Below are 144,179 nucleotides of genomic sequence, written 5' to 3'. Positions count from 1 at the left end.
TTACAGTACTTCTTTGCTATAACGAAAATGGCAGCGACACGATAAAGCCTAGGATGATCAGAAAGATGAACACTACGTGCTTGCGTAACATCACTCGACTCCCTTGTGTTTACAAGCATAACATGAAGGTGCGGATGACGTGTGACATCTTCGAACAGTTCCTTCAATAGCTCGATAGACGACTGGGGTGCAAAGGGCGTGAACGTGTGTTGTTTGTGGACAATTGTGCAGCTCATCCAAAAGACATGTCGTTCCTCCGTAATCTGCGCTTTGTTTTTCTTCTAGCAAACACGACAAGCCAGTTGCAACCGCTGGATGCGGGTGTTGTCAAAAATGTGAAACACATTTATAGCAAGTGCATTGTGCGTCAAGTCCTTGCTCGTGTGTCCAGGGCTGAGGATCCCGGGAAGCTATCACTGTTTAATGCAATGCATTATCTGAGCCAGTCGTGGGAGAGCATAAACCGTGAAACGGTAAAAAACTGCTTCAAAAAGTGCGTTTTTCTATGCAACCCAGCATAAGTGCAGTGCCGCATTGTCGATGACACACTTGAAGACGAAACGGAAGCGGAGTTCTGCTTAACTGGCGCTGAAGGCGCATTTGAAGATTTTGTCGCAGCAGATGACAATCTCCCGACCTGGAAGCAACAAAGCGTGGCAGCGACTGTGGAGGAGATAAAAGGTGACGAAGCACAATTGCCCGAAAACGACGACGAGAATGATCGCGTGCATCCGCCGGCTACTTTCGCCGAAGCCCTCGAAACAAAAATACAGAAAAAGGTCGGCAGTGCGTCGCAAAGGGACTTCTCCTTTCTAAAGGTCAGGTACTGCAACAGCAGAATATTACAGATATGCTTAGTACGAATTGAATACCCTCGCATTTTGAACCTTGCCATTTGAGAGAGGGTGAAATTTCTGCCGCATTTTTTTCGTTGTTTTTTGTTTTTGTTTTGTTTTGTTCGCGCGCGACATTGAGGAGTCTCTCAAGCTTTTACTCTATGGCGGTGCCACGTGATTTGGTTCGAATTACTGAGATTCGACTGTAATGCAAACGTTCTAGCCGCATTCCTCGACTGTCGCATACGCGTGGCGGCTCGGTGCACATGTTTTGCATATGTGCCGGCCTTGAAAATTGTTGATTTGGTTATAGTGCGGTACCGCTTATAGTGCGGATATTCGCGACTCTGGCGACTTACGTTATAAGCAGTCTACACTGTATATGTTTTTTTTTCTCATAGCCCTAATGCATAAGTTCTATTTCTCTCTCTCTTGATACTCTTAGCTCGACTCATCGTTATAACCGATATATCGTTATATGTGGTATCGTTATAAGTGGACTGCACTGTAGTACGTTTTTTCTCTCTTTTTTTTTTTTTCAGAAACGTATCAACAAGGTTCTACTGTAGTTGTAATGAGAGAGCCAGCCTGAGTGTGACACACCTTAAATGCATTAAAGAATTTTTCTAGAAGATGAGCATAACCGTGCGCTTTTTATTCCTTGACTGACGAGTTCAACTTTAACTGACAACAAAGGCTCGAAGAATTTGGAGGAAATTTTTTTGCTGGGTCGCTCATTTACGCTATTCAAGGTTGCCTGCACAAAGCTACCTGTTATAAGGCGTGTACATATGATCATTACACACGTCAGGTTTGTGTACCCAAAACCTGAAACTTCTGTTCAAAAAAGAACTCTTTAACCTCAACTTGCCACAACATTTCAGGGAACACAGGCCTGCTTAGCGTCACTGAATTTATGTTGTCTTCATAAACACCACTGGAAGATATCTAAGCAAGCTAAAGCTCTAGTCTGTGCATTCATTTTGCACAGTGAAGCTTTCAACGTCAATGCTTCCGCAGGCCTCCATTTAACCAAAGGCCGATGGACCTTGGCATACGCAGGTCTGACAAAGTGTTATTTATGATTGCCAAGAAAAAGACAAATTATAGACAAACTATTCAATACCAGACAGTGCAATTAATGAATGAATTGGAATATAACTTAAGATTTTGGCGTTAATCCAGAAGTTTTAAAAAATGTCAAGAAATTTTGTTCGAGAAACAAATGATTTAACAACAATAAACAATAATGCTCAGAACTTATACTGAAATTATATTATTTTTGTCATAGATAGTTCATGATTTGTTAGTTTTTCCTTCTTTACTACTGTATGAGAGGTGTCTGTAATTAGTTAGCCATTTTTGTAAGTGTGAAATATCACTCTGTTAACGCTCATATTGTTCTATGATGCATCAAATGCATTTTTTGTAAGAAATGTGTATCTGTCGCGAACTACGGGTGCAGTAGCCTTAGTTAGGTGCATAAAACACATTTTGCTTCTGCCCCTTTTCTTGTGTTTGTATGCAAGAAAGAAAAAAAAGATACTAAACTACTACTACGAATAGGAATGTAGTTGAGAGCATGGATGTAAGTTTTACAGCTTCAAGACCCTGTAGTTAATGTCACTACACCTTTTCGAAAGACTACTGTGGGGGTTACTTCTTTCGACAGCTCTTTAGAACTGCAATTCAAGAACAAAGTTCTCGTTAAATCCCATTTAAGGACATTTTGATAACTCTTCTTTGGCTCCAATCAGTCACATTTCCAAGAAAAAGCTCATCAGTATGTTATCAGGTAGTGACAACAACCAGAACACAATCAGATCAACTGAAAAGTTTTCTGTTCTCATTTCTGGTGTTCTTGATGAACATGACAGCTGTGCCTTTAACAAAAGAAGTATGCCTTTTTTTTTAGCAGGAAAATGGCTACACATACGCATCATTGGCAAAGACTGATGAGTAACAGCATCTCAGCAAGACAGATGATAAAGTGCAAAGATGAAAGCTCAGAATAATGTCTGCCTTTAGATGTCTGCTCTCATTCTTCACGCCTCGTTTTTTGCACTGCTCTATCAGCAATCAAGCCAAATGTCCTCTGGACATACAGGGCTGAAGGCTGGTTCCCTGCCAGCCAAGCTGCCCGTGACAATCTCTGGCATTTGTGTGATTTCAGTGATTGAACCCTTTAACTGCTGATGACGAGTCAACTCGTTCTGAACTTTATGCAATTTTTGCACATGTCAATATGTGTAGCTTGTTGTTACTTTTACAATTACCGTATTTCTTGAATCTAACGCGCACTTTTTTTCAGATAGAACTGGTCAAAAAATTGCGTGCGTGTTAGAATCTAGTATGACCCTCAATCTGCGTTACCATATCGCCATCGGCATTTCAAAAAGGCCGCCTCGCACGTGCTTCGAGCCTAGCTGCCGTAACTTCCTTCATGTGCTGTAGTACGTGTGCTCAGGCATTAGTCTACCATCTGTCTTCGCGTTTGCTCTATCAACATGAAGTGCCGAGTTCATCATGATGCTGCATTTAAAAGGAAAGCGATCATGTGTGCGGAGACGGACGGCAACCGGGCCGCATCACGGGTGTTCGGGGAACCTGAAACTCGCATGCGGGACTGACGCAAACAGACGGAGAGGATTTTCGCCAGCAAAGCAACGCAAAACGGACCGAAGCAGGACGCATTCTGCCACGATGCACTTCGGCGATACGATCACCTTGGCCCTATCTTGAAAGTGATCTGCGACGTGGAGAGAGTCCGCCGCGCGCTGTGTTTTCGTCGCTTACAGATCGCGTTGAAGCGAGAGGCGTGCTCGCACGAAGGTCAATTCGCTCGCCACTGCTGCGCTTCGTCACTCCAGCGTTTTGACAGCTGGTTCCCGCGGGCATCGAGCGAGATGTGTTTGCTTGTGCGCGCATAGCACCATGCTTGTTAATTTAGTTAGTAAGCGAATGTTTACAAGTTTATACAGCCGATAAAACTACAATCCTTACTTCGTATAGCTGTCCACTAATTTGCTGTCGCAATCGATGCTTCACCTTTCCTCTCTCTTTTGGTAACGGAAAACGGTACACATTAGAATCAAGTAAATATGGTAACCAGTAAAATGCCAGTAACCACAAAACCAGTAAAAATGCAACAGGCATTGCTAGTGCCATATTTTTTAGAAAAAATTGAAGTAAAATATGCAGGTCTAAAAAAAGTTCCACACTTTTAAAAATTTTCCTGAAATTTGTCACGGAAGTTGCGGCGTTAAACACAGTCTCCTTATGTGCCAGAACTGAAAAGGTCAGAACGTTACCAATGAGATGACGGATTCTACTAGCAGAAAGGGATGCACTGACTGCCATGGGAACATCATTTTCTTTACCCACAATGCCCTGGCAATGGCAACCAGAGTGAGGATGTTTTTATGAATCTATACAATGCTTTTTTATCCTAAATATTTTACATTACATTGGTGAGGATGTTTTTATGAATCTATGCAATGCTTTTTTATCCTAAATATTTTACATTACATTGGTGCCATTACCGTCGATCCCAAGTATATCGAACTCAAATGGGATCGCGAAATAGTTTGATATATAGATAATTCGAAATATAAAATATGCCTATAATATATAATATAAAATGTAAAAATCTGAAGCTTATCTGAAAACTCCACTCGTCATGGACAGTCTTCCTAGATCGTGAAAAGCAGTAACTTACCAATTTGTTTCTCCAAGGCCGCGTCAAACGCACAAAAGTTAAAATTTGTCATTTTTTTTTCATGCAGATGAATGTCACAAGTAACTCACGCTGCGGAATGTTCTTTGATGAACTGATTACAACAGTAACCTCATAAGCCCGCGCTGCCCAGCCGCGAGACCACAGTGCGTCTTGTGTGCATTGAAGTGCTTGTTGCCCATTTTTATTCAGGATAAAGTGAGAATGAATGCAGCACAGACGCAAACCAGCCTACGTATATGTGCCATGCCACTATCAGCTCACTTGTACTTCGAAAGTGCCTGGCCGCGTGTCCGTTACAATATGCTGTTTAATCATGCACTGCCAACGAGTCATCCAGGCAGATACTGTTAGATTCGAAAATGGCTTTCAACCTGCAGAACACCCAAGTCCATTCCCACTTACGTGTCCCTGCGAATCCCATAGTGTTGCGTGCCACAGCGCGAGATTCCTTTCTCCATGAGCGGATGTAGTGTGCGGTGGTTTTGTTAAGTACAAACTTTAATGTAAAAATCTGTCCAAGTAGGCGTTGGCATCAGATTCGTTTTGGCTGCTCACGGAACACGAAAATGCCATTCACAGAAACTCTACAAACAAACCCAGTGGTGTGGATATCTCCAGTTCAAAATCCCATGCTCAGTGAAGAGCGGCATCCACGCCTTCTTCAGGAACGCACGTATTGGACCGGGAGGACTTTTGTGTTTTTGAAGCAGCGCGACGATCCTCTTTCCGATAACAAACGGCTGCAGGTATTGTGCTTCACTGACTGGTGGTCTTTCCGCTATTCTTCACCGCATTACACTGCTATGCTGCGGTGAAGCTTACTAAAGGAAATTGGTCATTGTGGAGTGCAACTAATACCCCAGTCACACGGGCACTTTCAAAGACCTTTGAACCAAAGATCCTTTACTTCAAGGGAGATTGCGCACTGTCACACGAGCGCATCAAAGGAGGCCTTCTCGAAGGGAGCTTTGAGTCAAAGGAGTCCACATTCGTCCTTTGAAATCTCAAGGGAATACTCTCGAGCCTAGAGGGTGTCCGATAGCAGAAATAACAATGTTTATAAATACGGAAGTTTAATTTTGACCTGTTTAGAACAAGCTTCTAAGTACTAAATAATAGTAATAAAATCCTAAACATTTTTGGGACACCCGCAATCTCGATCATGAACTCGCCGGTAAAGCAGCGTCGGCACGGCCTGTCATCAGCGACAACACATTACAATAAATACCTCTGCATTTGGTAAAGTAACGACCTTACTACACGTACATTTTGTTTTGATGTTTCAATGTAATATAAAAACTAAATATCGCAGAAAAAATACTGCATAAATTTATTGTAGTACACATTCGGGCCCATATTTTTTATTACTTTGAGGCGATGGCAGCGCTAAGGATACATTGCGGTTTGTGTTAAAAGATTAAACGGAGACCATGTAGCACTGACACATATCCCTTGAACTAATGTTTCTTTGAAAGCTCTATGCTTCTTAACTTCAAAGGACCTTTGGCACGCCCGTGTGACTGGGGTATAAGCCCTTACTGCACAAGCCATCCATATTTTGAGAGACACACCTTGCTCATTTTTATTGCTGCCCTTCAGATTCAATGTCTTATTTGACAGCATCAGTCAAAACAGAGCTGTTTCGTTGGCATGAATATTTCCAATAAAGTGGGAAGTGATCACAGGTCCTTTAGGAGAAGCACTTTTGCAGGGATGCATCACAGCAGAGCGTTCAATACATATAGCGAATATGGCGGTGAACAGGAGTTCAATATATGCATAGTACAGTGCTATACAGTAAAAGCTCGATGATACGATCACGGCTAATACGAATTTCCGGATGATACGAATTTTTCTGTGGTCCCGGCCGAGCCCCATTACTTTGCAACGGGCTAGAGAACGGTTGTTACGAATCGATTTTCAGCCTGCGTCGGTTGATACGAATAAACGCCACCCCACCGATGGCCGCGAAAGAGAACAGCGCGCAGTCACGCGCTTTCTCTCCTTCTCTTTTGGTGCGGAGGCGCGGCGCCGGACAGCGCGGACTCCGCGACTGGGCGCGAAGAGTTTGAAGCGGTGGCGCTTCAAGAAATAAATGCTTTTTACGTACATGTGCCTGAGTGAGTTCACCTCTGACTCTTTAATTTAGCTACAGTCGAATCTCGTTAATTCGAACACGCTTATTTCGAACATACCGCGTACCGACAATGCTCTTAGCAGCGCGCCAAATAACGCGGCGGCGCCTCCGACCGGCATTGCTCCGACACCGCCATAGAGCAAAAGCTCAGGAGAGACCCCTCAATGCCGCGCGCGAAGGAACGGGAAAAAAAAAAAGAACCCGCGGCGGAAATTTCCCCCTCTCTCAAATTGCAAGGTCGCCGTTTCTGCATCGCCCCGGAACAAGCGTGTACGTGCCGACTAGAGTGTTCTAGACAACCGTATTCTAGCACACACTAGTGCCGATGTCTCAGCCACGCGAATAAAATGGCAGTGAACCCTTCTCCTCTATTTTCTAGTCACATGTTGACCTTGCACGCTGCGGTAGCAGCGCAGAGGGAAGCAGCGGCGGAGGCACAGTCGGGCCAACGAAACTGCCACGCCCGCAAACGCTCGCTTCCCGATAACGGCAGAAAACGAAACTTCAGGGGGCGGCTAAAATAAGCTGGCGCCAGCACGGCGGCGGGCGCACACGGAGATGTGCGCACTAGAGTGTACTAGAATATGGCATTGTCTAGTACACTCTAGTGCGCACGGAGTCGGAGGTGAGAGAGCTACGAGGGAGTTGAGAGGGAGGGCGAGGGGAGCCACTGAAGCGGCGGAGTTGACGCGTCCGCTTCCCTGCCGCCCTCCTCCCTCACCTTCGACGGTCTCCGCGCGCACCCGTGTGCCGGCGCCGCCCGCTCGCTCCCTGAAGCTTCGTTTTCTGTCGTTATCGGGAAGCGACCGTTAGCCGGCGTGGGCAGTTTCGTGGCCCGCGCTTGCTATGCGCTTGCGCGCCGCGATATTTCACGACTCGCACCGTTAGTGCATCGTGCTATGGTGCACGAATACTTCAAAAATACGTCCTTTTAATTCGAACAAATTTTCGGGCCCCTTCGAGTTCGAATTATCGAGATTCGACAGTTTTAATTGTGTTTCGATGATACGAATTTCGGCTAATACGAATATTTTTCGTGACCCCATGAGATTCGTATCATCGAGCTTTTACTGTACTTTTACATGGGATTTTCAAGGGGATGTTACAACAGTTCAACATGGGCAATAATTTTATATATTCAAATTCGATATATCTGGGATCGACTGTATTACTTTCTCCCTTTTTTCACTCGTCATAGCCTATGAATGGAGAGTGGAAACCACAGTAAAACTACACCATGGAAATCCACATGATCAGACAACTTGCTCAGTTGATGCTCTCTGTGCATATCTACACATTGCTGCCTTGTGTAACCAAGTGAGGGATTATACAATCTGGGTGCAGCAATTTACAAGCAATACTCACCACAACGTCTAGAAGCAGTTCACCTTTAGTACCGTGCAGGATCTTGACCAAGTTGCCTATGCTTTTCTCCCAGATGTACAGTGCATGCTGCCTGGCAGAACCAGCACAAATGTATTCCCCGTCTCCAGAAAAGCAGCACTTCTTCCACATTGTTCTGAAACAAAAACAGAATTTTTGTGCGTTTACCACGACAAGGCTTGTTGCTGTGGCACATTGGACGATCATGACACTTACGAACTCTTGACACCTATTAGCATAGGGACAAATACTTTGGCAAACTTGCCCCAAAAGTGTACTAAAGTAGCTTGCACTTCATCGTTGTAGATGTTCTGGTGGTACTGCCTTGTCGTAGTTAATATTTATTTATTACCTGTTAACTACCACAAGGCAGTACGACCAGAACATTTACGACCAATTGTAAGCTATTAATAAATAAATATTAACAAACCACACCGACTGCACTTTAATCAACATTGTTCAAGCTAGTCATGTGTATTTCCTTCATTTCACACAAATACTTAAGTTTAATAACCTTTTTAATTAACTTGCTTAATTTATAAAGTGTCAATGGAAAAGTTGTGAGCATGTTGAGGAATGACCGATAACAGCATTTAACCCTGTAATGCCGAAACAGAGTTCCACATCAATGAAATTTGAAACAAATTGTTCACATTTCTGGACATGGTGTGTACATCATTAGAAAAAAAAACAAGAAATGTTTTTCAATTACAATCTAATCATCATACTAATTAATTAATTAGCAAATGGTTTCTTGCACTGTCCACTGCTAAAACTTCACTCCAGATTATTAAAAACACCGCTATGAATTTTGTATTAGGAGTACCCCACTTCAATCGGCATTTTGAGGAATCATACTCAGCGTAGCATATATGATACGTTCGGCATTACAGGGTTAAAGCATCCTAGGTCATTGTGAGGCCCTTTTTTTTAATGAAAGAAAGAAAGCCTGCTAAATTTAAAAAATGCCACATGACAACGTGTCTGTGCACCAGTCTGTGCACAGTCATAGCAGCAGTCTCAAATCATTAATCTCGTCATGTAGTACACTGTGTATCTTAAACACATTCAAAGCCAGAGCTTTGCATTTGATGAGGATTTTAAGATGTGCGCCGGAAGCTGCTCCCGTGTTGGGGGAAAAAAGCACGGCTGCTTAATCCCAGTGCGATAAGCTAGGCCCGTACTTACAAGTTTCCCATCGGAGCGCGCTGCAATACCTTGTGCATGAATGCGTTCTCACTGGTCTTTTTTTTCATTGCTTTTCTTTCTTTTATTAGAAAAAAGAAGCACAAGAGAGCTAGGTTTCTTTAAACACTTAAAATAGGTACTTATGACTAGCATGAACAATGCCTATCAACGTACAATGGGCATTGTTCCCACAATGCCCTTATTTTTTTCATTCTCGGGAACATTTAATTATGACAGCCAGTATGTGCATGGTTGGGGCACACAAAACAAAACAAAGACGGCATTTGTGTTGTCTGGTTCTCTTCTCTTGTGTCCGTGTCTGCACGCCTTAACTTCTTTCACATAAAGACAATTTGCACGGTGACATGTAAATGAATAGTGGCACCATATATAAAAACTTACGACAAATACCTAAAACAGATGTGCATACAAAATTCTTGAGGAACTAGAGGCAATGCATACAGTTTACATAAAGCCAATGAATATATGCACAATATGATGGTATGTAACAAGGCATGATACACAAAGACCAAAATATTACAGCATGGAGGAAGGAAAGCATAGGAGAGGCTGTGGCCAGCACGGATGCGTTGGAGAAAGTGTGGCAGAAGTAATGTACTGTTTTTTGCTAAGGAGCACTGAGAGTGGTACTCTAAGCGTCAACATTGCCATAGCAACCGCCCTCCTGAAACTCTCATTGTTTGCTCTAGGCATGGCTCTAGGCCTCTGAAAAGTGAGATGAGTTTTTTCGCCCTGTGTCTTTTTCACAGCACATTCCGTTCACGAGACAAGTTGACCTTTAAGTGTTGTGTGCAAGCTTGAAAATCGTGTTTAGGGTCTATGAGTGTGAGTGTCAGCCAGCAACGTCCTACTCAAGTAATCATGGCGCGGGTATCCATCGTCTTCTTCAACGTGCCACAGAAAAACACGGGAGCACGTCTGCTTCACTAAAACTGTTACAGAAGTTTGGTAGGCTTTGTTCTGATACGCGTCCGCAGCACATACTTCCGGCGGCATGTAACAATGGAAGTTCAAAACTCGCACCTATCTGCTCCGGCGAGCTGATTGGAGGCGCAAAGGTAGATGGCACACCAACACGGCTGCCCTTCCAGCTTCAAAAACGTGACGTCAACGCCTCTCCCATTTTGTTTCTTTCCTCCGTGATATCACAGACAAGCAAAATACTTCCATGCACTAACTCACAGCTGCCCTTCAATGTAGCTGTACTTACTTGTTCACCAAGTCTTGCAACTTCTGCAGTGGATCTGGCTCCCCATCTCGGCCAAAAGACATGACTTCACTTGCACTGTAGACTCGGATTATCCGGTCAGCAGTGTTAACCAAAAAGCAGCTGCATAGAATCAGATTTCTCTTTACGCTATGCACGACCAGCAGTCATCAAAGCAAAAACAGAAGTAGCTGAAGAAAGTCCGCGATGGCACAGAAGAGAGCAACTTACTCGCCCCGTCTGGCAAATTCAATTGATTTGATTGCCGTAGTGTTGGATGTTCCAGTGGTGACTCGAAATGATGCCTTCACATCTAGATCCGGGACTGACACCACAAGTATCTGTAATAGAAAAGTAAATAACAGAAATTTGACAAGGACCTTCAAACAGTGTGGAGTGTGCTGTTTCACTCATTTTGTTTGCTTCCCTCTAAAAGAGACATGCTGTGTTTTCACTGCAGCACAAAACATGTTGATTGTAGCATTCTGGGAAAACATTGCAAATGGATGGTAACATTAAAAGGGAGACAAAGAACACACACCACCACCTCCCTTTTAGTGTTGACGTCTCATCACACTGTTGTTTTTTTCAAGATGAGTCATCAACATGCCCATTTGATGACCTTGCTAAACTCGAGGTAGCACTTTGTCAGACTAGTGCAATGTCTATAGCTTTCCTGGATCTGTTTCAATCAATATTATGGATGGAATGCACGATGACAACTAGCCAGCTGCAGTTTGCAGCATTTGATGACCACCAGCCTCGTTTGTTACTTGCAGGTCCAAGCAGATTTTTTTCCCCCGTTTTCCAAGGACAATGTCAACCAATTGCTACTTGCACCTTTGAAGGGACAGTATAAAAGAAATATGACATTCAGCCAAATTGGTAACTTTGATGCCTGCAATAAAAAACTGGTAGATCCATCTTACAAATGAGTAGAGGCTTGGTAAGTAAGAAATTAAAAATAAATAAGTACATAAATAAATTATAGGTGGTGACGCCACCTGTAACATAGCGAATTCCTACAGCATCTCTTCGAGGCTGATGATTTGTTAATAAATAATGACTACACTAAATTCGAAAGCGAACACAGCAGACCCTTTTGGTAACTCATTCTGTATAGAAGCAGCTTAACATGGAAAACTACAGCAAAATTAACAACATTTGAGGCATCATTGGCACCACAGATTTGGTGCTCAATTTAAAAAATGAAAATTTGAACTTCCTTTTTTCCACAAGCAATCAACCTTTTCCGCATAAGAAGTAACGGCTGGACTGTTGAAGGAACACTTGGCCAGCCTTAACCGATTTTGCATTACATTTTAGTGTCTATTTAGGGCTTTATGTTTGTGCATTGTCACCACGATGTGACAATGTAATACAAGTATACTATTACTTGTAATAATATCATCATCATCATCATCATCATCAGCCTATATTTATGTCCACTGCAGGACGAAGGCCTCTCCCTGCAATCTCCAATTACCCCTGTCTTGCGCTAGCGTATTCCAACTTGCGCCTGCGAATTTCCTAACCTCATCATCCCACCTGACTTTCTGCCGTCCTCGACTGCGCTTCCCTTCTCTTGGTATCCATTCTGTAACCCTAATGGTCCACCGGTTATCCATCCTGCGTATTACATGGCCTGCCCAGCTCCATTTCTTCCGCTTAATGTCAACTAGAATATCGTCTACCCCCGTTTGTTCTCTGATCCACACCGCTCTCTTCCTGTCTCTTAACGTTACTCCTAAGATTTTTCGTTCCATTGCTCTTTGTGCGGTCCTTAACTTGTTCTCGAGCTTCTTTGTTAACCTCCAAGTTTCTGCCCCGTATGTTAGCACCGGTAGAATGCAATGATTGTACACTTTTCTTTTCAACGACAGTGGTAAGCTCCCAGTCAGGATTTGGCAATGCCTGCCGTATGCACTCCAACCCAATTTTATTCTTCTGTAAATTTCTTTCTCATGATCAGGGTCCCCTGTGAGTAATTGACCTAGATAAACATATTCCTTTACAGATTCTAGAGGCTGACGGGCGATCCTGAATTCTTGTTCCCTTGCCAGGCTATTGAACATTATCTTTGTCTTCTGCATATTCATCTGTAATAATATACAAGTATTTTATTTCCAATGCTGTCTCCAGATACTAATCTTGCAGAAAAATGTCATCAGTGATGCTGAGGTATCAGTGACGAAATTCAATTTCTCAGGACATGAAACAAAATGAGTAGAAAGTAAAACAGATATGCTAAAGCACACCACCAGTCTCTACAAAAACCTACAAATGGCAACAACAGTTTAATCTACAGAAAAAATTATAAACACAGAAGCTTTGTATTGTGCATTCTTGTTTTCTTTATCAGCACATTAAACACAATAAAACTAGTCTGCCATACCTTTCCCTTTGCATTCCCTGTGTAGATATGGCCTCCTCTTCTATCAAATGAAGCGACAATGTTCAAATCTGACTGGAAATTACCAGAGGCAAGAGAGAGCAGTAAGAAAACATCATAAGATAAGCAGAACTGGAGATAAAAATTTTTGTTTGCAAAACCAAACTACCTCATCGTCGAGGGGAATAGTGGAATGTGCTCCATCCATGTTGACCAGCACAGCTGCGTGCTTAATTGGGCAAACAAGAAATGCTTTACTGCAAAAAAAAAAAAAAAAAAAGCACGGACATCACCTTTGACCACCATGCCTGCAACAAGCACTGACCGTCATGTAGTCATGTTTGACTACATGACAGTCTAGAATCATCTAGAGACTTTAAAACAGGGAAAAAAATTACATTAGGTGAAAGGAGGGTGTCAATGTACCTATCGACCAAAAATGTTTACGGACTAAGGGATCTGACAAAAAGCTTAATATCTCCGCAGCCTCAAAAAGCAGCCTGGTATTCCCATTGAACAACATTGTGATGTAGGGTTTTACTGGCTACATTTAAAGGCTGCTCGGATATTTAGCGTTTTCCGAGATCCCATGGTCAGTAAACATTTTGGGTCGATAGTACCTAAAGTTATTACAAGAGCACTGGTGACCAGTTAATGGGAACAATCTTTTTTAAAAAGCCCATGCAATATGGCAACGTGTGAGACTGCAGGATTCTTTTAAAATCACAAAGCTCACACTAGCCTCGGCATCTTTGTAAAATATTGTTACCTTATTTAAGCATGCCTCCAATCCTTATGTCAGCTAAGTAGCAGCAGTTACTAAATACACATGCCAGTGACGTCCTGTAACATCATGTGCCAGCAAGAACACATGGTGAGAGGTTTCATATCCAAAGAAGATGATAAATGTTCTAGCAACCCATGCACACCTGAAAGAATGTTTGTTGGCTGTTTTAGACATATGAAAAACATATATTTGATGCCCAGGCATGTTTGTTTAGCACATCAAAGGTCCCTATAATGATAAACTTTTAGTATTGCAAACACCATATATGTCTTGCTCCGTCCCCTTGGGCATCAATAATTCTCTTATTTTAAAGGCTTCTCAAAATCTGTTGGAAGGTTTGTGAATGGAAAGCTGTTAACAATTGCCCATGGCTGATACAACATGGCACTAAGGAGAGATAACCACAAAAGATGAAAGCAAACACACTTACTCATTTCTTGGATGAAATTGAACCTTTAATATCGGAGATGGGAACCTATACTTTTGGTCACATTCGCCACTCAACACATCCCATATGCACACACTGTTGTCTGTCGATGCACTGAGAAGTTTGTGGCCATTTCGACTGAAGCTGTAAATACAAATCATAATCCTTAACGTCAGCCTCCTTCAAGTGCACTGTAGCACAGAGGCCTCTTCCAAAGACCTCTAATTGTCTTGCGTTAACAAAACACACTCTGCGTGCAAATTTAGTGATTTCACCTGTCCCCCTAACCTTTTCTATTCGTGGCTGTGTTTTCTTTTTTCCTTGGCACCCATTCTGTTAGTACCACAGTAAGCATGATATCAAACAATTTCTGAAAAGCCAGGACAGCTTTTTAACAGCTCTGCCTTCGAAACCATTTTATGGCAGGCCAGTTTTAATCGAACCGAGAGCCATGTCAAAAATCAAAACACAAAGTTGATTTATGGGGTTTTGTGCCCCAAGGCAACAGCGGGAATATTAGAGACACCATAGCGGAGGGAACTGGATTATTTTGACCATGTGAGTTACCTTAATGTGCGAGTTACCTTAAGTACACAAGTGCTTTTGCATGTTGCCCCCTTTGGAATTTGGTTGCCACGGACGACAATCGAACCTTCAACCTCGTCTTCACCAATAAATTGCCACAGCCACTGACCCACAATGGCAGGTAAAATCAAGAGCCTGCTATTACTAGTTACATCCTGCATAAGGCCCTTCTTTGTGAGTTCCAAAGCGAGTCTATACGTGCATTCATCCATAGCAGAATGTCACCACACAAAGGCATTCACAGCCCTTAGCCAGGAGACAAAGCCACCATCATTCCTCAGATGTTTTCAAAGGGCTAGTCGAGTCTAAGTTAGTGCACAGCAAGGCTATCATCTGTCCAATTCATTTGCAGGGCATGGTAATAAGTTCGTAGTCATGCTGCAGCTCAAGTTCATTCTCCTACACAATGCAGTGAAATCACGCAATGGAATATAGAACCATGGAATGGAACCATGCAATGAAATGAAACCATGTTGCATGAACCATTTGTTCATGCAACACGGTTTCTTCCGCAACTGCATGCAACTTGTGGAATCTAATTACACTGAACAAAACGGAACTTTTCACTTGCCATAACGAGCAGACTGGATGCACGTGTGCACTGACGATTTTGGCAATACCACGGGTTAGGAAGTCCCAGATAACAAGGCGGCCATCATTGCAACCAACAGCCAAGAGAGTCCCTCGCTTGTTGAAAGCACACGTGACTGCCAAGCTGATGCAGTCGAGCGCTCCATCGAATTCCTGTGAGGAAATAAGTAGTAGTGAGGGGTCTACTAAGTGAATTAATTGCTTCAGATGCCAAACACATGTTAGAGCCAAAGGAAAATCTTGGCAGCTATTGAAATTGAAGCCTTTCTGGTGCTGTGCCAACACATCTGTACACGCCAAGGTTGCGCAAAGTATGACAATTCCTAAAGAAAGGAACTGTATTTACTAAAAGATTGTCATGTACACCTTGCAATTTTTTAACAATATCACGCGAGCGTCGACCAGACAGCGTGTCAGCCGCCTTGTAGCGATGAGGAACGGCGGGAATGGCAACTTTATGTGCAGTCGTGCAAGGCGAATTCTAGTTTTAATGTATTCAGCTGTGCTGTTCCCTTCAGGAATGCCCCTCACCGCTATAAGACTACTGAAACACCGTGCGGTCGACGCTCGCATGATATTGTTAAAAATTCCAAGGGTGTACATTCTTAGAACACTTCCCATTTGACCTGAGTCACAATGTTGCTCTTGCACCTTGAAATAATAAAAACTGTACAGTATAGAGGTGAACACATAATAAGCGAGAGTATGTTCAGCAATAAATTCACCCCAAGATGTACTAATAACAAACATTTTTCTATGCAAAATGTGCCTATACCAGAAAGGTATCGGATTACCTAACATGTTTATGTGATATGCAACTGAGTTTTGCAAAAACACACGAGACAAACGTCCGCCGACAAAATAACTCGTGAAGCCCCAGAACAAGGTAAATGATTTGCCGGCATAAAAGCAAGTTTCACTAACCTGGGTCAATTACACTTTTTCTTCATTCTTAATCATGAATTTCTAATGCCTGTTGAAAAAGGCAACTGAGTTTCATTTCAGAAATGCCACTGAAACAATGCTGCTTTGCCCTTCATTATGCCTTCTGGTAACGTAGAAGTCAATTGATAATGTGACAGAACTTATCTCCAATAAATTTCACATATTTCTGACAGGTAACGAAGCAAACATTTCAGTGGTAAAAATTCTGGTAGTAACAGTGTCACCTGCTGTACATTCTTCGCAGAAATAAATGAACCTTGGGTCTACCCATCAAATCATTATTAGTACTGCATGATGACTACAGCTAAATGTCCTAAGAAACATATCAGCAAGTTATTGCTTACATCACACGTCACAGTGCAGCGCGACTACTTTTGCTTGGCAAGATGAGTACAGCAGTTTGAAATGCTAGGGTGTTCTATGAGCATCTTTTCTACGTTGTACAAGATAGCGCTATATGATGCTTGGTAGCAGATAAGCCACAACAACAATCGTCAAAGAAGCAGTGTTTCGGTAATAACATAACATCGGAAACAGCAGATCTCGAATCAAAACAGCCTACGAGATAACACTGAATATTTATCTCGCCTAGTAACAACGCTAGAACCGTTATTTAAGCAAGGGACGTTGTCCCGGGTAGAAAGATGACAACATACCTCGGGGTAGTTCTGGCCAAAAGATTCTGGAAAGTGATAGAGAAAAAAAAGAAAAGATAAGTCCCTTGACACATAAGTACAGTCGCACTTGTCTTTCAATTATGAAGTTTTGCACATGAAGTTACTTCTTACTTGCACCCAAGCGCAATTGCTCAGGCTCTAAAATCTATGTATCTAACTGTAACAATCCAGATATTTATAAGCTTATACTAAAGGCTACACAAGAACACATAATAAAGCAATGACGGTGATACCACAAATGGTTATGACGCGTTAACTAGCATCATGTGCAAGTGACCAGAAGTCACTGCCCGAAAATGTCCCTGCAGTACTTACCTAATAACTCAAGGTTCATTTTGCGTTGGCAACGGCTTTATGACATATATTCACATTATAAGCCTTCAGATTGAGATCTACGTAGACTACCACAATGTCATCAGCATAAACACAGCGAGGTTTTACCAATCTCTCAAAAACTTGGTTCACTTCGACGCCATGTTACCGACTTGACATGGCTTGACTCGACGGCGTCAGTCTAGTTTCTTTCGAGAAAACTAAAGAAAACAAAGAAGAAAAAGTGATCATAATATGGCATCCAAGACGTAATTTTGAAGTTTTTTTTTTCATACAAAAGTAAATTTTTTGCTTTTTTCAAGATTATCGTCTCAATGGAAGACGCTGTCTATATTTTTTGGGTCTTAATTCACAACCTATACAACGCCCTCGGAATTTTGATTGCAAATCTCAAAGGCTATGCTTTTGCTGAATGAATGCGGTGGAAGCGATTTTGGGAACCTTATTATTTTTGGCACCTGCAGTTTGCAAAAGGATGGCCTTCGAGATTAGGTTTTATCAACTGAAGGAACTGTTGTTGAGAATTGAGATGTGAACAATTTTCAGCATAAGGATTAGTGTTTTGGTAATTATATTGCGACTTAGTTGACGAAGAACTTTATAAGTGGTACCCAAATTGTTAGCCCAGCGACAATTCTTTCGGAGCAACAAGACAAAATGTCGATCTCGAAGGCCATGTTGGCTCACGTCATGTTCGCCATGTTTTGGATACTTATTCGCTTGCAGCGGCAACGTAGCGCGCGATATTTTAATCACTATTTGCTGTTTAACAGCTTGTTTCTATGTGAACTCTTTTATCAGTTAAGTTATGACCTAAAAAAGAAATTCACTCCCTCCACTACAGTGAAGATGGAAGCCAGCGAAGCTGCACTATGGTGTGGTGAATATTGCTATAGTGCATTTATATATTATCATTATTGACTATATTGAGCGTCTTTGGCATGTTCGTCAAAGAGCAAGGACACCGGTGTCTTGTTTTCGCCCGGCGCGATGGACAAATAGTGCGTTTGCTGCGCCACAGCGTTCATAACCGCGGCACACTGCACGGCATCATCAGGATCCTTACGTCAGGATTGTGGAAGATGTGGTTAAACGAGCGTCCGTCCCATAGCGAGCCCAAAGAGCAACTGCTGATAACAGCGCTAGCGCTATCTCTACGTCACGAGACAAAGGGGCACAACGATTGGTGGGACGTGTCGCAGCCGAGTATCGCGACACTTGTGAAAGAGGCATCGGCGGCGGCGAGGGGTATTGACCCTTTTCTCGGAGCAGTTTTCTTTAGAGGAACGAGATGGCGCCTTCGGCGGGGCGCCATACGTTGCCTCAGCGAATGCGCACGAATATGAAACCACTACTGCTTCTGCCCTGCTACTGTTCGATCAGCTATCGGAAATGCCAGTGGGTGTTCGCTAATGCACTGTGCCCAATTCATGCTGCAAAATGTGTAACGATAAAGGGAAGACGTGCGCGGTAGTTTGCTGCAAAAATATTGATTCGCATATTAAACGGAATCAACCTGTGTCACCGCTGCTACATAAGGACAGCCTGTGTTGCCGGCCCTTCGCGATGCTGGCTTTCCTCGAGGATAAAAAAAGATAATTCATCCGCCAGCGCTGTATTGCTAACCTACAAAGAAAGGACTTCAACTTCGCAACCTCGGCACTTAAGAGTGAGTACCGCTCGTTACAAAAGGAAGTAACGCCACTTACTGGCATAGTAAGTTTCTTGCATGTTATTTACACATCTACCCCTACTCGCACGAAAACTTACACCAGCCTGAACGCCAACGTATCAGTTATAAGTGAATGGGCGCACATTTGAATCAATGTGTCGAAGCATGAGTGACGGTGACTACACCGACAAGACACGAATGTTGGAAGCTGAACGTTTCGTGAGGGGTCCACAGAGTAAGCGAGGGACTAGCGATAATACGCCTTTGCTACAAGCTACCACAAAGTACAGAACATTTGCATTGCAAGCTTTGTGCGCCGCAAGAACAAATCCATCGCAGCAGAGCACACCCGTGAGTGATTAGGCTGAAAATAAACAATCAAATAGTGGCAGCACCGAGGAACTTTACGGAGTCAGAAACATGACAAGCCGCTGCTTCAAAATGTTTGCCAAATAAAGAACGAGCACACTGATCCTGATCATTTAATTAATAAGCAGAAAATTTGTACAGGTTGGAATACATTTTTAGCCCCGCTTTTAGTACAAGCGTCCTATTTACGCTGCTCGCGCCGTTTCGACAAGGCGTAATGAGCTCTGAAAGCATTTACATGTCCTCTAAAACTGTGGCCAAAGCTTCGTGTCGTCCACACAGTCACCGTCTGCGATAAGTACAAACTGGGCTCGCACTGTGAATCCAACCAGTCAGCGCTGCAACTGCTGCTGTAAATATTATCTGTAAATAGTTTCTCGTTTAACCGACTCATCCATCGCGTAACATTGTGGTGGAGGTGGAACGTTCCCTGTCCTTGCCACAGAGCTCCGAAGTGGCCGCACCGTTGTCTTCTCAGCCATGGCTTTCGATGGAACCACCTCATCGCACCTACACATGAGGCGCCTACCACAATGTACGTTACGGTTCCTAGTCTCCGTGATCCTGGGACATTCTCCGCCCAACATGGTCTTGACGTTGACAACTGGCCCAACATGTATGAGTGTTAGCCAAAGCCACCACTGGGACCCTACCATCATGCTTGTCTATGTGATCTTTTATCTGGACAGGACACCGCGTGTCTGGTTTCACACCCATGAGGCCGAGCTCTCCAGCTGGGACATTTTCAAAGAGAGGCTTCGTGACCTATTTGGCAACCCGTCAGGTCGCCAACAGGCTGAGCGAAAAGAGCTTGCCACCCGTGTCCAGTCATTGACCGAATTGTATGTTTCCTACACACAGGAAGTGCTCGCGCTTTGCCGGAAAGTCGACGAGCAAATGACCGAGGTTGACAAGGTGGGCCATATACTAAAAGGAGTCACGGACAACGCCTTCCATTTTCTCGTCTATAACGACATTTCTACTGTCGAAGCCATCGTCAAAGAATGCCGCTGCTTCGAGGTAGCCAAAAGCCGCCGTGTCGTCCCGCAGTTTTCCTGGCTCCCAAACACACCTGCCACGTCCTCTTGCTCCGATCTTACCGCCGCACCACCATTTCAAAAGACCATCACGCGTATTGTTCGCCGAGAGCTTGAAGCAGCCGAATCCGGCCCTACTTTACCCACGACCACTTGATGGTACCTTTGATCAAGCGCCCCCAACCATTTCCTTTATTCAAGCAGTTGTGTGGCAAGAAATTGCAAACCTTGGCATCCCTACCGCATGCTCCGTCTCCCGACCTGATTCGAGCCCCATTTCCCATGGCCTCCACTTGCAATGACCAGTATTTCGCTCCCAGACCACACAATCCTGCTGAATGGCGAACCCAAGATGACAAACCAATATGCTTGCACTGCCACCGAGTTGGTCATAGATCTCGCCACTGCCGCACCCCCTGGATGCCACCATACTGGAGCTCATTCTCTGCTGCTCGCCCATACACAGATGCTCACCGTTACTCACCTCGCCGTCCGTACCCTACTTCTGATGACCCTGACAGCCGCTTCTCCGGGCGATCGCCGTCGCCTCAACGCCGTCGCTCCCCGTCACCCCAACCTCGCCACTTTTCCTCGCCAAACCGCCAGACGAAAAACTAGGCCATGCAGCTCTTGGAGGTAGTGCTGCATCCCGTTCGTCCTGTCCAAATCCTCCGTTGATGCTCCTCACGAACACGAACCTAATTGAAGTAGACGTAGATGGTGTCCCGTTGACGGCATTGATTGATACTGGAGCCCAAGTGTCCATAATGAGCGCTACCCTATGTCGTCGCCTCAAAAAAGTTCTTACGCCTGCCATACACGTCGCCGATGGCGCCGCTGTTGCCGTCAGTGCACTGCACGAATAGGAATTGCTGGTCGCCAAGTTCCAGTCCTGTTCACCGTGCTGACCAGTTGCCCTCATGAGTCAATCTTTGGGCTCAACTTTGACGACGCATTCTGCCCTCATCGACTGTTCCACCGGTACGCTGCACCTCGAGCTTCCTCTTCTTTCAGACATTCGCCCCGAACAACCGAACACCCTCTGCACTACAGCATTTGTTTGCTTACCTCCAAAAGCTTTAGCCTTCGTCGAATTGGCCTCAACGGCAACTGTGCCTGATGGCGACTGTGTCGTCGCACTTATTCTTGATGTCCTCCTGGCACGCGACATCTCTGTGCCACACTCCGTCGTTACCTTTACCGCTAATCAAATGTGTCTCCCCGTTATCAATTTTGGCTTGACGAAGCAAGTGTTACCTGAAGGCATAGCGGTGGCCACACTCCGGTCAGTGACAGACGACTACGTCACTGCTTTTGCAGCCGACACGTCTCCAGATCCTACTGATGACCCGCAGGATGCCTTGAACCTCAACGGCCCATTACGTCCCATGGTCGCTCCAGACCTCGCACCTGACCAAGCAGCCGCCCTACATCGCCTTTTGCTTTCCTACCACGACATATCTGACACTGACAATCGACCACTTGGTCAGACGTCCTTTGTTAAGCATCAGATAAATACTGGTGATGCTGTTCCCATTCACCGCCGACCGTATCGCGTGTCCATGGCAGAGCAGCAAGTTATTCAGCAGTTATTCAGCAAGTTATTCACCATTCCTTGTGATACCTGAACACCTTCGCTCGGCTGTTCTCCACGAACTTCACGACCTTCTCACTGCCGGTCACCTCGGTGTGTCACATACCTACGACCAGATCCGCCGACGCTTCTTTTGGCCAGGGCTTGCTTGCTCCGTTCAAAGATGCGTAGCAGTGTGTGAGAAATGCCAGCGATGCAAGACACCATCGACGCTTCCTGTCGGTTACCTTCAACTACTCCACATTCCCACGGAGCCATTCTTTTCTTTCGGGTTGGTTTGGACTTACTGCGCCCTTTTCCTCTATCTACCTCTGGGAACAGGTGGATCGCTGTGGCCACGGATTACGCCACGCACTATGCCATCACCCGAGCGCTTCCTACAAGCTCTACCACAGATGTTGCCGATTTTCTTCTATGCGACATTTTATTACATGGAGCTCTATGACAACTTCTCACAGACTGTGGCCGGACATTCCTATCAAAAGTTATCGCAGACATCCTGCAGTCCTGTGCAACGAGGCACAAGCTATCCATGTCATACCACCCGCAACCAAATGGCCTCACGGAGCATCTGAATCACACTCTCACAGACATGCTTGCGAAGTATGTCTCTTCAGACCACACTGACTGGGACCTCGCTCTACCGTTTGTCACGTTTGCGTATAATTCCTTGCGACGCGACACAGTCGGTTATTCCCCATTTTCCCTTCTGTTTGGCCGAGAACCAGCACTGCCCTTCGACACCACCCTCCCTGTTCACGCGGCACCGACCAGTGAATATGCACTTGACGCCATTGCTCGCGCCGCCCACGCAAGGGAAATTGCCCGTGACCGCCTTCTGAACTCCCAAGAGAGTCAAAGGCGTTTGTACGACCGGCGACACCGAGACGTGCACTTCCCGCCTGGTTCTTTGGCGCTTCTGTGGTCCGTCGCGTCAGGTCGGCCTGTCAGAAAAACTGTTGTCTTCCTACACAGGCCCATACCGAGTGCTTCGTGCCATGACTCCCGTCACCTACGAAATCGCCCGTGACGCCCCATCTGCTTCCCAGTCCAGTGATATCGTGTACGTTACACGAATGAAGAAATATCTCCCTCCCTGTAATGACTTTTAGACGTTCCGAGACGTTGCTTCTGCCGCCGGGGGATTGTGCTACACGCGTATTGTATTTGGTCGTTTGAACGAGGCATGTGGGTGCCATCACTCAAGCGAAGAGGAGGAAGTACAAACTGGGCTCGCGCTGTGAATCCAACCGGTCAGCGCTGCAACCGCTGCTGTACATATAATCTGTAAATAGTTTCTCGTTTAATTGACTCGTCCTTCGCGTAACAATATTGTCCTAAATAAAAGACGAACTGTCCCAGCCTGCATGTGGAGGCCTCTGTGCTTTGTGCATTGCTAAATAAAACGAATACAAGGTGGAAAAGAGTTGGCACACAATTTTATTTTAATTCTTATGAGTGCACGTTGAGTTTTCCAGCACTAGAGTAATTTCGACATAACGCTTGGTCATGCTGGAGACCAGTTTTGGAGCATTAACAAGAAGAAGCAAACCTAAAACACACTTTGGTTTTGCCTTTGCAACGAAGAAATTATGAATCACTTTCAATGCTTTTGCCACAACACTCGCCACAGAAATTTACACTCCACCTAACTTCAGTCAATAACACGTCCTCTCAACCATGGAAGCGCATCATACAGTCTGCTTCGTTGCGAGCACATTGTGTCCCATGGTCATAGGCATCATAGCACACGCAAACCCAAAAACGTGATGGGAAATTCATAAGCCAACCTTGCTTCACTACCTACATAGCACACAGTGCAGGCTGAGAACCACTCCTATTTCAGAACAGTTAACGGAACAGCTAATTGAGGTACCTAAATAATGTTACGAATTCACTCTTAACAATGTTACCATAGATGTAGGGTTCAGCATCTTCAGTTATGATGAATAAATAATGATGAAAAAAAAAGTGTACCATAGTGATTTCTGAGAATTAATGTTTCTTTGTGTATAAGAGTATTGTGGATAGTATTGATGGTACAGGGAAAAAAATAAAAATGTGCGGCAGATCTCATTGCAAGTGAAGGTGGTGCACATTAAAAAAAAATTTACATTTGTTAATCAAGGAAGCACTTTAATAAATTTGGAATTGCTACTCCAGATTGCATATTTTAAAGTTTTAACCCTTCAAGTGCCAGTAAAAAATCTGAAAAAGCTTTTAGAAAATTAAATTTTCTTTAATTGCTCATCTGGATAGCAAAGTTGTTGCAGATGCAAAACATTTTTATGCATGTACTAACAGGAGGTCCCCCTGACAGTTTTTACTTTGGGGCCTCCTTCTGTATTACTATTACTTTGTAACTGTATTAATGTATAATAATAAATTATTGAAAAATGATTGATTGATTGAATGGGGATAGTCATTTCACAACTTCTGTCTGAAAATATGAAACAGTGAGAACCATGTATATATTGACTAGAAATGTCAGTATAATTGACAGGGGTTCAGCTCCATTGCAACCGCTCGATGCTACAGGTACATTTTGGAGCAAGCATTTGTTGAGAGACTTGCAAATGTGAAAAGTCAAAGTTCTCGAACAGTGGCTGTGCAGGATTAGAACTTTGCTTTCCTATGATGGATCTCAAAACATGGGACAAGGCAAAGTTCTAAACAACACTATTTACACCAGAAGCATGTTAATTTGCGGACTTTATTGCCAGTGTTGCTTGAACCTTTGCAGCAGACAATGCACTGCCTTGTTTGACGTTCTTTGCTTGCTGTAGATGGGATAAAGTCCGTAAAGTGCCGTGCCGTCAGACAAGTAAGCCCTGCTTCTGAAAAATGTGCATGTTTGAGGGGGCAGCAACTGGCAGCTGCCATTTCTTAAATCTCTGCTGGACGAACAGAGTTCGTAGGTGCCTTAATGGCCAAAGAGGTAACTTGCCAGAGCATCAAAATAAATTGGACAAGACCGGCCCATTACTGGAACTTAGAAAAGAGTGCCCAAAGACATGGACGAGAGAGATTCGTCCTAGGCACTTTTTGCGAAAAGAATTGTCTCCAAGTGAGCTTATCCACGGCACTTAAAGGGTTAATGAAGTGATTACTCATAAATAAGCTGTGATTATGAAAAAGACAAGAGAAAATTCAAAGTTGCTTGTGACCAATGTCTGTCGACAAAGACTTGTCAATACTACCTTAATAGTTTAGGTGTATTGTGTGCGATCAATCTTACAAATAGGGATGCCCCTCACCAGAGTTAACATATCACTGATGGCACAATGCTCATTACCACCATTTAAGGTTACACCTCTTTAACTAATTCGCAAAACATAAATACGAGTGGCAGTCACACATGGTCTGCGATAAGCATATTTTCGCCACAACCATTGTGTTAGTTAGAGAAGCAGTGTTACCACTTTTGATAAAAGCAACGCAGGGATGTAAAATTGTCCCCAATAAAAAGCAACATGCTATAAGACAAATTCAGATGGCATTTTTCGTTCCACATACCAAAGAAAAAAATTTTTAATTTTTATGTGAATGATCAGATGCAAGAGAATAAAAAGAAGAAAAAGTAAGAGTTTATGTAAATCATGTCAGCACAGACAGAAAACAAGAAAATGCTCTTCCAGGCAATAACAGAAGAAAAATACACCAAATTTGTAAAAGATGAAAGTGAGAAATGCAGAACCCTACAAATAGGAAAATTCCTGATGGTAAAGCTTTCCTTTCCCTGAATTTTCTTGAGACCATAGTCACGGATTAGACACACACTGCATTATCTATGCTGCAGAAGTTGCACTTTAACTTTACTGTGAGGAAGGCTCCACACAGTTCAGGAGACATATATCCTTGTTGCAGGTTTGGTACCCAAGTTGGACGATCTTCTTCACATTTTGTTTGTAAGAGCCTGCTGTGTGAGTAACCACATAACACAAACGTCGTACTTTCCAGGGTTTCGTAGGCTGTACGCACAATATTACACATGCACACACGCACACGTACAACGTGTTACGAGACGGAGAGCTGAAAGTTCATGCTGAATAAGGGGTAAGGACAAACCTTGAACGACACACCGGAGAAGCATATAAGAGCGACATGATGTGCATGATATCAACGAATGATCTTATGGGCATGAAGTTGTACTTATACCTCAATTTTTTTTTTCTTTTGATGACTGCAGTTGCCAGTCAAGCAAACTGCCGTGTGTTTTCTGTACAACATGTTAAGTGGTTATATATTAGACACAAGCTCCATGAAAGAGCCAAACCTCGTATAACAGATACAACAAGGCCTTTCACGCTTGACGTAAAGGCTTTAGTATCTACGCAATTCTCTTTACTAAAACTTACCTATTATTACCAGCTCGTGCACAAACACAGATATTCCTACACATTCGTTTCCTTTCCAAATAAAAGAAAGTGCGTATTATTTAAATAGTCGTGCATACTAATAGACATAATGTGCAGGGCATCTTTCCTCAGTTGTGCCAACTTGCATGGTGGTTATCCAGATCTCCTCTATCTAACCATAGCTACAACCTAGATATTTTTGGTAGTGGATGGGCTTTTATGCTAGACAACTGTACATCACAATCTGTGTCAACTTATCAGAACTGCAGTCATTCAAAGCTGGCTTGTACTTATAATAATTGTGCAAACCATGCTGCGAATACCAAAGGTAATGTTTTAAAGCCGAACTGATAGTGCAGACAAGAAATTGTCTTGCAAGCATGTATAAGTTGAAACTGTTGATCAATCCCACATTATACAAGATTTCATACAGTGCCGACAAGTACAATGTACAGTTTGAACTCGAGTGGCTATGTCGTGCAAAAAATGTACATATCCAATGTAAAGCAAGATGGTATAAAATAACCAATGCTACAGCAGAACGACAAGGAATAAAAAAAAATGATGACAGGCAAAAACAAAGGGCCCCACACCACAGTGACCCCACGGTTATGTAATTGCATCACGTGCATCCTTGGAATAAGTTATAGCCGCGGCTCAAATCACAGTATTCATAGAAACATCCTGAAGTACGATGCAGGGAGCCTCCCCTATGAGTGGGGCACATCTGTTGCAGCCACAGCGAGTTGGCCAACCCTGCCTCTACTAAAGCGTCTAGTAGCGACACATTGCTAACGCTTGAATTAAAAACATTCAATATGAATGTGATATGATAACACTTATGTATAAATGCTGTACAAGCACACACATAAAATCAGGGTGAGCCTTGTGACCTTCAAAGCTATGTAAAACTTGATCACAAAAAGATGCAAAGAAAAAAGAAAAGCTCTGCTTCTGTACTTTGCATTGTCTTAAAAGTGACTAGCATGCAAACGTCACGCTCAGAGCTTTGAACCATGAACTTTTTAAAAGTAAAGTTGTTCGCTCTAAGGACCACAAAGTGGTGCCCTTGTTGAAGGAGAATTAATTAATACTACATAAAGGAGAAAAGGACTTCTAGATGGAGTACTGAACTTGCATAACTGCACCTTGCCTCTTCCAACAAAGACACCAGAAGGAGAGAATAGAAAGAAAGTTAGAAGTAATCACTAAACAAGCTGTTTCCAGCTTCCTAGATTCATGCTGCCAAAAAGTCGTAAAGCCCTTCAACAAACAACACAAATGGTTCTATGCACAAATACCTGCAGACAATGGGATGGCTGGCTTCAAGTTCTGAAAAAAAGAGAAGCATATCTTGGGATAGTAAAAGAAGAGGAAAAAAAAACAAGAACTTCTTTCGAGCCGTGTTTGCACATCCCGTACCAATACCGATAGCACACCTTTGGCTCACTCTTCTTCGGTCAGCAACACTGTTATGTTGAAACCCAGCACTTCATTGTTCATCAGTCCATAAAGTCATGACACGCCAGTCGTTGCACCCTTGGATCAGACGTGCTATCTTGCATGCAGAGGTCTGTAGGTCCTATGTCCTTGAGGTTTGTTGCTAGAGGAAGAATCGACCCGCGACTCCTCACTTGTTCTTGCCGGCAAATTCGTGCAAAATATCTCTGGCCATTTGCAAGTCATTCCGTGCGATCCCCAGAGCACGAATTACAGCGTCCTGTGCGTAGCCCTCTGACGTGAGCTCCGATATGTAGTCCATATGAAGATTCTCGTAGCTCACTCGGTCATTTTCCTTGTTTTCCAGGGCACTTGTGCCAAGAGGTCTCAACATTCGTAGCCTGCAGGAAGGGGCCAACAGCAACCCAAAAATATTTTTCAGTTGCATGATGTGACAGCATAGCGAAAAAAGTCAAGCAATTCAAATGTAGGTTACACTTTCAGAATAGAAAATAGGTGACTACAGAGTTATGTCTCAGGATGCCTAGCATAATAATAACTATACTTCTGTAATAAGATAATAAATTTTGCATCAGAAAATTTTATTTCTTAGACCTCTCGGAGGTGTTTTGTGAATGAACTTTGGTTCACATTCTTATGCCACATAATGGACATAGAAAAAGCTAAACACATGGAATCATTTACTACAGAATGGGAGGAAGTAGTCCTTATCATCACCACTACAAATGTAAAAACAATTTAAATTTTGGATTGAACATCTCAAAACTGTACAGCAGGTTATGAGGGAAGCCGTATTGAAGGGCTCTGTATTAATTTTAACCACCCAAGGTCCCTTAAAAAGCACCTACGTAAATAGAGTACATGAGCGTGTTTGCATTTTGCCACCATAAAAATGTGGCCATGTCAGTTAGGAATCAAATCCGTGACCTTGTGCACAGCAGCCGATTAGATACTGAGCCATCATCTTTAAAACAAATAAGCTGGAAGAAGCATGCCCAGCATAACCTGTTTACCGTGGTATGTCCTTAGGTGCACTCCTTGTCTTGTGGTTGCAACTGTGCACTTCCCATTAAGAGAATAACTTCAGCATCTTGCTAATTAATATTTTACTGTATGTCAGCACAAAACAGAGAGAGATAAGACAGTACCAGCTCACCCAAACAACCACCCTGCCTATTAAATTGCATACTTTGCCAATTCAATCCGTGAGTGCAGCAACACTAGTGTAAAATGCATAATCAGAATAAATGAAGCAAACCGAGCTTCCAGACTGCTACCAAGAGAAGGCTTTTTGCACTTAACCAACATCAAACTATACACGAGACTGAGCAATGTGATGTCAATAAAAAATCTTCACAACCAATAAGGGCGTACCTCTTCTCAATTTTCTGACTATTCCCCACAGATCCATTGGTTGATCCAGGGAGGGGTGAACACAGCAGGGAGTCCAACGAGGACGACTCTGTTTGGCGAGGGACGGGAATTGCAGCTGCGAAGAAGAAAAAGAAATGGTTACGCAATGTACCACGCATAATTTTCAATAGATAAGGTCCAAAAATTGCAGAAAGATCAGACAAAATGAATGTGTAAGAGCACATATATAACGAAATTATTAAGTAAAGTAAAAACAGAGGTACGGCACTTGCGTGAAAGCCAGTATAATGCTACAAAGAGCTTTTGACAATGAAAAAAATGAAAAATATATATCAATGTTCAAATTATAATGGTAACTGAAGACATGTGAAATAGGAAGGTAGCTGTGGGCCTAAACATTGTAGTGCAGCTTTACATGTGGACCACGCCACCAATGCGCACATATGCACAGCTACTGCCCGCATGTGCGCAGGCAACACAATAAGCGTTCTAAACAGAGGTCAGCTGCGTGCACTCTGGGACAGTTACTAATGCGTAGATGTTACCCTGTGAGCAAACATCACAATTATGAACAGCACAGTTGGACCTCTCTGTGTCATTCACCAATTTATGTTTCATCTGCACTATCACTTCCTCCTAGATGTGCACTTCATCATGCGCATGCGCTTTTGTATTTTCTTCAGCACGCAAATTGGTCGGCCCTCCCACAACAAGCAAAGGACTCATGGTTGAGCTCACAGTATGCTGAACCACCGGGGAAGCAGTACATTTCACATTATATTTGGGGAACAATTTCTAATTTTACAATGAAATCAAATACAGTGTGTACACTGTGCTCAATGTGTCCTTCCTCGCATATGTAAAACACTGAATATTTGAATACATATATGCAGATATAATACATGAAAACATATGAATTTTACAGCAGCAGGGACACTTGAAGTGGCTCTGGTGCTTAGGTTGTCAAAATGTTTAAATGCAGTTGCCAGATTAATGGCGAGAAAAGTCTAACAATCTTTTCCTGATCAAATTAATACAGCAAAGCCGTGATGATAATAGTTTATACGAATTTCTAGATATAGTTTCACCGTTTTCTTAAGTCGTGCCTTGTATACCGAGGATGTTAACTGTGACAGTCCAGTGACAGCCTGGCTAAGCATCGTATGAATTTCACAAAACATACAAGTATATACAGGGTGTTTCAGCGAACACTTTCAAAATTTATTTAAGGTTGCCTGTGGCAGATAGCCCATTTCTAGTTAATGAGCTGGTCTACTCGAAGAGGCGGACATCACTTGCACAAAAAATTGAAATGCATAATTGACTAATTAACAAAAATTCACTAATTAGCTTTTTAAATAATTACCTGATGGCCCATATTGCAATTTACAAATTGTAGCCATGGAGTTCGCGAGCCTGATCCACTTAGAAATTATTCTCAGGATGACACCAGTTTCGAGATATCAATTCCCGAACTTTGCGAAGAAATGCATTGTCGTTCCAGTTAATTTTGAGCATCAATGCATGAACGACGTTTTGTTAAGAACCTAACTGGAACGCCAATGCATTTCTCTGCAAAGTTCTGGAATTAATATCTCGAAACTGGTGTCATCCCGAGAATTCGTTCCAAGTGGATCCGCCTTGCGAACTCCACGGCTACAATTTGTAAATTGCAATATCGGCCATCAGGCAATTAGTTAAAAACTTAATTAGTGAATTTCTGTTATTTCATTATGCATTTCAATTTTTTGTGCAAGTAATGTCCACCTCTTCGAGTAGACCATCTCATCAATTAGAATTGTGCTATCTGCCACAGGCAACCTTAAATAAATTTTGAAAGTGTTCGCTGAAACACCCTGTATAGCATAGCTTCAGTGGCTTCGAGATGTCTTTTTTTTTTTTTGTAATCAAGGTTTTTTTTTTTTTGTTATCACACATGAAGTTTGCTTTATATGGTTAGCATGGCCGAGCATAGAAAATGTTGTCTAACAAAGACAACAAAATAATTTCTGATCTATCATTTCCCTGTAAATGGCACTACCAAAGGTAAAAGGGTTCTTAATTAGCAAGGTTGCAAAATGTCTTGGGCGCAGAGATACAAAATGAAAGAAAATGCTGGGATGAGCTTGACTCATCTGTGTACTGCATTTGGGTTAAAAAAAAAGAGAGAGTATAGACAATGACAATGAATGATTGATTTGAAGGGCTTAATTAACATCCCGTAGCAGCACTGGAGCTGTGAGAGATACGGTAGTAGAGGCTTCCAGATTAATTTTGACCTCCTGAGTTCTTAATGTAAATCTGAGTAGACCAGTGTTTTTGAACTTGGTCCCATTCAAATGTGGCCACTGTGGCCAGGCATCAAACTCATGACCACGTGATCAGCAGTAGAATGCCACAGCCACTGAGCCACCATGGGGTTAGAAATGATTAAGGAACCCACACTCTTCGTCTATATGGAAAGGGTTAAAAGAATTCTTCGCAAATGTATGCCAATCCGAGCAACTGACACATCAAAGATAGCGAAGCTATGTAAGCAAGTTATCGCACCCAGTGGAAGTACTAGGGTCTGTTTGCTGGCAGTTCTTAAGATCATTCATCACTGACCCCCTGGTCATATGGCTGCTTCATGGCTCACAAGCAGGCTGCGTCTTTGGCTACTCTTTGCTGTACATTTGATACTGACCAAGCTATCAGCTTCCTCTGCCAGAGTTGTACAAACTCTAAGCTGACTTCCAATGCGGGGCCGGTAAAATGCGATTTGTGAAACAAAAATTACAAATGACTGGCCCAAAAAAATTCACCGACGATTACGATACTCCCTAATGCGAAATTCGAATGCAGCTGTATATGTTTTTATTTCGCGATATATTGGCTGGCACGGACAATCTGCCTCGTGTGGCACGTTGCAAATGGAGCGAAGTGTGGCGCGACTGCCTCGCTAATCAGGAGATCGCGAGAAGAAGCGCGTGAATGACGCTTGGACGCAATTCACGTCAGCCGCTGCAGACAATCTCCGCTCATGTAGCGCTTTGTTTCCATACAGACGACGTGCGCTACTCTGGCGCCATCTCGTAGCCATTGTCGTTGCAAAACCCCTCATGTGCGGTACTACGCTTTACTTCTCGCGCTCTCGCCATACCCTCCTCCACTTTCCGCTTTATGGTTCCGCTGCACCCTCCTCCTCACACTCTATTCACTCTCCTCGCTTTTTTTTTTCATCCCCTGCTGCTCTTCGCGTTCGCTCTTAGCTTTCGCTGTGCTCGTTTGCCGCAGGAACGGGCGTCTAAGAGCTGCACTCTAGAAACATGCAAGAAAGTTGTTATCTATTCCAGTGAGTTACTTACTATACAGGTGGTAACTTTTGTTTTGTAATAATCGATAATTATGTTTCAAAGCAAAAATTCGGGACTCAGATGCAGGTTGAATTACTGGCTGACATCAAGCATGCCAGTGGGTCACCATTGTACAAAAATGTCTACAAAACTCCCCTTCACAGCTTCGCTTTAGAAACTGTTGCAGGGCCCTTTCAAAGTTGAATGTTTTGTCACTGTTCACTGACCATGCCCAGCAGCAGCACTGAGTTCCGTGTTGGCGTAGCTGGGCTCCTCAAACAGCTCGGCCAGCTCGGCGTAGTGGACGCTTGGCGCTGGTAGTGGAGAGGGTGCCCTCTGCAGGGGCAAGCTGTTGCCGCCACCAGGCCACGTTCCATTGTTGTTGGGCGGTGATGGAGCCAAAGTGACGATGGTAGGGGGGAAGGAGGAGGAGGGACGGGGACCCAGGCAGCAGCCGGAGCTTGAGCTGGAAGCCGAGCCAGGGTTGGAGCTTGAGCCGGAACATGAGCTTCTGGCAAAGAGGCCTGTGTCATGCTGCACTTCAGAGTATGTCACGCTGGTGCCTGGAAGCAATGCAGGAAGCCGTGGGGGTGAGCGTCTTCTGTTTGTAAGAGCCTACAGTGGCATGGCACATTTCACTTAACCAAGTGAGTTTGGAAAGCCGCAAAGTCAAGGAAGCTTCATAAAAGCAAACCATGTGAGTTTCTTTTTCTGAGAAAAAGCATGCACTTTCAACGGGAGAAAAAGCTTCACAGTTGATAAAAACTTCTTCTGGTCAAGAGACTGAACCCAGAGCAACCTTAAACAGAAATCCACAGAAATTGTTTGTTTTAATCAATGCTCTAGTGCTCCGAGTTGTTGATTATAATTAGCCATGACATTGCCAACTGCTAGCCTCCTAGTAAGCTCTATTGGTAGAGCAACAGCCCTGATCAGGCACCAGAGTTTTCAAATAGATATTTTTTAAAATCTAGCTGCATCTTGGAACAAAGCAAGAAATGTGAAAAACGAAAGTGACTGGTTAATAAATTTTCTTGAACAAGATGCCATGGACCACCTCTTGTCCCAAGCAGTACGAATATCACTGTAGTCACTATTTTCAATGCAAAAGAGAACAACAAATTCTTAGCATGATAGGCCTTTTTAGAAAAGCAACTCTGTGGTTCTTATTATGAGAATGGTGAATTGAGCTATTTCGTATTGATTAATAATTACTACAGTGCAAACTATGAAGACAAAGGGGAGACACAAAACAAAAGCGTATGGTCCTGTCGTTTAGTGTCTCCCCTTCGTCTTTGTTCTTTGTGCTGTAATGATTATGCGGTTATTATACTCACCGGAATTCTCGGGTGAACTTTGAGGTGTACTGGAGGTTCGAGAAGGCGCTCCCCCGTTGACATACTCATCTGTCCCAGGCCTAAACAGGGTTTGGTGCCTGAGAATAGAAGATGAAATGTCATTGGCAAATGTGTGCAACTGGAGAATGGATTTTAACATAATTAAGCAAAAAAGAAGTACAATATAAAGGAAGACAACACAGCATGTGCTAACATTTAACTAAGTTCATTTAGAACAAACCAGGAGCTCAATAAATCTTGCTTTTGGTTTAGTTGGTTCACAATGTCTAATGAAAAATGCAGTGCAACACAAAGACAAGAAGGAAGAGACATGGATTGTGGCAAACTTTCAACTGTTTTATGTCTGTCAAAATCTGTCAGTTTAAGCAAGTTTCAACACATGCACACATTCCACACAGTTGATATCTCTGCCTTCTCATCTTTGTGTAATGTTGCATTTATCTCTAAGCAGAACCACAAGATATGTTGAAACTATGTAAGATGGTATTAGTGACGGGAATATAAGGAGGTCAATAAGTATACATAAACTATAATAGTATGTCCAGGCAGGAGGCTTAGGATCTTGAGTCCTGCTATCAAAGTATGCTTAGTACGCTTACGCTTGTTTACGTAGCAATGTCACGTCTTTCTACCAGATAATCACGCACAGAAGGTGTTCTCATTTACACTGTTTCCCTATTCATCCATCAGTTTAATATCATGCCTATTCTGAAGAAGAGTCAGCTCATTCAGCAGTTCTAAACCAATGACACAGCAGGACTTCCTCCTTAGAAAGCTTCCATGCTGCGAGAATGCGACATTCTGCTGTCTACGCAATGGCACAGCAGTCATGCATGCCTTCACTTTAATACACTAATGAGTCAATGGACTCCATCTGCTGCATTTATGACATTTGTGAGCCAGCCTATACAGTGGAATCTCGTTGATACGATTCTGCACAGTACATTTTTCGGGATAACACGCTTCTTTTTCTTTTCCCGATAATACGATTTGGTTGGATAATACATTGGATGATACGATTTATGGATGATACGTTTTATTTTCTGCTTCCCGTGAAGATCGTATAAACGAGATTCTACTGTGTGTGCGCACGTAACAAACATATCCAAGACTACACACATTATGATATGCCCAGATTGCAGGGCGTTGCAGTATGGTTGCTACTATCATTGAACAGATTCTCCTAAGCAGGGCTCCAGCTTACCGGAATGCCATTTACAACAGCTCACTGCAATACCTTCTGAGAGGCAAGATAGTAAGATTGAATTTAGGCAGCTCACCAAACATCACATAGGACCTGCCTTCTTTTTGTTCTTTTTGAATACATTTTTTTTCTCTCTCTCTATTCTTCACAATCGAATGGCCTCAGTGCTCCAGCTTCAGAAGTGCTGTTACCTTGGTGAAGTGCCAGGTGACTGGCCAGGAGTGTTGGTGGGTGATGCTCTGCGTGGTGGCACAGGAGGTGGTGCTGTAGTCGCAATGCGACGTGCCACCATGGGGGATGAATGTGGTGACACCAGAGGAGAACGGCTACATGACTGCAAGTGAAAGAATTAAAGATGAATAGGGTGTTGTAGCCCTGCTCTGTAAAGGAAGTACAGAAAACAGGAAACGAACAAAAAGGAATGTTGACTGACTGCAAAAGTTAGGGTCCTGGCTTCTCAGGTTACCTGGTCACTATGGACTGGTGCTGCCCTCTTTGTCTTTTCTCACATGAGGTGGCTAATACTATGTGAAAATTGTTCCTAGGAATGCAACAACCTGTTTGCTAAGTTTAACGAAGTAATTACTGAATATGTTCTTCATTAGCTCGTCTTGTGGCGGAAGATTTGTGGTTTCAAGCTATGAGAGCAGAGCTATGCATAAAATTCTTTCTAGCCCTCTCTGCTTACTCAGTGTTCTCTTGCAAAATTTATAAGTAAGCTTTGTGGACATTTATCATATATGAGTAGCAAACACACTTATTTTCGCAAATTGCAGCTTGCCAATACATGTACCATAAAGGATTGAACAAACAGCAGCAGCTGAAAGCACATATGTAACCGAATAGTATAATTAGATTATTATGCTTTCTGTAGTGGTTCTTATTGCATACTCTTGCATAGCCATTAAGATTTAATGAATGTGATGGCACCACCAAACATAACTGAATGTCCACGCCATCCTACAAAACCAACAGACAATGAAGCAAAAAAAAAGAGCATAGGGGAAGTTAACACTTTTTGTTTTCAAATGACTGATAAATATCTCAATAGCTCCGTTTCTCTTTTCTCAAGTCCCCATATGAATAAATTTTAGAACACACATAGTTATAAAAGCACATAATTTAAGACCAGGATGAAGAACTGAACACCACAAATCCCAGGCTTCAAGTGTCTATTTCCGCAAACTACTCGCTTACACTTATAGAGTAAAAGCGCACTGAAAGGGGAACATTAAAACAATTAAAACAAGTGCAAGTCGCATCTCAATTAAAGTTTTGATGATCAAAACTGCGCCTGATTAAAGTGCTGTGCCACTGCCTTAGGAAGTTCCTAGGCCGTGTCCGCACAGTTCCCATTTAGACTAACTTAATTGGCTGTCCTGTTTTGCCTATGTATTGTTTCTGGCGCAGTGAACAGTTTGACTGTAGGATATAAAGTTTAATATAATCAAAACTGTGCCCGATTAAAGTGCTGTGCCACTGCTTGAGGAAGTTGCTAGGCCATGTCCGCACAGTTCCCATTTAGACTAAATTAATTGGCTGTCCTGTTTTGCCTATGTATTGTTTCTGGCGCAGTGAACATTCCCACATGTCAATAATGTTTGAACTAGTGGAAGTAAAACTAGATTTGATTTTGCCAGGAGGTGGTGTATGGAAACAAGTAATATGTGCAAACACAAAGTGATTATATGCAAACACCCACCCTGCTCCCGTCGGCTGTCTCACTTCTTGGTGAAAGGGCCAGGGCTTGTAATGATGATGTCCACGTGTTCGGATCCTATAATTAGAACCACCACAACCCACTGTGCACAAAACTCAAAATTCCCAAAATTAAAAACACAGAGTGTTTTACTTTCCAACTTCTCACTTTCCTTCTCACTTTCCATTCTGTAAGATTGATATTGATAGCATTGTCGGGCAGTGGTGCAGCCAGGAATTTCTTTACAGGGGAGGGGAGCATCCTGGCACACATAACTTTCTGAAGGGGAAGGGGGGGGGGGGGGGGGGACATGCACCCTTAGATGCACCCATGTTGTCAGGCCAAGATTGCTAGCTAATAGAGACCACAAAATTTATGCCGCTGTGGATGCGAGTCAAAGCCATGTTGAAACACTGATGCATGGCCACTTCCTGAATATGCTTGAGGCACATTCAGCAATGCCTTAAAAACTTTATAGTGTAACATAAATCATGCAAGTTGCTCACAAGGATGGATGAAGAAATCAATATACACTGGATCTTCGCTTCACATAAATTGTTACAATGTGGCCTGCTGGTACTGCATGAATTGGATTGATTTGTGCAGCCAAGAGCAACAGAGTTGCATGTAAAATTTTATCATGTTCACAGTAAAACTAGCTATCTGCACTCCCAAGAAGGAAACTGACTATAGGATGAAGGTGGTGAAAGAAGTGTCAAGCCGGCAAATTTACTAATACTAAGTAAAGTGCAAACTTAAAGGACGATAAAAATTTCAATTTGCATGCCTATATGTAAAAAATGATCATTACAATTGAAAAACTGCACGAGGTTTAAACAAATGAAGATGCATATAAGTCTCAGCAACCTACTGCGGTAAAATGAGATGAGAGGTTTATTGCTGCACTACAACATGCTTACATAACTAACAGCGTGTGAAGTGCATTTTTAGTATGATTGACCATCACTATAATAAAGATGCATACAATATGCAAATACACTTGTTATATCCAATACTATTTGTTAGAAGCATATGTACACTACATGTTGATATCAGCGAACATTTTAGATTTACTTTGTTATATCCGACAATTCACCATATCTGTGTTCGTTTATCAAGGTTCAACTGCAGTGAGAGTTGCTATCAAAAATATTTTCCATGACTTTGTAACAGCCAATATTTGTCCGTGAAACTGAGTGCCCCCAAATGTTTCTAGGTGCTGTGTTTTGTGGCAGTTCTTTTTTCAATCTCTTCCTCTGGTAATCACATCAGAATTTCAGAGGTGCTGTTGACTGCATGACCAACATGCAGCATTCCAGAGAGCTGCATCACAAGCTTACATCTCTGAAAGCTCCATTTTTTTTCCTTTTCTTTTTCAGGAACTTATTATTCTAAAAGCCTATTTTCTTATCCCATTTTTACATGGTGTCATCATTTTTTACAAGTTTCTCTCATTTTGCTCTGTCAGTCAGCCACTCTTCCTTCTGCTTCTTCAAGTTGAAATCTTCCTCAACGTGGTCCCTTTCTTATAGGCTAACTTCATTTCCTTTCTCCATTGAAGTCAATGTCACTGCCTTCTTGCCCATACGTCTCTTGACTCTTGTCATCATGCAATTGAATCTGTCTCATCTTTCCTTCTTGAACCTTTGTTTGACTAGACCCTTCCTTGGACACAGGCATTTTAACTCAGCGTTCCTTGTCCACTTCAGCAAGCTCATTCAGTCAATTGGATCTCCGAAATGCTAGGCTTCTTAATTGTAACCACTGTGGTTCCATACAGCATTACTGACTGAAAAACCAAGATCAGACCATCTAAAAGGGGCAGATGTCATTTGCTTGACAAGGGAAACATAAGTGCGAATACACAATATAAGTTTGCTTCAGTCTTTTAACTAACAATGGCTGATATTTTTTCATGGTATTGACCTTCTTGTCCCCGTGTTCCTTTGACAACTTTTGTACTTGCTTTAATGCTCTTAATTTGCTCGGTCCTCTACCCCACTTACAATTCATTTTTACAGCAGAAAAGAAATGCTCTACATGCATTCTTCCGAACGAGGAAGTACTCCATCGTGGTTTCAGTAAGATACAACACGCCCTAACTAACAGCAGCCAAGACTACAAAGAGCAGTATACCTTTGAGCATTGCTCTGACAGAATATAAATCTGTCATATTTTTTTAAAGTATAGAGCAATGTAAAGCCCAGTGTTACTCCTTGCTTGGTGTTTGAAGTATCCTAGATGGAGCAAACAGACTTGAGGCTCAGTGAATGTAGTACATGAGTGCTGACCCCCTGTAGTACATGAATCTTGTCAATGATGGTTTGAAAAGTTACGCGCAAAAAATATGGTCACCAAAGAAATGAAAAGGACAACATCAGCAACTAAAACAATTCAGAGTTGTCCTTTTTGTTGCTCTTGTATCTGTGTTTTCTACACCTTACTTTCCGAACCATAAATCCTGAACAACTCGCTCCTGCCATTCTAAGTTTGTCATGTACTTAATGTACCTTTTTCCTGCGGCCTGATCTATATCGGACAAACAGATTATTGCCTAAATGTCAGATTAAGAGAGCATAGTAGTTCTCTGAAAGGTATTGCATACTTGCATTTGTCAGTTCATTGCTGTGATTGTGGTTGCAAACCAGTTTTTAAAAACACCACTATTTTGCTTAAACACAGAGATGAAGTGACGAGGTAATTTCTGGAGGCCTTCCATTTCAAAAAGAAAGGTGCCACATGTGTTTGCCGTTTTTATCATTACTCGAGTGTAAGGTTTCTCGGATACATTTAGGTTGAGTGCATGCACGTCTTTTTGTACTAATCATAGCTTCACATGTCACCGTTATGTAAATGATTGTGTACTCAATATAAGATTCTGGGGGAGGGGGATGCCTTTACACCACTTCTTGCTGATGACGTTTTGTTTGCAAATCACATGATGCACCCCTTCAGTCATGAATTATGATTGACTGTCGATAAATGTATGAAATTTACCTAATTTTATACCAAGGTTCTGCAGACTCCATTAAGAGCAAGTCAAGGTGGTAGAATGACTCTTTCTGGATTTCATGATGAGTCACCATAACTACAGAGTGATTAAGTATCTAATTCTTGTGCACTCAGAAATGATACGTTTCTTCATAAAGAAGAATTCAATCACTAGTGAAAATTACTTGCACATGTTAATTATTGGTTGCAAGCATTACTAGAAAGAAAAAAACATTATTTAGCAATTGCTACAGAAACGTCTCACGTCACACTTCCGGTCAAACATTGCAGTGCCTTCTCCAAAGCGATCTTTGGTAGTGATAGATCTTTCTCAGAACTAAAATGAAGGTACTTGAGGTAAGCAGTGTACTTGAAGGTACTTGTGTTTTTCTGTCATAAAACACAAGTAGGCGTACAACAAGAAAACAAGAACTTTGTCTCTTTGGTAAACTAGAGACAGTGAAATGAGGATATAAATATGGGCTACTGGGTATATTTGTGTGATTAGTATAGCAAATGGATTCAAGAGCTCCCTTTGAAACATTTCAACCTATTGGTTGGAGTGTATTAAACTCGTGATTGAGATATGACTATATATTTTCTATCTCTGGGAGACCGGAAGTTTGACTGTAGGATATAAAGTTTAATATCATCAAAACTGTGCCTGATTAAAGTGCTGTGCCACTGCTTTAGGAAGTTTCTAGGCCGTTTCTGCACAGTTCCCATTTAGACTAAATTAATTGGCTGTCCTGTTTTGCCTATGAATTGTTTCTGGCGCAGTAAAGATTCCCACATGTCGATAACGTTTGAACTAGTGGAAGTAAAACTAGATTTGATTTTGCACGTTTAATCACTTTCAGCGCTTTTAACATTTATGTCATTTGGAGGTCGTTGCAGGTCCTACACCTATGGCGAGCATGGGCTGCTATGTTGACGGTGCGCCGAGGGTTTACTAATATGTGTGTACTAATATGTCATTAAAGTTTCTATTGTGGCGGTATCTGCTCTTGGCACATCCTGGAAGGCTTTTCTAAGGTGCTCATTGCTTGCTAAAATTGGATAGTATTTCCGTAGAACATTGTTTATATTTGGGAGCGCATTGGAATATTTTATGAATGCTAGCGACTGGTTGGATTGTGTTGTAGACTCTTTTCTACCTAATGCTAAGGTCCTTTCTAGGTTACAACCGTCCATGTAGACCTGGCTTAGGGTGCTTTGCCGTTACTTTCTTTCAGTTAATGTTGCCCTTAGATTATTTAAATGGTGAACATAATCGATGTTGTCGCTACAGATATGTCTTATGCATTGTGCCTGCCCAACAAATAATCCTTGCTTACAGTGCCACGGGTGGTGACCAGTATAATCAAATCATGTTAGCACTAACTGACAGCAGTGAAATTAAGAGATCCTAAAGAACTGTAAAGAAAGCATGGTTCTCAAAGCTGGGCACATTTTCATACTCTGGAGTCACAAAGGGAATTAGCCCTGTTTACTTAACATTGTACCATGTCCAGTAACAGTTACTTTTGTGCATCAATGCATAAAATGACATTTTGATAGGAAAGTAACTGGAACGCCAATGCATTTCTCCGCAAAGTTCGGGAATTAATATCTCGAAGCTGGTGTCATCATGAGAATTCGTTCCAAGTGGATCTGCCTTACAAACTCCATGGCTAGAATTTGCAAATTTCAATATGGGCCATAAGGTAATTAGTTAAAAACTTAATTAGTGAACTTTCTTTAATTAGTCGATCATGCATTTCAATGTTTTGTGCAAATAATGTCCACCTCTTCGAGTAGACCAGTTCATGAACTAGAATTGTGCTATCTGCCACAGGCAACCTTTAAAAATTTTTGAAAGTGTTCGCTGAAACACCCTGTATGTATACAGTTGACTCCAGTTAATTTTACCTTTGCACGGCCAGAAGATTTGGTCGAACTATCCGAGAGGTTGACAAACAGTGGCAAACTAACAAATTAATTTTTTTTTTGCTTGGAGTTGGCCGTCATTGGCAATAGGCTTGTGGTAGGAGGACGACAACTTAATATTTGTGATCGGTGTGCGGAACCGATATTTGAAGAGCGCGGGCTTTTCCGTGCTTGTGTTCGGCGTGCGGGCCGAAAAGCGCGGGAGTGAGCGTCGCTGGTGCGCGTGGTCGGTGCGCGTGCCGGGAGAGACCATCGGAACGACGGGCAGCCAGGCTGGCAGAACGGGCAGTGCAGCGAGATGGAGCGGACCGAACGCCGGCCCACGTCCCGGCATCCCGGTCCTGCACTGTGAACTGGGCACCGCCCCGGCTTCTACCATCGACGCGGGTCCTGTGGAGCTGGGCCTCGTTCCCGCTCGCACGACCGCTGCCGTGCTGCCGGGCTCGGGCCACGACCCAGAGCCCCCTGGTCCTGTTCCGAACCGGGCGCCGCCCCGGCTTCTACCATTGACGCGGGTCCTGCGGAGCTGGGCCTCGTTTCCGCTCGCACGACTGCTGCCGTGTTCCAGGCTCGGGCTACGTCCCGGTGTCCTGGTCCTGTTCCGCAAACCGGGCGCCGCCCCGGTTTTCACCTACTGCTGTGCTGGGCTTCGCCCCGGCTCTCATCCCACCGCTACGGTGCCGAGCTCGGGCTATAACCCAGAGCTAATGCTCCGGAACCGGGCTACGTCCCGGTGCCACCCTGAACGTCAACCGCCGCCCGTATACCCACCGCCGCCAGAGCCAAGTCCGCCGAGCCGTCACCACGAGACCGGACTCCTGTGAAGAACTGTGAGTGCTCGAGCGTGACACTGAACCAGCTTATCTGTATAGTTCATGTTCATGTCTTGTCCCACGTGCCGTTCGTGTCATAAATACGTCTCTTTGTGTCTCTGGTTGCCTTCTTGTGCGTCTGGCTAACCTGCGCCCACACATAATCATCACAATTTTGGCGAGCCTGCCAGGATCGGCTTTAACATCTTGCCGACAGCTAGACGCACGGGAGGAAGCCATGGATATTGAGAGACTATACGCGATCGGCAAAGACATGGGCTTAGCTGGCGCCGCTCTTCGCGAGTGGATTGACGCGGAACGCGCAACAGAAAGACGCTTCCGCGCGCAAGTTCGTGAAGATGAGCGCGTGATCATGGAGCTCGAGGAAAGACGGTTGCAAGTCGAGGAACGCGTTTTACTGCTGAAGCTCAAGCTTCAAGAGCAGACAACAAGTTTGAACGTGCGACTACCGGTGAGCAACCTCAACCTAATTGAGGAAGAAAGGATACGCGTCGAGGCTGTTCGTCTAGCGGAACCTGCTGCAGCTAAGCAAGATTTCGAAGAGAGGGCAGCAGAGAAAAAAGTAGATTCACCTCGCAACTATAGTGAATCGATAATCACAAATGATACCACAGATCGCCAGGCAACAGACATGATGCATTCCGAGAAACCGAACAATGAGAAAGCCAGCAGATACCCGAAGCGTCCCGGATTTAAGGCAACGCGTAAGGGCAGGAAGAACTTGCACAGAATTAGTAAGGGCAGGAAGAACTTGCACAGAATGCGTAAGGGCAGGAAGAAGATTCAAAGGCGATGGAAAGGAAAACAGCGTCATAAAACGCAGGTACATGACAAGATGCAGGCGTCCAGGAAAAAGTTGAAGAAGCCAGAGTTCTACCCAAGCCATTCCAAACCGTACAAGCAATCTGTAGGCGTAGGAAAGAGAAAGAAACAGGCTAGAAGTAGACAAGCATGGGAGCTCCGGAAAAGGCGGAAAAAATTGTACATATGCAACGGATAGGATAAAAAGGAATACTATTTAGGAATGGCCTCGGACAATTGAATTGTCAGTTACAAATGTGTGCAGAGAAAAAGTTCAGTCATGTAGAGTGATTGGAACATTGAATTTGTCAACATTGCGAAAAGTGCAGTGCATTATGAGGTGTAAAGTGAAATTACCGGACAACAAGAAAGAACTCGCTGACGAACAGACGAACTGCGCACTGTGTTGTGTGTTACTCATATTCAGTCGACGCGTCCTACTTCACCACCGCGTCGTTCTTGAACAGGGGGGAAGTGTGGTAGGAGGACGACAACTTAATATTTGTGATCGGTGTGCGGAACCGATATTTGAAGAGCGCGGGCTTTTCCGTGCTTGTGTTCGGCGTGCGGGCCGAAAAGCGCGGGAGTGAGCGTCGCTGGTGCGCGTGGTCGGTGCGCGTGCCGGGAGAGACCATCGGAACGACGGGCAGCCAGGCTGGCAGAACGGGCAGTGCAGCGAGATGGAGCGGACCGAACGCCGGCCCACGTCCCGGCATCCCGGTCCTGCACTGTGAACTGGGCACCGCCCCGGCTTCTACCATCGACGCGGGTCCTGTGAAGCTGGGCCTCGTTCCCGCTCGCACGACCGCTGCCGTGCTGCCGGGCTCGGGCCACGACCCAGAGCCCCCTGGTCCTGTTCCGAACCGGGCGCCGCCCCGGCTTCTACCATTGACGCGGGTCCTGCGGAGCTGGGCCTCGTTTCCGCTCGCACGACTGCTGCCGTGTTCCAGGCTCGGGCTACGTCCCGGTGTCCTGGTCCTGTTCCGCAAACCGGGCGCCGCCCCGGTTTTCACCTACTGCTGTGCTGGGCTTCGCCCCGGCTCTCATCCCACCGCTACGGTGCCGAGCTCGGGCTATAACCCAGAGCTAATGCTCCGGAACCGGGCTACGTCCCGGTGCCACCCTGAACGTCAACCGCCGCCCGTATACCCACCGCCGCCAGAGCCAAGTCCGCCGAGCCGTCACCACGAGACCGGACTCCTGTGAAGAACTGTGAGTGCTCGAGCGTGACACTGAACCAGCTTATCTGTATAGTTCATGTTCATGTCTTGTCCCACGTGCCGTTCGTGTCATAAATACGTCTCTTTGTGTCTCTGGTTGCCTTCTTGTGCGTCTGGCTAACCTGCGCCCACACATAATCATCACAGGCTATTTAAATACATTTTTACAAGCAATATACACGTGGTCCTCAGTCAGTGGCCCCCAGAACTCAACAGTGTGTCAGCATAGATAAAATTTTCAAGAGACATCGCCTTGGGTGTAGCACAAGTTGTCATCATCACGGCAGGCCAGGTTGCTGCTGTCACCGCCATTGCTTAAGGAAGCAGTAGCACTGTCTGCTGAATTTCTTGTCCTTTCAAGGTTTTTTTTGCGTGCATGAGGGAGTGCCGGTGGGGGTCAAATTAAGCGAAAGCACATGCCTTTGTGTTTGAACTAAACGAGTTTGCCTTCCATCACAATGTATGGTTACTAGCTGGGACTTTTGAGTGTGTTCGAATTAAGTAAAAAGTTGATTGAATTAACAGAGGTCGAATTAATCAACTGCATCTACGCTCCATAAGCAACCCGTACACCTTTAGAACTCTGAAACAGCAGAAATGAATTTTGAATTTTGAATTTGCCTTTATTTCCATAAATGTACAATTTATGGGGGATTTAAGGAAAAAGTTGCGCACAGCAACTTGACGGGCCTTAAAGCCCAGTCTGAGGGCAGCAGCGGCAGGCACAGGCGCTAATTCAGGACTGACAACAAAAATACATTTGAATACAATGCAATGCAATGTTCTGCACAAGGCTATTGCCATAAATGTGATTGCATATATTAACATGCTTCACTTGACAATATGTTGTGTTCTTATGCACAAGCATCAGCTGTAGGATCACAGGTCATTTCAAATCTGTGATGTGTGACAGGCAGACTAAAACTTTCCTTATCTTGAAGCTCCGGTTACCTATAAATTTTTTTCACGGTTTTACGACTTCAGAGCTGACATGGGTTTAAGTTATAACTTCAGTGTACAGTGTGTGTTTGTGCTACCTGTATAATTGTGGCAGTAAGACTGAATATTTTTTCAAAAGTGCATATTCCTAGCATAACTTTTTCATGCACAGAAGTTTGTGTCAGGAGTATAACACTAAATTTTATTAGAAAAAAAAAAAAACTGCAAACATTTGGTAAGAAAATGTTATCTTCGCAAGAAAAATTTATTTTTCCTCTTTCAGTGAAAGAGCATGAGGTGACCACTACCGCACACAAAGGGTCAAGTAGTTATATCCGTGTGACATGGGACAACGTAAGTGCACTTTGAGCGAGTGCACTTCGCCGCGAGTGTCATTCGCACGCTGTCACACGGAACGCGTAGTGACACTTGCTGCAAAGCACACTAGCTGGCGAGTGTGTTCGCCAAACTCGCTTTGCTGCGCCAAAGTGCGTAGCCTCGGTAGCAATGGTTAAACAATAAATAGACTAATAGTGAAAGCAGAATCGGTAGTAATTTCAAACTACCTGTTTTGTGATCTAAATGTTATAAGATTATAAAACATGATATATTGTTACAAGATAACTTCCTATCCTCGTCTTCAGCCTGTTACGTGTAATGACCGCGAAGTTGTTCATGCCTGTGCGAGGCACCATACTACGGTGGCTAGATGGGTAGGTGTGCTGTCCACCGGGCACTAAGAGTAGTTCAGCGCTTCTCCGCATCATGGCGACAAAATTGGCGCTGCGGTCTGGGGTTTGTCGCAGGCGGCGCGCGTCGTCTGCTGCTGCGGCCACATTACAATGCAACTGCAGCATATTTACCATCGTATTTAAACTGAAAACCACATTCACAGTGGCATCATAGACAGTTACAAATTTCTGAATGCAGCAGAGCTCTGTCACTTGCGAAGGTAACGCACTTGCCTTTTCCGTCACCTGTTTGTTTCCCCGTTTCACCAGTTATTCTAAAGCGAGAAAGTTGAAGTTTGCTTTGCAGAATGGATGTATACAGTAGTATGTAGGGGCTGTACGCGAACGTGCAGGGCGTATTCGTATACCACGGAATGCGCAAGAGAAATGCTTTGGTTTGAAGGGATGTAAAACACAATGGCATAAATATTGATATTCGTACAACTAAAATCTTTTGGTTCAATTTCCTTGACTGTATTGGGGTTATTATAAATTTATAAAATATATTGCTACGATACGGGAGGACGATTGAAAGTGAAGGAAGACGACGTGAGTTCGGACTGTGACATCATCGGTCCCTAGGCCTCTCGCATCCATCATTTCATTAATAAACGCATCTCTCCGTAACAGTATTGGTCGAGGTGCTGGGTAACGAAGAGAAGTCCAGGACGAACGACCACGGAAGCGCAACATCTGAAAATACGCCGAAGCCGCCGCCTGGCCGGACTACCACCGCTTCCAATGGACACGGTTCCTAACGGTGACAACGCGCTGACTTCGTCTGGCGCAACGTGGCAACATTACATGGCGCCACGGACCTTCGCCGGAAAGGTCGGAGAAGACGTTGAAGAGTGGCTGAACCACTACAGTCGGGTCAGTCGATACAACCGTTGGAATTCGGACACCCGGCTGACCAACGTGCCATTGTTTCTAGAAGGCACGGCGCTCGTGTGGTTTGAAAACCACGAAGAAACTCTAGCCACATGGGAAGACTTCGTGGATGAAGTAAAGAGCTGCTTTGGGGACCCATCTTTGAAGAAGAAGCGCTCTGAGCAGACTTTGATGCAGCGTGCTCAAGTGCCAGGCGAGACTTGCACAATTTACATTGAAGAAATCTTGAAATTGTGCAAGTCTGTAGACCCTCGCATGAAAGAAGAAGACAAGGTCGGACATCTTCTGAAAGGGATTGCCGAGGACGTCTACAACCTCCTCATAGGAAAGGACACCTTGGAGTCTGTCGCCGACGTAATCAAACATTGTCGCACGTTTGAGACTCTCAAGGCTAAGCGCATTACACCTAAGTTTGGTAGACTCGCCAACGTCACCACCGTTGCGAGTGTTGACGTCGGTCCTATACCACCCTGCGATCTCGCGTCAACGATACGACAAATCGTACGCGAAGAACTTGATCGACGTGAAGCTGTCGCCGCGACAAGACCACGCGTCAGCGATGCCTATTTGCCTTACGACGCAACGTGTGCGTCCGTTCATGCCACGGGGCATGACGATGCGCCTCGATCACGAGCACCGGAACGACCAACCTACGACTTACATCGTCGTGATGGCCCGCAGCACGCCTTCAACCAACCACGTACCATGGCGTCATCGTGGGACGATCATCACGAATACACAGAGCCTAGTGGAAGGTTTCGTGATTTGCGTGAGGCACCTGTGTGCTTCCAGTGCGGTGTCCGTGGACACGTGGCTCGATTCTGCCCTGAGCGCCGTCGCGGACAACCACGGTTTTACGAGAATCCGCCGGCGTCTCCTCGACGGAACAATCGGCCCGGTAGTGCTCGCTGGACAAGGGACACGTACTTCGGAAATAGTTTCCAGCAGAACTCCCGTGGTGACACGTTCATGGGCAACAACTACCGACAGAACACCCGCAGCGACTCGCCCGCCTCCGTACGAAGCTTGACGCCCCCAACTGCACGCCGGCGCCGTTCTCCATCGCCTGGTCGCCGTGTCACTTCCCCACCGCCGGGAAACTAGGTGGTGCGGCCGATGGAGGTGAGGTCGCCGAACATTTGTCACAACACACACGCATGCCTCCACCAGTTTCGATGATGCAGAACAAGGTTCATGTCCTCGTAGACGGACTTCCGACGATGGCTTTGATAGACACTGGAGCAGCTGTTTCGGTTATGAGTTTAAATTTTAAATCACGGCTAGGACCCAAAGTGATGTTTTGCTGGGACAACTGTGCCACATTCCGTGCAGTGAGTGGGGAGTCGCTGTACCCTGTCGGGATGTGTGTTGCGAGTGTAACTTTAGGCCACAGAGTGTTCAAGGTGGAATTTGCTGTTCTGGCTAGCTCCACGCACGACGTAATCTTGGGGATCGACTTTCTACGAGAGTGCGGCGCCACTGTGGATTGCGGCGCTGGTGAAATTTTGTTATCCGCTTTTACTGAGGGGTCTCCGCGCTGTCATGGTACCCTCGCCGTCACTGACGATATTTGCTTGCCGCCCCAGTCGATCAAGATAGTGCCCGTTGATACCCCTGCTGTAGACGCTGGGACGTTTGATGTCCTTGTGGAGCCGGTCCCCCTCAACTGCGTCAAGAAAAATGTGCTCGTGCCTCGTTGCGCAATTTCTATTACCGATGGGCGATCCTCATTATGGGTGCTGAATTGTTCTAGTGAGCCTGTCGTGCTACCCAGTAGAATGCGGCTTGCCCTCTTCGAACAAAATGCGAGCAGTCGTTGTATCGCAGCTTTAAGCAACGAAACAGTAGACCACGTGGCTGTCACTCACCCTACAGAGGACAAGTTTCTGGCTATGGTCAACAAGTCGTTGCCGTCAGAGAAGCGCCGAGCCTTGGTCCACGTCCTGGCCAAGCATGCCGCAGTCTTTGATTTTGCGCAGAGCGAGGAACATTTTAATGTGCCAGAGTCACGTACTCGTCACGTGATTGACACGGGATCTGCTCATCCTATCCGACAGAAACCGTACCGTGTCTCACCTGCAGAGCGCAAAATCATTGCTCAACAGGTGGAAGAAATGCTCAAGAAGAAGGTCATTCAGGAGTCATGCAGCCCTTGGGCTGCACCTGTGATCCTTGTAAGGAAGAAAGACGGTTCTTGGAGATTCTGTGTGGATTACCGACGTCTCAACTCTATCACCAAAAAGGATGTATACCCGCTTCCCAGGATTGATGACGTAATTGACTGCTTGCATTCTGCCTCGTACTTCTCCTCCGTGGATCTAAGGTCCGGTTATTGGCAAATTCCCATGCATTCGGATGACAAGGAGAAAACGGCCTTTGTAACCCCAGATGGTCTGTTTGAATTCAATGTAATGCCGTTTGGCTTGTGTAACGCCCCAGCCACGTTTGAGCGCTTCATGGATACTATTCTGCGTGGACTGAAGTGGGAAATTTGTCTATGTTATCTTGATGACGTTGTAATTTTTGGCCGTACATTTGAGGAGCACAATCGCCGTCTTGACATCGTTCTTACATCTCTTGAGAGAGCTTCACTCACCTTGAATTCTAAGAAGTGTCACTTCGGAAACCGTGAGACTCTGGTTCTTGGTCATCTTGTCGACAAGCACGGCGTTCGGCCTGACCCTCAAAAGGTCGCTGCAGTTAGCAGCTTCAAACAACCGCAGTCACTACGAGAGTTGCGAAGTTTCTTGGGCTTGTGCTCGTACTTCCGTCGCTTCGTGCCTAAATTTGCCGACCTGGCTTACCCCCTGACATGTCTATTCAACAAGGACGTGCCTTTTCAGTGGTCAGCAGAATGCGAGTCATCATTTAAGCAGCTCAAGTTCGTACTGACCTCAGGGCCCTTACTTCGCCACTATGACCCATCTGCTGCAACCGAACTTCACACCGACGCCAGTGGTATAGGCCTCGGGGCCGTCTTGGTTCAACGGCATGACACCATAGAACATGTGGTTGCCTATGCCAGTCGTTGTTTAAGTAAACCTGAGCGCAACTATACGGTGACGGAGCAAGAATGTCTCGCGGTCGTCTTCGCTGTCCACAAGTTTCGCCCGTATATCTACGGACGCCGATTCTCAATTGTCACCGACCATCACTCGTTATGTTGGCTCACCGGACTACGCGACCCATCCGGCCGTCTTGCTCGTTGGGCCATAAGATTACAAGAATATGACTTTGAAGTGTGTTACAAGAGCGGTCGTCGTCACGCTGACGCTGATTGTTTATCAAGGCTTCCCCTTTCGACGACCGAGTGTGACGCAGACAATTTCGATGAATACCTAGCAGTTGTTGACCCTCTATTTCCTGACCTTACCACCTTTCGCACGGAGCAACGCAGCGACACCAGTCTGGCTCCTCTATTTATCTCCGAAGCGAACGGTCAACGCCGTTACGTTGTAAAGGATGGCATTCTTTACAAGCAAAATTATTCTGGCAAGGGTGCCCGTTTGCTTCTAGTCGTGCCGACAAGCTTGCGACGTGATGTGCTACAAGTAATGCACGATGACCCTACATCTGGACATATGGGATTTTCCAGGACGTTTCAGCGCACACAAGAACGTTTCTTCTGGCCAAAGATGCGCCAAAGTGTAGCAGCGTACGTTGCGAGCTGTGAACTGTGTCAACGCTACAAGCGCCCAACTAGCGGCCCTCCCGGACTTCTGCATCCCATCACGCCCCCTGCTTCACCGTTTGAGGTAGTTGGTGTTGACCTGCTCGGCCCTCTGCCGCGATCAACGACAGGCAACCGATGGATTATAGTATGCGTCGATCACCTGACACGCTATGCAGAAAGTGCGGCGATTCGTGTAGCAACGGCCGCTGAAGTTTCACACTTCATGCTCTCATTCGTCATTTTACGCCATGGATCCCCTCGTGTTATTATCAGTGATCGTGGCCGGCAATTTGTTGCCGATGTGGTTGAAGAGCTTCTCCGGCTTTCGACGTCTCATTTTCGTCACGCCACGCCGTACCACCCACAGACTAACGGCTTAACTGAACGGACCAACAGAACTCTCATCAACATGCTTGCGATGTATGTTGATTCCGCTCACAAATCTTGGGACACTGTGTTGCCTTTCATAACTTTCGCCTACAATACCGCAAAACACGAAACCACCGGATACAGCCCATTCTATCTCCTATACGTCCGCCAACCGCGTACAGCTCTCGATTCTATCCTTCCGTTCTCCGAAACCGCCGAAACTTCTCTGGCCGAAACACTTTGCCGCGCAGAAGAGGCCCGGCGCATCGCCCGCCTTCGTACTTTTGCCTCCCAAGAACGCTCTAAAACCCGTTATGACGAGCGCCATCAGCACGTATCGTACGAGAAAGGTGATTTGGTGTGGCTATGGACGCCACTTCGGAAGCGCGGCCTATACCAAAAGTTCTTGGCCCGTTACACCGGCCCCTTTGTCGTTATGGCACGTCTCAGTGATGTCACGTACGTGATTTGTCGACTCTTGTCTACTGGCCGCCGCTCAAGCAAGACCAACGTCGTCCATGTCGCCCGTCTTAAACGTTTTCACCACCGGAACTCCAACTGACTCGGCCGGTGGGCATCGTCTGCAAAGGGGGGAATTGCTACGATACGGGAGGACGATTGAAAGTGAAGGAAGACGACGTGAGTTCGGACTGTGACATCATCGGTCCCTAGGCCTCTCGCATCCATCATTTCATTAATAAACGCATCTCTCCGTAACAGTATCATAAACTTGTTCGTGATGAAGAAAAAAAGTTCTTACGTTGGGCGATTATGTATGATGAGAGCAGTAGCTTGTAGCATGAAAAATCATAGTTTAGACTCGTGAAGATCGTATATATGTATATTTAAATGCAATAATAGTTTAGGTAATTCTTCGGTCACACACGCAAACCATGCAGCAACGTACACCAAGCTTTTATTGCAACTATAGCTTTAAATGAAACACTGCATCACAGCGCGCAAAATGCACGTAGCGTAGCCGCAGCGTAAAGTGCTTTTTCTTTTCTGGAGTATGCTCAGGAGCCTAGTTTTGGTCGTCACAAGGAAGTGCAGGCGAGCAATGTATTAGCTTGATGATGCTGTTAGTAATTTCGATTTTATGCTGCTCACAACCCATGACTCCTGAACGCTTCAGCTGGCGAAAGGAAAAAAAAAATGCCAGCGGCAGGGCATATCTGCCAGTCGTTGCGTTGTAAACCGCGACCGCTGCGCTTGAAGCGGAATTTTTTTGCACACACAAACATTTCGTCGGTCGTCTTTGAGCAGGTTCATTTCTTCATTTGTCTACAAATACTCATTCTTCACCTGCAGAACACGTGACATTTCCATTCGTATCCTATTTGCTTGGAGCGTGTGTAAGTTTTGCCAATGTCTCCAGAGGAGGCATTGGTTTGGCTCGCTGTCTCTTCCGGATTATTTCAACGGCCGACATGCCGTTGGAGCCTCGCTTGTTCTTTTTCTAGAAATTTTCTTCAATATGTAAGGCGCAGTGTCGGGTAGCAACGAAGGAAGTGTCCCTCTAACATACGCACGCCATCGGAATTAGCACAATCTTCCTGCTGGTCATACGCTCGATGACATGCTCCTTGAAGTGGCGCTGGCACATGACTAATGCGGTTGAAACATTTTTTCAGCACGGCGAAGGGCAAGCTCACGTCTCTCGGAAAGTTCTGGGTCTCAGCGCATCGAAACCAATGATTCTTTCCGCGTGGCTTGCATGTTTGTAGCCAAACTTACAGTTTGGCACAGAGCAAGTGGTGCCCTTCCGGAAGGCTTGTTTTCTTCTGTGCAGGAACACTTTCACTCTGTCCCGGAGTCTCATGAGCTTGGTATTCACGTTCATCACGCACAGTCTTCACTTCGCTCCTTAAACGTCTAAGGAAATTACAAGAACTCTGAGAACTATCGTGACTGCGAGCGCAGCGCTCCGTGGAGTGAGCGTGTTAAAAGACGATATAAATGACCGCTTTTGAAAATTACTCATTGAAACAAGAAACATCGCACTGTTAAGCACTCTCTCAACATAATTTAACCATTTTCTTTCAGTTTTTACAGTGAAAAACCTATTGTCTTATATATAAAGGCACGCAATAACAACACTCTCAGTAGCAGACGACGCGCGCTTCACAGCAAACCTCTGACCGCAGCGCCACTCCTGCTGTCGTGATGCAGAGAAGCAGTGAACTACGCCGGTCGGCACACCTACCAACCTAGCCACCGTAGCCATACTCGAGCGGGCACTGTCGTTTTTTCCGAGTTTATTGGGCGGAAGTAGCGCATCAATGACGGCATGGTTGGACAAGGATAGCAAGGCGCTCAGGGTGCCTCGTGTTTAGGATGGCGACACTTTTGTCTTTGTGGTACAAAAGCCGTATAGCCACCCCACGGCAGGTAATTGGAAGCGCTGGAATTCGCATTCGTGGCGCCCCAACAACGCAATGTTTCGTCGAGTGGATCTAAAGGTGGAACACTGCCCTTCGCTCAGCTGCCAAATAAATCGAGCAGAGCATAACGGTGCGTCCATTTCGTTTCTTTGCCGTTTTACGGCCAAGATAACTCCATGTCGCTCGTGTCTTTACCAGACGCAACATATCCAATATTGACACAATTCTGGGTATTGTCTGAGGGCGTAAAAAGTGAGCGGAGTCTCACAGTGGTCCGTATACGCGACAAACAAGCGTTACTTTAATCCGCTCTAACTGCTCGCGATCCGTTCTTGTGCCATCTGCAACGAAATCGGCTATTTTTCCTGTGCTTGCCTTGGATGTGACACTCTCCTGTCTTGGCTCCTGAGGATTGATCCATAATGTTATTGCAGTTGCAATAAATTATTTCAGTTGCATCAAAGCTTTCCTAAATGCTGTTTTTAGCTATAGCACACTGTTATATGGGTGGCAATGCTTAAAATCACAAATATATGGCGAGCCTTCTGATTCACCCTTTGCCAGTGTCATCAATTCCAAAGGACACTTTTATTTCTTGTGTAGCAGCGTGCTGCCGAAGTGCACTAGCTCAAAGTGGCACTAAATTTTGCGATGTGACAAGGGTATTACATTATAAGGAGTTTCAGAGCTTCATCTCTAGCATGCTGCAAACTTGCTACTCATACACTGCTATTAGGTCCAGTGTGGGTTGTGCCACAGAGGCTATTGTAAATGGGGGGAAAAAAAAAAAAAAGTTGCCACACATGACAACGGTGTCCAAAGGCAGTGTCACCACTAATCTTGTGTAACGGGAGCTTGAAAAGGTGTGCCATTTGAATGCTGATATGTGGGGCTCGCACACTTCCAGAGAAAATTCAGAAAATGTGGTCACCTGGGCTGACCAGTCTGCCGGGAAGAGATAATCTAAATAAATTGTACCCAAGACACACTTCTTCCTCCACTCTCTCCAAAGAACATTTCTCCTTATCATAAAGCAAAAAATCAGCTTAAAGTAGAACCTTTTTGCAAGTTGGCATCCCTTCTGAAGCTATCAATTGTCACACCAAGGATATGCCCAAGTGCCCAGGTTAGGGATGTTAATTCTTAACATGAAGGTTGGGCATGAATATTCATTTTGGGATTTCAGAAAAATTTTCAAATTGCTGGTTTGGTGCGGCACTACGCTCGAATACTCCAGCTTTAGGCAAAATCATGTCTACTAACAATGGACTAAGATGTGTGGTTGAAGGAGGCGGTAATTTGGATTAGCTGGTCTGTCATACTGGGATCCCTAAGCAACGCTAAGGAGACAAGGACAGACATAAGAACAACAACAAACACTGCATGTTTTTTCTCTCATGTCTGTCCTCGTCTTTTTAACATCACTCAGATCCCAGCGTGGTTGAAGGCCCTCCTTGTTACTGCTGCTTCTGCTACCTATACTAACACTGCATCACTCCATCTCTGGAATGCTTTCCTCCTGGACTGGAGACAGCTGTGTTAATGAGGGGAAGTCCTACTGCATTAAAGCAGACACTTCGTGTTGTGGGAATGACATAAAGATTAAATTTGCCTGGTTCTACATGTGCAAGCACAACATTAAGGCAGCGCAGTTCATTTCCGAGAGAGAGAAAAAAAAAAAAGAACACAGTTTACATGGCGTCGTGCTCCCAGAAGAAACTAGGATGTTTTATTAAACACTTTGGAAGGCAGTTACAGTGAACACAGGAATCAAGGATAGCTTTGGGAAATTGTTATTTGGACTAAAATAAACTTCAGCACCAGCCATGAAAAAAAAAAAAAAGGAAACAAAAAAGAACCAGCCTCTGAAGTTTCTGATGCACAAGATGTCGCAGGATGACTCTGACACTATGAGTAGCATTTTCCTGTCTTCCACTGCATGTGACATTTGCAACTAAGCACACAACAATATTCACATATTGTTCCACACTAAAGCGTGAGTGACTTCAAGCAACTCATGCAATCACAAAAGTGTGCAAAAAAAAAAAAAAAAAGGGAACATACAGCAAGCCATACAATCACTCTCTCTCACAGTATGTACAAAGGACATAAATTATCATAATGCATGCATACATAAACATACCATTTGCACCAGCATGCTCAAAACAAAATGGAGGAACAATGCTACTTGTACCCAAATCACTGTCTTGAAAGAAGAAGAAAAAGAGAAGAAAAAGTCAGAAGAGAAATATGTGCTTGGGGTCTGTGCAACACCATCATTTGTGCTCAAATACATATTGCAAACACTAATAATAACATAATTATGAGAAATTAAATACCAAGATGCAAAAATTGATCTCCCTAGACTCTAGCCCCAGAGGAAGACTGACATTTCTGATTTAGCTAGATGTTGAATTTCAAACAATATTTTAACAAAAGTGTTTTTTGAATTAATGAGCAGGAACTAGCACATTATATGCTGAACTGGTGTAGGGAGCCTAGTTTGAATAGTTTTTCTGGCTAAAGTGCTGTCTCATTTAAACCAGGATTTCACAGTGCACTTTGTTTAATATTACGTCTGGCGGCAGCATTTGACTGCCTAGTCCAGAATAAGCCAAAAGTATACATGCCTTGTGGTGATTGTAGGCCAAGAAAGTAAGATTGGCAGTGAAAGAAATAGTTGTGCCATCTGTTCTTGTAATGAAGCACCCCTGTTTCTTTCACTTAAAAAAAGCAATATTTCTTGACCAGCATTAATGCAAGTGATGTGTACTGTTGATTAATTCTGGAACAAACAGGTAGGCACTGCATATCCAGACATGGTATTAAGTAAAAGGCATTGTGCAATGCTGCCCCTGCACAAAATCCAAGCAAAAACAAACCAGGTCAGCAGTTTAGCTGACTCATTATAAATTGGGCTGCCTCACTGACACAACATTCACTATGCTATTATGTCCAAGCTTCATAAAGTCATATTACTGACTTTACTAATAAAATTTTTAAGTGACAGGCAGGTAGACTATCCCCTCGTGAAGATTCTCTCCTTTTTCTTTATCTTTTTTTTTTTTTGCACAATTACTTCATCCTATGATAAGTGCAGAAACGACACAAATACCTCAGCTCTGTAAAACTGTTAAACTTGCTCTACCAAAACATAAGCACTGATTTCTTCTTTTAATGCCTTCCTCGTAAGAAAGCCAACTAGAAAAGGTAATAAATACAATCCTGGTAAGCCAATTACAAATGATCAAAGAAAGCTGAAGATGTATGACAAGTGATTTACATTGAAATATAGTATTTTCACTACTTACACCCTGTTTAGTCTCTCTAGTGTGTAGCTGTTGCAAGACACCACTAATGCAGAATAAGCATGCAAAATGGCTGTAAGGGTCCTCGCTTTAATATATCTTCTTTTTCCATGAAGAAGTGTTTTGCAACAGGATGTATGCTATAACATATTCTTGCTAAGCCACGAATGTCATAAAATTAACTTCTATATCTGATGCGATATGTGATCGCTTTACAAGTGATAAGTGAATGTCGCAACAAATTTAACAGATGACGACAAAACTAATTTGCAGCCCAACTGAATGCTTCAGGTGACAACACTGAGTTTTTATTTTTCAGTTAACGAAGAAAATTTATTCTGTTCATAAAGAGCGCACATGCTCTCTGCATAAAGTTACTGATGCAGCCATCTTTCATGTACAGCATGGCCGAGTGTTAAAGGGAACACGCCTCGGAAATAATTTTTCATGATTATTGATCTACAGAATGCAACAAGCACTTTTTTTCCTATGAAGTTAATGATATGTTCACCAGCTGCATCCCAGTGCTTCAACAAGGTGGTAATGGTAATTAAAATGTGTTCAGGCTAACACTCCCTAATTTTTACGAAACAAGTGCGGAATGCAAAGTGAGAAGTGAAAAAAAAAAATGTGCAGCTACTACTGCAGAAAGATATTTTGTGGTGCTTAATGCGGCTCCTTAACTGACTCCTGTACGCTGTCCCCACACGCTACCGTGCTCTTGTTCTGACTGAAACTCAAGCGCAGAAAATGCCTCAAAAGTAGAATCTCACAGATTGCTAGACAGCACAAGAATGAATTATGCAATTTTTGCAAAATGTACAACATTCATTCAAACAGTGTCTCTCGATAAGGGAACAATAAGAAAAAAGCTTGACTGCACAGACAACACAAAGCACAAATATAAATATGATGGATTTTTTTCCACCAGAAAGGAAGTTCAATAAATTCGAGCAGAAAAGCAAGACAAAGAAATAAAAATCGGGCAATGCCTGGAAGAAAATAAAACTCAAATCAGAGTTACAATGATAATTTTTTTAATCCTATATAACTCCTCTGATGCTTTCACAATAACTATCCTAACACTGCTGTTACAGCGAAAGCAAAATAAATAAGAGATGACGCTAAATTTTGCGTCACAGCACTTCTTGTAGTCACAATATGCCAAACGTGTGCCGCAAAATATAAAAAGGTGTAAGGGAGTGGCTATGGATATCCATGACCAGAGACCAGTAGATTACGACTAAGGTACGGAATAACACCCACTTGTATTTGTTAAACATGCTTGGGAATGCACCGAAACAGACAAAAACATAGATGCACTCTCATGGACTTAAATTTCACATGGTACACGAGTGGAGACTCCGGGACACTGCTGCTTTTGTGTGCTGGTGGCTCACATCACTTTGAGACTACAAAGTGACCATGTACCAAGTCCTGCTTTGCTTGGCTAGCATCTGTGTATGCCCACTTTCCTACCAACACAATGCTTGCCTTGGATTTCGGTGTGATGTGCCTCTCTTGTGACAGCTTTGGGAATTACACCAACGGTGAAGTGCACAAGCAATCTTGGAGAAGATGCTAGATTCCATGATTAAGTGCTTGTGCCATGTTTGCATTTTGCAAATCCGAATTTGGCAGAAGAAAACAATAGCCTCGTCACTAGAACACAGCACAAGTTGAGCGCAGCTGGCAGAATACAATGTACTAGTTAAATTTGTGTGCAAAAATGGCAAAAAAAAAAAAAAAAACATGTTCGAGCATATACAAACACAGGAAGCCAAGTGCGTAAGCCTGTGTCTGAGAATGCTTTTGTGTAAGCATGTGTCTGTACAACTTTGCTCCTAATTTTTGTGCACAAATTTAAGTCGGTTTAAACTCTAGCCCGTTGTCGATTTTCCTGAAGAATAAAACCATTTGCAGTCATGTGTCAGGCCTCTCCCGACAGGCGCAAATATCCATTCCAGTCAAATGTCAGCAATTGCCTGACGCGCATGCTCGTGTTCACCGGTTACTTGGGTTGGTAGCAAATGCTTTCGGGAACTTTTTCACCTAATAAGTGCACTTTGTAATGTCTGCAGGTGAGGGCAGCAAAATGTTTTTGCCGTCCTTCATGTTTAAAGAGATTTTCATGCGATATGAGCGCCGTGAAGCACCCTCATATTTTCTGCACGTGTGTCTTATGGATTAAATTCACGTGAGTTCAGTGAAATAGTGACTTTAGTGCCACGGATGAATATATTTCGCCTTCAGATGGTCAACAAGCATCCTCAGTTGAAAGCACTTCAGAAGAAAGCCATAATGAGAACCATACAAACTTGTGGTGCAAATCCTGGCCTCCGCCCAGGAGGGTGCTTCAAGCGCTATCACACAGTGCTCAAGTACCGTTGAGCCTCAAGAATAAATAAGTTGTCTAAAATAAATCACTTAGCATGCATTTGTTTACACGACGCTTTCTCTGCATAGGTTCTAAATGTGTGAAAATGCTCCTGATTGGAACAACCACAAATTGGGTAAGTGCACATGACCACAAAAGGGGTAGAACAAAAGGGGTAAATGATTGAAGCCGTGTATCAACGGCAGAGCAAGCGAGGGAGATACGCCGCAGAGCAAGTTGGTCCAAACTGACCAGTAGAACATGCAAATCTTCTAGATTGACCAGTTCAACTCAAACTAAGACTGAGCTATTGAGTGTCGCGTGGTAGACACTATTAGCTGGCGACAAACCAAGATTTCAGTCCAAGCGCTGCCCACAGAATTAAACTGCACCAGCCGTCTGAACCTCCTTGTTACAAAACCCAATTCTTAAGAGATGCCAGTATTGAAAGAAGCTCACCTCCCCCATATCGTCAAAGAAATGAGCAAATGTAACTGGCTGACTCGTCTACACAAATTCTCTTTCAGTTGGACAGCAGTGTACTTGCCCTGCATTCTTATGGTATCACTGACTATAATTGTAACAGCAGACACCAAAGCAGCACACGTTCCCACATGAATCGTAAGATGTACCAGTTTTCTGTGTCTAGAAAATAGGCTACTACTCTTAGATTCTTTGCTGCTGTGCCCCTTTGGTAGTCACTGCAAATTAACAGGACAACTGTGATTAATGCTGCGACCAAAGCATAGTCTCTCTCCTTAAGAGATTCAATGTTCCTTTAAGAAATAACAAACATAAAATGTAATGGTAAACATAAAAGCAGCTTACGCTGGTAGTGTATTCTTTCAAAACATTATGTGCATTTCTTTGGTAGGTATATACTGATTGTTACTGGAGAAAGTGAACACCAACACAACCGCTCATATTGAGTTATGTAACCTAATTTGCGTGGCACTCATGTGATGTGGATTTCATAGCATTTCTGTATATTTCGGCTGTTATATCACAGGAAAGGCTTCCAAAAGTTCTAAAATTAAGTGCTTGCTTATGTTCAAATGCAATATACTCTTGCTTAGTTGATGAACAATTAACCAGCCTAAAGTAGATGGAGGCAGAAGCCACAATGTCATGGGAAAGCAGTGCAGAATTTTTACTTTGTGTTACTACCCGCCTGCTGGCCCAGTGTATAATTTTTTGGGGGCCTATGAAAGTTGCGTTTACGTTAACCTTCTAGCAGTTTTTTTTTTCTTTAACGCCCCCCTTCCATTATGATGGATTCACATGATAGGCCAAATTACATATGTTAGTCTGATAACAGGCACATGATAACAGTGGCACTGAGTCACTCTGTGCATAATGGTATCATCGCAGACTAGCTGCTTGTGGTGTAATTTGATACACTGAGACTCACAATACCAAATTTTGCAGATGGAATTGGCGATTCGATGTGTCGTAAGAATTAATTTTCAGCAGCGCATTGCTCCAGGTTACAAGGCAAGCTTTGCATTGCAGAAGAGCAGCAGAAAACACCACCAGCAGAAAATGTAGTGTCACACAATTCTATCGTCGCTCGTGCAACTTGTGCGAGTGTCCGTGAGAGCACACAGCAGGCATATAAGTCAGTAGGCATACACGTCAGTAGGCATGCTGACCAAGAACACACTTAAAGCTTGCCATATGCACTTCAAGAAAACAAATTGCACTCTGTAGATGGGTCTCTTGCATCGGCAAACACAAAACAAAATTAGAAGCAACGTAAAATAAATACACAAGAAACACTGGCATAATGCACGTGCTAAAACATTTTTCACAACAGAACATGAAAAAAAAAAAAGGCAAATGAGGCAACCCAGCAAGCTGACAAAGGTGGGAGCAGGCAGGTGCATGTAGTTTCGTGCTGCAAGATTCACAGTGATTTTTGTCTTGGTTGAGGTGAACATTGTTTAAAGGGACCCTGAACCACCTCTCGGGCTTCATGAACTAACACAGTCTGCGGGTAGCATATGCTGCTGTGAACATCTCAGTCAAGTTTTGCTGTCGTACACGGTGCATGGAGCTCGCAAGCGGAGCGCGAAGTAACCTTTCGTTCAAACGCTCCTGTTTCAACAGAAGCCATGATCTTCACTATTTTCTGGGCACATTATTTCGTAATAAAGCGCATTCCCATACGTGGCTGCTATTGGTCGCTGCAGGCGGCTACACAACGGCCGCAGCGAAGTGCCGCCACCAGTTCACTGGTTAAGCGCATTGCGGCTTGCTAGGACAACTGCGTTTGGCTTACGTTTAGTGCGTCGTAGGCAACAAAATCAGAAGTCGTGGCGTCTACGTTAACATCCAAATTGAAATTTGAACTGCGCGCCACGGTGACATTTCGAATGAGGAGCGTTGTGGCCCCACCCCACTCCGCTGTAGCCTTCGCAGAGCAAGGCATTGAAAAAGGAACGGGAGCACAGCAGAGGCCGTGTTTGATTACCAATAACTCCACTCTTGCTGAACGCATTGAAGTACTTCTTGTGGCAAAGTATTTCTGAAATAGCCTATTTTCACTTCAAATGCCTTTCTCCACTTTTATAAAAAGTGGATCAGGGCCCCTTTAAGCAAGTAAAATACCACATTAAAAAATTTTGAAATTTAAGTCCTCTTTTAAGCTCTGTCAGTGTACAGTTTATGTGTGTTTTCATTAGAAACATACCCTTCACTATATATAAAGCATTGCTAATTGAAACAAAGCCACTACCACCTCTGGTGCACTAGCCCACGTATCCAAACCATGTAGGCAACATGCATGAGTCCTGCATAAACTAACCAAGGAGGGAAATAAAAAGAATAAAGCTGACAAATGAGTGCAGCATTGTGACACGCACATTGTGACTACTGCACATTCTCTACAGCGTCAAAGGTGTCCTGGCCGACAGCTCTTTGGCATCTGGACTGTCTGTCGTCGTCTTGGGGATGAAACATCGGCCACGAGTCATCGTGCACACGTCACACACACACACACACTGGGGCGGGCAGGCAGGCTTAGAAGGGGGCAACCCAAATACGGTGTAACACGCACACGGTCGACGACGGCAGAGGCGGATGTGTGTACCTGGTCGGCAACATGAGCTTGCAGACATTAGGTGCTAACCGCACAGGATAGGAAGTGAAAAAGCAGCCAGTCAGTGAATAATAATGTGGTGATAAGTTCTTTTACGCCAAGGAAGGAATCCCTTTGCCTCAAAAGGGTGGCCCGTAAACACAACACAGGCGTTGACGCACAGTTCCTTCACCCCATCAAAAGACGCACCTGATGTCGGCGGGGAAAGCAGCTACCATCCGGCAGCACACAGTCGCAACAAACAACGAAAGGGAGTTTGGGAAAGGGAGCAGCGGTGCAGAGGGTCACGAGGCTATAGTGAGCAGTTCTTTTACCTCGAACGGCTCGTCGTCGTCGAGGTCAACCAGGCTGTTGGGATGATTGTAGTTCTGAAGGTCAGTCTTGCGTACCGTCCGGCCTGTCGGGTCAAAGGGGTCCACCACTACCTGCTCGGTACCTTTGATCTCAGCTCGGCAGAAGGGGCAGCCTTGGCCTTCTGAATCCTGGAATGCACACAGTGCAAAAAACAAAAAGGCACACAGGTTTGTTCTGGACCCACATCAAAAATTCTGAAAATACAAACGCACAGTGTGGATGAAAGTTGTATAAGCGTATATTAGCCTTACATGCTGCTTTACAGCAATGTAATTTGCATAACCATGCAACCACGCCTTGTTTCCATGTGGAGAGACAGTGAGAACAGCAGTGACCAAACATACACAACACAAAATTGCTCCTAGAGCTTTGCCTTGTGCTCACAATTGTGCCAGACTGCTTTTACAAAAGCTTGAACAATGCTGCAGGAGAGAATTTACACAAACTATGTGTGTAGATTTTTCAACCTATTCTTATAGTAGTGACTGGTAATGCAGGATACACGCAGGGGGAAATATGGTAACTTATCACAACACCCTGATTTAGTGCCTGACCTAAGTGTCTCTTCACATGAATGTTTCCACTATCTTCACACAGCAGTGTCCAGAAAAGAAACAAGCAAGATGCTGCAATAAAAGGAGACTCACCTGCCAGGAGGTTAGGCATGGTGTGCAGAGCAAATGCCCGCAGGGCTCGATGCGAATGTCCTTGTCGTTCTCAGCACAGATCTTGCACAGCTGGAACGTGGAGCCCATCTCACAGTAAAGCTCATACTGTTCCTGCGTCACCTTGATGTGGTCTTCGGGTGTCGCCTGGACAGCCCAACTCAGGTCAGGGTTGACGTTACGCCCGTCTGGGTAGAGGTAGCTGCACAAAACGTCAAGGCTGTCAAGTGTGCTGCCACAAAGCAGTTTAGGAGGAAGTGTTAGCCCATGAGCTCCCGCATTATATTTCAAGTAAACAACGAGCGGTCGCTGTACCATGCCAATGTAAACAAATGCACCGGTCAGTGTTTTGGACACAGCTATGCATATTTCCAGGAAAATTGTGCGCTCCTAAATAAAAATACAATGCGGAAAACAGCGCTCCAAAACATCTTATAGACAGTATGCGAAACACTTCCTTGAGAAGGGGTAAAACACCTGAAATAGCAAGCAGCACGTATCAAATCAGTGGTTAGGGCTACCCTATGTCTTCATGGTGCAGCACGATGTGTTGCTCAGGGCACTGGCTCTCTTGGTTGCAGGTCGAATGCGAACAGTGATTCATGGCTATTGAATTCGTCGGAATTGTAGCTGTCATTGTTTGACAGCTCCGAAGAGCTGGTGCAGCTGACATCGTCACCCGAAGACAAATGTGCAAATTGATCGGCATGCCTTGCGCGCCTCCCCTGCTGGTGTGCCACGTGTGATGTCACATCAAGATGTTCACTTGGCTGCTCGGCTACATTTTGATTTCGTTTCTGTTTTCGCGTTTCTTTTTTTTTTGCTTATTTAAAATTATTTTCCAATTGTGGAACAATTCTACTATCAGACGCGTGACAGGCTGGTCTTACGAACCTAAAAATGCGATTACCTTCACATGGTCAAAAAAATCACAGGAGTTACCTTTTAAAGAATAGACAAGAAAAAAAAAAGCATTTTGTGAGTCAATGTGAAGCATGTTTCCCTCAGTGCAGTTAACTGCATTGTATGGCCTCTTTGAGTAGTGTTGCTTCAACATGGTCACGGAGCCCATGCACCATACAGCCAATTTTGGGTGCCTACTTTGTAGTTTTTTAATAGTTAAGTGGGTTTTAGAAAGCCATTTTCAAGGCAACTTTGTTAACCTTCTTAAAAGTTGGTAAAATGTCGCCGATTGTTCCATCACATCGCTAAAAAAGTCGCCCAGTCACTAAACAGAAAAATTTGTCACTAAACATGCACAAAAGTTGCAAAGTCTAGCAACAAAATTGCTAAAATGACAACACTGCTGGCCAATGCCCATCCCAGTTGTGAAGTGGTAATTCCAGAGCTTGAATGATTCTGGAATCATTCCAAATTTTTGAACACCTGGAATGGAATTGGAGCCTGAGATTCGGGAATGGAGTTGGAATGGAATGGCCACCTCGTCCTGGAGCGCTAAATGTTGATTACAAAACTAGAAAACCGGTAAACTTGCCATTTATACTAAACCACACTGGGTCAATATATTGTACTTTCTACTACTGATTCTTACAGCATCTACCTATAGGTGACTACTCTGCCACGGTAATTATAAACAACAAGGTATTCTATGCACCCTAAACTTCTGAAGATCCGGAAACCTTTCTGCTTTACAAGGTTGAGGTGTGTGTACAGATGGCAACATCTAGTTGTCAAAAGTTATTCAGTCCAAGAGTGCGCTTGACCCCCGACACAAGGATGGAGGCCAAGAATGACATCGCCAATAGTTGCACCCTGCGCAAGTTCGCAGTAACTTGAAACGTGCGCCATGTTTTTTTTGCACACTGTCTAGTATAGAGACAGCGCAATAACAAGAGGTCAGAGTGATTTCAGTAGATGTGAAACAAAAAGATTGCCTTGCAATGCATACCAATGCATTTCACTTTTATGTAATCAAAGTGACACAACAATCTAATTCTAGCTCGATGCATGCCACGCACGACGGTAAAGATTATTTGTGTAGTTTGCCTTACGCTCAAAAAAAAAAAAAACTGAAAAATTACGCTTTTGGAAATGAATTATTTAGAAGGCAATTGGCCGTGCTCTCTATCGCAATGTGCAATGTGTTCCTGAACTGCCTAACACGTGTGGGCAGCTGCAGGCTAATACACTCAAACCTCGTTATAACGAAACATGACATAATGAAATAATGAATATAACAAAGTAAGTCAACTGTATTTGAAAACTCTGTGCACCATGATGTCAGAAATGAACGTCATGTTTGGCGTAATTCTAAGTAGAAGAAAAACTGTGTAAACATGATGAAATGTACTTTCACTTTTGAAGACATCAATCTTTACGCAGTATTTTTTGTATTATGGTATTGAACAAGCGTAGAGAGTGACTGAGCCCCTTTGCTTTGTTTCTTTACTTTTTTCCAAGTAGGGACTAAGGAAGGGCTTCAGAAGAGGGCACCGCATGACAGGCTGTCACCACAAATTGACATGTTTTGGAGACATTTAGATCGCAATAACTGAATATATTTGGCAATCACGTCACATATTTGTGACGTCAAAACCACATAGCTAACGTGCATTAATTGACGTTATTTGACAAGGACGACAATGAAATTTATATAATAATGCTTATGTATTTTTTTGTCCAGTCCTATAACACGTGCAATTGTCTTGAGTACTCATCTCGCATATGTATTTGTGAAATAGGGTCCTTTAAGTATGGGCACTTCACTGCCTAGGCATGTGACATAGCATTAGTGCGTTTGTGCAATTTTTTTTTTTTTAGGCCTCATAACCGTTTTCACAGCACATAAGCAGAGAGATCTTACTGCAACCCAAATTGACAAAAACTAAGACTTCTTTTTAAGCAGATCATTAGAGAGATTACAGGCAACAACGTGCGGCAGAGATAACAGACCGTAAAGCATGTTTCGTGTTCTAAAGAAATATGCATACCATTCTTTGTAACGTTAATACTTCAAAAATGTTTTTAGTTACTTAGGCAGGCAAGCGCAAGTAGTCAACAATTAAAGAAAAAGTGTTCATTTACACTAGAAATGGAGGAATGGATCAGCTCAGCCACTCCAAGAGTAAGAATGGCCCAACTCTCACCATTCCAAGGAGTTGAAAGGAGTGGAATTATGGGGATTACCCTCTCTGGAACAGAGTCGGAATAGAATGGAGGGGCCTTGGCCCATTTCTATGGGCCAAGGTTTTTGTTACTTGATTTATGAAATCGGCCCTGCTGGATAATTCACACTTGACTGTTCAGCACGATTATGTCAATGGTGTCGGTCTTAGTGGCACTATAAAACAGCGAAAAAGTTGAAGATACACCACTAACTCTCACTTAAAACACCAATTTTCGACTTGCCCTCATTGGAGTTTCAAGCAAAAATGGCAGCTCAGAATGAATGGTTATTGCAGTACTTATCCGATTCTAACGTCCACCTTTTTTTCCAAGAAAGTGCATCAGAAAATTTCCTAGCCATTACAATCAGATACAAGACTGAAACTGCATTCATGGCATTGGCAATAGGCTATAGCATGGGTTCTCAAAGTGGGTTCCGCGGAACCTACGGGTTCCGCAGGCCCCTGCTCGGGGTTCCGCGAGCCACTGATAAATTTTCCCTGGTCCCGCTCTCGACAAGTGTCTAAAACGGCGAACATGAGGTGCGCTCGATCCAAAGAACCTCCATTACCCATGCCCGAGTGTCAAAAAGCACATCACAGTGCGTAACAGCAATTCGCGAACTGTGCAATAAATACGCAAGCAGCTTTTAGCCACTCAACCTCTGAGAACGGGCAGCGCGCCTAAGCTTCCGCACTTGAATCTCGGAGGCTGTAGCTTACCACCATGCGCCTTTCTCCTATTTGTAGATAGGCTAGGTGCCGATAGTGTGTGCACTGACATACACGTTGGAGGAATAAAAAAAAATAAGAAATGCGCGGAGCACCGCAAATGCGCGCCGCAATAGAGCAAGAACGGCGTAGCATCCAACCGAAACGAAGCGGCACAGTCCGCATCGCCGTGGTCCTCATGAGGCAATCGTACGCGGCACGTGACTGACAGCAACGCCGAAGCGCTTCGTGCCTAATTGTGCCTTTAAAGCCATTATTCTTGCGTTTATCGCCACGCGTAACACCGCGTTGGCGGCTAGCCGCGCGCCTCCATAAGTGCGTAGTCGCCATCTATGATCGCGTCGATAACCACCGCAGTTCCGTCCCAGCGGTTGCGGCAAATAGTAGTTTCATTTTCACTCGGTGCGCGCATCGGCTGCATGCCTTCACAACTGCGTAGTCGCCTCCCATGGCAGCGTCGATAGCGACTGCAGTTTCGTCCGCACTTCTTACAGCGAACGGTAGTTTCGTTTTGACTTGGTGTGTGCGTCAGCCGCCTGCCTTCTGAACCGCAAGGTCGCCGTCCATGATCGCGTCGATAGCGGCTGCGGTTTCGTCCGCAGCGGTTGCGGCAAGCAGTGGTTTCGCTTTGACTCAGTGCAAAGCTGTCCAAGCTGAAGAGCACCGGCTACATTGCCATGGACGAACAATTTGGTGGCGAGCAGCGTAGTGGCGAAAAACTAATCGGGATGTGCGCCCGTTGGTGCAAAGCACGTCTCAGATGAAAACGCGCGCCGCGAAGGATGTCGCGAGGCCTTCGCCGCTGCTAGAGCTAATCATGCAGTCATGAGATGACGAGAATTTCAGCTTCCGCACTGGTCTTGTGCTAAATAGAAACAATATTTGATGATTCATTGAGTAAATAAAAGCGTGTTGACGTAGTGAAGCATTTGTTTATTGTTTTCTTGATACCCTCGATAATTTGACATTCTGGTGATTCAGGGGGGAAGGGGGGGGGGGGGGGTTCCTTGGCACTTTATGGAGCTTAGCAGGGTTCCCTGGGATGAACGTACTTGAGAACCCCTGGGCTATAGCCTAGTGTCAGCCAGCATCATTGCCATTGTCAGCACAAAATGGTGACAGAACAAATTTTTACATAGGGTGGTGATGACAACAGACCACTTTCATTATGTAAACTCATTCAAAAGAGAAGTTATTTTGCATGCTTCACTAGTGGCAAACAAAGCTGCATCACATGTTTTTCAGGGTGTCAGAGCCTTGCGTCACATGATAAAATGGTGAAGTGGTCAGTCTAGGCATGGACTGCCACCTATTCTGAAGCCCATCCCATTCACCATGATTTCAGAGTCATTTACAAACTGTGGAATATCAAATGCAGTGTACCTCACTGAGAATAACATACTGTGGCCCATAGTGACAAAGAGCTGTATGAGTACAGTGACGATGGGCATTAGGCTTAAATAAATGTCCAATCTGCGAAGGTAAACTTTGCAAATTTCGTCCTTTTCCGATAGCCAGAATAGAAGGCATGCTACACATTTCTTGCTGTAAAACCAAGTGGGCGTTAGGTCTAGGTGAACATTGTATTCTGCTTTGAACCCGTAAAAGTGTACATTAGTTTTGGGGACACACTAGAATTGGGTAAATACTGCAAATAACGCAGCCACACGTTTGGACTTTTATATATATATTTTTTGCCTCTTGCTTTAATTCAACCCATTGGCTAACTGGATCAATTCTGTTGGCACTGTCAAGGTTGGATTAACCGAATTCGACTGTACTTATATACGTCATGTCGCTCTAAGTCATGTTCATGTACATGCTGTGTCACAGGTCATTGAATCTTTTTTACACCTTATTTTTAGATTATAAAAAATCTGAAGGTGGAGGGGGCTAAGCAGCATGAGTAAATTACAGAATACTAAAGCCAATAAAGCAAGGCACACTTGAAGCAATCTGTTAGACATTGTAGTTGTAAGAGGCTATAGACTTGTGTAGTTCTTGTATGAGCAATGTGCACAGCAGAGAAGAACCATGGTGTGGCACAAAGTTGGCAATGAAGAGTCACTTACAATCCTTCCCGATAGCCATCAAGAAGTGCTTGGCAGAGGGATTTGTTTTGTGGAATGGTCTGCAAGATGTTTCCCTCAGCTGTCACGTAGCCAATGGCCCACTGGCCCAGCCTTGTGCAGCTTAGCCGGAATACGTAGCTGTAGGCACAAGAGTAAAAGCTTCACATCAGATGCCGGTGATCATTCAACGTACAATACAGTGCAGATCACTTATAACGTAACTGCTTTTAGCGCGGGACCGGTTATAGCAAGGGCTTTTTTGACCACCAATATATCTCCCATAGAACTCAATGTATAGGCGGACCGTTTATTGCGTAGGCGCGCGAAGCAGAATACCGGTTATAGCGCGGTTCTTTTAAGCACGCAACCATGAAATCGGCGCACCACGCACGGCCTTTTCTAGGAGGCGTTGAGCAACGGCCCGCACAGCTGCACGGTTGCCGGGCACGCGCGTGGAGACCAGTGGTGAAAAGCGAAACAAAAGTCGCCGTTTCCCTCAAAAGAAGCATCAATTGCGATAGTAAATTTACTAGTAGAGTATATAAAGTAAAGATAGTAGTTTTATCGCCTGCATAAACTTGGACACATCCGCTAACTGAATTAACAAGCATGGTGTCAGCACGCACAAGCAAGCATGAATAGATCGCACTCGATGACCGCAGACAAGCACTGTAAAAACGCTGGCGTGAGAAAACGCGGCAGGAGCAGCGACTGAAGGTTCGTGTGGTCTATTGCTTCAATGGAAACTGAGCAGCAAAAGCACAGCGCATACAAAGGTCAGAGCCGTGTGGAGATCGCTTCCAAGATACAGTGTGCGCGACAGCCCTCAGCCGCGCAAAGTACAAGTATGCAGTGGCTTGCACAGTAAAAGCCGCGCCATCTCCCTCCCGCGCTGCCTTCGCGCTTTCCTCCTTTCGTGTGGGAGATTGAGTCGCCAGTTTCCCTTTCACCCAGTCGCAAGATACGCATTGAGTGTCACAGCTAAACGTCGCCTCCCCTCCTTCGCTCCCATCCCTCCACGGCCTTCCGCACGGCGAGAGTCGTCGCGTTTGCTCTCCGCCGTACGTTCGCTCTCCGTGAAAGCAGGCGTCCCTCTCGCGCTTTCACATGCACATACAGCATACGGCATACAGCAGCATACAGCATTTGGGAGCGTGGATGCGCGCGTGGGGACCAGAGGCGAAAACCGAAACAAAAAGGAGAAGGGTGGGAGACATTGGAGGAAGGAGGGCGCGTGTTTTCATCATTATAGCAGTGTCCAATCAGGGTGCGCGGAGTGCGAGGTAGAACGGTAGCACATTCCTTTTTTTTCCCCATTTTTTTTTTCAGGAGTGGTAGCGTGGGCGTGCGCGTGGAGACTAGTCTCCAGACGAAAATAACAGCGTTCTTCTGCTGATGCCGCACTTTTCAGGAGAACATGGTTTCTGTGCTGTGTTGCGATTGTGTTGCATGTGTGTTTGGGTGACATATGTAATAAATTGTGTTTGAAAGGTGGGTTGCCCGTTTGGCATAAGCAAAAGCCGAAAAAAAACATGCTTTGGTTATTACGCGGTACCGCTTATAGCGCGCATTTTTACAGCTCCTGCGACTTACGTTATAAGCGGTCTACACTGTATTAACAACAAAAACCACAATTTGTGCAAATCAAAGCGCAAGTTAAATTGCTTCATCTTCATCCAAAATATCAATGACGTGTCAGCAAGCTTCTTTTTGCTTCCAACCAAGCTACAAGCAGACTCGCCACAAAAAGCCAAGTACACTGATATTGTGCGAGCTCATAAATCAGTTCCTAACAAGTAAATGCACAAATACTTTGCTTAAATTAGACAAATAACCATGTTTCAGGCAAAGCGTGTTAACAAAAGTGACAATTAACATGCTCATGTCATTTTGCAAGATTATGGGAAAATATGTAACAACCGACCATGGCACAGCCATGTGGCATGCAAGACATGATCACTAAACAAAGTTACAAAATCTAAATTAATGCCATCCATTGGACAGTGCCCAATCAATTTTATCACTGCCCATTGAAACTCATAATTTTCTCGATTACAAATATACAAGATCTGGCAAATCAGCAGGTGGATGACAATTTTTTCCCTTTCATGAAACGTACACAGTATGTACTGAAGGCACAAATCAAGCAATGTAATCATTCTTCTGATATAAGAGGGTAATAGCTCACCTTCCTGGCTTGTTAATGTATTTGTACAGACGTGCCTTGACCTCATCATACGTAAGGAAGGCAACATAGCCAGGGTGGGTAACTGCGAGGATTTGCCAATTTCTAAGAAGTGTTGACCAGGGCTGAAATAACCTGAAAAGATAACGCCTTTTATGCACTTGAAACACAGCAGTACAAAATATTGCAAAAGAACATTTCCTTATCGTACTCTCACTTTAGTGTAAGAGTATTCGGATGCCACGTGTATCAAAAATTAGCATGTATGTCAAATTATCATTACACTGTATTCGATAGCTTACCAGAAAAGGTTAGCAATTTTTAAGAACACCCACAGATGAAGTAATCACATTTCTGAAAGACATTTTAAGGGCAATGTCAACTGCTATGCCTTAAAATATGACTGACTGCAAGATTGAAAAGAAGTTCGAATTAACTTTCCACTCACAAATTGTGTCACAAGTACATACACAAGGAGCCTGATGTAAATTGGGCCATTTTAAGAAATAAAAAGAACAATTTAACACACATTTTATGAAGCTCCAAACAAACAAAGGGCCGCTTGCCATCACCTAGTACACCAGTGGTAGTGATCAACAGTGGTTGAACAAGGCATGTTGCCTCTACAAGTGCACTTGTCTTCACCAGGGCAACAATGAAGATGAGTTGATGAAGACAACTCCATTAAACGAAATGTTGCCTCACCGTTGATCGCTAGTACACACCAAGTCAATGTTTATAAGTGTCTATTCCTTAGAAACTCTTATCTTCACAGGCCAAATAAACTCGTCGCAGAAAACCTTTCAATTCTATAAATATCTTTGTCAACAACAGGATTAGTTTAAGAAATGCCATTGCCAAACACTTTGGTGAATTTCTTACTTGTGAAGAAAAAAGAAAACAGTATCAGACTTAGCCACAGGATAGGTGCACGTTGCTTTCCTAAATTTGTTACTTATCTCCACAGTTATTTTATTGCTCACACCCTTACAATCCACATTGTTTGCTGTATAGAAGTATACCATAAAACAATTCATAAGGACATTTTTGCCACAAGACGACCTCCTCCAAGAGGGACACAAACAAAAATGAAGCAAGGTTCTTCATCTTTTAACAGCACATACTTGCCTTGAAAAGAAAGCGTTTTTGCGTACGACATGCTTGGCTCGAGTTTAGTTGAGACGCCGCGCTATCATTAGACAACATCCTGCTCCAACGAACGCCCACTTCCTGGCGCACTTCCTGCGATCCGCTTCTACGCGACTCTGTCCTTTGAGGTGCTTAAGAGCAGAAAGTTCCTTAATGTCACTATCTCACTCACAATAGCCCTTCAACTCTGTTCTTTCAGAAATGTCAGCAAAAAACTACTCCACATTTTCTGTCGTGCCAAATTATAGTGCATTATTTTGGCTCAATTTAAGAAAATTACTATTCTTAAGGTCGCTTCGTTATATTTGTATGGAACATCAAAAAACATAACGAAGAATAGCTCTTAATAAAAAAAAGGCTTAAAGGGACACTAATGTAAAACAATAATTCAACTTAGACTGACAAAGTATTCTTCGAAAACTCTGCTGTCGTTAATTACACTGCAATAGGTTAAGTATTCGAAGAGAAAATGGTGCTCAAAGTTAATTTTTTTGAATTTCGCGCAAAAACTTCAACGTCAGCACTTCAGTGTGACGTCACTACTTCTAACGTAATTTTTTGTATTTGGGCCACGTTGGCTCAGTAAAAGTTCGCGAAACTTGCCATATTCAGCCTTGGGCTCCTTTAGAACACAATGTAGTCAATCTTTACCGCTAAAGAATTAACTGAGACCTAGAAGATGCTTTCAAAATCCATGACGTCACAGTGAGCTTGTGCGGGAACTTGAAGGTGGCGTCGCCACTCGCCTTTGTGTTTTTCATTTCTGGCTTACCAAGCGGCGTCTCGCGGTAAGAGTGGGGTTTTCGGTATTGGGGAAGGGTAATCAACTGATAGAGAAGAAATCATTTTTCCCTTTAGTGTCCCTTTAAGCATGTTTTAGCTACTACTGTTAGGACACATGATGAAGGAAGGAACCATAAATTAGTGCCTAAACTTCACACACAAAAGTGAGTCGATGAGCATATTAATCTGGTGGGCAAATCAAAACACCTTGCAAGATTGATTTTCAAATATAGTATAACAACAAACTGGTAGAAAAGGGAGCAGCTCAAGCTTGGGAGTACAAGAAATGTGGGGGGGTCTAATTAATGAACCAAATCTCCTATTCAATTTTAGTCTTAAAATCATATACATATTTGCCATTTATGAATTGAGATACTACACAGTTGTACCTCAATATAGTGAAGTAAATGTAAAACGTTTTCTGCTTATATAAGCATGTAACATACATGCTTGTAATGAATACAGGATATAACAAGGGTATTTCCGTAAAAGGTGCAATGTCATTATAGCTAGGTTTGAGTGCATTGCGAATAGGATTTGAATACATCATGTCAGCAAGGGTGTAGGATCAAACATGAAACTGAAACAAAAATGTGATAACTGTCATCTCAGCTACAGCTGACATGAAACATGGAGTTACGTTGGCATGGCTTCTAAGATCATCAACATATGTGCTGGTGGGGGCATTATGTGACACCGAATATCTTGGAGGCCATGTCCTAAGGTGCCTATCTACTGCATTCGGCAAAGACCACAACCAATTCAGTAGCAGCATGGCAAACTAAAATTATCTACGCTCTGTGGCTGAAATAAATGCACTAGTCACGTCACGACTCCCCGATAATATGTCAATATAGTTTAACCTTTGTAGAGTTTTAAGTAGTCGGGAGCTGTGGGAGGCTGCCATGCACAGCTAAAACCCCGAACTTCAGGAAGCTATCCTGAGGTGGGCTGAGGTGGTAGAGGCGGCCTACCGCGAGTAGGACAACCTCTCTCGCCTTCTTCTCGCAGCCCCTTTCCCTTTAAGATGGGATAAATAAAGTTGTTTCTCTCTCTCTCTCAGCTACACTGACCGACTTATTTTGTATGAGACCAGAACAATGGCAGTCCTCACACACGAAAATCGGCAAGTCATATTTCCAGCAGATACCGTCCTCGGCCAAACAACCATGTAGTTTTTTAAAACCCTTACACTATATGGCAAGTTCGGGAGACTTGGCAGCTATGGAAGAGTACTATTCGATGTTTGACTTGATTCACATCCAGTGCCATTCAATTCATATGTGGTTCAGTTTCATAAATTACTATTTGCACACCTCTATTAACGTGCTGAAAGAGCCCTGACACAAAAGTTTGGTAACAAAGTTTCGAAATGAGCCAATTTCAATGCTTCAGTGATGCCTTCTAACATCAGTATTCACCTAAAACATATTGCACAGTAGCTCTGTTTCAATATAGATGTGCCTATGTGACAACACATAGTAGTTAAGAAACAATGTGGCATTGTGAAGGTTTCTGCAACGTCTTTATGTGAAATGGTCCCAAACGACTAGTCTCATGCTGTCAAGTGTAGGAACACTTTCAAGTGTATCTAAAGAAGGCACCTTTGTTACGACAAAAGCAAGAAGGTATTTTTCGTGAAAGAGTTATAGGACTTGGCTTAATCAATTTATTTTGCTTAGTCTTCTCCTTCATTCTAACTCAGTGGTAAATTTAGCATGAAAAGGACAACAAAAGGAGACACGAAGCATTACTCTGAAATGATCAAGAGCTATGCTCTACCGACCTGGCAAGGATCCTCACAATGTAGTTTTGATATAATTATTCCAGGCAGAACCAGAATTCAGTACATACATGCATGCCAGAGGAAAATTGACCGACTGATTGATTCACGTGGTTTAACGTCCCAAAGCAACATAGAGGCATCGTAATGGTGGACTGCAGATTACCTTTGACCACCTGGGATTCTTTAGGCAGTACACCATTTTAGTAAGTCCACCCCAATGAAAAAAAAAAAAAAAAAATGGGCACCAACATTAGCAGAATGACTGCCCCAGAATATTGGTGCTGCAAGGCTTCAATCCCCACACCAGGACAAAATATTTAACTGCAAAGTTTACTGTCAGCACAACTAGCATGAGTTTGCTTTGTAGCTTCATGGCTACCTGCACACTGGATGCCAACCTCACCCTTCAAGAAACATAAGAAAATACTGAATCATACTCACCTTGTGAACACATCAAACTCGAAATTTGAAATATAGTCATTGCATGTGAGGTCGATGGTGGACTTGAGTGCCATTGCTTCAAGCCCTGAACTAATGGGATGGACTTCGTGAAGCGTTTGTCGAAAAACCCGCCACGCTACGACAGTCCTGCACAGGAGGAAGAGAAAATAGGTAATTATTAGTTTCATGTGCATACACATCTCTTAATGGCACCCTCACTTTTATAATTAAACATGCCCATAATGTGAATCACCTCCAGAATAAACAAGTCCATTAATACAGATACTCTCAATGCACAAGAATTCATGCAGCCAATACCACAGAAAACTAATCCAGCAAAGATTTGTGTTATAACTGTGTGCATGAATAAACAGCACGTATAAACATGTCTCTTTCTGTTGTGCTTCTTTATTTTGTATATGGCTCATATAAACACAGTTAAAGAGAATGCTGAGAATCACATTTTATGTGTTAGCCTGGCTTAAGTAGAGAGGAAGTTTAATATTAGCTGGAGAAAGCTTTAAGGCTTGGTGTGCTACTTTAAGTACGCATGCACACAGACACAAACTAGAGCGCTTGAAATATGCTATACTTCATTTCTACATCACAGGCAGTGCTATTAAGGCTAGAGACTTCTCTTGCCATTCACATTTGCTGAAAAAAAAAAGTGGGTCACATAAAAAAATGTATAGGTAAGCATCATGTGATTCAATTTAACATAAAGCCTCATACCTCTATGCTACAAAGCATAATATAATTATTAAATAGAAGGTGTTGCACATCTGAACACATTTACAACCGAATGAGCAGAGTGATATGCTTCTGTGACCATTGGCCACAAGTGCACCACTTGTGCTCACAACCAAAACATAGTATGTCATACAATGGAAACACAAAGATGCACAAATAATATTTGATTTGACGCAGCCTTATGCCCATAAGTTGCAGTTGTAATATGTGAAGTGGTTATTCTGCAAGAAGCAATGCAGATCAAGAACAACTGCAGTGTGGAACGCACAGAGTGAGACTTTTACGATTGCACTACTAGTGTAGCTTCCATAGCATTGCATGCTAAATATGTCATAGAACAAGTGAAGTTAAAGTAGTTTGTGAGGTCTCAAGTTCTTCATAAATGAGAAAACACAAGTATGACTTCTAGGCCCAGCTTTCCTATTTCTTGTAGTGATCCTAGACGAACAGACAGCGAAGAGGACAAATATGAAGAGGCAGAAGAAGAGAACGAAGACATGGAGGACCGTAATGGCAGCTGACTACTATAAAGTCTTGAAGGCTTTTACCGTGTGTTGGAACTTTATATTTCTTAAGAAAATCTTTACCTTAAGATATCACAACTTTTGCTAAGAGCATACTGTGTAGGAATGTTCACTTCAAGTAAACGTTGAATAACATCACATGCATGAAGGCTAGGGACATGTTGATGATCACACCCTGAAGCACATATGGTGAAACACTCCGTGCACTTCTGAAGGCTTATCACTCACATGATCGTTTATAATGTGTTGCTAACAGTGCACAACACCAATCCGTTTCTCTCACTTTTATGCCTCTTTAACAACTTTCAATAGGTAAATAAATGAAGAGCCATGTGTTGTGCCTTACTAAACAAGTGGAAAAACTAAAAAGATGAAAAAGTCTTTATAATGTCCGAGCAGCTTGACAGCCATCTTGATTTGTGCTCGGAAATAAGCACCAGGTGAGGGTGATAAACCATAATTTAAGTCCCCCTACATGAAATACACTAAATAAATACAAAATAAAACAAATAAACCACTATATTCCTAACTTGCACAACAACCTACTGAAGTTCTACACTAAACAGCCCAGCATTGACAAAAATATAGAGGAGTAATAAAAACTGCATGCCTGATATAAAAATTGTATCAATTACACTGAACAGCAGGGCAAGATGGCGGCATTTACTTCTGTCTCTGCCACTGTTGACCACTGAGCCTTAACTAGAAAGCTACTTTAATGTACACCTTCAGGAAAATAATTCACTGAAATGAACCTCCTCGCAACGTGCATTTCAAGGTCACAAAACTTGTTCTACTGAAAAATATGCATACAAGGAAGCAAGATTATGTGGTTTATTACAGTGCGGCCCACTCATACAGAGTAACACCGATCTTGAAAAATTGAGCTGCTAGCCAGCAAACTAGCACTAACAAAAGCTGTGCGTTGTGTGCCTTGTGGAGCAAGCACACAAGTAAAAGAATGTTAACAATGTGAAAGATAGACTACCAATAATATCTTAAAAACTAAGCTGAAGGGGCAGGCATACAAATGGTCAAGGCAGAATAAAACTATCAAAAAATCATGCTTATAAAGAAATCTGACACAGCTAAAATAGGAACAGGAGAAGGACATGTTTGTCCAACAATAATGGCCCAACAGGCAGCGGTGTCGTAAACAGAAACACAAGATTAAAGAGAAACAACACAAACTGAGTCACAGGGAAAGGAAACCTCATTGTTTCCCAACTCGCAAGGTAGCATGGGCAAACAAACGAGAAAAGGAGGAAGGATGTGATGTCATAACCCCCCCCAAAGCAAAGAGTGAAAAGATGGGTGTGTCAAATATAGAAACCTAGGTCACAGCCGCGGCTGTCAGCCCAGGGTCTTTCCCCTGCCTTCTTGCCTGCCGCTACCAACCCGTCGCACACACTGCCAAACTTTTTCATTCACGTAGCCCCAGTCGCCCTCCCACACTGGCCCGTGGCCAGACAACTCACTCTTCGGCGCCTGACTCAGGTGCACATACATTGAGCATGCTTATTTTTTTTTCTCTCTCTCTCTGTCCCCTTCACTCGCAGTTGAGAGCCGAAACTGGCACGCAAGTGGGCGTGCAAACGCACTCACGTCAGGATTGTCAATGGCAACGGGAAGGGGGGCAAAAACGCGAGCTTTCATGCAGGCAACTCATGTCTGACACAAGACAAAAATGCATTCTCTAAGAGGCATTGGAAGTTGTATACTTAAAATAGAAAGCTCATTGGTCAGACCTTAAAATATGTTTCTGCATTAGAAAGCAAAACTCTCTCTCTTTCCTACGCTATATTGATTAACTTTTGGAAACAAAGGATAAATATAAATAGCACACACGTCAGACGACATTAAATGGTATGTGCGACTAAGAGCAATACTCTATACATAAATGTGAGCTTTGAAGACTAAAATGTCGATAGAAAGTTCAATAAACTGTGACGGAACAGTTAATTATTGCCACTAAGATCAGGTTTTTAAACGAAATCCCTTGACTGTTGTTTCCAGTATATCTGAAACCACTGCTCAAGTGCATGCGCCTAGTATGCTTGTGTCAAGCCTGTCTTGCAGTGACGAAAAAAATTTTAAATACAGGCAGTACACATGACATGAGGCATGACAGTTTCTATGTACGAGTGACGTGAGCAAATACATGCCATCTGTCACCCTTTGAAAATGAATCTGGTACGATATCTAACTAACTGCAAAAGTCAAGTGGCATATTCTTGCCTGAGGCCCAACAGTTCTGGCTCAGTAATAGATGTTTGCCTAAAAAACACTGATAAACATGGAAGATTTTGAGATTGTGAAGAGCCCAGCAGCTGTACATGAACAGTATAATCTAGTTCCACATTGATTTACCCACAGTCACGGTGGGTAAGTCTATTTGGCCATATCAGCCAATTCACTGTATTGTACATCCTAACAGAGTTACATGTAACATGATTTCCAAATCCAATGGAGCAATACATGCCCCAGTGCAGCTGATAGCAGGATGGCCCCAAGAATTTCAGGCTGCAAATTAACATTGTACAGTAAGAAGAAGAGGTGAACAAAAGTTAAATTTCATGGGGTTGTCAAGTAGCTATTAGTGCTGTCTGCAGAGGGTTTGCCAAGAAGTCGGTACAAAGCTAAAATAACTACTTAAGGTTTTGCTGTTAAGTGTACAGCAAAATTTTTAAAAGGCAGTGAACACTACTCAAGAGTTAAATTTGCTTTTGCCAGCAAACTTTACAAAGTTAGAAAAAAAAAAAAGAACAAAAGCCTCTGTCCCAGATTTGACATCATCACATCTAAAGTGCAGGCAACACAGTGAAATTGAGAATTTCTTCCTCCTTTCTTTTTTTTCTATAGTTCTTGTAGTCCACAAACACTGTGACAGCGTGGTGAGAGAAAAAGTTAAAAGAGCGCTATAAATGTCCCCTTCAGGAGATGTGCGTACAATTATGCAAGCCAAGATAGCGCATCAAAAGAAAAAGCACCAATGAACATATCGAAGTTTAAACATGTAGCACAAATGTTGAGACACTTCTGACTGAATCTTTGCTGTGAATTGAAGTGTTTTAACCCTTTACTAACGAGTGTTGCCTACAGGCTATATAAAAAAAAAATGTTTCTTCCTAAGTTTCAGTATTGAGTATGAAGTTTCTGGCTAAATATCTTTGGTCAACATTGAATGACAGGCTCATTTGTAGGTTTAGAGCAGAAATACAGGACGAGGAAGAAGAATTGACATGCGACTTGCTTTCTTTTTAAAGCACAGTCACAGGAGACAGACTGATGCAAGATCTCTGGCTGTAGTGGTGTCACATACATTATGTATACATTATGTAAAGTAAATGAAATGTACACTTATGGTTCACATATGGCGAGAGCCGTCTGCACAAATTCCAAACGAAGCTATAGGTGGCTTGGGATGAAGCCCACTTCCAGTTATGTGCCTAGTTTCGCCCTATTGCTGAAAAAGTTTCCGCAATATACTTTTTCTTTTCATTGATTATACTTATTCTCAATGTGTTTTGCACATTTAGATAAAGAATAAACACCTTTTTGGGGTATTTACATGTGCTGTCATATTGAAGAGTTAAAGTAAGGTGTTGGAAGGGTAGACATCTGCATGTTTTCTCTTGGTGTCACAATGTTATCATGCAGTGGGTTTCACTGCTTTGATTGTGTCTGACAATGCTTTACATCAGGCAGATTTATCCAGTGACAAGCTGGGTGCTTTTCAAGTATGCTGGACATGAATAAGCTCACACATGGAGTTCATATTTTGTAAATTGTTATATGTTCAGCTACAGTATGTTTTTAATGATGCAAGAAACATAATAAACCAAACAAAATTTTTTATGGGCAATGCTAACTGGTGCCCGAATAGGATATAACCATAAAATGAGCTTGAAGACTACCATCATCAAAAGAGGAACCAGTACAAAATGCCTAAAAAATTAGGCACAGCATGCAAACTTGTTTTCGGCTAGCAGGAGGAACTGCAAGCAAAATTTTCAACCACTCTTTCACAAGTTCAGCCCCTGCCACATTTTCTTAGTTCTTTCTGAAAGCAAGAACAATGAAACAAAGCGTGTTTTTAGAGTTGCCTTCGAAGCAGCCGGCTGTTGAATGGCCGCTCCCCAATAAATGGGTGCGAATACTTAGAGATTAAATTGTTTTTCAATTGTTACACAGGAACAAATGGTTTGCACAGGGACACGTACGTAAAGAACTAAAGTTACATAGCTCCTAGCATTGATAATTCCACGAAAGTACAATAGATGTGCCATACTAATACATATATACATGCCCTTTCTTTCCCAAGACAGCATACAATTGAAATAAATTGCCCTTCGAAATTGTCGCAGCAACGCCATCTGTATTTGAGCATTAATTGTCACAACATTTGTCCATTGAGAGCTATCTGTTGATAATGTTTCTTGTTGCATGGATTGTGGTGTTTAACCTTGTTTGTCATACTGTATTAATTCCACTGTTCCGTTTTGTTTATTATGTATCTTGCACACCTTCATGTATTAAACGCATTTCATTTTGTTTTAGCTAAGATCTTTATTTTTATATAGCTGTATATAATTTGTATATAATGCCCACCACAGGGCACTTTAGGTAAGACAAGAAATGTAGAAGTCAACCATGAGCATTACTTGGGGAAGCCAGTTCAGGGAACTGGTAGCATGACACAAGGTCGTGGTCATGTGCAAAGCTGAATTTGAATGCCATGCAGTCAACATAGTGCTGCTGGCACGGTCATGCACAACCTCTTCACTTCACAGCATGTAGGCTGACATGCAGTACAAGCATGACAACATATGGCAAGCTATTGAGCCATGATGAGGAGCAGCTACTGGCAACATCAACAAAGCTGCTGCAAATGCCTACAATGATCTAACAAATCGAAGTCAAACCAAAAGCCAAGCCAGGAACCCACTTTTTTAATTCATTCTGCGACGTGAGAACTAGTTTATGTGTATGTGTACTATTGACCATCTCAGAAACCGTTAAATATCCGAGCAGCCTTTAAAAGTGGCCAGTAAAACCGTACATCACAATGTTGTACAAGGCTGGAAATGGGAATACCAGGCTGCATTTTGAGGCTGCTGAGATATGCAGCTTTTTGTGTCAGATCCTATGGTCCGTAAACGTTTTTGGCCGATAGTACATGCACAAGGACATCGGTGTCATTGCTGCTTTAAGTGCAAAGTTGTATTTCGTCTGCGTACGAAAACAAACTGTTTGCATGTATTCATTACACTAAACTCTTCCCAACCCAGGATAACTGTTTACATCGCAGGCAGCTGCTAGAACTAAATCAGTTCATGATCAGAAAGCAATGTTGAATGCCCGCGTGAATAAAATCCAACTGAAATGAAACAGGCTGTCTTGACACTGTTTTAATAATAATAGTTTGAATATGAAAACAGCCATCACGAGGGTAAGTACACTCATTTTGGCCACAGACGCTCCCGCGGATGGCTTATGTCAACCCGTTGACAAACCGTGACCACATGCGGTCAAAGTAGTTCACGCCTACACAGGCAGAAGAAAAAAAGAAAATTGCGAGGTGGGTGAGGGCGAAGGACAAGCATCGCTGCGCTTGGAGAATCCCTCAACGCTACCGCGCTCAATGGAGCGATCGCTTCCGCTTGGCGCTAGGGAGGAGGACCCAATCAGTGGATAAACCGCGTGGACGGCTCGGCAGCGCAGCGACAAGCCCCGGCGTCTCGAAACCAACAAGAACGGGAGAGCGTCCGTCTACCGCTTCCGCGGCAGCGGGCATTTGACATCACCGTGGAAACGAGAGATGTTTCCCACGCCTAGCTTTCCGGCTTCTCGAGGAGACAGCATGCAAACACAGGTCGATCACGAGATGGACGGAACGGGTGGGTGTTGCGGAAAAAACAGCACGAAGTGAAGTACACGGAGAACACTACTTACCGGTCCCCAAACGCGTTTTTCCAGAACTCGGACGCGTCACTTTTGGTTATCCGAAAAGTGTCGCCACAAAAGACGCCGTTGGGGTAAATGGCTTTCAGTTCGGACAGCATGTGGCTAAACACTAGGCTCAGTTTGGTGAGGTTCCTCCGAAAGTGCGACGTCTCGTCGAACATCTTCTCTTTTCCCTCCTTGAAAAGCTTGATAGCCTGTTTGCACTTTCTGTTGAGGTTCTCGATGAACACACGAAAGTACTCGTTGTCATTCAGCAAGTGCATTTTGTCCTCGTGCTTGCTGTAGATTACCCGCAGATGTTGGTACGTATCCGGCAGGATGTCCAAAATGAACGGCGGGCTATTTTTTAGGTTCATTCGCGAGTGCTGGCACAGTTTCACCACTTTGTCCATAAGCTTCCACGTCTTCTCTATAGTCCTTCGGTCAATCACAAACTTGGGAGGGGCCATCGCTTCAGAAAATGCGCCGTGTATTCGACTAAATAGCGACGTAATGTTCATTGCTTGTAAATTCTTAGACCTACTATTCACCGCCATCTTACATCGCCTGGCTATTCACCCTGAACTAGAAAACTACCCACAATGCATAGCTCGAGAGAAATAATTCATGTACAATAAACATTACTTTTTATTTTCAATATAACAATAAGAAAAAATTACTAATGTAACTCCTAATTAAGCTGCTCAAATCTAAACATAACGGGACAGTTCTTTTATTTCAAGAAAATTTCGTTACCTACCATTTCGCCTCTTTGCCATCCTCTTCCAACATGGCCACTTCGGTGGACGTCGACGATACAAGCTGGTAAGCCGGGTTGAATTCTAATCTTGTTTATTGAACGACAGCCTGAATTTAGGAAAGACGCAGTCAAATTGGTTTGTGCAAGAACTGCAAATGTTTGATAAGCTGTGATTCTTTTTTCCTGCAGTCGACTTACGGATATGATCGACTGTCAGAAGATTGTGAGTTTGCGGTGCATGCTTAAGCGCTCTTTAATCTTGTATGCCAGCAGTTCTGTTTTTTTGGCTCTCGGGTAAAACTTCCGGTTAATGCAGAACCATGCTTAATATTGCCTGGCATGTCCATTCACAGTACTGGCAGCTAATTCTCAATCGGCCAAGTTTTCTATTGTGGTACGCTTCGCTGCTGTTACAAAGTTGTCATCGTTGTTGCCGCCCGTCATTGACACATCATACCGTTGACACTCCGGGAATCCTCATATCTTAATATATGTGTCCACGTCAAGCAATTTATATTCATTATGAATTTCCGTTTGCAATATCTTGATTTCGAAGCGTCAACGGAGCGAGCACCCACGGTGTTTCAGCTGCTCTGGGGCCGCCCTTAAAACTTTTTTGAAACTGTTCACCATCGCCCGTCTGCTTCACGCGTCAACGCGACTGAGATGTAATATTTCTTGCGCGTTCAAGGCGCGCTGCCACATTGTGCATTAAAGCGGGAACAGCAATTTTTATATCTCCTCCGTAGCATATAGATTGCGAGATATTAAGCTTCGGAATCTGAAAATTACTTTGACCTTTCTTTTCATTTTTTTTTTTCCTCCTAAGAGCGGGTTTCGCGCAAGATTGATTAGCCAGCACTAATGATCTCTGACAAACTTTGTTCTCTTTCGCAGTTGTTTTAGGTCATTAGACCTTCGCCTTGGGACGTTGCAGACACTAACGTCATTCGTTCAGGCGTCTTGTGACCGCTCTAGCCTCGTTATTTGTTAATACATGTTTTGCATACTATTCGTGAATCGCCTTAATGTTTCTTTTGTAGTTGCATAGTTTGCCGAAGGTTGTTTAAGCATATCTTGACCCACATGACTGGCTTCCACGAAAACAAAATCTTACTTTAGGTTTCCACAGCTACTGCCATGAAAGCTACCGTCCGCTGTGAGGCCTGCGGGTGGCAGTTAAATATTCTGTACTGTGCTCACAGTCTTGTAATAATGTCACATCTGGAGATGCACTGCATCTACTAAGATTTAGTTGTGCAGATACTTGAGTTGTTAATAAGTGCAAAGTAACAGTTCACCAGACTGTCCCAATGTTTTTCTTACGTTTTATTCACGGCGAGAACAAAAATGTTCGTGTAGGATATTGTTAGCGTTCATACTTTATAACACTTTAACGGAGAGCAAAAAAAAAAGGGGGGGGGGGTTAATTAATAATTCGTCTCGTTTCAAATGAGATCAGGAGAGGGCTAAAACAAACTTTTTACGTATGAAACTCTTCGTTTGTTTGGCATCGAATTGCGGGCAGGAGCATCCACACCTGTGCTGCTCATTTTACGCCGTTCATGTTGTAATGTTCTGCGAATATTTGACTGGTTAGAAAGCTTGAGTGTATTCTGAGCTACTGTGAGAATCACCGAGATTCTTCCATGAACCATTACTTCTAAGCATTCTTGGAGAATGTGCGCACTTCTCACAGTAGTTGGTGTCATTGGATAGTGTCATCATCTTTTAACACAGGTCAGCATTCCCACTCAAAAGCATATCACTGAGTGCACAAGTGTGAACAAGCACCTATGAGTGTGAGTGAGCACGCACTAATTTTGCCAAGCTATTTAGGGATGGTGATCTAACCCTACATGTTATGTTGCAATATCGTGCAAAACATGAATGCAGTGAGTGAGTGAATGAAAATGTGATGTCTTTCAAAGCTTTTTTTTTTTCTTTTCTTTTTTGCTTTCTGCCTCTTCAAGCCAGACAGTTTTCAGTAGTTTTATTTGGCAAAGTTGTCTAATTCTATTCTAGGTTTAATCATTGCATTTGGGTTTAATCTTTAATTTTGTGCAATTATTTAATATAATCCTATATCTAAAAATCAGTGCCAAGGGAACAGATGTCAGCATGTTGAAAGACTTCAGTTAAATTTTGGCAATGTGAATAGAAATGTTAGCACAGAGCACATGTGTGTGCTTGACAGGGGTAATCCCAAACATCAGCTGACTGACGCTTTTGCCGCTTCGAAATTATTCTGCAAACAAAAAAAACTTGATATTGTAATCTATTTCAATCTTTCTGTTCCTTCTTTTTTCTAACATTGCCGATTCGGTATCTGTAATCCTATCCTGTCCGGTTTTGCGAAACTTTATGTGATATGATATTTGAGAAACATTGTTTTGATATGCATATCCATTACATTTAAGTATTCCCAACTTTCATTGGGAGCTATGTTGTTGCTTACTTAATTTAGTGATCTTTAATTTAATATACATGCTACTAAAGAGTACTGAAATGGTATGAGCAGTTTCATCATTTACATGCATCAACCATTAAAGAATTATCAGGTAGTGACAGTGCTCCAGAAAGCTTGCACAATAATGTGACTAAAAATGAATGCATGTTGTACACAAAACAAAAAGCAGAATTGTCTATAATTGGAAGCCTTAGTGGAAACATTACTTCAATTTTTCCTAAAAGTGCAGTTATAAAATCTTTTGAAAGTGTCCGCTACTTTCTGTCATTCATTAGATTTCGTCTGGATGGCATTTGGGGTTTCTTCACCCCTGTAGATTTAAATATATATATATGAGAGGCTTCATGATTTTCTTTCCTCTGCTGGGCTATTCACTGCTTCTTTCTCCTTCCTTTTGGTACAGCGAGGGGGCATACAGAGCCAGTGTCTCACTTTTTCTTTTTATTCTCTCTTGTTTTCCTCCCCTCTTCTTTTCTTGCGGCCACCACTTGAAAGGATGCAAGAGCTGGAGAGCGCTCTCCTTTCAGAATGCGACCTGAATACCCTGCGCCAGGTTTCCAAGATGAAGCCAGTTCCGGAGTGCTTTCGGGCCTACGTTTGGAAGGTGAGTGACAGCGCATGTGGTGAAAGGGAGGGTACAGGGCTAAGTGGAAAGGGCATGCATGGTTGCGGATTACTTGAACTACAGCAGTTACCTCATCCTGTGGAGTAGTGGCGGTGCTGACAGGTTATGAATTTTGGGCCATAGCACATAGCCAGTGCACTATTGTGGATGGATGGACATAGAATTTTTAATATCAAGGACCTGAAACATGGCGATTTGTTATTGTATCTACAATTGTGCGTTGATCTGCTATGGGTCATCTTGCAAATGTTTTCTAATTAGTAGTCATAATTCTGTGTTATGTTTCTTTTTCTTCAGCTTTTTTTTAATCTTTTTTTTTTTAATTTGAATATACCGCAGGACCTTCACGGCCCATGCAGGAGTGGTACAGAAATGTAATGATAAACAAAATCATGATGAAAAGTCAATACACTGAATGCAATTAATAAAAGAGTCGATGTTATTGCAACACACAATTTCGTTAGTTAACTTGTTCCACTGGGAAATGGCCGACGGAAAAAGGGAGTGTTTGTGAACATTAACATGACTTGGGGAGAAGATAAATTGTTTTGGAATGGGATTTAGTCTGGTTGAGGGTTTTGGAGGATCTTGCAGTTTGTTACACCATTAATATTGGGCTTTAGCACAACACATGGAAGAAAATTACGAAACTTAAAACGGCTTTGTATCCGTTTCAGGTCCTGCATCAGCAACTGTACAGTATGGCCCACTGTTAAAGGGAATACCTAATTAGTATTGAGATCAACATAACTTGAGCATATCATCAACTTCACTGGGAAACATGCTTGATTTGACTTGTTAGGTACACCTCTGATGCCAAAAAATTATTGCTGAGGCCTTCATGTCAAAACTCTGCCGTAATCAGTACCAATATACTGTACTCCGACTTACACTTAGCAGGCAACCTTGCAGAAGGTACGCAAGTAGTGCGTTCAGGGAAGTCTTTCTCCTCGCCTTTCCTAATGCAGTTGTTTTTGATCTGTGGCTACTTCTAAAGGCTAACTACATGATATATTATGACTGCAACTTATAGATGAAAGTTTATGTCAAATCCCATGTCAATTGGGTACTTTTGTGCTTCTAGTATGCGACATATACTATGTTTCAGTTGTGAGCGCAAGTTGTATACTATGGCCACTGGTCGCAGAAATATTTCACTCCGCTTGTTCCATGGTAAATAGGTTCAGGTCTGTGATGCCTTCCATGTAATAATTATGTCTTGTCTTGCAGCATAAAATTATGAGATTTAATACTACATAGAACCACATGACACGTACCTATATATTTCATTCATATATGGCACACTACTTTTGGGTCACGAATGTGAGCAGTGAGTGAAGTCCCTCTAGTCTTCATAGTGTTTCCTGCTGTGTAGGAAATGGAGTATAATGTGGTGTTTCCTTTATTTCCTTTAACAGTGTATTGTTAAACACCTCAGGACTATAAGCAGTTGTGACAAGAACAATGTTTAAACATGTTGCATACTTTTTAAGACATTTGTGCTTGGACCTGTGCTGCAAAATCAGTGAATCAGCGCTGTGTTAGAAGAAAGCATCAGAAGAATAGTAGTAACACCTGAATGTTTACTGGCACTGTTAGTATGTTGTTATGTAACTGATTCTCTTCTTTCATTGTTTTTCACTGTAAGTATTTACTTGAGGTGAATTTACTGGACAGATTTATGCGGGATAAAAAATTTAAAGATTATGATTTTGGTCTTCTGCTGCTGTATGGTTATTCTGGAAATGTTTTTGATAGGTGTGTCAGAAATGATTTTTTTAAATTTATTGATGCCCAGTGGTAATTACAGGTTTGCACATAGTACAGCTCTATTATAGAGAAACAAATTTAAAAACTAGTACAGTGTAATGCTTCAACCCCATTTCAGACGTTAAACTACTGTTTACTGTTTATCGGCAGCTTTTTCTTGTATTGTTTTAAGTCATTCTTCTGTGCAGTCATAAGCCATATGCAACTGGCTGGCAATTAAGGGAAGGAAGTTTGCTGTGGTGCACCTGTGAGATATTGGTCAGAAGGCTTGTCTGATCCCTAAGGTCAATTAGCATGCTAAAAGGTTCAGGTTATTGCCGATATTCTTAAAAATTAAGTTAAGCTGTTGAACTGAAGGAAATAAAAGGAACCTCTGCTGTAATCTTCAAATATTTTGTTCATTCTGTAGAAAGTTATAAACTATAAAAGTTTCTTTTTAAGAAAGTGCCCAAGAGTGCTTATCTTTAGTTTTTTATTCTGAAATGAGTCTCCTTCTTGAACAAGCATGTCTTATCAAATCACAAACATTAGCTGAGACTGGCTTGCCCCACTTTACCTTTCCCATTAAAAACAGTTTTTGTTTGTTACAGGGCAAAGAAAGCGCTGTGCAGGATCTTTAAACAAGTAATTGTTATGTTGCGTGCAGTTCATTTCTTCTCATCTTAGCTAAATGTTTTTTGCGATGTCCAATATTCATGGCTGGGCAAATTTCTGTTCTGTGTTTTACTGTCTTCTTTTTTTTTTCCTTTTTTTGCACACATTTTTATTTTTGCACTTAATTTGTTCAGCACACAATCACAACTGCACTCATGTTGGCCTCTGCGGTAGTCACACGCATTTAAAGACGATTGGCATTGCAAAAGCAGCAGATTCTACCTCATGCATTTGTGCGCCCTTGTATTTCTTTTCGAGTGCTGGCTTATCACTTTTTCAGATAAGCTTGGGCGTCAAAGGTAAAGAACTTGGCGATTGGGACGAGATTTATGACCTTTCGGAGCAGTCACTGATTAGAAAAGACTGTCAGACACTTGTTGGTGAGTTGATCTTATATTTTGCCTCTTTGTCTCTCTGCATTCTTGTCATTGTAGAGGCAATTTTTGTGAGACTAATCAAATGCACATTGTAGAGGAATGCATGAAAAAATCAGAGTCAAGCTATGATGCAAAGCTTTCAGGGCTTTAATACGCTTCTTGAAGTACTAAAACCCTTCTGTAGGCTGTGTCAAAATGTTTTTGAATTTTCGCCCTAATGTGGATTTTTAACATACTACTAGTATTTAGAATCCTTAATACTAGCAGAACATTTCAGCACATGCAAAATGTGAGCTAGGATTTCTGGCAACTTTCACCATAATCAGCATACCATATCCTATGCTATAAAATGGAGCTAAGAAATGTACGAGTAGATTGGGCCATGGCTGTAATTTGGAATGCTCCCTTTTTTTTTTCTTTTTTGCACTTGAAATCATATTCACGCCACACCAGCTTCTTTTTTTTATCTGCAACACCATTGCCAAAAAAATTATGAAACTTGAACAAGGTTATAATTGTTCATTATTATAACTTAAATATTCTTGTCACATCGGTGGGCACGTTAACTTTATTAGTCAAAGATGAACTGGATGCTGACCACAAGCATAAATAATAACAAGACACCTCCCATACAGAAGCCTTGTTCACAACAAAAGGAAAGGAAATAGGAAGATGTTATTGTACGCATGAATAGATCATGCAGGCAGCGGGAAGAAAGGCTGCCGTCATTGCGTTTCAGCGTGAAATCAGTAGTTTGGATTAGTAATGATTCGAAATGAAGACAAGACATCAGATTTCTTTCAGTGGCTATCGCGTGTGCACCACCCCAGTCAATATCATGTCTCACAGAATGTTCGGTGGCAGCGCTCGAAAACACTTTTTGCTTTCTTTCATAGTGGCAGTGTTCCCTGAGGCGCCTTTCAGTATTTCCGGTCTCGCCGATGTACACAAGGCCTCCCGTACGGGAGCCAAAACGTGTTGTGATTGTTTATGTTCGTGGTCAGCGTTCATTTTACTTTCGATTATGATTAATCCCAACCAGATGAGTTTTCATCAAACACTTGACTTTGTAACTTGATAAGGTTAGTCTGCTCGTGCAGCTATGGTATCAAGAAGTTCTTGTTCCCTAACAGACAGGTTTGGCAACGATGAAGAGGAGAAGCTGTCTGTATTATGTGACCTTGAGTCTGTGCTGACCCGGTTCTGCAAGACCACTGGCCTCCACTATGAGAGCAGCAATGGCTGGATGGAGGTGCTGGAACCCCTCATTGCACTCCATCTGTCAAAAGAAGAGCTGTACATCTGCTTCCATGCCCTGATCACCACCTATGTTCCTAGGTAACATGCACCGTAATAGCCAACTGCAACAAAATTTTGGATCGCATGAAAAGCCTAGTTTCAGATAACGTAAATTGGAGCTGCATCCGTGTGAAATTTTGTTCAAAATACGAGTGAATATGGTCTCGAAAGGCTAGTAAGATTAGATGTTTTTGATACTAAAACTGCCAAAAATGCTGTCATTACCGCTCGCTGAAAGTGATGTGGGACTGAGGATGCACACCTCCAAAATTGGGCGCCACCGACAGCACTCTGAAAAATCTCAGAGGTGACATGCTGGGACATTTGTCGTATCCACTAACTTCCAAGGGGCACGCATTCCTTGCTTAGGTGCTGTTTAAAAGCCGCTAATAAGAAAATTGTACAATTACCAGCCTTGCAGCTTTGCCAAGAGTACTTCAATATTATGAACCACTCATCTGTAACCATTTTAGCCAAAACAAAATTTTATTGCAGCTGGCCTTTAAGTAATGGCATGACGTTTTCAACTTATTTTTTTGCTTTAAAGGGACACTAAAGGCAAATATTAAGTCAACGTGGAATGTTAAAATACGATCACAGATACCCCGAAACGGTTGTTTCGTGCCAAAAAAAAGACTTATTTTATGAGAAAATTGCGTCTGAAGCGTCGGTGTACCTATAGCGCCATTCAAATCGCCCGCCTTCCCAAGCGAGGAGTGGTGTCGTCATGGTCTCATAGTGGCGTTGTGCCGCCGGTGAGAAAGCGCCGCCTGCAGAGGGCGCTACGACTTTTTTGCGGAAAACGCAAATGTGCGGCCAGAAACAGAGCCAAGAAGAGCCGACGGCAGTGCGAAAGGGAAGGAAAAGCGTGCGCCGCATTGTAAACACGATGACCGTTGACGCTCGTCACAATTGACCATGTTGACGACACTGACAACGACACATTGGTTCGCGATACTGGGCTTGATTTCAGCGATTTAAGCTCTGATGAGCGGGACATGCTGCTGAGGGCTCGCGCGGCCGGCATCGTTGCGTACTACAACGGCGGCCTTGGTGCCAGCTCTTCCGAGCGTGAAAACAGCGAGGGCTCCAGCATTATGACGTCGGGCGACGAAGCTGGTCACCGTCTGGACATGCCATCGCGCGGACCGTTCGGGCATCCCGTGACATCACATAGACGTGGCGTTCTGTGCTGCTTGCAATTTCAAGTGCGAGTTTAGCGAGCCAGTAACACTAGCGCAGCACTACACGATATAGAAACTACTGAAACTCGAAAGCGCTCGGCGCAGAGTCGAGCGAAAACGAAACCTTTACACCACCCATGTCGTTATCAAGGATAACTCAAGAAGTTCTATTTTCTAAGAATCTAATAAAAGTAGACCAGTAGCATTTTCTTCCGTCTTATAATCCAACGAAATTATTTTGTAATCCGAGTGGTTGAGTACTAGTGACATATTTTTTTCTAGGAGTGCCTTCGTCATCAGGTAAAGTACCTGAATGTTACTGGGGAGTCTCTTATCGTGTCCTGCATTTGCCTCAATTTCTCGATTACTAAAGCTTTGTTCGCTATTATATTGACGCCTTATACGTTCTAGAGCATTACTCTATCACTTTACTTTTTATTTGACTTTAGTGTCTTTTTAAGAGAAGTTCCAAGCCCACTAAGGCATAGAAAGAAATACTGGTAAGCATCAGAGCACCCAAAATAATTTATTAGATTGCTTGTTTAAACAAACCGGTTTTGGTTTCGGTACACGGGAAGTGGATGTGTCGTGATGTCATGATACAATAGATCACTTTGTTCCTGCGATCACAGTGGCTGCTACATGCAAGTGCAGCCAAAAGTGCTCATAGCACTCTTGTTTTTGCTTTTTTTTTATGAGAGACCTAGCCACATTATTACACGGTGTAACCAAATCTTGCTCAGTGTCATGACATCACGGCAATATTGATGGTCGGGCATTTCAAGACAACTTCTGCATCGAATTAAAATATTTTAGAAATGTTTCCCTGCCTTCATACTCCCTAAAGTGTTGTCCTTTTAAGTGCAAGAAGGGTGGGGTAGAGTTTATGCAACTTCAAGATTATGTGTCGTTATTTTTTTCAAGACAGTACAGTAGACTTCCAGTAATTCTACTGTGTTTAATTTGCTATTATGGTTAATTCAATCATTACCGAATGTCCTGGCTGGTGCCCACACATTGCAATAGTGAGTGTTGCAGATGAAAAACAATTGCACTGCGGAGTGTGAGGAGTGAGACTTACTTGCGTAGCTTCCACAGCATTGTGTGCTATGTATGAAATGGAGTATATATAGCACTGTCACAGTAAAAGGCATGTCTCTGATGACAGGCTTACTTGATGGATGGGCAAGTCTTGTTCATGTGTGGCTGTGTGTTCCCTCTGCAGGCACTGCGTGAAAGATGGAGCCCCTTTCCACCTTTTGCGACTGCTGCTGTTGTACCATGACCCCGAGCTGTGTTCGTTTCTCGACACCATGAAGATAACCCCAGACTGCTATGCCCTGCCTTGGGTGAGAAACTTTATTTGATGGTCATGGCTTTTGAGTGGCATCTCCCATCAGTTAGAAAAATTGTGGTGCTGAATCATTTGCAAAAGCACACTTCATTTTAATGCAGGCGTGTCCAATGTGTTCAACCAATGCTCCTTTGCATCGGTACCATTGATGAGTGTTTATGAGCATCTATGCTAGAACATGTGTCTTAACCTATGAGGCTGTAACTTGGAGCATAACAATGAGACTCAAAATTGGAGCAAAGGACTGTTCAGTGAGCACTGAAACAGGAAGTTGTGGGCATAGTGCTAAGAGGTAGCAAAATGGCAGTACGAATTAGAGTGCAGATGCAGGTGGCTTACATTTAAGTTGAGATTAAAAAGACATGGATTTGGGCAGGTCACTTAAAGTGTAGAACAGTGGCCGTATTATGTAATGATACTTTTTCTTGCAATTCTGTTCATATCATATCACCCATCACAGCGAGTAGTCAATACTGGTGATAATGAATTCTTGGTATCATGCCTGCCAATGACTAAAGTGGTGTTGATAGGGGCATTGTGAATTAAGGACAAATAGGATGGAAAATGACAAGATTTGTTAGGTAACATGGCCCCTGATAATCAGTTGTCTGTTGCAGTTACAGAATGGGTGTCAAGGAAAGGGTAATGCAGTCTAGGACAGCAGAGGATTAGATAAAATAATGAGATAAAGACATTTGCAGGCTTAGGATGTAGTAGGTTGACACAGGACAGCGGTAACTGGACCTCATTGGTACATGCCTTTGTCCTGCACTGGCATAAAGTAGGCTAGAAATGATGATTATGATGCTTGAAGATGCTTAATGAAAAGAACATCACGTTTGGCCAGAAGCTGTACCTCTTTTTCGCAAGATAGCTGAACATAGCTGAGAACATGGTCAAGATTCAGCCATGGTATGGGCACGTTATGTGAACCGATATATAACTCACAACTGTTAGCTGATTTATTTTACCCAGTTGAACTTGTTTTTAACTGCCCTTATCCTTGTTGCATAAGAATCTGGTTACTAAGAAAATATACCAGCAGTAAATTATAACTAAGTTCAAGACTGAAAAGTTAAGCCTTGCTGTACGTCTTGCACGGCCACTGCAGATTTGCATCGCTACAAATAATATTGAATTAGTATTGAAATATGATGAAGTGTTGCATATTAGCAATCTTACTATAATACGTAATCATTTGAAAATTTTCTTATTTTGACTTCCAGTTTCGAAGCCTCTTCTCATCCACTTGTGACCTGAAGGTGATCCAGAACATGTGGGACATCTACCTTCAGCTGGCTGATCCATTCCTTCTATTTTCTCTCAGCCTTGTGCTCTTGGCAAACACCAAGTAAGATGCCATCACACTGCCATGTTGGTTGTCATGCATTTAGCTGGCTGAGTGCTTGCAGTGGTCGCCATGACGCTCCTTTGCCTTGCTCTTGCCTTGCAGAGAAGAAATTATGTCGAGGAAAGGTGACAGCAAAGCTGCAATCATAGGTAAATGACTGCTTCTGATTTGGTTCTGATTTAGCACAATTGACAGGATGTTTTGGAACACAGAAACTATGAAAAGAAGTTGAATCATCTTGTGGCTAGGGCATGCAGTTTGAGCTACTTTTAATCTGTAGAGAGGACTGAGTAATAAAATCTCAGTTTTTTTGAACAGTTATTTTCTTGAGTCAGTTACGTTCAACCAGGTGATACAATTTGCAGAGGCCACTTTTTTTATTTTACTTTCGTGAACCCCTTAGTTACGTCAGTTCCTGTGTCATGTGAAGAAGCTGAATAAGCGTGTTCATAGCTCAGGGAACTAGGAATATCACCTTTTCTTTGGATTTGGGGCTTAAAGAGTCTTTTGAGCATTTATATAAGAGTTATACCATATCTGTCTGCAGTGTTTTTAACCCATCCTCTTTCCATTTTGTTTTCGCAGAACTCATATCGTCTGCTCCATGTGCCTTAGAAGCGGAAGACATTGAAGATTTCTGCTCACTTGCCCAGTTTTACTCAACGAGGACTCCCCTGTCTTTTAGTCGGGTATGCTTTGCCATTGTTAAGAGAGTAGTAGGCTGGGCTAGTTATCCGTTCATTTTGTAAAAGGTGTGGAAAACGAAAGGCCATAAGTGTAAAAGGTCCAGACAAACATGATGACAACACAATGCAGCAATGCGCTACTTCCAATTTTTATTTGAGAGCCAACGAACAGGCTTTAAAGAGCGCATGTGTGCCGATGTTCTCAGGCACTGAAATTCTTGTTTCCAAGTCACGACGTACACGCTCGTGTGTTGAGAGATGTACACAATATACAAAAGAACAGTGATATGCTTATCAGTGCAGCATCAGTCATTTTTTTGTAGAGGAATGAAGGTTCTTTGAGAAGCAATACGACTTGAGAGGCACCATGTCATGTACAAACCCCATTTCTACAAGTGTTTCTGTATTCTTTTATTGTGTATTTCTTTGCATTTGATATGCTTTAAAGCCTGTTCACGGACACTGGAGACAATGACAAAATCTTTCCTCGCCCTGTTGTAGTTTTGAGCACCACGAGTTCTACATGTTCAGACAAGACAGCCACGACTAAACAACATTTGTGCTCTTAGTGGATTTGTGTGTTTTGACGAATACAGTCAAACCTCGATTTAGCGAAATTCGCGATGTAACAAACTATTTTTATTTCTCCATCTTAGTTCAGTTGAATTAACGAAACCTCAATATAATGAAATTCTTGATATAACGATGTTTTTCGCTGCAAGTATCGTATTTACTCTATTGTAACGCGACCGCAATTGTAACATGAGGGGTGACTTTTCATTGTGCCCATCAAGAAAAAATAAAACCACGAAAGTAATGCAAGGGGTGACTTTTTGTTGCATCCAGCAAAAAAAAAAACGAGAACTGCTAAAGTAACGCGAGACCACCGGATGTATAAAAATGTCGCAGTTTCGCCTGAAAGGAGAAGCATCAATTGCAATAGCAAATTAGTAGAGAGCTATACGGAGTAAGGATAGTAGTTTTATCGGCTGCATAAACTTGGACACATTCGTTTACTAACTGAATTAACAAGCATGGTGTCACCGCTCACAAGCAAGCATGAGTAGATCAAACTCAATGACCGCAGACAACCACTGTCAAAACGCTGGCATGAGCAAGCGCGGCAGCACCAGCGATCGAAGGTTCATGCGATCTATTGCTTCAGCGGAAACTAAGCTGCGAAAGCACAGCGCATACAAAGGTAAGAGCCATGTGGAGATCGCTTTCAAGATACGGTGCGCGCGTACAGCCCGCAGCCGCGCAAAGTACAAGTACGCATTTGGTGACAGAGTAGAAGCTGCGACCCCTCCCTCCCGCGCTGCCTTCTGGCTTTCCTCCTTTCGCGTAGGAGATTGAGTTGCCAGTTCCCCTTGCGCCTGGTCGCAAGATACGCATTTGGTGCCACAGCTAAACGTCGCCTCTGCTCCCTCCCTCCCATCCCCCCACGGCCTCTCGCGCGACGGAAGACGCTGCGTTTTATCTACGAGTGCAAGTGAAAGCATGCGTCCCTCACATGCTTTCACTCGAACATTTCACTCGTTGATTAGAATTGGGTGCGTCATTGCACTTCTTAGACAACTTGAATTTCGATATTCGATTGTAACGCAATGATCGACTTCAGGCGGCAAAAATCTGGAAAAAACTCACGTTACAATTGAGTAAATACGGTACAACTTCGTTAAATTGAGGTTTGACTGTAGTTACACACCGCTCCTCTAGGGAAAAGGAGGAAGAAGGAGGAAACTGTGATAATTGAGAAGATATTTGAACGTTTAAAGGTGTTTAGTCTGTGGGGCAATCAGTGGACAGTTTTGATCATGAAGGTAGTGCCCCCTGAGTGACAAGAATGTGCTCATCGGAGTCATCTCCCATGTGCAGGAACATCATGCCATTATATTTGGCTCAGAAGAGTGTGTGGACAGGGACCTTCCCCAGGCATTGTGCCTACCCGTGTGTGTCTCGGAGCTTGTCACTACAAACAAGTTAGACAGGGTAAGTGTCTACCACTGAATACAGCTCTCTCTCTCTCTTTTGTGCACATGTTTAAGGGAGGTGGAGGATATGTCTCGTTGCATGCTGTGCAGTAGCTCATCGCAAAGCTTCAGGTTTTCCTTTTTGTGTCTGTGGAGAGGGTGGATGGGGTTTCTGGTATCCAACCTAAATGTTCATAAGCTATGCCTTTTGCTGAAGCTTGCTAGGTTATTTCACAGCACCATTTATGCGGCCATCGTTATTTTTTAAAATGGCCCTATGGCGCTATTATGACTAAATCATTTCGCTTCAAAGGATTTTTTGTATGATCTTGAGTTCGACGTGTAAACAACTACAATGCTTGGTAATGTGAAAATTAAAGTTATTCCATCTTGAAATTCAGAAGAGAATTGTATGAACAGAAGGGAATGCTCTTTTCACATTTCAGTCGTCCAGTGACACCATAAGTTGCTACTAGTGAGAGCAGCAATTTCATGGACCTGTGCCAAACTAATAAAAGTCTGGCTTTACACTTTGCAGCATACATTGGTGCGCTACTTTGTGGTGGACTGCCGGCCTGCTGACCAGTACAACAGTGGACACCTCAAAACAGCATTCCATCTAGATGCCAGCTTGGTTAGTGCAGTCTTTTGAGCATACGCACCTCCTATTTTCATTCAGCTTTCAAAAATTTGCATTTATTTACTTGTATATTTATTTTGTTAGTCAGTGATTTATTCATTGATTGATTATATTTGACATCTTTGTGAAATGCCTGCGCTATGAAGGACAATCTTGTGGTGGGCCTTGAAATAACTTTGACCATCTGGGGGTTCTTTAATGTGCATCTGTATTTAAGTGCACTTGCATTATTTTGTTTTGTCCCAAATAGAATTCGGGTACGGCAGCTTTAAATGTGACCCTCAACCTCATGAATAGCTGCAGAATGCTATGCCACTGAACCAACCTGGCAAGTTTAGCTTGTCTTTTATCCATTGTATTTGCATGAAGCTAAGCATGGTCATTTTTGAGCATGCATTTGAGGTTCATTACTGACTGGGTTAATGCTATTGTAGCCCTAGGATGTCTGTTGTGCAGTGTCAAAACGATCCCTGAATCTAGAATTTCCGTATTTTGTCTAATATTTTTTTCCAGGCTAGTACTAGTGGCTAATGAGAATGTTTGCTGTATCGTAGATACACCCCTGTGGATACATATTTAAACAAGAACAGTCATCACATATTGCTTTTGCCATGTTTTGGTCACACATGTTTGAAGTCTTGGCTTGGGTGCAGCTGCCTCAGACTGATGATAAAGTTGTTATTGGTGGCACCTAATGTTGCAGTTGTGGTATATATAATCAGTACATTGTGTCATTACCAACCTATTGAGCCAAGGCTACAAGCATAACATTAACAAAGAAACTTGAAAGGAAACTAAGGATGGTGCAACGAGTATTGAACAGAAAAATATAGGCGTAATGTTAAAAGGATGGGAGCATGGATCAGAGCGAATGTAGGTGGCTGATACTCTAGTCTAGATTAGGAGAACAAAATATAGTTGGGTATATAGTGCAATGCATCGAACAGATAACCAGTGGTCTATTGGAGTAACAGCCAATGGGAGGGACATGTATGTGGGTGTATTAGAGGATTAGATGAAGTTATAAAATTATCAAACTTGCAGGCATTGGGAGGATTTAGCTGACACAAGGCACAGGCTGTCACAGATTTTTAAGAGATGCATTTGGCCTGCTTGGGACTTTAGATTGGCCAGTGAAAATTGTAAAAACATCACAGTTATTGCTGGGTGACTGTACTGTATTCATACAGGAGTGAGGGTGTTTTTTTTTCTCTCATTTATCCTGCTTACTTTGTATGTAGCCTTATCATGTCTTATCACGTGCAGATGCTGCAGGAGCCACGTGCCTTTGAGACGGCCGTGCAAGCACTGTTTGCAGCCCAGAAGCAGGCTATGGAGGCCAACTCGGTGGCAAGTGGCGAGCACCTCTGCTTCATGGGAAGTGGTCGTGAGGAGGAAGACCAGTATGTGCACATGGTGATTTCGAGCTTCCTCCAGAAGCATCTACAGTACGTCAGCCTTGTCCGGGGCGGATACAAAGGCAAGCAGTATACCCTGCTTTGCAATATCTTGCATGGATCAGTGAGTACATGAGACCTTTTACAGCAGTAGTTGTTGTATATACCTACAAGCTACATTTGCACTCAAGTTTGAATGTGTCTCTTGCTATCTTGAATATTAAAATATGCGCTTCTTGCACTTTTCACATTGTTTTAGCAGGGATAGGCTGAAAAGCATGCACAGAAGAGGCAGTGTATTTATTGCGACAGCAATTACAGTAAAAGCTAATTAATTCGAATTGCACGCTTAAGGGACGCTTAAGGAGTTCAAATTAAACCGAATTAGAATTAACGAAAGTAATTGAAAAACAGCCAGAATTGAGATCGGGTTGCTAGAAAGCACTTGTAACTCACAATATTTGTTGACCAAAATAATGTGTTATCACGCCTTGCATCTTTTCTGAAAGCGATGGTCATCAGTTTGTCTTCCAAAGTGCGAAAGTGACGCAGAGCTTCATCTTCATCCTCCTTGAAGTTGAAAAATAGGCACGCGACACCGAGTGCCTCCATTACAGTAGTCGACGGATTTTTCAGACTTGGTGGATATTCCGGACTTCATATATGCACTGTCAGGGTTCCCCTAGAGCTAATGCAATTTTGCGACCTATTTTTCGGATGAATTTAGGCCCCAAAGTTTGATTTTCCAGACTAAATCGGTCGTTCCACGCCACACTACTAGATCTTGGGGACCGCCATGTTGGATTTTCCGCTGGCTTGGCCAGGCTTGGCTTCCAGGGGCCCGCTCTATGGCCTCCAAGATTTGGAGCGCACGTTATTAGGTATGTTTGATTCGCCTGCACCACCTGACCAGTTCACGAGGTGCTGCACCGTGCCATTCGTTTCAGCAGTACAGCAATGGCACCCGCTGAACCACGCCGTTCGTTTCAAAAGGTGCAGGAAAGGTGCAGGGCTGGTTCATGATTTTGCTGCATCCACTCCACTGTCGGTGCCGACTTGGTGCAGGCGTACAGGTGCGAAGCAGCAGCTCAGCAGACGACGCAGCACACGGGCGCGAGTGGCATTAAAACTCTGATAACGCACGTCTGATGTGTCTACGCAAGTGTGGTGTGTATTTACTCCCTAGAAGCCGATCATACCTGCAGTTCAGGACCTCTCAAACTTACGCGCTCCGTGCACGATTAGTCGGACATAACGTAACACCCTGCACCGCATCTTGCACCTTGGCATTCGTTGCGAGTGTCGCGCGGTGCTTGCACTGAAGAAATTGAGCTGCACAATTTCTGAACTTCTCGTGAACCACCGTGAACTGGTTCACAGTGTTGCAGACAAATCGAACGCACCTAGTAATAGATAGCGCGCGCCATCCTCTCGTCTCGAAGGCCATGCCCACTCTTCCTTGGCTGACAAAACACTTGAGGGGACTGCGCTTTTTCCATTTCTTAGTTTTTTTCAGTCAGCACTATCGTCATAACCAATTATTGCAGGTTCCTTTTTTTTTTATCACCTCGTGGCAGCGCGCAGTTCGAATTATTGATAGTGGAGCCGATGCGCATGCAAAAGAGCAAGTTGGTTTACCCATAGACGCCTATGCTGTGTGGCTGGGCTGCGACAGTCAGTTTGAATTATCCAAAAGTTCGAATTAATGAGGTGCGAATTAACAAGCTTTTACTTTATATAGACACTCCAGGCAAATTTCCACAGTTGCTGTCGCTGTCGCCATGATGTTTTGTACTAAGTCCAAGTGCAATAAAATCGTAGCCGCGCACAATATATGCTGTAGGTGCGGAGCGAAAGCTTGCAAGGATGCTCTACTCCAGCTGCGGCCGCACACATCCGATCTTGGAGGCAATCTGTGGTGGGTTCTAAGGCTAGTGGGCTTGAGGTAGCACATGGCTTCGTTTGCACCGTGTTATTGCGTGCCTAGTTCGCGTTGAAGCGAGAGGCAGCACGAAGGAGAATTCGCTCGGCCACTGCTGCCACTCTTCACCATGCCAGTGTTCTGACGAGTGTCCGCGGTCATCGATTGAGATCTGATCGTGTCAGTGCACGCGTGACAATGTGCGTGTTAATTTAGTTAGTAAGCAAATGTTTACAGCAGTTTATGCAGCTGATAAAATGACTGACCTTACTTGTATAGCTGTCTAATAATTTGCTATCGCAGTCTGTGCTTTGCCTTTCGGGTGAAACTGTATTACTGTGAAACCTCCACAAATATAGTTCTACAGAAATCAAATAGAAAGCTTCACCAGCTGTGATGGTTGTGCATAATGGCATGTAAGAAAGTAGGCTGCTGCACATGGCTCTATGGCGATTGGCCATGCAGAGTTCACCTATGCACATGTCTAATGGGTACAAGCTAAGCCATAAGTCCTTGTTTGGCTGAGCCTCTCATCAGCATTCTGGCCACACAACTTCCTGTCCCAGGCTTTGGCTATGCCTAGTTCAATATTACTTTTATGTGGATGGGCTAGTAGAAGCAGTGAGAATTTCATTGCAGTTTCTGTCGTTAATAAAACCTGTTCCTAAAACTTCTGCCCACATATTTGTTTGAGAGAAGGTATTCAGAAGCACTCTGCTACTGACTTGAATAAATGCCACAGTAGAAATTTACACGTTAAACATGCCTTTCTAGTATTTTGGGGCTGCTGCTGTAATTATTGATACTTGCACAGCTTAAGAGCACCTGTTCACTGCATTTCATCATACACCTGCACCTCGATATAATGAACATGGATGTAGTGTATTATCAGATACAGTCAAACCTCTAGCTAACGAAGGTGGACTTGCAACCAAAAGCTTCGTTAAATAATGAATTTTGTAAATTCAAGGTTTTAATGTTTCAGCAGTAAAAGTAATTTCATAAATTCCTAGGACATTCCTGGTGGATAGTAGCACGGTTATGAGTGCCAGCACATGCTGATCACGCCGACGAAGGCATTACAGCTCGTGACATCCGAGATTCGCGAGTGTTGTCTCACATGGCGCCGTAAATCTTGGATGTTTTGGCAGACCACACTTAGTGCCTACAGCCGTCACCAGATGGCGCCCACAAATTAAAAACGAAAGTGGAAGAAGATGTGGTTATTCGCACCAATTTTTAAAAATGTCGCAGATTTCTGGCGTCTCAAGATGATGCCTTTCAAGTCCTATCATTTCTCAAAGAACTTTCTTTCTGCTTCGAAAGATGACTGATGCTACAATGATGAGCACATCACTCTTCCTTTGTATATCGTGCTCATCTCTCAACTCACAATGCACATCAAGGCAACAACCATCTTGGCTCCACTTTGCACTTGCAAAGGGGAGCCTTCAAGTTACGACACGTGGCTCGCATCTGGACAGCCATGTGCAGCCATGGCAAGAGTAGAAGAGGAGATGTACGCGCTATAGGGAGACAGCAGATAGGCATGTGTATCCTGCCTCCCCATCTTCCTATCGCATGCTTGATCACGTTACCGCATCATGTTCACTCCCTCCCCACCCTCCTTGCAGTGAAGGAATGGTCAGTTGTCGTGTTTCTCCGAGCGCTACAAACTGCCACATGCCACAGCATCCCGGCCGCAGCGGCCGCATTTCGATGGAGGCGAAATGCAAAAACGCCCGTGTGCTTGCGTTGTAGTGCACGTTAAAGAACCCCAGGTGGTCATAATTAATCCGGAGCCCTCCACTACGGCGTGCCTCATAATCAGAACTGGTTTCCGCACGTAAGACCCCAGAAAGAAGAAGAAGAAGAAGTTGTTTACCAACGCAACAAATGACACAGTGGTGATTCCTGCATGCCCTGTCCCGGTGGGCGTGCTTCGACAGTGTCTTTTGCCACTCAAACTTTTCATGCAGGAGGATGCTTGCAAATAACTTTTGCCTTGGCTTGCATTCTTAGCGTTTGCTAAATTTACCAGCCATACAAGTTCCAAGTACATGCTTGAAATGGCCAGTAACTTTGTTAAATCGAAACCATGACACGTGAATACTTTGTTAAACGCGAGAAAGATACACGGTTTTCAATGGAACTAAGATCGGGAAATGAAAGTAGTTTGTTACATCAAGAATTTCGTTAAATCGAGGTTTGACTGTATTACTAAGTAAATATAAATTGTTTCTCTCTAATATTGACATGGGATGAATATCTTCTTAAACCAAATATTAGATATAGCAAAGGTATTTTTGTGTTGGATGCGACTTCATTATTATAACGAGGTTCAACTGTAGTGGCCATTTTACCTAATGTATACACAAGAGAATTCAGTGATTTCTAATATACTGTGAATGTTGTTTTAGTAGAATGTTCACATGAAAAAGGATAACAATATTCGCCGTGGTGGCCTAGTGGCTCTGGCGTTGCGCCACTAAGTTTGAAATCGCGGGATCAAATCGCGGCCTCAGCTGCCGCATTTCTGAAGTGGGCAAAATGCAAGAACGCCCATGTACCATGCATTGGGTGCACGTTAAAGAACCCCAGGTGGGCGGAATTATTCCGTAGTCCCTCACAACGGTGTGCCTCATAATCAGGTTGTGGTTTTGACATGTAGTAGTACCTCAGAATTTCATTTTGAAAAATTATGACATTGGCTGGAGGGAGTTCACTGGAAATGTGGGACCACAGCAGCTTTAATTTTGCTCTCGTCATCACATAGAGCAGTGTTTCTGAAAACCATGGTCGACCGACTCCAAAGGTTCCCGAGAGAATTTTGAAGGCGGAGTTTGTGCAGACTGCAGTAGAGATGCGCCATCTTCAAGTATCGTCTCTCAAAGAGAGCAAGAGAACTGGAGAGGCAGTGAAGCAACACCACACTGTACAAAATAGGTTCTTTTGAAGTGGTCAGGAGAGGTCCTGGACATGGATCTCGTGCCATATGCAGAATACTTGCAGTCTGGGCTATGTAGTTCACATTGAATCTGTCATAAAAGATTTAAGGAAGATTTTGTGACTTTGGAAAAAAACAATGGCACTTTCACCCAAAGACGAAGCATTTAAAGCGATAGTAAGGTTTAACGTTGTGCCAAAAGGGTCTCAGAACGCTGGCATAATAAGGAGCTCTTCCAGCTGCATTGCAGGTGTCGCACCTCGATAGTGCATGAGATGAGACCGAAGGTAAACCGTTGGTGTTTGTCAGCACGCCAAGAAAGGATTACACAGATTTAACTGCATGTTTACTGTCCGTTCTTCTCAGACCAGCGTCTACACCACAGTGTGGTATGCACACATCTGTTCACCAGGAATGCTAAAGCGTATGACCACAACGCCCATGCCAGCAGCAAAAGCCAGGAAGCTGCCTTGGTTCCTGCAGAGTTTATTGAACGGAGTGTGATGATGCGTCCACTTGACTTTGTCGTTTTTGCAGGCAAACACACTGTGCATCTCTGGAGATTTTCCAATTTTCATGCACAGGCTGCACATATGCATCAATACCATGACAGCAGCAGCGCCAATGGCATTGGCGTAAACAGCATTGAGCATCCGAATAACTGCTATTGCAATAAAAATTTGCCATGGAAAAGGGTTGTGAAGAAAATTAAACACCTAAAAGGCCTTCTGTGCAATCTGCAAGTGTGTTAAAGTACTCATGATGGTGAACACTTGCAAACCGTTTGTTCAATGAAACTTTTCCTTCCCGAAGGTAGGCCCTTTGCATGTATTGGCTGTGCATTAAAAAAAAAAAAAGCTTTTATGTTATACAGGAATGCTCAAAGGGCTCCTTTGACCATAAAATTTGTTTCTTTTTCTCCCTAGCACTGCACGATTTCATCTCTGAAGACCTGGACTCGTATCTTGCTGACCACAGTCCTCGGCTATGCATCGTCTGTTCCTCCTCCAGCGCCAGCTCTACAAATGGCATGGACGACGATGACGTCTCTTTCCTCGCTAAAGTGCAACAGGTTATTCTTGACTAAGCTTATTGCCTTGCCTATTCTTTCTTTCTCACTGTTCTGCACAGAGTCACTCTGGCCCGAGATAACGCGCATTAAATGTTATTGTGGGGCGTTGAGCATTACTAAAATGTTTTGCAAGATGTTCAGTGGTGTGTGGGGAATAAGTCAGCCACTAATGTTATTTGAGTAGGGATACTTGTTGGCTAATTCAAATCTAAAACGTACCATTGCACCAGAAACACTCAACAAGCAGTTAGCACATCAGAAATGTTAAAGCATGGTGTATTGTCTGCTTCTTGTATAGCAATTATTGAACACTTAACACTTTTTACCTGTGGGGGTAGTTCAGTGCCCACGGCCTTGTGCTGCTGAGCACGAAGTCACAAATTCAGTTCCTGGCCGCAGCAGCTGCATTCAGATATGCTGGGAATGCAAAAATACTCGTGTACCACTCTCTAGAATCCCATGTGGTCAGAATTAATCAAGAGTCTTCTAATACAGCATCCCTCATAACTCCATTGGGGGAATGCCCTTCAGCGATTTGGAGCAGCCATTGGAGCAGGCCAAATCAACTTTTGGAGCACCTACACTTGTGTTTGGAGCAGGTGTAAGGTTTCCACGAGAGTGCACATAGAGAAATGAAATATAGTTTAGATTTCTTTTTAGTTTACATAATCGTTTCCTCATATGAACTAGGAGCAAAATAAGTGATTCACCACAGCACACCATAATGCCAGCGGCAAGCCTACAATGACATGCTACGGCTGAGCTGTGCGAAACCGTCCAAGTTACAGAACATTAAAGGGACACTATAAAGAGAACCACTAAATCAGTTTAGTTATGATGACAAATTCTTTCAAAACTACATTGTCTTCAATTTCACCGCAATAAGTAGATATTAAAAAAGGAAATTGTGTGGGCTCTTATGTTGTCCAATTCTTTAAATGTTCTATATCGAATTACACAATATATTGAACTAATATCCCTTTTTCTTGCGAGTGTGATTTATGCGGGTTTGACTGTAATATAGAAAAGGAAGAAATATTGCTCGCTATTTTAAAATATTCGCTGTTTTGGAATTTGTACTACTGAAATATTGTATGTTAAAACAATAGGCTATCGGTTAGGGATTTCTAACATTTTTTTTTACTCTGAAGAAACAGTGAATATGAAGTTCATAGTAATGAGATTTCACTTATAACTGTTATGCTTCATGTACATAAACTAGACATCACTTCTATTTTTGCTTTAATTCAAGTGTTATGCTGTGATTATGTATGTAAGAAAGCTGTCTTTGGAGGTGTTTGGCACTAAAATGTATAGAATTTCGCCTTTGCTTTCTGATCGTAGGTCACAACTGTGTTCAAGAGCAGAGCCAGCGACATGAAGGGCAAGCTCGTGGATTACATCACGAATCCACAGCAGCCACCTGTCGAGAGGTGCGTGCCGTGAATCAAAATTTTCTGCTGTTAATGTAAAAAAAAAAAAAAACTGTTCTCGAACTGATTCCTGTGTACTGAGCAAACAAGGTGGGCAAGGACACACTGGCTGCATGCTGATGTAAACCCATGGTCTAAACTGCAAACCAAGAGTTCCACAAGAAAAAAAAAATAATAAGTTTCCTGAATATCTTGGCATGTATAACTTGAAACTGAAAGCTGCAGTGCAGACTTGGCATTGCAAACATCAAAGTGCATTCATCAGTTTCAGGTTGTCAGCTGGAGTTGCCAAATAATTAGTTTGTTTTTTCCCCCTTTTTGTGCACCTTTTGTCTGCATATTTTTCATCATAGTTGTATCTATGACGATAAACTAATATTACTTCTTAAAGGGACACTAAAAGTAAACATTGAATCAATCTTGGATCAACCTAAACTGTTACAGCACCCATCTAGGAACCTTGTAACATTTGTTCTAGGCCATGAGATAACTGGGCTGCAAAGAAAGTTGTTACTGAAGGGTCCACATGATTCATCTGCAGTTCAAATTAGTTGTGACTAACGGGTTCACTTACACTGGACGTGGAGTGCTACACACACCATGATACCTCTAAAAAAGATGTCTGGCGCAATCAAAATACATTAGCTTGTTGATACTATTTTTTACATACACTACTATACTTTTAGAAGGGACAAGAGTTTGTTTCCTGAAACATTCACTTTTTGTGTGAGATTTAAGCAGTCTGTTAACCACTGTGGGCATTTTCATTCCTTGTGCAGGCATGTGAGCAGCTCTGACAAACTGGGCAAGCGTTACCGTGGCATGGCACCAGTCTTCAGCATTGACGACGAGCATGATGGTGAGCCATGTTTGTAAGCATTGGTAGCACCTGAAGCCACTTTGTGGGTTCCTTCTTGTAACCTTTGTATATATATCCACAAATATATCCGCTGAGATAGGGACCGACCCAACAGCATCTAGCAGCCAGGCCAAACCCGGGAAAGTAGGCAAAGAAAGGATCGCTTTAATATATAGATTTGCTTAAAGGTAATCATGTGACCTAAAAGAAAAATGTATCATAATGTCGCCGTGCCTGCATTGTTTTTTTTGTTTTTTTTTTTCGTCTATAACCGCTTTCACTGAATTATGTCATAAATTAGGACTGTGGCAAACATTTATTTGGGAACACGAGCCAGCTCAAGATAAACTGAGTGCATGCATTTCATTTCAGATTTCGGTGGTCACGGTGACCTAGATGTGTCTGTCCAAGAAGAGGAGAGCATTAGCACCTGGGTGAAAAAGCCTGAAGTTCTTGGGCACTTCAAGTGTGAAGAAATCAAAGAGAATGGACATCTCTACCCTAGGTATGTTGCTAGATCTATGCCTTGATTTTCAGACTTCATTTCTAACTTTCTATGTAGTAGAAATTTTTTATATTCCTGCTCAGAGAGGGGCTGCACTTGCTTAATAAAGTTCACTGCAGGATATACATGATGTGCACGATTCTGTGGTTGTGTTCTATTCTATTACTCGGTTACTTTGTTATTCTATTACCGAAGCTGCACAGGTCAGCCCAAAAAGATGTTCTGTCATCTAAGTTATCTCTTCAGCCAGCTGGCTTTTATTTTCGCAGATATTGCACTTGTTCATTGGTTCAGTGCTCTTGTGTTTTTCTTGGAAGAAAAAGTTGGCACCCATGTGAGAGTAAGTTGAAACTGCAGAGGAAACCTACATGGTTTCATTAGGAAAGAAAGCTTCACTGTTGAAGAAGTATTTGTCTTTGTCTGGTAATAAAATCTGGCACCACAGCCTTTCTGGCACAACCGCTTTACCAACTGGGCTAACCAGGAGGCTAGCAACTTGAGGCGCCTTGCTCCACATATTTTTGGGGAATTCATTTGGTTATTGATTGTATAGCAGTGCCATGGTAGGGGTCAGAGAAAGAGGAATACGATGAAGGTTGCAGGCTAATAGCGTGCATCATGTGAATGCCATTTCTCTTATAATGGAATAAATCAGATACGTAACAGTTATGGCACGTAGTGTCATGCTGTGTGAATTAGTCTTCATTTAACTAGTTAAGCCTCCCTTTTGTTGCTCTCATTGAGGATGTCTTTGACTAGGTCCAAAGCTAGTTAGGGGCTACCTTCAAAGCTGATAACGAGGAAGAGAGCTGTGCGTGATGTCTATGGCGTGATTTGCAGCATGAAGCACCGAAGTGCAGAAAAAAGAATAAGGAAGGGTTATCGAAAGAAGTACAAACCCGAGTAAACCCCAACGTCACCACTTCAGTGTGACATCATGACTTCTAAAGTCATTTTTCGTATTTGGGCCACGTTGGCTCAGTAAAAGTTTGCGAAACTTGCCACATTCAGTCTTGTGCTTCTTCAGAACACAATGTAGTCAATCTGTACCGCTAAGGAATTAACTGGGACCTAGAAGGCGCTGTCAAAATCCATGACGTCACTGTGAGCTGGTGCGGGAAGTTCAAGGTGGGGTGTCGCTACTCGCCTTCTGTGTTTTTCGTTACTTTATGGCTTACCGAGTGGCGTCCCGCGGTAACTGTGCTCTTTTTGGTATTGTGAAATGGTAATCTACTGATACAGAAGAAATAATTTTTCTCTCTGTGTCCCTTTAAGGAACTGAGCTTGCCTCTCTCTCTTCTTGATGTGCAGTCACTTGCTAGTTACCGAGACTCACCTCTACCTGCTGCGCGAGCTTAGCCACAAGAAGGGAACCGCTCGGGTGGTGTCGCAGCGGCCCCTGCTTTCGGTGCTCAAAATCACCAGCAAGAAGCAGCACCCCGAGCTGATCACCTTTAAGTACGGCCTCAACGACAATGCCACAGGCACCTTCACGGTCGTCGCCATGGAGCGCCTACTCATACCTAAGGCCAAGGAAGCCACCCAGCTCGTCAAGGCCCAGATAACCAAGCTGCTCGAGGAGACCGAAGCTAGGTAAGGGTAAAAGTCGAGCAGTGGAAACACTTAGAAGGTGCGCCTGATCACTCATAATTGTTAATTCAACATTTCTTCAACTTCGTGGGGAAAGAGAGAGATCAGTGGGACATGGCATGCAGGTATGTGTTAGTGAGGGTTAATCTGCAATCATTCACGGAAAAATTAAGTTGCTGTGAGTGCTTCAGTACTACAGTATAGACCACTTATAACGTAACCGCTTATAGTGCAGGACCGGATATAGTGCGGTCTTTTCAGACTCCCGTTAAATTTCCCATAGCACTCTATGTATACAGTGTAGACCGCTTGTAACGTAAGTTGCGGGAGTCGCGAATATCTGCACTATAAGCGGTACCGCACTATAATCAAAGCAACAGTTTTCAAGGCCTGCACATATGCAAAACATGTGCACCGAGCCGCCACGCGTATGCCACAGTCGAGGAATGCGGCTAGAACGTTTGCATTCAATTTACAGTCGAATCTCGTTAATTCGAACCAAATCACACGGCGGCGCCTCCGACCGGCATTGCTCTGGCACCGCCATAGAGTAAAAGCTTAGGGGAGACCCCTCAATGTCGCGCGCGAACGAAACAAAAAAAAGAAAGAAAGAAAGAAAAAACAAAAAAACGCGGCGGAAAGTTCACCCTCTCTCAAATGGCAAGGTCGCCAATTCTGCATTGCGCCGGAACATGCGTGTGCGTGCCGACGTCTCAGCCACGCTACCGTAGCCACGTGTATGAACCCTTCTTTCTCCTTTATGCTTCCTCTACTTTCTAGTCACGTGTTGACCTTGCACGCTGCGACTACGGCGCAGAGGGAAGCAGCGGCACTGTCCCAGGCCGGCCAACGAAACTGCCCACGCCGGCAAACGCCCGCTTCCCGATAACGGCAGTAAATGAAACTTCGGGAGCTGGCGCCAGGCCGGCTGGAGCGGCGGTGCCTGCACGGCGGCGAGCGCGCACGGTGACAGTCGAAAGTGAGGGAGCTACGAGGGAAGGTGAGGGGAGCCACCGAAGCGGCGGAGTTGCCGAAGCGAAATCCGCTTCCCTGCCGCCCTCCTCCCTCACATTCCATGGTCTCCGCGTGCGCCCTTCGCCGTGCCGTGCCGGCGCCGCCCGCTCCCTGAAGTTTCTGCCGTTATCGTGAAGCGGGCGTTGGCAGTTTGGTGGCCCTCGCTCGCTATGTGCGCCATGACATTTCACGACTCGCACTCAAGATTCTGGTTTCAGCTTCACTGGCTGTTCGTTCGCACCACGTGCCCTTCTCCTCTGCTTCGTCTCTCTTTCTTCCTCGAGCATTCCTTGGGGCTGTTGCGAATGGCGATGGTCCGAGCGGCCATCAAGAGTTCATGTATGGTGCCGTGCCAGGTGCCAAGAGGAGGAGATATCCAGGGAGATTAGAAAACTGTTTTATATACACTGTACATGGTATTTTACAAGAAGGGCTCCATGATATTGGAGCCAGTCTACGTGCTATCATCTTTGCATGTAGTAGCGTTTACATCTCTGAGCGTTCTACATGGTCGAGCGTCTCTACATGGTCAAGCCTCTCTACATCGTCAAGCGTGCTCTCACAACACTCAAGTCCCCTGTTTTATCCCTTTCGTTTCCCTCTTTCACTCAACGAGGGAATACACTGTAGTTCTTTTAGCCAATCAACATCTTGGATCAGGTGGCCATATCCCGCACGTGATGTGTCGTCGTTTCCCGCCGGGCTCCGCCTCCAATCTTGTTAGGTCGCCCCCGAACACAGGCAGCGGTTGACACCTTGGGAGCCGAACGTTGATGTCGTTCCCCCGGGATTGCCAGACACTGGCCCCTTTCAAGATTCGCCTATCCATAGCGGTCAGTTCGCGGAACCAGGGAAGACGGTGGCTGTCTCGAAAGGGCGCCACGTTGGCGCGTAGCAGTCGACGCCGGGCGTCGTCATGGTTCGGGCGGCGCTGGTAATTCACGGGACCGCACCAAGGGGCGACGCGGGCGTTTAGCGACGCATGAGGTAGCCTGGAGACCAACGGCTAATCCCTCAGTCCCAGGTGACAATTCTTGGCCGCGAGAAAGGGCGCCAGGTTGGCGCTTCGGAGTCGGCGCCGGCCTTCTTTGTCCCGCAGGACCGCCAGGCACAACAGGGCACCCGTTTGAGGGGAGCGTTCGCCATCTCCGCTGACTTCCGTACTCCCAGGCAGCCGTACTGTAATCGGTATTTCGTTTCCCGCAACTGCACTATAAGCGATACGTGTATACATGGAGTGCTATGGGAAAATTAACGGGAGTCTCAAAAGACCGCACTATATCCGGTCCTGCACTATAAGTGGTTACGTTATAAGTGATCTTTACTGTACACGTATCGCTTATAGTGCACTTGAGGGAAACGAAATACCGGTTACAGTGCGGCTGCCTGGAAGTACGGAAGTCAGCGGAGACTGCGAACGCTCCCGTCAAACGGGCGCCCCAAGGAGTGCTCGAGGGAGAAAGAGAGACAAAGTAGAGGAGAAGGGCACGTGGTGCGAACGAACAGCCAGTGAGGCTGAAACCAGAATCTTGAGTGCGAGTCGTGAAAGTATCACGGCGCACGTAGCGAGCGAGCGCCACGAAACTGCCATTGCCGGCCAACGCTCGCTTCACGATAACGGCAGTAAACGAAACTTCAGGGAGCGGGCGGCGCTGGCACATCACGGCCAAGGGGGCACGCGGAGACCGTGGATTGTGAGGGAGGAGGGGGAAGTGGATTTCGCCTCGGCAACTCCGCCGCTTCAGTGGCTGCCCTCGCCCTCCCTCGTAGCTCCCTCACTTTCGACTGTCACCGTGCAGGCGGCCAGCTGGCCCGGCGCCAGCTCCCCGAAGTTTCGTTTTCTGCCGTTATCGGGAAGCGGGCGTTTGCCGGCATGGGCAGTTTTGTTGGCCGGCCTGGGACAACGCCGCTTGTTCACTCTGCGCCGTAGCCGCAGCGTGCAAGGTCAACACGTGACTAGAAAGTAGAGGAAGCATAAAGGAGTAAGAAGGGTTCACTGCCATTTTCTACACGTGGCTATGGTAGCGTGGCTGAGACGTTGGCACGTACACGCATGTTCCGGCGCAACGCAGAATCTGCGACCTTGCCATTTGAAAGAGGGTGAAATTTCCGCCGCATTTTTTTTTTCTTTTTTGTTTCGTTCGCGCGCAACATTGAGGGGTCTCTCCTAAGCTTTTACTCTATGGCGGTGCTGGAGCAATGCCAGTCGGAGGCGCCGCCGCGTAATTTGGTTCGAATTAACGAGATTCGACTGTAAATTGAATGCAAACGTTCTAGCCGCATTCCTCGACTGTCGCATTTGCGTGGCGCCTTGGTGCACATGTTTTGCATATGTGCGGGCCTTGAAAATTGTTGCTTTGGTTATAGTGCGGTACCGCTTATAGTGCGGATATTCGCGACTCCAGCGACTTACGTTATCAGCGGTCTACACTGTATCTGAGTCTTTCCCTGAAGCCTAAAAATTCTGGGGTATTACATGCCAAAACCACAATATGATTATGAGACACACCATAGTGGGGGGAGGGTGATGTGCACCATCAAACTCACCGTAAAAATGCACTGTTGTTCCACTTACTTTTTTAACAAAATGCTCTTTTATGCATTGAAGCACAAAAGTAACTAGAATGCTCATGTATTTAGTCCCACACCATGGGAAATAATGTCTCAAAACTGGTGTTAGCCTGGAAATTCATGTGCAATGCGTGTAAATTGCAATGCGTGCTGTAAAGTAATTATGAAGTTAATTAGTGAATTTACAATAATTCGTTGAATGTGCATTTTGATTTCTTGCTAGTAATGTCTGCTTCTTTGAATAATCCAACTGAAAATTATGCTGTCTGCCACAGACAATTTTTTAAAGTTCCATAAAACATAAAAATTATCACCCCATATGTGTTGGGTCCACTCGTGCCAGTATGTCGAGGTCATGTTGGAACGCTTTAGCACATTGCAACGGCCTCTTCCTTACTACAATGCACACCTGTGCGAGCGCAAATCTCTTGCGTGTCACACCACAGAGAAATAGGGAAAACAGTATGTTTTGAACCCATCGCTATGGTTTTGTGCTCTTACCTGCCGTGGTTGCTTAGTGGCTTTGGCATTGCGCTGCTAAGCACGAGGTCGAGGGATCAAATCCCGGCTGCGGCAGCCGTATCGCAATGGGGGCGAAATGCAAAAGCGCTCATTGCTCACTGCATTGGGTGCATGTTAAAGAACTCCAGGCGATCTAAATTAATCCGGAGTCCCCCACTACAGCATGCCTTATAATCAGATCATTGTTTTGGCACATAAAACGCCCAAAATATTTTCCTTTCTTTTTTTTTCTTCTTTTTTTTTGGGGGGGGGGGGGGGGTTGCACTCATCTAAAGTTCTTCCTTGCCTGATAACTTGCTGTCTCATTGAATTTGTGTGAATGGAGTGTGTTCACTAGTTGTGGTGACTCAGTAGCTATGGTGTTCTGCTGCTGCACACGTCGTAGTTTCAACTTCCGGCTGTGGCATCTGTATTTCAATGGGGGTTGAATGCAAATATGTATGTGCACTTAGGTTTAATTTCACATCAAACAGCAACAGGCTGTTGAAATTTATCTGGAGTCCCCCACTATGGTGTATTGCATACTATAGCCCATGTGTTACTTTTAAACGTTCAACCATATAAACATTTTGAAAATGGGGTATGTTCATGATGCTACAATGCAAACATGTCACATGCCTAACCCAGCAATTGATAATTTTGCCCTCTGGATTATTCAGGTCTTTGGTGCGCTTATTTTTGTTTGCAGGTAATGGGAGCAGCACGACCATTTGAGGTCAGCATAAACGGGATCAAGCAAAAACAGTCAGCAATCCATCATGAGCCAAATGCTGCACCATGGCAAGATTGGGATGGTGCAACACTTAGAGCACATTTTTCTTTTACAACAATGACACGTTATATTGACGTCTTAACTGGCCCTTTTTTCTTGAGGTTATTGCAAACCTGCTTGCATCCTTTAGGGATGTTTTCTTTATGCTTGCTTGAGGGTGTGCTTTGAACTGACCGGACAGAATGCATACTAACAGCTACTTGTTAGTTGCCTGTTTCTTTTGTACTGGAAATGTGTTCTTAGTCTGTAGACAAATTGTAGATCACCAAGAATTATGGTGGAGAGACTGTTGCGCAACTTGTTTTGTGTGCGTGAAACTTGCAGGTTTTGCAACAGGAGTTCATATGGTGTGTTCTTCAAAATGGATTGCAGACAATTTGTTGCACAATGATCATTAATCTAGAACAAAGCACCTTTGCTTTGTCTCGTAGGTGCAACAAATGAAGGGCACGTGGTGCCCTTAAATATTTTTGTCGATATTGTTTTTAGCTTTAGCCAGTATGATTGTCTCACTCACGCTGTAGAGTCCTCAGTGCTGAGAGGCCTATGTTCAGTATCTAAACATCTGGTGATAGTATATTTACTGGTGGCATCATTAGACTGCGAGTCAATGAAATCACACAGATTGCATTGAAATGCAAATTTGCAGCACCTTTTATGTGCAGTACTCAAGTAGGTGTCGCCAAATGTAGTTTTGCGGCTTGAATTGTAAAAACAGAATACCTAGGGACGTATTTGCCAGATTTCCTGCAGTACTTCTGGAGATGCAACATGAATTTTTTTATTTACTTATTTTAGGGCAATTTACGCAATTCCTTGCTTAAGATATAGCAAGAGCTGAATTAGCCTCCTGCATACCCCTGACCACGGAAAGTACTAGGTAGTTACATTGCCAGTAAATTTTCTACCTCTATCACATAATAACAAATGCTTGGACAATTTATTTAAAGCACTTAATCCCGCTTTGATGGCACCATTTCAGTTGTGTAAGGAGAATAGTGACAATCATGAGCCCATTTGTAAGCCTGCCTTATTTTCACTCTTAAGGGACCGCAGTAAGCACTGTCCTAATTATTTCTTGCAATGCCAGTCTGTCTTAATTAGTTCTTGCAATGCACAGGGCTGCAAAGCAATTGGAATATAAAGAGGCTTAGTTTTTTTTAATTATTTTTTCTTCTTTGCTGGCGTTGCACGCCTGTATCTTCAAAATTAGATGGGAAGACTGGTTTTTCCGTTTTTGGTTTGACGCTGAAGAAGAGGGAATGGGGCATGAAGGACAGTATGTAGAATTACTTGTAACACTTGATGTAGTACTAAGTCTAACTAAACCCGTGACAGGTTGAACTCCCTTCAACAGCTGCCTTCATTCTTGGTGTCGCAAGTTTTCCTGTGACAGATAAGAGTTGAGACACAAGTTATGTTGTCGAGCGCAATGTCTGCAATCAACGAAAATGAGTGTTATAGCAGCCAGTGTCGAATTTTTATACTTGGTTTATTGAACAGTACATTTTGAAAGCGAAAAGTGCTTGCGATACTTTTGTGGGTTCTGTTCTATGAAGTTTCCTGCTTGTCTGTCATACATTGTGCATATAAAGCAAGCTATCTCTACCACTTTATAGTTCTTTTGTGCAGAACGGAAACTTTTTCCCCGGTGGTGCCATTCCCCTTATTTACACTTGTTCTACAACACTCAAATCGTCTTTTCCTACAAATTTCTAGAAATCTTCTGTGTTGAAGCAGGTCATTGAAAACAAAAGGCCGTGTTGTTCCGAATGTACAAAGTTAAATAGGCTCAAGATCTATGAATGATGTCACTTACTTTTGCTTTAAAAGTTTTCACCGCAGATTGTTCATGGGATTCCATGTAACCTAGATTTATGATGCGTTAGTGCAGTTGCTGTGATTCAGGGCCTATGCTGTTTCATTGTGCCAACTGTCAGGATTCCAAATTGCATTATATATATGAGACCGGACTAGTTGATAATCGAAATTGTAGCTGTGTACTCCAGCGGATTTCCTCTAGCAGACCAACTCTATCGAAAAGGCTCTGAAACACAATTTATTAAAACCTCAGCAGGATGTTGTAATGTGTGCGAGGACTTTCAACGAATATATATTGCCAGATGAATTATTGAAATGGACTTATACGAATGGAGATATAAGGATCGCAATGTTTAAAACCTTCCCCATTCCCCCTCAATTCAATCACCCCCGCCTCCCCCCCCCCCCCCTTTTTTTTTTCTCACCGTGGTGTCCACAGTCCTTGGACGAAGGTGCCTGAAAGCAACAAAGGAGGGTGAAACATGTCAACAAGTGCAGCTTGAATTGAGATCCCTTCAAGTTTGTCTCAAAGGGAGTCTAATTGCAATTGAAGTGTGTCATTGTAAAAAAAAAGCCGAGGACACATAAGCACTTCTTATGAGTTGTGAATGCAAAAGCATTAATGTCCAATTGAACGTGGCTGAGAAGTCCATCGAGTTTTGTGCTGCGAGTAATGTACCATAACTGTACGTGCTGCCCAAGCCAGCCAGCAGCAGCAGCCTGCAATACCAATGCCGCATGCCACCGACATCCTACACGACGAGAGACTCTCCCTTCATGCAACACCTGGCGCGCTACCACGGCAGCACGTGTTCCCGTTCGCCCACTCTGCTCCGTTGAGGCGCGCTCCAGACGTGGCGTTGCAGCCATTGGGAATTCAGGTGCCGTTTCGCTGCTTCAGATGATAAACATTTTTTTTTGCTCAGTGAGCCATTTGAAGCTTTCGCATCAATGACATTTGGTAAATGAAGCATCTGTTTCTTGTTTACATGTTTCTAACTTTTGCCAAGCACAGGAGCTGGCATACTATTAACCATATTGTCCAGACCTCTTATCTTTTTTTTAACGAGCTGTTTATGGTTTATATCAGCCTCTTGTATTGCTCTATTTCGTAACCTTTTTGTCTAAAGCCTATTAAATTAAATTTCTTTGCTCAATATGATTTTGTAGCATGTGGTTGACAAAGCACAAGTTAGTACTGTACTAGATGAACTAAGTTTTGTGTATGTTCATGTAGTATTGTCGTTGCCGTAGTTGCTGTAAGGTGTACATGTGGTGATATCAAGAAGCCGATTATCTCGCTACTGCCTCTACATTGTGCACTGGGTTTCTTCATTTTCGTACAAAAGCGTTACTATTTATATCTGCAGCAATTGTTAGTTGAAATCAATGAACCAAGCATTTATGTTCAAGTCACCTAGAGAAAAGGACCAATGAACACATTCCCATGGTTGAAGTACATGTTTTAAAGGGATGCTAAAAAGAAATATTAAGTCCAGTTATCTTTCTATGCTGTGCTTCTCGAATACAGAACGGGTTATTTGTAGCATGAGCGGATTCTTGTGAGCCAGAAAGAGTCTGAAAACAAAAAAATGGGCAGTGCCTTAAAATAGCTGACCATGACGTCCTAGATTTTTGCACCATGTGTTGGGGACTGGTTAATTGTTTATGTATTAGGAAGTTACACTTGCACTTGAAAGTAAGCAAAGATTCAAACTGGGGGCAACTTTTCGGAATGTTTTCCCTGTACAAATGCACCAAATATGCAAGAACACCCTGAAAGCTATGGCATCAGATAGATGCTGACGTTTTGGTGCTAAATTAATAAAGGGGACTTCGGCCTTTAATTTCTCTGCTTATAATCAACCATTTTATGTTACATAAATGCAAATAGAACTTGGAAGATTACCTGTCTAAACTGGTTTAATGTTTCTTTTCAGTTTCCCTTTAGATATATTAATATTATTATTTGCATTTAACCACAATGATACGATTGTTCTGTACTCTTAGAGTTTTTATTTTACTTTCCTCCTGCTGTATTGTACTAACGTAAGTCCTTCATAAGGAGGTGCACAAAAGAATGTCTAGTGTACATTGTTCCGGTGCTTCTTATGGTATACAGATATCATGCTTTGATCACATTGCTGTACCAAATAGAGCTTGCATGAATGGCCTGTTTTGAGACGTTCTGGAAAAGGCACTAGAGGCAAATATTAAGTGTAGCCGGAGTGATGAAATTATTATGATTTTGAAAATCACTCGGCTTTTGTTCTGCATAAAAGATTACTTAAGCATTAAAAAAATTGCATTTATAGACAGAACCTATAACCAGAACCTATAACCTGAAAAAATGGGTGGTCATACATCATCCGCGCATGGGCACGGCACGGGATTTTGGAAATTTGGGTGACTGGATGCTGCAGCCTTTGGCCAATCAGAGGGCTTATAGCTCTGACAGAGCTATGTGAAAGAATAGAATTGGTGAATTTGGTTAGAAAGTCCTTTAAAATTAGCCAGAGTGCATTGTGTTTACATTCATCACTATCTTTTTTTTTTACTTGGTTGGCTACTATATACTAATTATATATTTATATATTTACAGACTATGTCATTAGGGAGAGGTTATTTTCAGAGAGGTGGCATTGACCCTATTCTATGCTTGTCATTTTCTTATAAAAGCAGCGTCCTCAATATTAGTGACACCTTGGAGGTTTCAATGTCTATCACTTCGGCTTGCTTTTTAATCTTTGCCTTTAGTGTCCTTTTAAAGCAGTGTGCTTATATATAGCGTTAATTTATATTCTGAGGACATTTTTGCTGGGGTATTGGGGAAATACTGTTTCACACCTTCCGTCCCTTTGACAGCCCTGGAAAATTTCTTTGGGCGGTTTTGGCAAAGCCTGTGTTGACTGTGAGGTTGAATGTTGTATGCTTGTAGATGTGCAACCGTAGTTGAAATTGACCAAAAGTTGTACAACTAAATGTTTGGCAGATGCTGCGCATGTGATTGTTACTCAAGTAAGAGGCCTCTGTTGGTGCCAGATTCAACTTTCGGTTTTATCATTTTGTTGGTAAGATGTAAATAGTATTTTATATATGTTGATAGTGTTAGATGGCTATGTGTTCTGCTGTACAATCTATATAGCCTTCTTGTACATTCAATAAAGTGTCAGTGGAAGCTCCTTGCCGTGTACTTAATGGAGTAAGCTGTTGTTGTCTTTCTATGAAAAGTTTTTATTTCTTCAGAAGGTTGGTTCATAGTGTTTCTATAGTATTGTGCTGGAACGCAAGGTACGATGCATCCAGCACGCTATTGTAGCGATAGCTACATTTTGCCTAGTGTTCGCCTCTTCCCTGTCGCCGCACTTTGAGCCGTGGCCGCACTGTGACGTCACACCACGGCCCCCGATACTCTGCCAACTACTCTGCCAACAACCGCGCTCGTCGCTCGTCCGCACCGTCTCTTATCTCTACACGGCTCTGACCTTTAAGCGCCGTGCATTCGCCGCTCAGTTTCCGTTGAAGCGATAGACCGCACGTACCTTCGCCCGCTGCGGCGTATGCTTGCTGCCAGCGTTTTGACAGTCGTCTGGAGTCATTCAGTGTGATCTATTCGTGTTTGTTTGTGCGCGCTCTCACCACGCTTGTTCATTCAGTTAGTAATAGTCGGGCGACATTTTCCAACGCACGCTACACATGCAATGCTGCCCGGATCGGCAGTGCAGCGCTACAGGTGTGTCCCTTCGCACGTGCTGCCCACGGGAAGCGCTTCTCATCAACACCACCGTTTCACACGCGCCTTCTCGTGGTCATCGAGTCTCTCTTCATGTCGGTCTACTTAAGTCGCAGCACACCTGCTTACTTAATCAGCTCATGCTTACTACAATTCATATTGCTACCAAAGCCGCTCACCTTACTTCGTATGACATTGCTGTGTTGCTATCGCATTCATTGCTTCGCCCTTAATTAGGGCGAAACTGTGACTTTTTTTTTCCGAAACTGCGTGAATCGTGAAAATTTGATGGTTGCAGGGGTTACTGCTTTTGCAAAGTAGAGGTGCACTGTGTCCATAACTATTGCGTAAAAGCAATATCTGCAAATTCAGTATGGAAAATTTTATTGTTATACGCTTCGCTCCAAACTTGAGATTCTTTTAGTACTTAGTTATGGCAGACATTTTGTTTTACACGGAACCGAAATATTGGTGTCTGGTGTCAACGTTATATATAAATCAGTATGTTAGAATAGGTTACTGCCTGTGAAGCTTTCGTCAAGCTTCTTATTGCTCTGTAGAGTTCTACTTAAAGTGAGTACTGCAGTAATGCGTAAAAACAAAAGAGTTTTGCGCGCATGTTCCACGAAAAGCATTTGCTACTACTTTCACCTTTCTCCGAAACAGCCACCCAGAAAAAGCAATCTACATGGCTGCACACGACTGCGCTTCATGTATGCATAGCAATGACCTGAAAAAAAAAAGGTTCGTGGTTAAGATCAAGAGCCAAGTAATTACATGCCATGCAATGTTGCATATAGTGGCCTGAAGTGGTCTTTATGGACAATATGGTAGACGCCTCCCGCAATGGAAGCAACCTACAATCATTATGAAGTTGTGACGAGGCGCGCATTGTTCGCGAAACCCTTCCGTTCACTACAACTTCGAATTGAAAGCATGAAGGAGTGCTTTACAGCGCCATTTGGAATGGCTATAACATACTCGAGGCACTAGAGTGCATTTTCGGCTGCCTGAAAGAGGCAGCCGAAGCTGCCTCTTCCAGGCAGCTTCGTCATGCAACAGATCGTCACGCAACTACCGTCTGCATGACTATTTCTCGAACCACAATGGTGTTTAATTATACGAACTGAGAACTATTCGCTGCGTCAGCGCATAAAAGAACCCCTTGTATACGTACCCAAGCAAAATTGGCCGAGGGCCGACCATCGGCTGGTGCTCGGCAGATCGCTGGGAGCCGATCATGTCGGCTTGAAGAGCTTGGGCCGTAAAAAGGCCGACTTATGTTGCCGACCCCGTCGGCGCTGGCTTGGTCACGGATGCTGGCCCGAATGCGTAGGGCTGCATAATGCCGAGCACGAAAGTTTTGTCTGGCCAGAGACGTCGGCTTCACGCCGGCCTGACGCTGCTGGCCGATCACATACGTAGGATGCCCCCGCCCGCCGCCTAGTCGGCGCCCGAATAGAAGTCGCCGCCTTGTCGGCGTCGACTTCCGACTTCGGGGGACGGGATTTGGGAGCGAAAGAATAGAGAAGGAGGTCACCTCAACCGTCTGTGGCATGTCGGTTCAGGCAGCATTCACGGGGAGGAACCGGCAAGAAGCAGGCGCGTAGATGGTGTCTTTTCGGGGGAGCTTTTGGCGGGAAGAGACGTTCAGTGGCTGCTTGATCGGCGCAGCTTCGCACGGTTTCTATGGCGCTGCGCTTCTTGTTCGCGAAAAATGGACATTTCCAGCATGCTGATTTTCACCTCCCACGGACGTCCACATTTACTCGTAAGTTGTACGTATTATGTATGCTATTAGAGACTATCTTTTGTAGCGTTAATTTCGAAGGAGAGCGCGTAAGGCTGCGTTTATTTGTTTCGAGAGCTCGTCTGCCCTTTTCGATCTGTTGAAAGCGACATTATAATAGCGCTGCCAAAATGTCATGTCTTGTGGTTTATGGAACTGCACTCAATGTGAAAGAGTTCACATGCCAAAGCTTGTCGTGCAAGCGAATTAAGAGACTGGGTGCGTCGTGATATGCATGAAGCACCTATGTGTGCATGCAGTGCCCGTAACGTATACCATACAGGGGGTCCCAACTATCTTGCACCAAGATTTGAAAATATGCAAATGCCACGTAGCTGGACAGAACCAAGGTAATATCGTTTGCCATCGCTTGAAGATTAAATTTTTTTTGCATTGTGCCTAATTACATATTTTGTCCTAATTAATTAATCAACTTCTCAAATATTATAGATGAAAAGTGTCAACGAGAATATTGTAGAACAACATGAAAAATCCCGATACAACTTTGTGTTGCTCAATACGTGTTAAATCAAAGTGTTTTTCCGAGTGTGAAAGAGGCCTGGGAATACACGCAAAGTGCCTGAAGCGGCGAGTTGCGCGGCAATTTTGCGTGTATTCGCGGGCTTCTTTCACGCTCGAAAAACACTTTTATGTAACACTTATTGAGCAACAGAAAGATGTGACGAGGATTTTTCCTGTTGCTCTACAATTTTCTCGTTGACACCTTTAATCTAATTAGAATATTTGAGAAGTTGATTATTTACTCAGGACTAAATATGTAATTAGGCAGAATGCAAGAAAATAATCTGAGTATCTCCAAGCAACGGCAAACAACACTACCTTGGTTCTGTTCAGCTACATGGCATTTGCATATTTTTAAATCTTGGTGCATGATAGTTGGGACACCCTATACTAGTGTATACCGCAAGGTAAATATACCTGGTAGCGAAGCTTCCATAGCCCATACGTTCAAAACATGGTTGCTTACCGGCGGTTCATGGGGCTTAGCGCCATCTGTGTGAGGAGGGAACACTTCCGGCGGAAGAAAAAATAATTTGACGTCATATCCGTCAAAAACAGAAGTGACGTCATTTTGTTCTCATAGGCGCGAAATTTGTTTTCGGAGGCCTGCTATTAGAGCCAACGTTACTAGATCCTTTCTAGTAACGTTGATTAGAGCTGTATGTTCAAATGCCCCGCCATTCGACTTCATGGGCGTTCCGAGTTTTCAGCGCGAAAAGCGATGCCGGAAAAGATCAGCCGTACGGGTGTCGAAATCGCGTCGCTGCACTGAACATGCTTTGTTTGGAGGCCGACGAACACTTTGGGCGAAGATTGCGTAGAGTGCTCGTCCTTTCGACGGACGCCAAGCCCGTCGGCCAGCGCTGTTGCACGAAAACAACTAAAGTAAACAAGTGTCTGACGGTCGCAACTCACTACTTTTGAATGCACAGGTTAAGAAACAATAAAACTACCCGCGTCACCTAATTCAGACAAACGTCGACATGCAAAACAACACAACATGCGAGGGGGGCGTATTGTATTAGGCGAACTTTGCGAGCGCGTCTTTCCACGCATTCCAAGAGCTGCATTGCATTGCAAGTGATAGCGGCGTCAACACCCGCCGCTATCGATGGGCGCTCTCACGGTGGGCCCTGAAAAAAGGTCTATATTGATAATGATCTAGTAAAATACAGTTGTATCTTTTCTCGCCAGTGCATATATAAAATGAATTAGGAATTTTATTTTCAGTTGAATGAATCTAACTGCGTCTCGCTTTAATTTAAAAACGCTATTTTTCTTTCCCAGTGTTTATTCCCTCCAAACATAGTCGCGCTTCAATCGCTGCTCCCATAACCACCCTTGCTGATGTCGGTGACAATTGGTTCTGAACCGCTTTTCGCCCGAAGCTTCGCGACCTATGTGGATCGACCTTGTATACCGTGCGCACGGCATGTACTCTAATGTATGTACTGCGTTGTAGTCGTGGTGAACGTAATTTGAAGAAAGGCGAATTTCGCCCCGATAGCGTCAGATTTCCGCGACGCTTGTTTTGAGGCTAAATAATGTGAGACTGCGTTTGCATGTGCGATGCGTATTTAGGGTTTGTCATGAAAAATCTGGGTTTTGTCAGAACCTGTTCATAATTAAGTACAATGCTTAAAGAGTTATTGAGAGGCCACGAAGCATCTGGTCCAATATTATAGTTATACATGTCCCATTTCTGAAACTTACGTAGCACATGTCTGTATTTCAGATACCAGAGCGTGACCATAGCAGAATTAGTCAAGTGACCTGGCTGCAGAGTTCGCTGGTAAACAGGTTTACGCGCAATTCAAGGAAGGACATTTTCAAGTATCCATACAAGACTGTCATTGATTAATTCCCATTTTATGTTTGTCACAACCACTAACCTACTATTACAGCATTTCACAACAAAGTATTGCAGTTTCTGTGGTGTTTGTATCTAAATAGTTCAATAAAAGTCGACAAAAATCAACAGTAGTGACAATTTGTCTACAAAGCCCTCGTCTTCTTTATATAGCGATCTTAAAGACACAAGAGAGAGATAAATTTATTTACAGAAAGGCAGAGAGGTCGGCCTGAGCTGTAACTTGCTCTGGCCTGCTACTCTACACTGGGGAGAAGGGACGGGGAGGAAAAGGGCTGATGGATGATAATGATAAGAGGAGGAGGTGTGTATGTACAATTTTACAACGTTGTGGCATCTCTAAAGCCGTGCGTCTAGCCCAGTGGCTTGTAGAAAGACTAAAGCGGCACTGGTTATCATGGCTGCGCTGTTTTCATTGGGCCAAGGACCTAAAAGAAACTCGTCTGATAGGGGCCTCTTATGGACTTCTGCAATTGAAGAGACCAGTTTCTGTCGTTCTTGCGCGTACGCGGGACAAACGCAAAATATATGGTCAAGTGTTTCTGGTACCTGGTAGTATTCACAATTGGGGCTAATGCCACTGCAACCAATCATATGTCTGTAACGATTCGTGAATGCGACACCAAGGCGTATCCGGTGCACGATGTTTGATTGGCTTCTTTTGAGCTTGTGAGGAATGCGGTATGTCATTTCTGGGCCCCATTTATGCACTCGCTTGTGTTGATGATCTGGTTGGGTCCAGTGCTGCAATGTACAATTGCGTATTACGCAACGAAGTAGGGCATTTGTGTCTGTCCGTGAGAATGGAATGCGTACTTCAGTCGCATTATTTGAAGCAGCTTTCGCTTCAGCGTCTGCCTGCTCGTTCCCTATCACACCACAGTGCGAAGGTATCCATTGAAAGGTGATAATATGGCGATTTCTATTTGCAAGGTCGAGAAGCTCTGCGATTTCTATAGCAATTGAATAATACGGGCCCCGCCTGAGAACAAAGTCAATGGTTTGAAGAGCTGGTTTGGAATCACAGAATATCGTCCATGCGCGAGGAGGCTCCTTGGAGAGAAAGCGAAGTGCCTCCCGGATAGCAGCAAGTTCTGCGGCAGTTGATGTTGTCCTATGGTCTAGTTTAAACTGCCGTGCGACGATCATATGAGGAATGACGAAGGCTGCAGTGGAGGCATATGGTGTGACAGAGGCATCCGTAAACACGTGTATGGTATTACCGTACTTTGCATAAAGGTGACACAGAGTAAGCTGCTTAAGGCCAATGGATGCAATGGACGTCTTTTTTGTAATGCCGGGAATCTGCAGAGCAACAAACGGTTTAGGCAGAACCCATGGGGAGAAAATCTTGACGGTACAACATTCTGATGACGCAATAGAATCCTTGAAAAGCTGCAACCTGGCTGTATGGCAGGGAGCGATGACAAAGGATGGTGTTTGTGTCGTGTCAACACGCGGAGGTGCAGTCGAAGAGGCTCGCAGATCAAGCATACAGCAATCGGGCAAGCACGAGCTTCCGCTATAGTTCCATTGGTTGACGTGCATCGTGGGAGGCCCAAACATGTGCGCAATGCTTGAGCTTGAATGCTCTCCAGTGTGCGCACACAACTAAGTCCCATGCTGGAGAGCGCTGGCATGCTGTACCGTATATATCCTATGAACATCGCTACAGTTGAAGTAGCGATGACTCCGAAGGGCCCCATCTTGTTCCTGCAACGACGCGAAGGACGTGAACGAAACTCTTCAGCTTTGTCTTCATTGCAGCGACGTGTCTTGACCAAGATAATCCCCGGTCTATGACTACGCCAAGAAATTTGTGGTGTGTTACTGCAGGTATCGCTGTTCCATTAACAATTATGGGATACCTGGTCATTCGTTTTCGCGTGAATGCAATCACGGAACATTTTGCTGTTGAGAGCTGAAGGCCTTGACGCCGCAAATATTTAGCTGTGATTGTCACTGCACGTTGGAGTCTAGCACGCATTTGGGGACGGGTAGCTCCAGATGCCCATATGCATATGTCGTCCGCATATGCGCTAATCTTTACCGTGTTAGGAAGTTCAGATGCAAGGCCAATCAGTGTAATATTGAAGAGAGTTGGACTGAGAACTCCCCCTTGTGGAACACCTTAAAGACAGAAACGTGTGCATGAATTAAATAGTGAATTATACAGGGTGTCCTTTCTTATGTCAAACTACGTATATACTTTTAAATTCTTGTTGCAGATACCAGCAATCCGTTTCTTCATCTGGGTTGCATTTAACATGCATGGACATTACTTTCTAAATGAGCAGTATACTGCATAATTTGCTAATTGAGAAAACCGTGCCAATTATCCTTTATAATTAGTAACTTTAATGCACATGTTGCAATGGTGGAAATGAGCCCGTTAACATACAGGGCCTATTCAGTTGGAACCAATTTTGTTACTAGTACCATGCAGTTTCAAGGTATACGTCAAAGTATGGGGCAAAAATGTCTTGGTGTCATCTGTATTTTCTTGCGGCACTGTGAATATATGCAATGCTCGAGGGTAGTATATTCAGGACACCAACTCATTTTGCCGACTTAATTTGCCTTCGTATATCACGAAATTGGTGCTAGTTAAAAAATTGGTTCCGATTGAATATGTCCTGCGCGCTTACGGCCTCTAATTTCACCATTACGACATGTACCCTAAAGCGATTAATTAAAAATATAATTAGCGCGGCTATTTCAATTAAATGCTGCTGCACTTGCAAGTTACCCAGAATGTATTGTCTGCAGTTAAGGTAACTCTGCTGAACAAGTGGAATATTTGGTATCTGCAGCAGGGGCCTTAAAAATCGACATAAGAAAAAAAAGCAAAAAAAAACACTCAGTGGATGTGAGTGGGAAAAAAAGCCTACATATAAATGCCGGCAATAGAATGCTGGCCGTGGACAAGCCACGTTGTGACCGTCGTGCGGAAGTCGTTGGCCCGTACGGCGGCCAACCGCGGCCAGAATGAATTAACCGGCGGCCATGACGTCGGCCCGATGCCGACTGCCGACCACCTACTGCATGGTGGTCGGCAAACAGATTGGCCACGTGCAACAACCGAGCCCGGCCCGACCCAGAAGGCCGAGATCGGGCCTTCGTCACTTTACCTGGCCATGGGCGGCCGCCCGATTTCCTGCCGAGCTAATTTTTTTGCTTGGTTATACCAGCCTCATAAACATAAACATATGCGAGCCTCACATGAATTCACTTGATTTTTAACCTCCTCCTGTGAATGCTGATATTTTCTATGTGTCCCACACCACTAAAGAATGAAGCTTCGGCTTCTTGCTGGCTGCAGCCATATGGTCTAAAAGGCATGTTTCGCCCAAAAAGTTGCGCCGAGCAGCTGTGTGAATTTCGCCAAGTGGATCGGTCAGAACGGTTCCCCAAGCAACAAGCGGGGCTAAGTTGCTGAACTGACTAGAGCGTGTAGCACTGAAAAGAATAAATATTCGTCCATGCCTTTTTGTGAGCGGCAAACAGCTTAAAGCCTCAATTAGCTTTACATAAAATTACCGCCGCGTAAGATTAACTGGTTAAGAACGACTTAATTTTGAGAAGCAATTCAAAAAGCAAACGGTACTGGTAGAATCTATACTGATTTTTTGTTTAGTCGTCGGGCTACTGCTGAACGTTGTTTTTTTTGAATAAATGGGAAAATTCAATATTTTGCCAATGAACAGCTCGTCGTGAGCAAAAAAGATTTAGTGGATTAAATTAAAGATAAATGTTCTAGAAGTCCTATATAGCCAGCGTTTCTTACATGATTGTTGCACCACAGCAAATATGGTCACTTAATTTTTGTTTAGTCGTCGGGCTACTGCTGAACGTTTTTTTTTGAATAAATGGGAAAATTCAATATTTTGCCAATGAACAGCTCGTCGTGAGCAAAAAAGATTTAGTGGATTAAATTAAAGATAAATGTTCTAGAAGTCCTATATAGCCAGCGTTTCTTACATGATTGTTGCACCACAGCAAATATGGTCACTTAACTAGATTGTTCTATCCTATGTTTTCGCGTTAATGCTTTAATTGGCCCCGCCAGCTACCCCTGCAGAGTGCATTGACTGCGCATGAAAAGCCCACACCGCCCCGGAATGAACTCCGTTGGCCGGCACTGTAACGCTGCTTTTCAGAAATATATTGTTGTCTAGAAAATAAACTCATTCAATAAATTTTTACAAACCAAGACATCGACAAAAAATATTTGAGAGGACTGTCATAAGTGTAGCAGCATCGGGAAGGAGAGCGAACGGAAACGTTGCAGAAGGCGCCCGGACGCAGCCCGAACTGTAGCAGACGACAAGCGCAATTGATTTATTGATTGATTGAAAACTGTATTATTCCACCGAGCTGGGGTGCCCGCCTCTTAACCTACACGTAGGTAAAGGGGGAGGACGAAGCAGTCCCCGCGCGTTGAGGACGGTGAGTCTTCACGGCCTCAACGGCCAAGCGGGTTGCTCGACTCTGGTCGTCTTCAACCTCGCTCTGGAGCAAGGCCTCCCAGGCTTCTCTACTCTCAATGTTTTCCTTGGCCCCTGGAGAACCAGCACACTCTCATATTACATTATTTAACGTACCTTTCTCCTTACAAATTTTGGAGAGGTCGTCGTTATAGTCCCTCGTCTGAGTTAAGTAGATCCAATATGGTGGTGTATAATTGTTTCCCTGGAGGCGCCGCCCAATGCGAGCGTCCTCCAGAGAGAGATACCGATGCGGAGGCGGAAAGATTCTTCTTTCGGCTTTGTAATGATCTACAATTTCCCTGTACGTGGTGATGTTATCTTTGGTCCCTGAAACTGGCTGCTGTAGAGTTGCCCGGTGGTAGAGTGCTCGGGCGAGCTCGTGAGCCGCTTCGTTACCTGGGACTTCTTCATGGGCCGGAACCCAAATAAATGTTATGCCCCTGCTAGGAGGGTTTCTGAGTAGAATTTTGAGGGCCTCTTCCGAGATTCGCCCTTTGCTAAAATTTCGGATAGCTAATTTGCTATCGCATAATATGACTCCCGCTTTTGTACCCGCACAAGCGAGCGCTACTGCAACCTCCTCGGCAGTACAGGCGTCCCTCGTGCACGTGGAGCACGCTATCTGAACGCTATCGAACGACAAGCGCAAATCCTTGCCATGACGTCATGCGAGCGGCGCTCGCAGCGCCGCTTTTGTTCGTTCTTGGGGCTAATAGAAGGGGAGAGCTCGCGTCGCCGCAGCCATAGTTGAGGCCGCAGTATGGATGGTGTCTAACTACAAACGAAGCCTAAGCGGCAGCGGGGGGTCTGTAGCTATTGCTACTCGCCTAGGTTTAACCAGAGATAAACCAAAGCCAATTTTATTCAACACAGCCTTTTTAAACAGTTTTTCACTTATGTCTCTTTTGTGTATTTTCATTGATATTTTTTAATTTCTTTACTACCACTCGATTCTTGGCATTTTGTGCTACTTCCTGAGGTCATTGTTGTTGATTGCCACAAGTGACCCGGATGCTCCCAGCGTGTGAACTGCCGTGGCATGGTGAGCATGACGAACGTGCTTAGGTATGAGCCTTTGACCATCGTGTGGGGACAAGAATTAATCAATGTGTTAACAAGATATCGCTGCTAGTAAACCATGCACCTGAGAATAGTAAAATGTTTTCTGACGACCAATCCTGTTCTTATAGCAATGCCCCCCGCAGGGGCGTCTGCGCAAGCAGGCGTTTGGTGAGTTGCGCCACCACGTACCCGAGCACACGAGGGTTGGACCCTCCCGCGTCTAACCGTGCGCGGCTTAGCCGTGTCCGGGGAAAAGGGGATCCTGGGGGTTGAGCCGACGCTGAGTGTTTGGACCTTTAAGGTCCCTCAGCAGAGGCAACACACCCCTTTGGCCTCGGCTTCACGTAGACGGCACCCCCGGACTGACCCACCCGGGGGAAATCGGTGGTCGCCTTTTCCTATCCCCCTCTCCAACCTTTTGCTTTCCTGTCTCCTTTCTTTAACTATCCTATCATCTCTTCTCTTCTGTCACTTCCTAATTTTCATAGGCGGCTTCGGTTAAGCTTGTGTATATGCCCTCCCTTGGGTACAATATATTAGGTTATAGTGGCAATGTACGGTTGGCGCCTGCAGCCTTACGCGTTAAGCACTGCAGCGTCCCCTAGTTGGGCTCCGTGGTGGGTGGCCGCCATTGCCGCCGAAATAAAACAGACCGTTATGGGAACACCAGCATTTCCCCGCCTACTTGATCGTCACCCTCTAAAGAGGGGACGCACCGATGAACTTAGCCTGTATTCCAACCGACCAAAGGAAATCTATCCGAAATACCATGTTGTACACAGTGAAAATGCTTCAAAACCGGCCAGATCCATTTCTCCATTCATAGTTGCGAAATCTTTGACGGAAGCTTTAGGCTCAGGTTACAAAGTCATCAAAATGGCTAGCGGAGACCTTCTTCTTGAGGTCCCTCAGAAACAACAGTACGAGAAACTCGGCAACCTTGTGACTTTCGGCAACATACCAATTTCTGTATCACCACACCGATAAATGAATAGCTCACGTGGAGTCGTATCAGAAGCAGACCTCCTAGAATTATCAGAAGCAGAACTCCTGGAAGGGTGGAAAGATCAAAATTTCACCAATGTAAAACGTATCATCATCAGACGGGACAACAAAGAAATCCCCACCAACATCTTGTCCTCACATTTGGATCTAACGTTCTGCCTGAAACCATCGAAACAGGATACATTAGGTTAACTGTTCGACCATATGTCCCTAACCCTAGACGGTGCTTCCAATGCCAAAGATTTGGCCATGGCTCACAGAGCTGTCGTGGTCAAATAACTTGTGCAAGGTGTGGAGTACAGGGCCACTGCTCCGACAACTGTACTGGCACTCCTCACTGTGTGAACTGCAGTGGTGACCACGCATCCTACTCACGTTCCTGTCCAAACTGGAAAAAATAAAAGGACATAATCACCCTAAAAGTAAAAGAAAATATTTCTTTCAAGAGGTGCTCACTTTTCCACAACACATCTTATGCTGATGCGGCGCGTCGGGGGGCAGCGTCGCAGCGGCCACTGCCACCTGCCCAGCCCGCACACAGCGAGCTGTCGCTTGTGGCCCCTGCCCCCAGGGTGGCAGGAGCTAAGCCTACCCCACCCAACCAGCAAACAAGCCCGGTTACCCTAGGGTTACCGGCACCACAACAGTCCACGGCGGCATCCTGCGCTTCGCGTAGCGAACCGGCAGGACCGCCAGCAGCGCCCACGGTGGGTGCAGTCAAGGCTGCCTCACCCTCTCCGGCCCCTGCTGCCGCTGGCAACAGCCGGCGCAGCTCAGGCCAAAAGGCAGCCCCATCGACCTCCGGGCTGGTGGGCACAAAGGTCTCGTCCTTCGCGGCGAGACTTTCTCGCGAAATTTCTCGCTCGCAAGAGCGTGTGTCCAGCGCCTCACATGAGGCAATAGACACTACACCCATCCCGACGGCGCATCAAGCGCCTAAGGAGCGGCGAGGCTCCCTCGACCGCTTCAGAAAGGACAAATCCCGCGTTACAGGGCCTGGAAAAGGTTCTGTAATCTAAGGCAACACTTCCTTTTTTGTACACACAGCACCAATTTTACTTTCAGTATGGATATACAAATAATACAGTGGAACGTCCGAGGCATTCTTAGGAACCTCGATGATGTGCAAGAAATTCTCCACGAACACAATCCAAAAGTGCTGTGTGTACAGGAAACTCACTTAAAATCGGAACATGCAAGCTTTCTTCGACAGTATGTTACGTTTCGTAAAGACCGCGATGATGCTCTTGCATCTTCAGGCGGTGTTGCCATTATAATTCAGAAAAGCATAGCGTGTCAACGTTTACCACTGCAAACGCCCCTCGAAGCAGTGGCAGTTCGACTTGTTCTCTTAAACAAACTCGTCACCATTTGCTCGCTTTACATACCCCCACTTTACCACTTACACAAACATGAATTCCAGTCCCTAATAGACGAATTGCCAGAACCTTATCTTGTTCTTGGGGATCTCAATGCACACAGCGGACTGTGGGGCGACTCTCGCATCGATGCTCGAGGCTGTCTAATTGAAGGCTTTCTTTTCTCATCCGGTGCATGTCTGCTAAACAAAAAAGAACCTACATATTATTGTCTTGCAAACAAAACTTTTTCTTCTATCTCAGCATAGCTTCTCCATCCATATTACCCGAACTTGAATGGGAAGTTATAAAAAACCCTTACGGGAGCGACCATTTCCCAATACTGCTGAGAGCAACAAGACAACACGAATCTCCACCACATGCTCCCCGGTGGAAGGTCGATGCAGCGGACTGGGAGAAATACCAAACACCTACCAGTACGATCTCGTGGGCTGACATGTCTTCGCTCGAAATTGATGGTGCCGTCGAGTATTTTTCTAACTTGATAATTGATGCAGCTTCTAAGTGTATCCCCCAAACAAGTGGACTTTCTAGCAAACGCCGTGTTCCATGGTAGAATGAACAAGGCCGGAACGCGCGTAGGCAGCAGAACAAAGCATGGAGGCAGCTTCGCGATTCTCCTACTGCTGAAAACCTTTTCAATTTTAAGAAAATCAAGTCCCAAGGTAGGAGAACGCGCAGACAAGCCAGGAGAGACAGCTGGCAAACATTCTTATCAAGCATCAATTCATACACTGATGAGGCCAAGGTTTGGAACCGGGTCAATAGAGTAAGAGGACGACAAACACATCCGCCTCCCCTGGTAGACACGCAAGGAGACAGCCTGGAGGACCAAGCGAACCATCTGGGTGCACATTTTGAACATGTGTCCAGTTCATCGCACTATTCTACAGCATTTACAACATACAAATCAGCAATAGAAAAACAAAAACTAGACCGAAAGAGCACCGGGAACGAGCCGTACAACTACAACTCTAGCAGAACTGCATGCATCACTCGCCTGCTGCAACCAATCTGCCCCAGGCTCTGACCGCATACTATATGAAATGTTGAAGAACATGCCCTCCGAAACCTAGAAAACCCTTCTCTGTCTGTATAACTGTATATGGACCTCCGGCAAGATCCCCTCTGCCTGGAAAGAGGCCATAGTGATTCCTATCCCGAAGCAGGGCAAGGATCCATCGTCCGTATCGAGTTATCGGCCCATAGCTCTAACAAGCTGCATCTGCAAAGTCTTCGAGAAGATGATAAACCGCCGTCTGATACATTTCCTAGAATCAAACAAGCTGCTTGACCCATACCAGTGTGGATTTCGCGACGGCCGATCCACCACTGATCATCTGATACGCCTAGAGGCTCAGAGCCTCAGATTCGTGAGGCTTTTGTCCACAAGCAATTCTTCCTGTCTGTTTTCCTTGATATGGAAAAAGCATACGACACCACGTGGCGATTCGGAATACTAAGAGACCTCGCACACTTTGGAATACGTGGCATTATGCTGAATATTGCTACACGCGTGTGGTATATGATTGTTTGACCGAGGCGCGCGGGCGCCATCACCCGAGAAAAGAAGAGGAAGAACGAGCTGGGCTCGCGCTGTGAACCTAACCGGTCAGCGCTGCAACCGCTGTTGTAAATACATCCTGTAAATAGTTGCCCGTCTTACTGACTCGTTCTTCGCGTAACATCGTGGTGGAGGTGGAACGTTCCCCGTCCTCGCCACGGAGCTCCGAAGCGGCCGCACCGTCGTCTTCTCAGCCATGGCTTCCGATGGAAACACCCCGTCGCCTCCTACACCTGCCGCGCCTACCACAACGTACGTTACGGTTCCTAGTCTCCGTGATCCTGGGACATTCTCCGCCCAAAATGGCGTTGACGTCGACGACTGGCTCAGCATGTATGAGCGTGTTAGCCGAAGCCACCACTGGGACCCTACCATCATGCTTGCCAATGTGATATATTATCTGGACGGGACACCACTTGTCTGGTTTCGCACCAATGAGGTTGAGATATCCAGCTGGGCCACTTTCAAAGAGAGGCTTCGCGACCTCTTTGGCAACCCGTCCGGTCGCCAACAGGCTGCGTGAAAGGAGCTTGCTACCCGTGTCCAGTCATCGACAGAATCGTATGTCGCCTACATACAGGAAGTGCTCGCGCTTTGCCGGAAAGCCGACGAGCACATGACCGAGGTTGACAAGGTGGGCCATATCCTAAAAGGCATCGCGGACGACGCCTTCAACTTGCTCGTCTATAACGACGTCTGTACTGTCGACGCCATCGTCAAAGAATGCCGCCGCGTCGTCCCACAGTTTTCCCGGCTCCCAAACACCCCTGCCACGTCATCTTGCTCCGCTCTTCCTGCCACACGACCTTTTCAAGAGAACGTCACTCGTATCGTTCGCCGTGAGATTGAAGCGGCGAGTCCGGCCCCCTTCAACCACGACCCCTCGACGGTACCTTTGACCCAGCGGCCCCTACTATTTCCGTCATACAAGCAGTTGTGCGGCACGAAATTGCCAACCTTGGCATCCCTACCGCCTGCGCTGTCTCCCGACCTGATTCGGCATCCATTCCCATGGCCACATCCTTCAACGACCAGTATTTCGCTCCCCGACCACGCAATCCTGCTGAATGGCGTACCCCCGACGACAAACCGATCTGCTTCCGCTGCCACCGAGTTGGTCACGTATCCCGCCACTGCCGCAGCACCTGGATGCCGCCGTACTGGAGCTCATTCCCTGCTCCTCGCCCATACGCCGACGCTCGCCGTTACTCACCTCGCCGTCCGTACTCTACTTCTGATGCCCCTGACAGCCGCTCCTCCGGGCGATCGCCGTCGCCTCAACGCCGTCGCTCCCCGTCACCCCAACCTCACCGCTTTTCCTCGCCAAACCGCCGGACGGAAAACTAGGCCATGCAGCTCCTGGAGGTAGTGCTGCATCCCGTCCGTCCTGTACAAATCCTCCGCTGACGCTCCTCACGAACGCGAACCTAATTGACGTAGACGTGGATGGTGTTCCATTCAAGGCATTGGTTGATACTGGAGCCCAAGTGTCCATAATGAGCGCTAATCTTTGTCGTCGCCTCAAAAAAGTTCTTACGCCTGCCATCACTCGGGCCGTACGCGTCGCCAATGGCGCCACTGTTGCCGTCAGTGGTATGTGCACTGCGCGCGTCGGAATTGCTGGCCGCCACGTTCCAGTCCTGTTCACCGTGCTGACCAGTTGCCCTCACGACCTCATCTTCGGGCTCGACTTTCTGACGACGCATTCTGCCCTCATCGACTGTTCCACCGGTACGCTGTGCCTCGAGCTTCCTCTTGTTTCCGACGTTCGCCCCGAACCACCGAACACCCTCTGCACTACAGCGTTTGTTCGGCTACCTCCAAAAGCCCTAACCTTCGTCGAATTGGCCTCAACGGCAACCGTGCCTGATGGCGACTATGTCGTTGCACCTATTCGCGACGTCCTCCTGGCGCGCGACGTCTCTGTGCCACACTCCGTCGTTACCCTTGCCGCTAATCGGATGTGTCTCCCCGTCATCAATTTTGGCTTGACGAAGCAAGTGTTACCTGAAGGCATAGTGGTGGCCACGCTCCGGTCTGTGACAGACGACCACGTCACTGCTTTTGCAGCCGACGCGTCTCCAGATCCTCCTGATTACCTACAGGATGCCTTGAACCTCGACGGCCCATTACGTCCCATGGTCGCTCCGGACCTCGCCCCTGACCAAGCAGCCGCCCTATATCGCCTTTTGTTGTCCTACCGCGACATATTTGACACTGAAAATCGCCCACTTGGTCAGACGTCCCTTGTTCAGCATCGGATAAACACTGGTGATGCTGTTCCCATTCACCGCCGACCGTATCGTGTGTCCACGGCAGAGCGGCAAGTTATTCAGCAGGAAGTAAACAGGATGCTCGCCAAAGGCATTGTTGAGCCCTCGTCGAGTCCTTGGGCGTCGCCGGTCGTGCTCGTCAAAAAGAAAGATGGCACGTGGCGTTTCTGCGTTGATTACCGCCACCTAAACCGAATCACTAAGAAGGACGTTTACCCTTTACCACGAATTGACGACGCTCTTGATTGTCTTCACGGTGCCAAATACTTTTCGTCCATTGACCTTCGATCTGGTTATTGGCAGATTTCCGTCGATGAGCAAGATCAAGAAAAGACCGCTTTCGTCACTCCAGATGGCCTCTACCAATTTAAGGTTATGCCGTTCGGTTTATGCAATGCCCCCGCCACGTTCGAACGGATGATGGACTCTCTGCTTCAAGGTTTCAAATGGTCAACTTGCCTTTGTTACCTCGACGACGTCCTTGTGTTTTCTCCTACATTTGAAACGCACCTTGAGCGCGTTGCAGCCATCCTTGACGTCTTCCGCAAGGCTGGGCTCCAATTAAACTCATCGAAGTGCCACTTCGGGCGCCGACAGATTACAGTGCTCGGCCATCTCGTCGATGCTTCCGGAGTACAACCCGACCCGGAGAAGGTTCGAGCAGTAACGGCTTTCCCTGTACCTCAGTCTGTCAAAGACGTCCGGAGTTTTGTGGGGCTCTGTTCTTATTTCAGACGGTTCGTGAAAGATTTCGCAGCAATCGCTCAACCACTCATAGAACTTATGAAGAAAGACGTGCCTTTTACGTGGGGTTCCCCTCAGGCTGCCGCATTTTCACGCCTTATCACGATTCTGACTAATCCACCGATCTTGGCCCACTTTGACCCGTCCGCACCAACAGAGGTCCGAACCGATGCCAGTGGTTATGGGATCGGCGCCGTCTTAGCGCAACGCCAACACGGCCACGACCGCGTTATAGCCTACGCTAGCCGACTCCTGACAACTGCAGAGCGCAACTATTCGATTACCGAGCGCGAATGTCTTGCTCTCGTCTGGGCTGTTTCAAAGTTCCGCCCATATTTATATGGCAAGCCCTTCTCAGTAATCACAGACCATCATGCGCTGTGTTGGCTTTCGTCGCTCAAGGATCCTACTGGCCGGCTTGGTCGTTGGGCTCTCCGACTACAAGAATATCCCTACACAGTGACGTACAAATCGGGACGCCAACACCAGGACGCAGATTGCCTCTCTCGCTACCCAGTCGAAGACCCGACCTCTCCGTCTGAGCCTGACACCGACGCCTGCGTTCTCTCTGTTTTTCCTCTGGTCCATGTCGCCGACGAGCAGCGCCGTGACCCGTCCTTGCGTGTCATCATTGACCGCCTGGAATCTCCACTTGCCGACAGTTCCCTTCGCTTATTCACACTTCAAGATGGCGTACTCTACCGCCACAACGTTCACCCCGACGGCCCAGCATTACTCCTTGTGATCCCTAAACACCTTCGCTCGGCTGTTCTCCACGAACTTCACGACCTCCCCACTGCCGGTCACCTCGGTGTGTCACGTACCTACGACCGGATCCGCCGACGCTTCTTTTGGCCTGGGCTTGCTCGCTCCGTTCGAAGATACGTAGCTGCGTGTGATAAATGCCAGCGACGCAAGACACCATCGACGCTACCTGCTGGGTACCTACAACCAATCGACATTCCCGCGGAGCCATTCTTTCGGGTTGGCTTAGATTTACTTGGTCCCTTTCCTCTTTCTACCTCTGGGAACAGGTGGATCGCTGTGGCCACAGATTACGCCACGCGCTACGCCATCACCCGAGCGCTACCTACAAGCTGCAGATGTTGCCGATTTTCTTTTACGCGACGTGATTTTATTACATGGAGCTCCGCGACAACTTCTCACAGACCGTGGCCGGACATTCCTGTCAAAAGTTATCGCGGACATCCTGCAGTCCTGTGCCACGAGGCACAAGCTATCCACGTCATACCATCCGCAAACTAATGGCCTCACGGAGCGTCTTAATCGCACTCTCACAGACATGCTCGCGAAGTATGTCTCTTCAGACCACACAGACTGGGACCTCACTCTGCCGTTTGTCACCTTTTCCTCGCGCCACGACACAGCCGGCTATTCCCCATTTTTCCTCCTGTTCGGCCGCGAACCAGCACTGCCCCTCGACACAACTCTCCCTGTTCACGCGGCACCCACCAGTGAATATGCACTTGATGCCGTCGCCCGCGCTGCTCACGCAAGGGAAATTGCCCGTGACCGCCTTTTGAACTCCCAAGAGAGTCAAAGGCGTTTGTACGACCAGCGACACCGAGACGTGCACTTCCCGCCTGGTTCTTTGGTGCTTCTATGGTCTCCGTCGCGTCAAGTCGGCCTGTCAGAAAAACTGCTTTCGCGTTACACAGGCCCCTATCGAGTGCTTCGTGCTGTGACTCCCGTCACATACGAGATCGCCCCTGACGCCCCATCTGCTTCCCAGTTCAGTGATATCGTGCACGTTACACGACTGAAGCAGTATCACCCTCCCAGTGATGACATTTAGACGCTCCGGGACGTCGCTTCTGCCGCCGGGGGATTATGCTACACGCGTGTGGTATTTGATTGTTTGACCGAGGCGCGCGGGCGCCATCACCCGAGAAAAGAAGAGGAAGAACGAGCTGGGCTCGCGCTGTGAACCTAACCGGTCAGCGCTGCAACCGCTGTTGTAAATACATCCTGTAAATAGTTGCCCGTCTTACTGACTCGTTCTTCGCGTAACAATATCATTGAAAGTTATCTGTCCAACCGCAGATTCCGTGTTCGTGTGGGTAGCGCCTTATCAAGACCATATGTGCAGGAAACTGGAGTACCACAGGGTGGTGTGCTTAGTTGCACCCTCTTTATCGTGAAAATGAACTCTCTGCGTCTGTACATCCCACGCAACATATCTTATTCAGTATATGTCGACGATGTATAGCTAGGGTTCACGTCATGTAACCTTGCAATCTGTGAGCGGCAGGTTCAGCTTGGTCCGAACAAACTGTCTAAGTGGGCAGACGAGAATGGGTTTCGGCTTAACCCACAAAAGTCCACATGCGTCCTCTTCTCCAGAAAGAGAGGTCTGCACCCTCATCCCAACATCGAGCTACAGGGTGAGGGTCTACCTGTAAAAACTGAACACAAATTCCTAGGCGTAATTCTAGATGCGAAGTTAACGTTTATCGCACATCTAAAGTATTTAAGAAACAAGTGCCTGAAGACAATGAGCATGTTGAAAGTGTCTCGCACTACGTGGGGTAGTGACACAAGATGTCTATTGAATCTTTATAAGAGCCTCATTCGATCACGTATGGACTATGGTTCCATTATATATAACTCCGCGACGCCGAGCGCCTTGAAGATGTTAGACCCTGTCCACCATCTGGGCATCCGCCTTTCTACGGGTGCTTTCAGAACAAGCCCCGTAGAAAGCCTTCTTCGCTGAATCAAATGAATGGTCGCTCCATCTGCAGAGAACGTACTTATCCTTTGTATATTTCCTGAAAGTGAACTCAAACAATTCGCACCCTACCTACACAACCATACATGATCTGTCCAGTGTCCAAACCTTTCAGAACCGCCCTTCCATTAGAAAGCCCTACGCACTGCGAGTAAGAGGTCTTGCCGAAGAAATGGATGTGTCACTCTACGAGCACGATGTCATGCCCCCTCCTGTACAGCTGCCATCATGGCAGTGGCAGCTGATTCAGTGTGATCTGTCCTTCATTGAGGTTACAAAGCATGCGCCGGTCCTACATATCCGTATGCATTTCCTCGAATTGCAGCACAAATACTCTTGCCCGGAATATTTTACTGACGCTTCAAAGTCACACGCTGGCGTGTCTTACGCGGCGGTCGGTCCATCCTTTTCTGCTGCGGGAGTTCTACACCCAAACACAAGCATCTTTACAGCGGAGGCCTACGCCATCCTGGCGGCGGTTAAACACATCAAACAGCTAGACATACGCAAGGCAGTCATTTACACTGACTCTTGGAGCGTGTTGAAATGTTTAAACACTCCAAGTAGGCACAGAAACCCCGTAATTATAACTCTTTATTCCACCATTTGCACCGCGTATGTATCCAATCAGCAAATTGTGCTCTGCTGGGTGCCAGGGCACCGCGAGATCGAAGGGAATGAGTTGGCCGACAAGCTAGCCACATCAGTTCATACAGACGCTGCCACTTCACCCATAGCCGTCCCTGTAATGGACCTAAAGCCCTTTATTAAGAAAAAGGTCAGGACCTACTGGCAACGTCTGTGGGACAGAGAAACGGGCAACAAATTACACACTATCAAGCCTCATCTCGCTCATTGGCCACCAGAATCGAAGACACGCCGCACACAGGTTACACTTTGCAGACTCAGGATAGGACACACATACAGTACACATGCTTACTTATTGTCCGGTGGCGATCCGCCTGTCTGTGATGAATGTGGCGAGCCACTCAGTGTACTTCATGTCCTCTTACAGTGCCCTGAACTGGAGCCTCGGAGGAAAAAACATTTTCCATTACCATCACGGCAATATCTCCCATTACATCCTTCTATGTTTTTGGGCAATGAACCTCTTTTTAAATATGAATCACTTCTCGCGTTTTTAAAAGACATACATAATTTCCGCGTTATCTATCCAGGTGACGTGTAGCACGGCCTCTCTGCAGAGGCCACTGCTGCGGTATTTTATTAAAGAAAGCACGTACCTCGTGGTCTTTGTTCACAAAGGCCTTCGGTAGCGTTGTGCTGCTTTTATATCCTTAATTTTAGCACCATGACCACTTCTCATACATTCACGACCCACAGATTACTCCACACGTCACTGCCATAATTCTATTCGATATATGTTTTACGCTTATATACCGCGATTTGCTCTTAGGCCCCTTTACAGCCACATAGCATCCTACCATCGGAACCCACTGATCATGGCAAACATACCATTCATTGTCTTGGCGCTCTTTGGCCACATTTGGCCCTTGCGCCAAAAAACACCAAATATCATCATCTTATAGCAATGCCTGCTAGATGGCTTTTTTTCTGGCTGTGAGTTATGCATCTATGGCCGAAAGGTATAATTAAGCTCTTACGACAGACAATGAAAAAAAAAATCAAAGGCTGCAGCAGTAGAGGCTATGCTAGATTGTTGTGGCAACTTAATTAAAAGGGGCGGGTGGTGGAAATGAGGTGCTAAGAGGAAAACCGGGGGAGGGGGGTGGAGGGAAATTGGGTTTTTATTGTGCGACAGCCCAAATTCAGGATTTGACTGGTAACATTCGTGTTCATTCGTTTTGTGACTTACATTCGATCTTACACTTTACAAAAAGGTGGAACTTCGAGGAGACAGTAGATCCAACCCAATTTTCGTAAAACTTGTTCGGGTTGCAAAAGTCGGGGATTATCGGGTTTTACCCGAAATCGAATGACCTTATAAGTTATGAATAACACCGTAGTGGGGGACATCCGGATTAATTTCGATCACCAGGGATTCTTCAAGGTGCACCTAAATCTGAAAGAAACTTTTCTTCAGTTATAGTTATCGCTGCATCCTCTTCACATTTGAAATGATGATGTCGATGCCATCGAGACTGCCAAATGATTGGAAAAGAACATCCTTGAAATCCGCCTATGGCGTTCAGAATAAGATAAACGCCCTGATGAGCAGCCCATGCCAGCTACTTCAAGTTCTCCGAACCACGCGCGTTGAGCAAGTACAGGTACTGCACCATAGCCTCAGAGATGCCGCCTAATCTCGGAGGCTGCCCAATCGTGTCAAGCCACGTTCGGTAGAGGGCCACAAATGCACCTCGCGTTTTGCCGTCCACCGCCATAGCACTTTGATCGGAAGCGCGGAAAGCTTGGAATAAAGCGACTTTATTATAATTATAGTTTACACATAACTTGCTCGGGGAAGATTGACAGAATTTATTGTACATACGTGAAAAATAAAATTAATGAGCCATTCTACTTTGTGAAGGTGGATGACCAGCGAAGCACTTTAGCACATAGGCGCGTTGGTGCTCAGGAGCCAGGAAAATACGTGGCCTCCCCATTACGACGACAGAAGAGAAATGAAATTCAAAATGGAGAACGACAACTTTCTGTTTTTTTATTGCGATAGCAATTATATGGACACTTCTACCGGATTTCTGCCGTCGCCGTCGCCGTGAGGTTCCCTATAGATAAAATCTTCGCCGCGCGCCGTATGCCCGAGCGGAAGCGTGCGGGGACGCGCGCTATCACGGAGAGCGAACGCATTCAATCACCCACGCGCAAGCAAGGAAGCGGGAAGCCAGCGCCGGAGGGAGCGCGGGGGGGGGGGGGGGGGGGCGCACTTTTACGCTGCCAACAACCGCGCTCGTCGCTCGTCCGCACCGTCTCTTATCTCCACACGGCTCTGACCTTTATGCGCCGTGCATTCGCCGCTCAGTTTCCGTTGAAGCGATAGACCGCACGTACCTTCGCCCGCTGCTGCGGCGTATATATACGCTTGCTGCCAGCGTTTTGACAGTCGTTGTCTGCAGTCATTCAGTGTGATCTATTCATGTTTGTTTGTGCGCGCTCACACCACGCTTGTTCAATCAGTTAGTAATAGTCGGGTCACATTTTCCAACGCACGCTACACATGCAATGCTGCCCGGGTCGGCAGTGCAGCGCTACAGGTGTGTCCCTTCGCACGCGCTGCCCACGGGAAGCGCTTCTCATCAACACCACCGTTTCACACGCGCCTCCTCGTGGTCATCGAGTCTCTCTTCATGTCGGTCTACTTACGCCGCAGCACACCTGCTTACTTAATCAGCTCATGTTTACTACAATTCATATTGCTACCAAAGCCGCTCACCTTCGTATGACATTGCTGTGTTGCTATCGCATTCATTGCTTCGCCCTTAGGGCGAAACTGTGACATTTTTATATATACATTCGCATGGACGACGGGACCGCCGCCCCGAGGAGCCGGAGGAAACTAGACTCGTGTGATGTTTAAAACCCCTGAAATAACCACCGTACCTGAAACTTTGTAAAGTAGCGACACTCTCGTCCTCCGCCTTCACTCCTCCTCGTTTCTGTTTTCTTTTGCACTCCATCCTCGACCGTGGCGCCGCCTACATCGCTTGAGCGTACCAGACGACCTTTCGCAGAGTGAATGCACGCATAGTTAGGCGGTGCGCTTTGAGCATTCACGTTGGTTTTCTAGCTCCGAGTAACTTCGTGTACAGCATATACTCGTAATTTCAGTACGAAGGCTTATACAAATGCAGTGATGGCAGCTCCTTTTTCCTGTTTTGATAACTTAAAAAAAATTAAATTATGGGGTTTTACGTGCCAAAACCAATTCTGATTATGAGGCACGCCGTAGTGGGGGACTCCGGAAATTTTGACCACCTGGGGTTCTTTAACGTGCACCTAAATCTAAGTACACGGGTGTTTTCGCATTTCGCCCCCATCGAAATGTTTTGATAACTATTTTCTTAAAAAGAGTAAAGGAGAACTAACACAGTACCACGACGACTCCGAATGTATCGCGTGCGCTACAATTAGGTACGCAACATTTGTCAAACGCGGGTCGCAAGAGCTTGTTGCGAATGATTGTAAATAACACCTTTACGATCGAATGCCAACATCCTGGCCTCCAGCAAGCCCCCAGTAACCTAAAGAATCCGCGCCGTCCTTATACCATGTAAATTCGCGGCACGCATCAGCTATGACGCTCAAAGGCTGGCAGAGGGCACGAACGCACCAGCCTAAGTGCCCTACAGTAATATACTTCTCAGAGACCTAGTAGTCGTACGAACTAATAGTTGAACGAACGAGCAAGCGAACGACTAAACGAGCGCGCGAACCACTAAATGAAGGATCAAACGACTAAACAAACTACTAAACCAGCTAGTGAACGAGCGGGTGACCGCACGTTTTCTTTGCGAGTGCTCCACCGCCGCATCTTAACCTTTACACACTTCAGAGCTCACGCCAATTATCACGTACGTCTCAAAGGCCTATGATGCTCTCGTTCGGCGACGAACGCACCCCGCAACTCGGTTTCGGTAGAGCACGCACGCTTTTCTTCGGCGCCTTTGTATCGCAAATGCACCGGGCGACCGCCAATGACGAACACGAACAAAAGAGACA

General features: G+C 44.4%; 3 protein-coding genes across 4 annotated transcripts in view; 1 reads left to right on the top strand and 2 right to left on the bottom strand.

Annotated features, from left to right (window-relative positions):
* Positions 1-17,413, bottom strand: part of LOC119456253 (retinoblastoma-binding protein 5 homolog) — a 43,233-nt gene extending 25,820 nt beyond the window's left edge. The window contains exons 1-9 of one of the 2 annotated variants that reach the window (XM_037717905.2): positions 17,231-17,413; positions 16,895-16,920; positions 15,274-15,446; positions 14,121-14,261; positions 13,073-13,160; positions 12,907-12,978; positions 10,743-10,852; positions 10,515-10,634; positions 8,078-8,231 (exon numbers count right to left, since the gene is read on the bottom strand). In XM_037717905.2, coding sequence (XP_037573833.1) covers positions 8,078-8,231; positions 10,515-10,634; positions 10,743-10,852; positions 12,907-12,978; positions 13,073-13,160; positions 14,121-14,261; positions 15,274-15,446; positions 16,895-16,920; positions 17,231-17,249 — 903 coding nt within the window. In that variant the 5' untranslated portion in view covers positions 17,250-17,413. The remainder of the gene's footprint in view (positions 1-8,077; positions 8,232-10,514; positions 10,635-10,742; positions 10,853-12,906; positions 12,979-13,072; positions 13,161-14,120; positions 14,262-15,273; positions 15,447-16,894; positions 16,921-17,230) is intronic. The other variant, XM_037717904.2, reaches the window with a different exon arrangement.
* A 5,928-nt stretch (positions 17,414-23,341) lies between these two features.
* LOC119456250 (E3 ubiquitin-protein ligase CBL-B-like) lies at positions 23,342-83,430 on the bottom strand. Its single transcript, XM_037717901.2, has 12 exons — positions 82,777-83,430; positions 75,548-75,694; positions 71,392-71,523; positions 69,204-69,341; positions 63,257-63,476; positions 62,570-62,737; positions 36,713-36,787; positions 35,202-35,344; positions 33,786-33,883; positions 32,676-33,011; positions 29,114-29,228; positions 23,342-28,119 (listed from the first exon to the last, which is right to left on the bottom strand). Exons 1-12 carry the CDS (start codon positions 83,322-83,324, stop codon positions 27,909-27,911), a joined length of 2,331 nt encoding a protein of 776 aa, XP_037573829.1. The 5' UTR covers positions 83,325-83,430; the 3' UTR covers positions 23,342-27,908.
* Positions 83,431-83,461: 31 nt separating this feature from the next.
* On the top strand, positions 83,462-119,516 carry LOC119456251 (TBC1 domain family member 23). Its single transcript, XM_037717903.2, has 17 exons — positions 83,462-83,592; positions 86,493-86,601; positions 89,327-89,426; positions 90,557-90,761; positions 93,132-93,255; positions 94,487-94,611; positions 94,714-94,760; positions 95,197-95,300; positions 97,176-97,289; positions 97,809-97,904; positions 99,177-99,390; positions 105,102-105,247; positions 106,592-106,680; positions 107,460-107,539; positions 107,912-108,044; positions 109,356-109,637; positions 114,430-119,516. The coding sequence occupies exons 1-17, from the start codon at positions 83,558-83,560 to the stop codon at positions 114,431-114,433; spliced, it is 2,007 nt and encodes a 668-aa protein (XP_037573831.1). The 5' UTR covers positions 83,462-83,557; the 3' UTR covers positions 114,434-119,516.
* Positions 119,517-144,179: the final 24,663 nt, after the last annotated feature.

This window comes from Dermacentor silvarum, chromosome 6 (genome assembly GCF_013339745.2).
Source record: "Dermacentor silvarum isolate Dsil-2018 chromosome 6, BIME_Dsil_1.4, whole genome shotgun sequence".
NCBI classification, from domain to species: domain Eukaryota; kingdom Metazoa; phylum Arthropoda; class Arachnida; order Ixodida; family Ixodidae; genus Dermacentor; species Dermacentor silvarum.
Note: the sequence above shows the minus strand (reverse complement) of the source record. Positions and strands in the feature narration are given on the sequence as shown.

Bases quoted from the DNA above. Each gene is read 5' to 3' on its own strand.
- LOC119456250 (XM_037717901.2), bottom strand. From the start codon at position 83,324: ATGGCGGTGAATAGTAGGTCTAAGAATTTACAAGCAATGAACATTACG. The intron at 75,695-82,776 runs GTAAGTAGTGTT...CCTCCTGTGCAG, and splicing joins AAAAACGCGTTTGGGGACCG to GACTGTCGTAGCGTGGCGGG. The intron at 35,345-36,712 runs GTGGGTGTTTGC...TTTCACTTGCAG, and splicing joins AGACAGCCGACGGGAGCAGG to TCATGTAGCCGTTCTCCTCT.
- LOC119456251 (XM_037717903.2), top strand. From the start codon at position 83,558: ATGGCCACTTCGGTGGACGTCGACGATACAAGCTG. The intron at 90,762-93,131 runs GTAACATGCACC...TTCCCTCTGCAG, and splicing joins ATCACCACCTATGTTCCTAG to GCACTGCGTGAAAGATGGAG. The intron at 108,045-109,355 runs GTATGTTGCTAG...CTTGATGTGCAG, and splicing joins AATGGACATCTCTACCCTAG to TCACTTGCTAGTTACCGAGA.